Source organism: Oryza sativa, chromosome 11 (assembly GCF_034140825.1).
Source record: "Oryza sativa Japonica Group chromosome 11, ASM3414082v1".
In the NCBI taxonomy this organism is placed as follows: domain Eukaryota; kingdom Viridiplantae; phylum Streptophyta; class Magnoliopsida; order Poales; family Poaceae; genus Oryza; species Oryza sativa.
This window is the reverse complement of record NC_089045.1, coordinates 6809071-6953249: the sequence shown is the minus strand read 5'-3', so window position 1 is coordinate 6953249 and position 144179 is coordinate 6809071. Positions and strand designations below refer to the sequence as shown.

Genomic DNA, 144179 nt, shown 5'->3' with positions numbered 1-144179 from the left:
TGTGCATTAAATCCCTGTCCAGGACCAGCCAGGGTACACAAACGACAATTGTTGACATACAGATCCACGTCTTACAAAAATAGAAAAGATTACAAATGCAGCGGAAAAGAATAAAAGCGAGCTAAACCGGGAAGCTTGACTTCAGCAGCGAGCGACTCCACTCCACAGGCAATCCTTGACGGCAGCGACGAAACCAACTTTGACAAAACAGCTCCAACTAGGAAGATCTTCAGCTCTGGTGTGGGGGAAAAAGAGAGCAAGACTGAGTACTACCCACTGTACTCAGCAAGTCATACCGGAAGAGGAGGTATGATGCAGGATATAACCAAAGGATGCTAGAGGTTCTTTTGCATAAAGCTAGCATTTAAAAGCAGTAGTTGAAAGCAGTAAAACAGCTGTAGTAATTAATCAATATTAACCAAACACTGTCCAACGCTACACCACGTTGCAACAGGCCCAACCAACCACCTGAACTACACCAGTTCATTAAGCTAAACTAGGGGTGAGACTAATCACGGTGAATCTGGTTGATCGCCCATAACCGCGGGCACGGCTATTCGAATAGTTTTACTCTGGCCAGAGGTGTACAACTGTACCCACAAGACACGATTCCACACATGTAGCCATGCCCCGAAGTATCACCATGATACTGCAAAGGGGGAAATCGTGACAAGACCCTCCACATAACCCTCCCCTAACCATCCACACCACGCTAAGGTTTCACCCCCACCCCTCAAAAGGCAGTGGGCGGTCCCCTCTTGCGCCGCGGTGAATCCGGCAGCTGGACAACCGGACACCCCGGCCGACCCAACTCCATCACGCCCACCCTCGCCACCGGTGCCTAGGAAAGGGTCGAGCTATACTTCAGATCAAGCAGTTACCCACTCCCGCTTGTGGTAAGCACGGTAAGTCTCCCAGGGTTTCCCGTGAACCGGTCCTTAACTGCCATGGGTGCGACCAGCAAAACCATGCACCCACAGCCCACCATTCAGTGTATTTTAATTAACTAACACCATTGCGGTGGCACCAATCTAAAGCTATGCCAATAGACGAAGTCTATGTAATAAGGTGATCCCCATTTGTGTACTAGTTGAACTAAGCATGGCTAAGCATTTCCTAAACCAACATCTAGTCATTTTGATACCCAGGTTATCAATGGCATATGGTAAACAATAAATGGCTGAGTAATAGGACCCATTCCACATGATATTGTAAAAGAATGCAACATTTAATAGAAATGCGGGATATTTGTAAATTGGGTACAATATGATCAAACGTATTGCATGACTTGCCTTGCTCTCGCACTGATGAGACCTCAGCAACGTCTTCGAGAAACCGCGGATCGACGAAACGGCCGAAATCTACGCGACAAACAAAGCACACAAGCAAAACATGCTATAAGACTACTGAAACAGGAAACAAAACCATTTTTAATGGATTCTTTGCATTTTTCTTGATTTACTGAGACTTGAATGGACTTAAACAGAGCTCGGATGAATTACTTATGAATTTTAGAAGATAAACTGTGTTTTTACTAATAAAGAAAAGTCCTTAATTAATTATTGCGCAATATTGCCCCAGGGCTGACGTCAGCAAGGGGAGGGGGCGGCGCCGACATGCGGGCCCCACTGGCAGCGGCACAAGGGGAGAGGGAGGGGGCGGCTGGCAGGTGGGCCCCACCAGGCGGTGGCTCAAAGGGGAGGCGAGGGAGAAGCCGGCCGGGCTCGGCTCGGCCTCAAAGCCGACCGGCGGCCAAGGCGAGGCGGCGGCGAGGCACGGCCACCGACGGCGGTGACCGGCGGTGCGGGAAGCGGCGGCGACGGCCGAAAGGCGGCGGCAGCGGCTGAAGGCGACGGCACACGCGCGAAGGCCGGCGGCGCACACGGGAAAGGGGGAAAAAGGAAGGGGGAGAGGGGATTCCTCACCGATGAGCACGACGGCCGGCGCGAAGGAAGAAAGCGGCGGCGACGACCGGCGATGCCGAGGTGCGGATGGGCGGCGGCGGCACGCTAGGAGAAAACAAAGAGGGGTTAGGGGTAGGGAGAGCGACCACGGCGGCTAGAGCAGCCGGCCGGAGTTGGGTGGAAATGGAGAGCTCACCGGCGTGCGAGGGAAACGGCGCTTCGGCGACGATTGGCGGCAACCGAATGGTGGCCGAGGTGCGGGCGGGCTCGGTGAGCGCGACGGCGGCGACTGCGCGGCACGGCGGTGGCTATAGAGGCGGCGGCGCGTGGCCGGAGACGGCGGTAGGCGGCGGCGCAAGGGGCGAGCGGCGCGGCGACGATAGGAAGCACGGGAGGGCGCGGCGAGTGCGAAAAACGAGAGAGGAAGACGCGGGGAGCGATTTATAGGTGCGGGAGGGGGCGGACGTGGCCGGGGAGGTGGCCGATTTGGCCGGCGACGTGGGGAGGAGAGAGAGTGAGAGAGGTGGATTCGAAATCGAATCCCGCCCTCTCGAGCGCGCGCGCGGGCCGGGAGATGCGGGGGAATCGGCGGCGACGTGGGCGCGAGGTGCGGGCGCGGAGTGGAGGCGCGACGTGGAGCGGAGAAGGCGGCGGCGCGGCGGATTCGGCGGCGGCATGGGCGGTTGGAGCTTCGGCTCCAGCGGCCGGAGGTGGGAGACGACCGACAGGTGGGGCCCACCTGTCGGCGTCCCGAGAGAGAGGAGGGAGGGGCGGCTTGGGCCGGCCCACAAGGAGGAGGGACCGCGGGAGAGGGATGGACTGGGCCGACGGCCCAAGAAGAGGAAAAAAAGGAGGAAAAAGGAAAAAGAAAAAGAAGAAAGGATTTTTCCTGGGATTAAAATTGCACTTTGGTGATTTTTAATTGGTTAAAAAAAATTATTTCCAAGGCTCTGAAAATTCCACTAAAAATCCTGTTAACATATTTTGACATGTAGAATCCAAGAAAAATTCCACATGCCGATTCCGATTATTATTTGCATTTATTAATTAGGGAATTAGCTCTAGGTTAATTAGGATAATTTCTTCGGACGATTTATTTAGCCAATTTTAAAAGCAAGGAGAGGGGGAAACTTCAGGGCGTGACATCAGCCGTGCCTATGGTCGCCGGCGGTGACCTCCCGCCGGCCGCGCTGACGTGGCGGCCTCAAGGAGCGCCGTGTGGCCGCCGCGTGGGGCCCACCTGTCAGCCGTCGTCGCCCCTCGGGTGGCTGGCGCATGGGGCCCATGACGCAGGTAGTTGGCCCAGGGTGCACTCAGTCCACCGTGGACCGTGGGGCTGCCGCGCGTGTCCTACCCCATGGAGTCGGCTCACGTGTCACCCCTTAGTGCTTACGCAATAAACAATTTTTAAATTAAAATTAATTCAAGAAAATTTCAAATATTCAGCTAAACAACACCTAAACTTCAAATTGCTATAACTTGGCCGTTTGAATTCAGAATTGGACCGTTCAAGTCTCTAAATTTTCCTTAAGAAGTCAATAACCCATTTATGTGCTTTGTTTCTAGGTTTATATGGATTTTATTAGAGTAAAAGCCTTTTTTCTTTTCATTGGTCGTGTAGACGCTGTAGCTTCGGAAGATCCGCTCTCCTTGGTGGTTGAAGCCGACGTTTGGGAAAGCGAGCAAGGCAAGACACATCTCCATTGAACATATTGTTGTCCCATGATTTAAAATTATTTTATTTTAAATTAATGCATTAACGCTTTATTTAAATTCTCACATTATCGTTGTTTTATTTAGCTTTACCTATTCGTCCTTGTTATAGCCTTATAATTTCTATTCTTATCATACCTTGTTCACCATAGGAAAACAAATCCCCAACTAGTGTGTACTCTATCTATGGTTCCACTAGTATGATTTTAGGTAGACGCTTCGCTGGTTAACAAGGCAACCCTAGGTGGTTTTATATAACTTTAGACTTTAGGAATTATCATATCACTTGGACATATTGGATTGGTTGGCATATGTTAGAATTGGACCCCCCCCCCACCCCTTCCTCTTGTCAAAACCTCCAAAATGGTTTTAGGCTAGGTTCGGGGTGCATGGTTTTGATAGTAGCACCTCGGCCACTGTAAGGACCAGTCTTCGGGCCTCTATCGCAAAGCACAACCGTACTTCCACATGTCTAATGGGTAAGATTAGTTTTTGGCTCACTTTGGTCATGAAAAAAAGGACACGGATAGAGATGGATGAAGTTGGGTGATGGATATCTCTGAGGCAAAGGAAGGCGACAGAAATGAACTCACCAGATATTCAAATCCACTGCTGCAAAAATGATTTTTCTGAATGAGACCCTCTTTATGTTGCATATGGACCGTAACTGGTCGCGTCTGCAAAAATTGACTTTCATTTTCTCATAAGGCTCCTTAAGAGGACCGCATGTAAAAATTAATTTTCGCATGAGGGCCTCTTAAGGATCTAACTAAAGTCTAAGTTACCTTCTTATTTCCTTCTCACCAGTTCATAATTTTTCATTCTTATCCACTCATCTCTCTCTCACTTTCTCTCCTCATTATTTTCTCTCCACTCTCTCACCTCCTCTCCTCTCTCACCTTCTCTAGACGATACAGGTGGTGAGCAGCGGGCAGCGGGTGGCGCGGCCCTTGGGCGCTCGGTGGTGGGTGGATCCGCCTCCGTCGGGCCCGCGATGGCTTGATCCAGATCCGCTGGGCCCACAACGATTGGATCCATGGGTGGAGCAGCCGACGTTGGGTGACGGGAGGCACATCCGATGGTTGGCAGCGGGAGGATCCGCCTCCGCTAGCCTCACGACGGGCAGTGGGCAGCGCAGGCGACAGTGCGTGGCGGGCGCCGCCCAGAGCTGGTGGCTGCGGAAGGAGCCTAGCGGGTGCTCCACCTGCATGGAAAAATAGTGACTTCCACAGACACTTATGGGCAGACAAGCTGGAGGTTCACACACGAAAATCACTTTTGGCACGTCTAGAAAAAATGTCTCTGAACTAGTGACCACCCAGTCCTCAGTGAGAATGTGTTAAATAATGTTGCAACCAAGTGTCGATTTTTTGGTCTTCTACATGTTGTTGCGAAACCTAACAGAGGAAGCTAGGCAGATGTGTGTATCAATATAATCATTCCAATTAGCTTGAAATTAAATTTATTGTACAAAGTTCAAAATTTGAGCTTATCTCATTCGAGCTTTTATTATACTACAATTTTTTTTTTGAAGGAATCAACATGGGAGTGTGCTATTTCATTTAAAAAAGAGGGAGCAAAGTATAACCCCTAAGGGTAAAAAGGAGAAAAAACTGTACAAAACTGACAAGGCCTACACACTGTTAGGTTGAAAATCCTGTAGCCTCCTTGCTCCCGCCATGGTCTAAGTTATCGGAAAGGCTGATTCGCGATCGATCGCGAGGGCCAACAGGTAGCGATCAGTTCCCCCTCCCTCCCTCCACCTGGTTTCCATTTTTAGCACCGTATTACTTTTCTATTTTAGTAAATTTATGCACATAAAGTTTATACATCTCAAGTTTACACATTTAAAGTTTAGAGACCAAAAGTTTATAAGTCAAAAGTTTATATATCCGATTTAAATTTGAATTTAAATTCAAATATTTTTTATATATAGTATTTCTATACATCTAAAGTTTATAGACCTAAAGTTTATACACCCAAAGTTTATAGACCTAAAGTTTATAAGTCAAAAGTTTACATACCCGATTCAAATTTGAATTTGAATTATATCCGATTCAAATTTGAATTTGAATTCAAATATTTTCTATATATAGTATTTCTATACATCTAAAGTTTATACACCTAAAGTTTATAGACCCAAAGTTTATAAGTCAAAAAGTTTACATACTTGATTCAAATTTGAATTTGAATTCAAATTTTCTATATATAGTATTTCTATACATAAATTTTTCTAACCTTTTGTTTTTTAAAAAATTTTTAACCTTTTGTTTTTTTAAAAATTTTTGTGTTGTGTACTGTAGTAGGGAAGAGAAGAAGGGGAGGAGGAAGGGGGAGAAGAGGGACGTATAGGGGAGGGGGAGCGATCACCCGCGCATTAGCGGTCCCCCTAAGTTATTGCCTTTTCTTTTATTTTTGCCATAAGGATATTGGCCGCAGTATCCTTGTGCTTAAAAATCCACTGATTTCTTTCCTTCCAGATCTCCCAAACTATTAATATAATTAGAGTCCGTAGGCCTTTCTTGGGCACCTCCTTTTGTACTCCCTCCGTCCCAAAATAAGTGCAGTTTTGCACTATTCATGTTCAACGTTTGACCGTCCGTCTTATTTGAAAATTTTTTATAATTAGTATTTTTATTGCTATTAGATGATAAAACATGAATAGTACTTTATGTGTGACTAAATGTTTTTAATTTTTTCACAAATTTTTCAAATAAGACGGACGGTCAAACGTTGAACATGAATAGTGCAAAACTGCACTTATTTTGGGACGGAGGTAGTATTGGCTAGCGTTTCCCACCAATTTTGGACGCTCAGGCATGGCACCCATTGGCGCGGGTCCAGCTGCTGGTAAGCCACCCAGGCGGCAGTCAGACTCCAAATCCTTTTGGTATCCCTTCTTCCTATAAAGTTATCCCCCACTAAGTGCAATTAATCTCCTAAAGCTCAAACCTCAATGTTCCACGTCATCATTAATTCACAGCCGTTGGATCGGTAGATTACATCGCATCTCAACCGTCAGATGGAAAGGCTCAGGGTTCACAGCATGTGAGGCCCATGTCACCTTCCTCCTCCCATCTCATTCTCATCTCACCATCCCACGCTTTTGGACTCCCAAACGACGCTGCTGCCTTTCGTCAACCCCCACTTCTCCTTCCCCGCCGCCACCGCTCGCCGCTCGCCGCCCGCCCGCCGCCCGCCCGACCGCCATGGATGAGGAGTACGACGTGATCGTGCTGGGGACGGGCCTCATGGAGTGCATCCTCAGCGGCCTCCTCTCCGTCGACGGCCTCAAGGTACCTCTCTCCTACCCAATCCGATTGATCCGCCGCCTCCCGTGCTCGGATCGGTGCTCGATCCGTAGAACGGCCTTCCGCCCCCTTCATCTCATCTAGGCTTGACGCAGCCGCACTCGGATGAGCTGCTGCTGGTTGCTTTTTTTTTGTACCTCGCCATTTGATCGCTGCACAGAGATCAAAGGGAGGACCTGCCATGGCCGCTCCACGTACTCCCGCCCCCTCTCCGCCCTCCACTGCCTTCTACACGTCGGCTCCTCCCTCTCCACTCCCCCGCTTTTGCACCCACCGCCGCAGCCCCCGCCCGGAGACCGGCGACGACGGAGGGTTAGCTCCGACGAGCGACCGACCACGAGATATGATATGAGTTCATCTGCGCCTTCCCTCACAGCGTCCACCTGCTGATCATCCTCCAAAACCCGGCGGAATGGTAAAACCGCCTACCTCATGCGTAATGCGTTCGCCTGAGGGATGCAGTCGCTGAACATGTGTTGCTCATGTTTGATCCTTGGCATGCTTTGCGTGAAGCTTCCTGATTGTAGCAATTCATTCAATGTGGTTTCAAATCGAAGTGATTTAATATTTTTTTTCCCATGTTAATTCGTTTTAGAGTTCAAACCGAAACATCATTTTAGAGGGATTTTTATTTTGTAGTTTATAGAGAATTACAATGTTTCTGCATATAGGTAAAACATGAATGCATTTAAACACCATTGTAAATTTCCCAATGACGAATGGAATCATGAGAATATATCCAATTTTTTCTTCTATTGCATGGGCAAAAGTTAATATTATACTCTCTCCGTTCCAAAATATAAGCATTTTTAGAATAGTGCAAGTCAAACTTTTTAAATTTTAACTATTAATAACAAAAAATTAGAAAAGATTAATCATGTAAATTTGATGTTACTATGTTTATCATTAAACGAACTATCATAATATGCAACTCTTTTTATTTAAGATATTTTACTTTTGTAGATATTGTTAGTCAAAGTAGCATCTCGAAGACTGTGTCCAGGTTCAAAATGCTTATATTTTGGGACGGATGGAGTAGTAGGTTCTCATGTTTGGGCTGAAGACCCTGAAATTGCCTGGGTCGATGGAGAAGTTGTTAAGATCAAAGGCGAAGAGGCCAAGATCCAAGCAACCAATGGAAAGAAGGTAAGCTGCTAATTCGTTTTTGGCCTTCAGTTTGATGTACTGCTACTTATGTTTGTGTTGTCAATTCTTTTAGATCATTGCAAATTTATCGAAACTGTATCCTAAAGATATGGAAGCAGCTGCTGGTGGAGTTGATGATATGACAAAGCTATCCTACCTCCACGAACCAGGAGTTCTGTAGAATTTGGCAACCAGATATGAACTTAATGAAATATATATATGTTATTCTGCATGGCCATTTACTGTAAATATGCCATTGTTTCAGTCGTACTGTATGACCTATAACTTTAACATTTTGACAGACATATACGGGAAACATTCTCATTGCCGTCAGTCCTTTCCAAAGATTGCCATATTTGTATGATCCACATATGATGCAACAGTACAAGGGAGCACCATTTGGAGAGTTAAGTCCACATGTTTCGCTGTGGCAGATGTTGCATACAGGTAAAGTAAATATGATAGGAGGTATTTGAGTCATCAGTGTTTCCAACTTTCTACTCCTATAAATCGTGGATCATCCTGCTGTCTTTTTACATGAAACAGAGCAATGATTCATGAAGGGAAAAGCAACTCTATTCTTGTGAGTGGTGAGAGCGGCGTGGGTAAAACAGAAACAACAAAATGCTTATGAGATATCATGCCTGTTTGGGTGGCCGAGCTGCTACCGAGGGAAGAATAGTAGAGCAACAAGTTCTCGAAGTAATGAATCGAGTTCTTATCTTTGGAAGGCCATTGTATTATTAAGTTAGTTATATTCCAATTGAATTTTTGCTACATATTCTTTTTATGTCTGCAGTCAAATCCAATCCTTGAAGCCCGATCCGTAGATCGGCCCCCGCCCCCTTCATCTTATCTGGGCTTGACGCAGCCGCACTCGGATGAGCTGCTGCTGGTTGCTTTTTTTTTTTTTTTTGTACCTCGCCATTTGATCGCTGCTTTACTTACCTATTCGAGCGTAGCGGGATGGTAAATTGTTCATACATCGTGGCTGGGTAGGTGTTGCGCCATGGTTGTGGTGGTTGCTTGCGTTTGGGGAGGAATTGTGAGTGCGTGCCTGAGCTTACGACTTCCCTATCCCACTTAAAAGAGTAGCGGCATAGTGATTTTGGGGAGTTCAGCTAACAGAACGATGTATTTGTCATGTATTTGAAGGTGTTGCACATGGATAGGAATGACTACTATGGAGGAGATTCCACCTCTCTCATCCTTAACCAGGTAAGCAACTGCAATAAACTTAATTTGAGCAGTAGAGGGTCTCTATATGTGTGCTCATATCATGTCAAGGAATGCTTATATATGTTACTACAGAGTACATTATTTGCTACAAGATAGTTCAAACAATCATGTATGTCTCAGTTGGCTACCTTTCATTCAACATTATATTCCTCCTCATATTGTTAGCTTATGAGCTTGATATCATTTCAAGTAAATCTTACTTCAGTGCCTATTTTACCTATCAATTTGTTTTCAGATTCAAACGATACAATCTGATTGTTCATTCTTACATGCATATTTCATCTTTTCTAATGTGCCCGCCTCAACGCGCGGGATTTCACCTAGTATCTATTATGGACAAGAAGGTGGCTTGCTGACTCACTTGTCACGCGACAGAGGGGACATGTCCCGCTGTTTGGCCATCCTCTCGCTGCTAGGCGGTCTGAAGTCCACACCCTATTTTGGATCACAAGCCACGCATAGAATTTACACTTTGGTGGGCCCCAAGCTCTCCAAGTTAAGGCGTTGAAGTTGGTATCGGTGGTTCCCAGGCATTGTGCTTTGTAAGCCGACAAGGCCGAGTATTCTCCATGATTTGAAAGCTTCCAGGTGATTTGGTCTGGCTCATTTTGATTGAGAAGAATGCCCTAGGTTGCATCCCACAGGGAGACGAGTTGGCTAATTAGGTCCACAGTGGAAGGGGCGTTGCCGTTGAGGTCTAGGTCATCGATCCAAGAGTCGTTCTCTATGCCTTCCCTTAGTGTTTTTCCTCTTTTTTGGATGTTGCATAGGCTAGTGGCATGGTGTCTTTTTGTCTTTGTCCCTCCGACCAGGCAGAGTCCCATAATCGAATCGTGTTGCCATCCCCGATCTTTATTTTAGTGGCCGCAGCAAAAAGCCTATATCAGTTTTATCACATGGCGTTTCAAGGCCCACCCATGGCTTAGTGGGATCTTTCCATTCATGCTAGAGCCATCTCAAGTTTTGTGTACTTGTACTACAAGTTTTGTGTACTTGTACGGTTGTACCATTCAAAGCAGAATTATTGTGCCTGATATACCAAGATTAATTACCAACTAGCCACAGAGTAAGCTTTAAAGTAATCCCTAGAACATCTCCTTACTCCGAATCGAGACGCTGTCCTCCGTAGCACCATGGCCGCCGCCATCCCGAACTGGCGTCCCTCTCCCTGCCTATTGTTAGTTCTGGAGGAAGAAGGATCTTGGTACATAAATAGCAAAAGAAGCTTAAAGTCCAAACTGTAGAAGTATCACTCATGGAAAAATAGGTTCAGGACCTATATACTTAATTTCTAGAAACTTTAGTGCTCAGATGAAAGAGTGAACCATATTCGCCTGACTGAATCTAAATCCAACGGTAGGTTTTGTTACATTTGTTCTATCCGACGGTCAGAATTTACTAAGTGACATGATTCATCCTAGGATCATCACATTATTTACTTTTCACTAGTAAGGATGTTCTCACCATGTGTCCCTGAAACTACCTCATTGTTGTTACTTTAATTTTGGGCCCTATAATCCCTCTATTGAATAAATGAATATGCCGAGCTCCTACCATAGAGAACAAAATAATTAATCGAACCATTCAAAATTTTAAATAGTTACAAGCACAACATGATCCATTTTTTTTTATCAATGATCAATTTATAAGCGCCATCCTCGTCATTGACATGAGGAATAATACTACAGAAAGTGCTCCACTGGCCACTTGACACTGATAGCGATTGACTTGGTCGCCGGAGTGGACTGTTCACTTGGTCAATGCACTGCAGGCGATGAAAGGGGCAGCGACGACTTGACCCGTAAAAGCCATAAAAAGGAGAGAGAACCAAAGCTTCGTTCTGTCTCCTCTCTCAGCGCTGGTGGAGTCAAGGTCGTCTCCTCCTCGATCTCCATCGCGAGTTCACAAGGTGCGTCCATGTCCTCGCTTGCAAATCCATGGCGCTTACTTATTCAGGGCAGACGTCATATGCGCTTTAGTTTGAGCATGTGTGCTGCGTTCTGTCTCCTATCTTAGACGCCCTCTTCGGCTTACGCGCGTCCTGATTTAGTAGGGGATTTATCTCTCTCTCTTTTTAAGCGTTTGAGTATGAGTACCAGGCTAATAAATAGTGTTTGTAGCGACCGCTATAGTGGCAGCGGACCGAGGTCGCTACAAGGTAGCAGACCTCAGCTCCGGTGGAGTCAAGGTCTTCTCATCCACGAGCTGCACCGCAAGTTCACAAGGTGCGTCCATGTCCTCGCTTGCAAATCGATCCGATCCATGGCGCTTACTAATTAGTCAGGCAGACGTCGTATGTGTGCTTTAGTTTGGGCATGTGTGCTTCGTTCTGTCTCCTCTCTCAGCTCGGGTGGTTCTGCTAAACCAAAGTTTTGTTCTGTCTCCTCTCTCAAACGGTCCTGTTCGGCTTACGCACGTCCTGATTTAGTAGGGGATTTCTTTATCTCTTCTTTTAAGCGTTTGAGCATGAGTACCAAGCTAATAAATAGCATTTGCACCGGCCGTTATAGCGGTAGCGAACTTCTACGCCTACCACTACAAGGTAGCGGATTGAAGATAGCATGTTGTAAATTAGTGGCCGCAAGAACATTTCATTATTGACTTTGTTGGATCGCTATAGTACTTATATGTTGTCTTTCACATATGATGGTAGAACATTAAATCGTGTATCTTCTTTATATTATATATTTATATATGTTGTTTTATATTTTTTATGTTATGAAATATAGGAGTTACTAGGTGATTCCCCGCGCTTTGTTGCGGAAATTCTTAAGTAATTTTTTAATTTTTTTAATAATAAGAGCTAAAAGTAAAAAATATATTAGTTATTAACAACAAATAAAACTGGTTTGTCAAACTATGTTGAGAGATAAGTATATTTAGTGGACTCCGTATGAGATTGTAGATGAAATATGATATCCTGCACTTTGTTTATATGGATAAATATATGTTAAGGATTATAAAAATGATGGATATATACATTTAAAAATATTGTGAAAAATAATGTGAAGGAAGATGATTGGATGTTGATTTGTAAATTTAATGAATTATAGATGATGTTGTATACTTGCATAAGTTTTACATGTAATTATTGCTAGTGGATAATGAGGTGGCATGTTTGCATGTTGAGCTTTAAGATTAGTGGGTTATAACTTTATAGTAAGATAGGATAGCATTAAGTATGTATTCTAAATTTTAATTTTTTAGTGAAACTTGATGTTAATATTGATATATAATCTAAACAGTTTTTTTTAATCAGTACTGTAACTTAACGCCACAATAGTGCTCACTAACCGCTGTATAGAAAATAATCCGCTCCCAACCCGGGGTAAATCATCCTATCCGTTTAGGGTTGGATCTTTGGTGATTAATTGTCACCCACCCAGCTCGCTCGCCTCTGTGACGAGCGTCACATGTCCCTCGCTACACTAGAGAAACCATTTTTGCTGGGTCAGGCAAAAACCACATTAGTTCTGGTTTGAATAGAAATCGGGACTAAAAATTATTTTTCGTCCTGATTTAGAATTTCAATGATTTTTAATCCCGCTTGGTAACACCAACCGAGACTAAAAATCATCTTTAGTACCGATTCATTGAATATCAGGACGTGGCAGGCACTCTATTATCTTTAGTCCCAGTTGATATTATTTAATCCCGGTTGTTTATATCAGCCGGGAGGAAAGATTGAAAATACCGGTTGATATAAACAACCGGGAGGAAAGATCAAAAAACGCACGCACGAAGAATCAAGAAAAAATCGAGCGCGTGCAAAAATGCCATCACTGTTAGGGTTCCGTCCATTCCGCGCCATTAAATACATTGTTTATCTTATAGAACTTAACAACGTGGAATGGACGAAATCCTAACGGCGATAGCATTTTTGGGACAAAATCATTCGTACGATAGCATTTATTGGAACTCACACTTGTCGATGGCATTTCTGGGACTTAGACGGTTGTCAATGCCATTTCATGGATTATCTCATGATAGAACAACAACAACAGTAGCAGCAGAACAGCAGAACAGCAGCAGCAGAACAGCAGCAGCAACAAAAACAACAACAATAAAAATACATTTTAGAGCTACAATCATAAAATAAAATGAATATAACTGTCAGTAAAGTTCACAACATATATTATTTTGAAAGTAAAAGTAATCCTAAAATATAGGTAACTATAACATCTAAATCATACAACTAATATTTGATCCGCTTATATTTGTAGATTATTTTACATTTAAATACCCAAACCTACTATAATTTAACTTTGAAAATAAATATATCACTTTGGGAATATATTTTCTGACTTTTGTGTGCCATTCAAACAATTATAAAATTATTAAAAAATGATATAGACTTTATCATCGTATATATCTTCACAATAGTTAAATTAGATGTACAATGATAAAAGTAAAAATAACCTAACTCCCCCATTCTAATATTATAATAAGTCAAAATGATATTATTTGATTCGTAGTGTTCATATTTTGAATACATTCTGTGAATATACCGTAGAAAAAGACGTGTAAAAAGATAGATTTTAATTCTATTTTTAGTTAATAAAATAAGCAACTAATACAGTATAACATGTAATTATATGCAAGCGTACTCTCTCCCCTTTGATTCTCTTCCTCTCCTCTCTCATTCAATTCCTCCATGTTCTAATTTCTAACTAATTAGTAACAAAAATCAATTCTTACAAACAACAGAACTATATTAGATTTTTACTAATTATTATTCTTAAGATTATAATTCCTCTGTAGCATTATGAGTTTTTTTTTCATGTATAATTGCATATATAAGCCACACTAATGTAGCAGTATATAGTTGTTGAAAAGTTATATTTGTTATTGTTAAATTTTAGTTTTCGGATTCATGTTAACTAGGTATTTTCTTTTAAAAAGGATAGTATAGATCACGCATATCACAAGAAAATGAGGCCTATGATACATCTTTGTTAATTTATACGTAAGTATGTAAAAATTTGTGTCAATCTGAACCATCTAGAAGGAGGAACATGGTGGGACAAATATTTATTAACAATAATAGTTCTTTAGGATTTATTTTTAAAAAATACTAAACATTCAATTAATCAAGACAAATCACCTTACTTTTTATTTACACTTAATTTATTAGACATGTTTTCCAAACGAACTAAATTTGACTTTACGATGAAGAAGAGATCATAGATAATTGTTCATAGGGATGCATTAAATATTACAGATTTTAATTTTAACAAATAGTTTGGTAAAATTATGTTAGCAATGTCGACAAAAAAATATGGAGAAATAGTACTTTGAAAACATGGCAGGTATTATCTGTTTAATATTTAATCTATATAAGTATTTAATAATCAATCTATAATACATGCATGCGCGAATGCGTGGGCTACCTTTTTAGTTGGGAAAAAAACCGGTGATAAAAACAAAGGACGGAAAAAAAAAAACAAACCGAAAGCTTTTGGTATATAGATATAGACTAGAAAAAATGCCCGTGCATTGCAACTGGTGAAGATTATTTTAATCTTATTATTATTATACAGTTTAGTTAAGATAAAATTCACTGTGGGAATTTGCTTGGATATATATATTTTTAGAAAATTATGAGCTGCAATTAGGAGTCCGATCATCTTAAGTTAGCATGTGAGTTTTTTTAAAGAGATTTCTTATATGACTCGTATAGTTCCAAAAGCGAACAAGCTTGAAACCCGACTCAAATACGGATATATATTTCAAAAGCGAACGAACTTAAAAACGACTCGTAAACAGATGACATACCAAAGTACTGGCAAAAACATCTTCAATTTTTATAATAGTAGAGATAAACAAAAGTACGAATTCACCTTCCACATCCGTATTTTTTGGACTATTATACCCTCCCTTGTTACTTCTACTACTACTAATTGAGATGGTAATATAAATAGATTTGACTCATTAGATACAAAATGATTGACGGCTTAGATTAATTTATACTATGAGTAGAGAGCACCGTAGCATGACTCTAATATATAAGGAGTTTTAGGTTTAGACACATGTATTAAGAAAATATATGACATTAAATTAGAGGGTTGTGGTTGATTGATAAGATAAAATGGGTAGAAAATTTGAATGGTGAAAGGTTGCGATAGATTGAGAAAGGAATATATTGAATGGTGAAATATTATGATTAATTGAGAAGGAAATATAGTAGGGAGCTTGTTATATTTTAGAACAAATTTTAAATGCTATAAGTTATTATATTTTAGTACAAGACAGAATTGAATGTTTATGGTCGACAACCACGAGTACAGCTAGCCGGTCTAGTCTGTCCTGTACCCAGTTGTCCACGACCACGCCTTTCCTTTCTTCTATTAAAGTGCAGTTGGATCAATGGATTTCCTTCCAGTTTGAACTTTGAAGCTATCAGGCTAATCACCATTATCTGTAGCAGAGAGGAGCGGCTCGGTGACATACCAATCGCTCGGACGGAGAGATGGAAGTTGCCATGGCTGTCGCTGTGACTGGTGCCTTGGTTAGTACTTTGAGCAAACTCGCTTCGGAGAAGCTTTATAGTTTAATCGAGAGGAAGTATGAGAAGTGGAAGAGTGTTGAAAAAGATATACTTTTCATCAAATCAGAACTCCGCATGATTCTTTCTACCGTGGAGCCTCGGTTATCCCGTGAGATGCCTCCGAATTCCATGGAGGCCATGAATACACTGCGCGACTTGGCATACAACATCGAGGATTGCCTCGACCAGTTCCAGCTTTGCTGTGATTGCGAGGGCTATGACAATGTATCCTTCTTATCTAAGTTCCCAGCGGAGATCCAGTCTCTAATTAACGAGACGTTGCGCATTCGTGAGCAGACAAAATTTTATGCGGACATGAGCCAGCCGATGGCATCGGGATCGGCCGCAAACAAGGCAACATCAAGGGCTCCCCTGGCAAAGCCTGTGTTGACATTGGGCATCATGAAAGCAAAGAACGAGCTTAGGAACATATTGGTAGACCATGTCGAGGGCGAACAAGAGCAGATGCGGGCGATTTGTATCGTGGGATTCGGCGGCTCTGGGAAGACAAGGCTCGCAAGGGAAGTGTATGATTCCTTTCAAGATGGCCATACTTTCCCTACCCGTGCCTGGGTTGACGCGTGGATGTATAAAGATGATTACAAGGGCCTCTTGATAGACTTGCTCAAGAGACTTCCGAAGCTGGAAGATCGAATAACGGGAGACTCCGACGTCGAACAGCTCCGAACCGAAATATCAAACTACCTAAACACCAACAGGTGAATGTTCTTCTGCTTAGCTATTTTTCCTCGAACGTTGGCTTTTGTTTATTTCACCGTGGCGAGTTTAAATTTTCTTGTGACTATAAAAATCAATTGAATACTTACAACCCCCATTCTGTTGGCCTCATAAAACAAAGCAAAAACCAAATTTTGAATTTTCGTTGATTTTAAGATATTTTCAACGTAACTTTTGTTAGCGATGACTTTTAAGTTGCTACGAACAGATATATAACAGTTTTATTTATAAAATAATTTTTATTTCTAATAAACCGTTTTAACTTATTAGAAGATAAGGGCAACCGGCAGTTCTTCAATCTTCATATCTCGTTCCGCCTTTTTATATTATGAGACCGCAACTCTTCAATATGGCCAGTTTCCTCTTTTCTTTTTTAGTTTCCCGCATCCGCTCCTGTTCCACCGCTCCCCCCACCCCTCACCCCGGTGTCCCCTCGCGTTTCCGTCAATCTCATGAGCAAAAATAATTATCATAAGTAAATAAATTATCCTCTCCACATTGTATCAACTAAAACATTACACCTAATCTCCTCATGCCTCTGTCACGGTAGTAATTGTTTAACTAACAGTTATCCGGACAATTATTATGCCTCCCGTGTGGTGTTATTGTTTTACTATAACACCTATTATTACCTATTATTGTAACTACGAATATATTTACTGTCATATTTCTAGATATAAGTGGTATCCCAAAATAACTAGCCTACTTAATATGAGAGGGATATCGCCATCTAATTAACTAGCATGGTGGTCCGCGTAGATTACGCAGCCTTAGGAGCATAGTATTGTTATATTTTTTCACATAATAGCATATATATTTCATATATTTTATAGTTAAAACACATCCAATGTTAGTATTTTTTTTCTTTACTGAAAGTTCAATCGTTACAAATTCTCCTATTAAGTATATTAGTAAAATGTTTACTATCAGGTATTTGAGAATATATAACGTGTAGTAAAAATTTTACTATGTGCGAGACGCGTTTTAATTATTATGCACCCGGGTACGTTTTAGTGCATCCCCATTTTATTATAAAAATATATTAAAATAGCACCATAATTATTAATTATGTCCTAAGTTGACCAAACTAACGAACACAGAATATTCATATTATATTGTATTATATATACGTCATAGTTATTTATTATTTTTAAGTACAGAATTTTAGTATTTCTAAATTATATTTCTAAAAAACTCTAACTCTTCTTCCAATATTCCTTATTTTTAAATTTCAAGTTTCCGTTATTTACAAAACTTATTCCTTTACAAACTCTAAACCCTGTTTCAGTATTTCTTATTTTAAAATTTCGAATTTCATTTATTTTTAAGTCGCATTCCTATATGAACTCTAGACTCCTCTTCACATATTCCTTATGTTTTTAATTCTCAATTGATGTTATTTACAGAATTTATTCCTATATAAATTCTAAACCCTTCGTTGAATATTTCTTATTTTCAAATTATGAATTTATGTTATTTCTATTTTTCCTATATAGACTCTAACTGCTCTTCTAAAATTCTTTTTTATTATGAATTTTTGTTATTTGCAAATTATATCTTTTATATGGACTCTAGACTATTCTTTCAGTATATTTTATTTTTAATTCTGAATTTTAGTTATTCCTAAATTCTATTTCTATATACACTATATACTCTTCTTCCAATCTATCTTATTTTTTAATCTTGAATTACTGTTATTTCTAAACTGTAATTAATATGGAAACTTTACCTCTATTTTTATATTTTTTAATTCCGACTTCCAATTAGTTCTAAATTCCTATACATACTCTAGATTCATCTTCAAATATTTTTTATATTTTGAATTTATTATTTCTAATTGTATTTCTATTTGAACTTTAAACTCATCTTTTAATCTTCCTTTTTTTTCAAATTTCAGATATTTGTATTCCTATATGGATTCTAGACTCTTCTTCCAATATCTATTTTCTTAATTCCAAATTTTAGCCATTTGTAAATTGTATTTTTATATGTATTCTAACCGCTACTTTTTTTAATTTTGAATTTCAATTAGTTTTAAATTGTATACATGTATGGATTCTAGCCTTCTCTTCCAGTATTCCATGTTTTTAATTCCGAATTTCTGGTATTTTAAATTGTATTTGTGTATGAACTCTATTTTTTATTTTTCTCTTATTAATATGAGAATTTCTAGGCTATGAAAGTGAACATGGAGGCTAAATTAAAGCAAATTTCATTCGAATTTTAATAACTTTAGCTAAATTAAATGAAAGAAACTTTTAGACAAAAGAATTCCCTTGGGTGGACAGAAAATCCTGAAATTTCCAAAATTTCTGCCTCAAAAGTCGAACTATCAGTACATGATTGACTTCAGAGGCACGGACTGACTTAACAACTATCGGGTGCTAATTGGTTGGATTATTCTTTTAACTAGGATGGCAGCCCGCGCGTTCGTGTGGACATCTATATTATATTATATTATATCATAGATTATATTTGAGAGACTTACAAGAATTGAATATCAATCCTATAGCACTTTCCAAGTTTTAGAAGTAAATTTTCTTCATAAATTTATTTACCGGCTTTGCTTAAATAATATGTCTTAGGTATCTCTTACCTTTATACTATGTAATATTTAATTTATGCGTATAAGCAATTATTATTTTCTGCTTGATCATTTAAAAAAGAGGTAGACTTAGTTTGTCTAGAAAACATGTCTAATAAATTGAGTTCAAAATAAAACGTTAGGTGCTTTTCCTTTTTTTAATTGAATGTTTTGGGGCTTTTTTTAACAAATTTTGAAAAACTATGAGTGTTAGTAATGTACCATAGCTAGACCTCCTTTTAATTCGTTCATATTAACGCAATTTGTATATATATACATATACACGTATATATACGTGTGTCTATGCTTAGATATTCACATTAACTACTTTACTAACCAGTTCAAAACAAGTTTGAACTAAATATAAATATGTTTTTGTTAGATTTTGATTCTAGATACATAGCATCAAAACATATAATTAGTTAAGTATGTAATAATGGATTATGAAATAAAGTTGTTTTGTCGCTATGTATAGTATGAATCGAGTTCATATACTCACAATTTGAAAATTTTGAAAAATTTAAGTAAATTTGTGTATTTCATACCATGGTGCCCCATATATATTATATATATGGATCAATAGCTTCTGAGAGAGGAGGAGAGGAGTTTTCTTTCCTTTGAGATAAATCTAATTGTTTCACCAATTTGAGTTATCTATATTTACAAACATAATAATGATCCGAGTAAATTTCAGAACACTACATATTAACAAACTTTCACGGAAGTACTATAGATTAAACTCAGTGCATCACAAAACTATAGATTTAACAACAAGTTTATCACAAAACTACACATTTAAGATGAACTGTCACAAAACTACATGTTTAATAACTAAATTATCACAAAACTACATGTTTATAACCAATTTAGTCACAAAACAATAATGTTTATAGCTCAAACATTACAATGGTGCTAGGATTTAAACTCTAAAAGCTATAGTTTGTGATATTTTCAATATTAAATATAAAGTTTTGTGATACAGCGTGTTAAATCTGCAGTTTTGTGATAGTTTGATCAAAATACATGTAGTTTTGTAAAATTTACTCTAACGATGTACTTGTTAAATATCTATTTGCTAATTAAACTATTTTTATTATAATATTATTAATTAGTTTTATGTGTTGCGTATTGTTCTATTAAAAGTTATATGTTGTTTAGTAGATCGTTAAAATATCTATATGATTTTTCCTATAAATATGTTTTTATTTATTTTACTTATTAAATATAGTTAGTGTGGGTCTAGAATTATAAATTTTATTGTAAATGATCTAATGATGTACATGGATAACATATTAGCTTTATGATTTAGATCGTATAATTTTTCAGAATTTATTATCACAAAATATATTTCCTGGGGATGAGGTATTGCGTACGTATGTGAACCGTAGGTGTACTGGTATGAACACGGTACAGACAACCCTTGTGGGGCTTTTTTTGTTAGTTTTTTTATTAAGGTAAATCCAATGATAGAAAATATATAGCGTGTTCACCGTATTTAAAGTAAAATCGATGGTTAGGTACTTTTTTAAAATTATTAAAAATTAATCTAATTTATTAGAGCTCCATGTGTCGATTTAAGAGCGTTCGTAGGAGTCACATATGGCGACTTGAAAGCGTTTGTAGAAAGTTTAGTGGACTATATAATAGATCTAAACCACTATGTATAATTAGAAAATAACCAATGTATTTAGCATATAATTGAAAGTTAATATTTATAGTATAATATCAGATATGGTAGCCCTTGCAACTCGTGTGTGAATGACAAGTTATTAATATATAGTTTTACTACAGCAAGGATGACATGTCTTCAGGGGCATATAAGGGATCGGGTAAATTTCAGGGATAAGAAAGGGATTGAGTGAGTTTTCACGGTACACAGGGAATTTACTCTTTCTTTAGCGCAATCCGTAAAATTATTGTGTGTTTATTACCTGCTAGGTCTCTCGTTGTATTTGATGACATCGATGAGCAACAGTGGGACGATTATATCTTGCCTGAGGAAACAAGGAGTAGAATAATAGTGACGACGACTAGCCAAGCGGCAGCAAACAACTGCAGATCTGACGGTGGTTACATCTATAATATGAAAACTCTTGATGAGAACGATTCTAAGGCCTTGCTAAAAGCTATGTTTAAGAAACGTCCAACTTACTTTGATAGGGAGGTAGCAACACCAATCGTGGGAAAATGTGATGGCCACCCACTTGCTCTTGTCAGTGTGGCCAAGTATTTGAAAATGGGTAACGATCTCAGGGAAAACTGCACAAAAGTTTGTGGCAGCCTAGGTTCTCAAATGGAAGAACAATCTGCATTCCAAGAATTGCGACGAGTTCTGATGAGTAGCTATGGCAATCTGTCTGACCATGGCAAGACCTGCCTACTATACATGAGTGGATTCCCCAAGGGTTTTCAAATCAGGAGAAGCAGTCTAATCAGACGATGGGTAGCTCAAGGATATGTACAGTCTGTACCTAAACAAAGTGACGAGGCGGTCGCACATGACAACTTCAACCAACTAATCGAGAGGAATATCATTGAACCGATGCATATAGGCGACGATGCAATAGTGAATACTTGCAGAACTTATGCTGTCATGCGCGAGCTCATGCTGCACACATCCTTCTGTGATCGCTTCATCGGGTCTCTTGATGCAGGTCAGTCAGAACCAACTAACTTCCGACACCTCTTTATTCAGAACGACAAAAACAACAGGATCAACTGGTCGGGCAGGAAGGAAGATCGTGCCCGTTCTCTGACAATCTTTGGGAGTGGCAAAGATTCTATTTCTTATATTACCAAGCTTGAACTGCTGCAGGTCTTGGATCTTATGGAATGCACTGATTTTAGTGATAATCTTCTCAAAGACATCATGAACAAGCTCCGGCGCCTAAAATATCTGAGCCTCGGAAGCGCTACTAAGAAAGTTCCAAAGACGATTAAGGAGCTGCATTGTTTACATACACTCGAATTAAACAAGACAAATGTAGTCGCACTGCCTATAGAAGTCATAAAGCTGCCCCATCTAGTTCACCTGTTTGGGAAGGTCAAGCTCAGGAAAAAGAAGAGTATTAATGCATTGCAGGCAATATATGATATCATCTCAAAGAAAGAAACTATCGGACAAAAGAGTAAGCTGCAGACTCTATCAGGATTTATTATAGACGAAGACTCTATAATTCCGGAACTGATGGTTCATATGAGGGGACTGAGAAAGGTCAAGATATGGTGTGATTCCACTGGAGAAAGTAACACTGATTGGATTATCCACCTCAAGGAGGCTATTGAAAATATGGTTATGTACGAAATGGACACAGGTGTTGGCGTTCGTTCTCTGTCACTGTACCTCGGAAATGCCTTGGAGAATCTTCTTGGTCGTCTAGGTGAAACAAATGGTTTTCTTACCACTCTGAAACTGCACGGCAGACTGAGCCAATTTCCCAAGTTTGTTACGTCGCTTGCAGGCATCAAAGAGTTGTGCCTTTCATCAACTAATCTAACTGGGAGTGATTTATCAGGATCAGGCCTGGGTGAGCTACCCTGCTTGCTTTATCTCAAACTGGTAGAATACAACCTTGTGGGCTTCGTCATTAAAAAAGGGGATTACCCAGTCCTGCAGCGCCTATGTCTAGTGGTGGAGAGTCCTACTCCTGTCCTACCTACAATCGAAGAGGAAGCTTTGCCAGAACTTGTCTCACTTCACCTGCTTTGTGGGCACCTTGTTAATCTTGCTGGCATTAATATTAGAAACCACACAAATCTCCAGGAAGTTGCTCTTGATTCAGCTATCAGTATGGAAACCATAATTACCTGGGAAGATGAAGCTCGGAAGCACCCAAAAAGACCCAAGGTTTTGTTCTTCAAAAGGGTTGGCACACCCAACACTGGGTGTACGGTAAAGTATACTGCGACCGAGAGGCCTAAAACACCTGAGAGCACGGGGACCGATGAATCGATGGATATAGATACTCCTCTCCGTCTTTGACTGATCGAGCTGCTAAATGCTGGCCATGTTCAACAAGGTCAGTATTATTACCCTGATCCTCGAGTATTAATTATTATCCTGATTGTTAGTGCGTTCTACATACATCGAGTAAATTGTTATCTACATACTAGGAACATGTAGAGCGCAATTTACTTTGCAAATGAAAAATGTCAGGGTTTTTTTATCTTCCACCTTTTGTATTGTACTACCTGACTTTTTTTAAAAAGTTAAACTTTTTAAATTTGACCAAATTATAGAGAAATATAACAATATTTTCAACACAAACAAACATATTATCAAAATATATTCAATATTAAATTTAATGAAATTTATTTGGTGTTGTAAATGTTGGTAAATTTTCCTATATTTCTAGTTAAACCTAAAAAGGTTTTACTAAGAAAAATAATCAAAACGATTTATAATATGAAATGGAGAGAGTATTTGTCTTGGCAGCGTTGCTGGTTGCAACTTGCAAGGTTGTGTGTTCTTCTCGTAGGATTTTAACATGACGTTCATTTCCATTTTACAGCATGTCGATCGTAAAGCTGTTGTTCCGCAGGAGCTGTAAGATCGGCGCCCGACCACCGTCTGTTGAATTTCCATATTTACTACAGTGAACCATGTCGTGTGTGATGTGTCAAGTTTCCTTACAGAATGAGTAACTTTCGTACGTATTCATATTTATCATGTCGGCCTGCTACAAAAATAAAATCAGAACAAATGATGATTTGTGGTGTGTCTATCAACTATAGCCGAGTATAAAACGCTGGTTTGTAATTTACGCACATATCTTTCTGCGATGTAATTCGTGTAAACTATAGCTGTGCCTGGGCAGAGGCTAGTCGGGCCGGCACGACCTGACCGACACGCCGAACCGTGCCGTGCTAGTCCACGGACGGCATGCATAGCCCAGGCATGGTCCAATACTACTCGGGCCGTGCTGGGCCGGCCCAAAGGCACGATGGTCTATTGTGCTTTTTCACAGAAAAAGTCTATTTTTCTTCCCTCAACTCTGTGAGCTGTGTTCAAATGGCTGGGAATAAAGTCTATTTTGTATTCCTCTTCTCTTTGGGTATTGCCTTATACGGTTATTTAAGTCTATTTTTCATCCCTATATTTTTTATTTGATCGGGCCGTGTCCGGCTGGCCCACCGTGCCGATGGTGCAGCCCAGGCACGGCCCGGCTATTGGGCTGGGCCGGCACGGGCACGACCCCAGTCAAGCCGTGGCGTGCTTAGGCGGGGCCAAAATTGCGTGCTTCAGGCCGGACCGTGGGCCTCGGGCCATATGGCCATCTATAGGTCCAAGCTTGGTGCCGAGGACTAGCACCATTCTCCCCGGCTCGCATGGGCCTCTGGCATCGGCCGTCGCTGAGTTTGGTAAGTATCCTTCTTCCCAGAATGCGGCCGGCCGGCCAGCACGTCGCCTCAAGGCTCCAGCGTTGAAGAGATTGAGCTTCTGCCACCGTGCTTTTAGTTCAGCTAAAAGTTTTGATTTTTGGTAATCCAACTATTCACCTTCTCTGGTAGGGTTAATTATTGACATTCGATTCTACAAATATCTGTACACAAACCAATCGAACTCATCAGATATTCAGATCACCAAGTCCTCAGTGATAAGGTGTCAAATAACTTTGCAACCGAGTGTCCGTTTTTTGGTCTTCTCACTCAATATGTTCTCACCGTGTGCCCCTCAAACTACCTCATTGTTGTAACTTTAATTTTGGGCCCTATAATCCCTCTGTTGAATAAATGAAGATGCAGAGCTCCTACCATAGAGAACAAAGATAATTAATCGTACCATTCAAAATTTTAAATATTTACAAGCTCAACATGATCTTTTTTTAATCAATGATCACTTTATAAGTGCCATCCTTGTCATTGTCATGAGGAATAATACGACAGAACGTGCTCCACAGGCCACTTGACACTGATAGCGATTGGCTTGGTCGCCGGAGTGGATTGTTGACTTGGTCAATATGCACTGTTGGCGATGAAAGGGGCAGCGACGACTTGACCCGGCCCGTAAAAGCCATAAAAAGGAGAGAGAAAACCAAAGCTTCGTTCTTTCTCCTCTCTCAGCTCCGGTGGAGTCAAGGTCGTCTCCTCCTCGATCTCCATCGCGCGAGCTCACAAGGTGCGTCCATGTCCTCGCTTGCAGATCCATGGTGCTTGCTTATTCAGGCAGACGTCATGTGTGCTTTAGTTTGAACATGTGTGCTCGTTCTGTCTCAGCTCCCCGTCGTTTTGCTAAACCAAAGTTTTGTTCTGTCTCCTCTCTCAGACGTCCTGTTCGGCTTACGCACGCCCTGATTTAGTACGTACGGGATTTCTTTCTCTCTTTTTTTCTATAAGCGTTTGAGCATAAGTACCAAGCTAATAAATAGCGCGTTCGTAGCAGCCGCTCCGCTACCGCTACCACTACGATTAAGGTAGCGGACTAAAGATAGTGTGTTGTAACTTAGTAGCCACTATAGGGTTTCACGACCGTCATAACATCCTATTATTGACTTTATTGGACCACTATAACGCTTCAATGATGTTTTTCACGTATGGATAGTAGAACATACTAACATTTAGGGAAGGAGGGAGTAATTAGCAAGGATGGGAACGTGGTGGTGTCTGGTGTAGTTGCTCCGGCCGACGAGCAGAGACCATCAGCGTAAACGTTTCTTTGCAGTTGCATATTTGCAGCTGCTACGCCGTTTACTGTTGGTGGTCACGACAACGGGAATCCGACAAAGACTCGCAGGCGTTCAGAACGAGTGAAAAGGCCCAGTGTACGCGTGAGTGGGCCAGAGTTGTCCGTGTCCTAATTGTATCCGGTATATGTAAGTACCGCATGGAGTGATGGGGAGAAGGAAAGGCATCGAATTTGAAATCGTCCAAAACTGAATCCAACTAAGCCTTCTTCTTCCTCGCCAAGTTGATCCTGTCTCCAACTCTGCTTTTCTCTGTTCTTCCTTTCTTCGCTGCTAAATCCCAAATTCCAAGCAGTGTTTGCAATTTTGGTAGGCACAGAAATTTTGGTGTTTGCCGATATTTTGAAAAAAAAAATCGTGAATTTTGGTGTTTTATGACCTTTTTTTTTTGGAAATTTTAACATATTTTGATTGAATTAAAACAAATTTGGACCAAATTCACAAATATTAAGCCCAAAAATTTCGGGGGAGATTTGATCTTGCCAGTAGGGTTTGCACTTTCGATTTTGGAGAAAATTTTGGTAGCACCGAAATTTACAAAATTTCGTTATTTTTAGCACTTTTTGGACCAAAATTTTTTTAAGGCTTTAACAAAATTTACTCAATTTGAATAAACTTTGACCAATTTCAACAAAAATTCGAGAAAACCCAAAAATTTCGGTCGAGATGATGACTTGTCGGGGGTCCGAAATTTCTGAAATTTTGAAACGAAATTATCCGGTGGGGTCCCAAATTTTAAACCATGGCCGATGGCCCTGAGGATAGTAGGCTAGCCCGTCGTCGATGTGTGTTGCCAAGGCCGGACCACCGCCGTAGAGCGTTGTGTCGTGGTGGTAGCTGTGCCGGGATGGCCACTTCCGGCCACCTCTTGGGCCAAATCTTGGACCCAATGGAAGCTAGTCTAAGGCTGGATAATTGGTGTTGGTGACTTTATCAATCTTCTAACTACTACATATGCACTTGTTGCGGTTGATGCCTCTGCGATCATAATTTTAAATCATGCGTAGAGAAACGTGCATGTGCTGTTTGTTGAGTGTGTGGTCTTATAGACCCTTTGCGCAACGCCATGATCCAACTGTCTTGCATGTGTTCTCATCGATCGTTTCTTCCTTCATGCTGCAGGGTTCGGCACACCAACCACCAACCGTTGGGCTCCAACCTCCCTTTTGTAGTCGGCCTACAAATCTTCCAGCAGGTGAGTTAGCATTAGTTCATCGTATAAAATCACCAATATGACAGATTGACAGTGCATAAGTTGTAACGGTCAGTTCTTCAGATCATTGTTGCTTTCTGCCTAGCAGTAATTGTTAATCTGATTTCTTTTAATGAACAAGTTCATTTGGCTCCCCTAAACTATTTTGTCAAAGGATAGTTTTACTGCCCAGACGACTAATGCTTCAGTATGAAATTTTTTGGGGTGACAGATGTCATCATAACTTGTTAATAAACATTTTTGAAACAACTTCAGAACTTTTATATGTTAGAAGTTAAACAGGTCTTAGGTGCCACAAATAAATATGTACAGGTAGTCACTGTTTATGCTTTCATTTATGATCTCACACAATTTCAGTTTAAAACATTTCTTGTGTAAGGAGTAAAAAAAAACGATAAAGCAATAAGAGAGTTAAGCCAGCCAGTTTTAGTACAGTTCTGGAAGTAAAGCGAGCTTAAAATTGTTTAGGATTAACTGCTTCAGTGAAATAATTTAGGGAAGTAAAATATACTTTTCCTTTTATATTTTACAAGTGCAACCATGTTCCAAGAAATAGTCGTACGTGCATATCTAAGTACTAGTTTAAACTATCAGTCAGTGCCCTGCTGATTCATTTATTATTATTTTTGTTGTGAACCACAACAAATTCATTCGTTCCACAAAATGTCTCAGACAAGCAAGTGATATATTATAAAAAAACAAAAGAAAAGGTATCTTCCGATCTAGGACGTGACTGAGAAATGAGCATTTTTGTTTTTGAAGTTTTTTTTTTTAAGAAAGAGGTCATATATTATTATATATATTGAAAGGCACACCGGCCGGCAACCATTCCTGGGGTTTCCCAGTTTACATAAAGAAAGAATCCCTTATATGCCACTCTAAATTAACCGGCTCTCTTATATGCCACTTCAAATTGGCTTCTCCCTTTTATGCCACCGGTTCAAGTTTCTCCTCCCTTTTATGCCATTGCCGTCAGTCCACCGTCAGTTGACCGTTAACTTCATTGTAAAAAGATGCATTTGCCCTTAAGAATTAGTATACAACCAATAATAGGTATTTTAGTACTAATATAGCTAGTGGATACAATATATGAAAATTGATTTTTTTTCATCACATGCAATTTTAGCCATTACCATTACAAATAAATTTTCAATGTAAGCATGAAACATGCAGTTTCCAACAATATTTTTAATATAAAGAGCATTTTTCACTGGTTCTAACAAAATTTTATTCACTCAAAAAGGATTTAAAATAAATTAGTTATGATTTTTTGAAGTTTACACATTTTTTAGTTGAGAGGGCATATTGGTTATTTACGAAAAAAACTAACATTTCACTAACCGTCAACTAACACTATAGTGGTGGGAGTGGCATAAAAGGGTGGAAGAACTTGAACTAGTGGCATATAAGAGAGAAGCCAATTTTAAGTGGCATATAAGGGAACTGGTCAAATTCTAGTGGCATATAAGAGATTCTCTCTTACATAAACGTCTCACAAACAGTGACTCATCTGCCTCCCAGATTACACTACTAAAAGGGCAAAATAAAGAGAAAATTCCCTATATACCCACGAAAGTTCACCTAATTTGTTATATGCCCTTGAATTTTGCTTATTCCCTTATGTACCCCTAAACTTTAGTTTGGATCCCTTCTACGCTCTTTTCGCCAGTTGGCTGTCAGTTGACCGTTAAATTGTTATGCAAAAGTCTATTCTGCCCTTTGTTATGAAAAAGTATAATAAATTAATAGAGTACATTGTTGGAGTGTAGAAATTTGTTGGATGAGACTATTATATTTATGAGTTTGTTATGCACCATATTATCTGTGACAAATTTACTTTTAGATATGACATAAAAAGTTAATATTTATTTATTAGTTATTAAAAGTTTTTTTATGTATGTATTTTGATAGTAATACAACAGATTTGTTGTATAAGACAAATATATTTATATGCTACATAAACAACTTTTAATAACTAATAAATAAATATTAATTTTTTATGTCATATCTAAAAGTATATTTATCGCAAATAATATGGTGTATAACTAACTCATAAATATAATAGTCCCATCTAACAAATTTTTATGCTCCAACAATACACTCTATTAATTTATATGGTTATTCATAGCAAAGGGCAAAATGGGCTTTTTCATAAGAATTTAACGGTCAACTAACGGAAAGGGCATGGAAGAGATCAAAACTAAAATTCATGGGTATGTAAGGGATTGAGGAAAATTCGAGGGCGTAAAAGGGATTAGGTGAAATTTCAGGGGTACACAAGGAATTTTCTCCAAAATAAAATAAAAGAACATCTGGAACAACTCTCGCTAAGAACTGCATAAGCTACTTCCAACTCCAACTCTAGGCGTCCCCATACTTGCAGTCACCATCTTCAGCTTCTCTGTTAACTGATCACTGATCACTAGTACAGATCCTTCTATCTGTGACGGGCTCTAATATGCTTAGAAATAGCGGGCCGTCACAAGGAAGTCATCTCAATCGGGCCGAAAAGTACCCGATTGAGATATGGTCGCACAGACATGTTAGATGGGCATAAAACTTAAGCCCGTCACGGATGACACCTATCAGTGACGGGCCGTAGTTTAGGCCCGATTGAGATAACATTCCATATCTCGAACGGGCCTTAAGTTGCGGCCCGTCACAGATGACCATCATCTGTGACAGGCACCAACTTTAGGCCCGATTGAGACAACATTCCATATCTCAAACGGGCCTCAAGTTGTGGCCCGTCACAGATGACCATCATCCGTGACGTGCACCAATTTGAGGCCCGTTTGAGATAACAACTAGGCCCGTCACAGATGACTCATCAGTGACGGGCTATATACTTAATCTCTATCAGGCATTAACTAAAGCCCGACATATACTTAATCTCTATCAGGCATTAACTAAAGCCCGACACCGATGACTATTTTTCCATTTTTCATATGAAATGTTTATATTTGTAAGTTGACTATAGCAAAATAATTAAGTGCAGTATAATAATTCATTTTATGAGTCAAATTAATTTTACGGGTAGTAAATGATTTCAAATGGAAAAAATGTCAACAACAAAGTTGTATAACTTATCAAGATTTACAACTTTTAGTTTGGTCATTTTTCAATATAACATTTTTTTGAGCAGATTGAATTTGAATTTAAAAATATGACAACTTCAAACAACATTTTCAAATACTAAATGATTTCAATTGAAAAAGTCATCAACAACAAAGTTGAATAACTCATCAAGATCTAAAACTTTTATTTTTGTTATTTCTTCATCCGACGAAATGTTAGTAATATTATTCGCAAAATTTACATATTTGTGTTATAGTTTATAAAACCAGATAAGAGATACGTCAATTTTGTGAACAATGTTACTATCACTTTGTAAACCCCTCCTGGCTACAAGTATTTCTTTCTCAGCAATTCAATACACAAGCTTAATTAACCACTTATCTAGCAAAGCATTATTTAACATCCTAGTTTTAGTGAGGCCAATGCCTCCAAACTCTTTGGGAAAAGCTAGGTCTATCCACCTCACCATATGATATTTCCTCCGTTGCTTGTCACCAACCCAATAGTATCTCCCTCTAACTGAATCAAACCTCTAATGAACCCCTTTAGGTAACTAATAAAAACCCATTGCTTGGGAGCGGAAGGAAGATAAGTAGGCATTGATGTGAACTGCTCTCCCTGCATGGGAGAGGTTGCGGCCATTCCAAGATCCGAATCTCTCCTCCATCTTTTGAGCTAAGAAATACAACTCCTGGTTTAAGATTATGTCAGGTCCAATGGAAAGGCCTAGGTATTACTTAGGGAATTTGCCAATAAGATAGTTCAGTATTGGAGCTACTTTCTTTGTTTCCTCCATCTCTAATCCCAGTGTAAACACCTCACTCTTGTGATAGTTTATCTTCATCCCAGCCATTTCCTCAAAGCAGTATAGCAAAAATTTTGTGGTTATCACTTCACTTGGGAGGTATCAAAAGGGATAAAAATAACAATAATGTCATTAGCATATACAAATGTGTGAACCCCCTAGTGAAAATATTGGGCACTAGGCCAAAAAGAATTCCTGCCTTTTTTGCGCAATCAAAAGTAGCAGCCAAAGCATCACTGACTAAATTGAACAACAAGGGAGATAGGGGATCTCCCTGCCTAAGGGCTAAGACCTCTGTATGTCCTAAAGAAATCACTTCTCTCACCATTTATGTCAACACAAACGCTTCCTCCTATCACACAGGCTTTAATCCAGTCAATCTATTTATCAGGGAAGCCTTTATTTTCAAGCACCTCTAATAAGAAACTCTAGCTTACCTATCATAAGCTTTTTTTCAAAGTCTATTTTCATAATGATCCCTATCTGTTTTTTATATTTCAATTCATGAAGAACCTCATGGAGAATCACACATCCTTCTAATATAAATCTACCTGGGATGAGGGCAATCTAGGTGGAGGATATCACTGATTGTACTACCTCAATAAGTCTGTTTGTAACCACTTTGCTCAAGAATTTAAAGCAGTCGTTCAACACACATATGGGTCTAAATTGTTTTATGTTAGTAGGATCACACAACTCTTAGGTATCAAGGATATTACACCATAATTCAATCTCTTCAAATCTAGGTTACCACTATGGAGCATTATGAACATCTCATATAGATCATTCCTAATTTCAGTCCAAAAAACTCTATAAAGGAGGATATTGAACCCATCAGGGCCTAGGGCAGTGTTCAGTTTTGCTAGCTTCTTTCAACACCTTATCCAACTTTTTAATGCTGAAAGGTCAAACAATCTGGATTCTCTGCTCCTCACTTAGACATAACTCATTCTGCCACATCCTTTGAAACAATTGAATTGTAGGGTTTTCATCAGCTCTAAACAGGGATTTGTAATAGTCTAGGATGTGTTTAGTTAATTCTTCTTTGGTTGTCAGCTCTCTGCCATCAACCTCTAAGGTTGTAATTGTACATTTCCTTTTCCTGTCATTGGTCATTCTATGGAAAAACTCTATGTTTTTGTCCCCCTTCAGCAACTCTTGATCTCCACATCTTTTGTGCTAAAAAAGTTCTTCCATCTCATACATGTGTTCTAGATTTTCTTCTAGCTCATATATCTTATTCTATTCCTCTATCGACAAATCTTAGATGAATGCATAAATATAGGATTAGATCTAACCTTGATTCATGGCTTGTGTTACTGATTTAATTGAGAAGTTCTACAGTATGAGCCTCATCTAGTAGTCTCATTATTATCATATAAGTCTGACTATGGTCTACGAGGTCTTAGATAGAATTTTACTGACTTTATATACTTTTAACCTTTTGTTTTTTGATACGATATACGGCAGGAGGACTGCCGGTTATATTAGAAGGAATAAAAACATAGAAGAGTTCTTTACATTAGATTAGATCAAAAACACGAAGAAACGAAAAAGAGAGACTAGGGTACGAAAGGAGAGAAATAACATTAGGGAGGTTTGAAGGCAAAATTCCATAGATCTATGTCTTCTCGAATTTGGCCAGCTACTCTTGATGAATGCTGGAAAATTCTTGCGTTTCTTTCGTTGCAAATATGCCACCAGGAAGTGGTTAGGGCTCCAACCTTAGATTGTCGTTGCTTTGCAATTGTCGATGAATAAAGGTAAGTGAGCCATTCTGTGATCGACCGTTTGGGGGATGCGTTTGAAAAACCCAAGCTTGCCGATATGGTTTTCCAAACTTGTCTCATACACTGGAAAGTAATGCCATGTTTTTCGGTCATGATTGATTGATATGATTCTCTAAATGTGAGCAGCGCTACATCTTTCATACAGAGAACTAGAGGATTATTATATTGATGAGGCCACTAATCTCGCCCATGAAATCAACTATTAGATAATATAAAATTGTTTCCAATTTTCAACATCAAAGTAAAACTTTGGGTGATATTTTTTTTTGCGAGGAAACTTTGGGTGATATTTGTCTGTCCATAACATGGTAATATGTTTATTTTATTCAGCACAAATGGCAGAGGCGGTCCTCCTTGCTCTAACGAAGATCGGTGATGCTTTAGCAAATGAAATCGCTAAAGAATTGATTGCCAAACTGTCTGAAAAGGTTAATAATCTGAAGGATCTGGATGAGAAGATTGAGCAAATGAGGAAGCAAGTGACAACAATGAACAACGTTATATTGCAGATAGGCACGGCATACCTCACTGATGAAGTCGTCAAGGGTTGGATTGGGGAGGTGAGGAAGGTGGCCTACCGTGTTGAGGATGTCATGGACAAATACTCGTACTACTCTGTGCAAATGGCGGAAGAATGGTTCCTTAAAAAATACTTCATCAAAGCATCACATTATGTTATTGTTTTCACTGAAATTGCTAATGAGGTAGTCAAGATAGAGAAGGAAATCAAACAAGTTATAGAACTGAAGGATCAGTGGTTGCATCCATCCCAGCTTGTTTCTGACCCGCTCACTGAGATGGAAAGACAGAGGTCCCGGGACAGCTTCCCAGAACTTGTGAAAGATGAAGATCTTGTGGGGATTGAAGACAACAGGAGACTGCTGACTGAATGGTTGTACACCGACGAGCTGGACAGTAAGGTGATAACAGTGTCAGGTATGGGCGGACTGGGGAAAACCACCCTGGTCACAAATGTGTATGAACGTGAAAAGATCAACTTCTCTGCTCATGCATGGATGGTTGTGTCTCAAACCTACACTGTGGATGCTCTATTAAGGAAGCTGCTTTGGAAAGTTGGTTACACAGAACCACCACTGTCAAGTAACATTGACAAAATGGATGTGTATGATTTGAAAGAGGAAATAAAGCGAATGCTCAAAGTTAGAAAATGCTTGATCGTACTTGATGATGTCTGGGACCAAGAAGCATACTTTCAAATACGTGATGCATTCCAGAATGACCAAGGAAGTCGCGTAATAATCACAACACGGAAGAATCATGTGGCAGCTCTTGCTTCCTCAACATGTCACCTTGATCTCCAGCCATTGAGTGATATTCATGGCTTTGATCTATTCTGCAGAAGGGCATTTTATAACATTAAGGACCATGAGTGTCCCACGGAACTCGTGAAAGTTGCCAAATCTATAGTTGAGAGGTGTCAGGGCCTTCCACTAGCAATTGTGTCAATAGGCTGCCTCTTGTCTTCAAGGTCACGGTCACATTACGTTTGGAATCAAGCATACAATCAACTTAGAAGTGAGTTGTCAAAGAACAATCATGTCCAAGCAATTTTAAATATGAGCTACCATGACCTGTCAGGAGACCTAAGAAACTGCTTTTTGTACTGCAGCCTATTCCCGGAAGACTACCCGCTCTCCCGTGAGAGCCTTGTGCGTCTGTGGATTGCAGAAGGCTTTGTCCTGAGGAAAGAGAACAACACACCAGAGGCAGTAGCTGAGGGAAATCTCATGGAATTGATATACAGGAATATGCTTCAAGTTAAGGAGAATGATGAGCTAGGTAGGGTGTCTACCTGTACAATGCATGATATTGTGCGAGACCTGGCCCTTTCTGTTGCTAAAGAGGAGAAGTTTGGCTCTGCAAATGATTTGGGCACAATGATACATATTGATAAAGATGTTCGTCGTCTATCATCTTATGAATGGAAACATAGTGCTGGTACTGCACCAAAACTTCCACGTCTTCGAACCCTAGTATCACTTGAGGCAATTTCATCTTCCCCAGACATGTTGTCCTCAATTTTTGAATCAAACTACCTTACTGTTCTTGAGCTTCAAGATTCAGAAATCACTCAAGTTCCACCATCTATAGGGAATTTGTTTAATCTACGTTACATTGGCTTACGGAGGACCAAGGTTAAGTCACTCCCAGACTCCATTGAAAAGTTGCTGAACCTCCACACTCTGGACATGAAGCAAACAAAGATAGAGAAGCTACCACGAGGAATCACTAAAATCAAGAAGCTAAGACACTTGTTTGCTGATAGATGTGTTGACGAGAAGCAGTCGGAGTTCCGATACTTTGTAGGAATGCAGGCACCTAAAGATCTATCCAACCTGAAAGAACTACAAACTCTGGAGACTGTTGAAGCCAGCAAGGACTTAGCTGAGCAGTTGAAGAAACTCATACAACTAAAAAGTGTATGGATTGACAACATAAGCTCTGCTGATTGTGATAATATTTTTGCTACACTGTCAAATATGCCGCTACTTTCCAGTTTGCTTCTTTCTGCAAGGAATGAGAATGAGCCACTTTCTTTTGAGGCTCTCAAGCCAAGTTCCACAGAACTCCACAGGTTAATTGTCAGAGGGCAATGGGCCAAGAGTACATTGGACTACCCGATATTCCGTAGCCACAGTACACATCTCAAATATTTATCCCTAAGTTGGTGTCATCTCGGGGAAGATCCACTGGGGATGCTTGCGTCGAACTTGTCGGACCTCACTTATCTAAAACTGAACAACATGCAGAGTGCAGCAACATTAGTTCTTCGTGCAAAGGCATTCCCCAAACTAAAGACTCTTGTCTTGAGGCAGATGCCTGATGTCAAGCAGATAAAGATCATGGATGGCGCCCTTCCATGCATTGAAGGTTTGTACATTGTGTTGCTGCCGAAGCTGGACAAGGTCCCTCAAGGCATCGAGTCCCTTAACTCCCTGAAGAAGCTCTCCCTGTTGAACCTGCATAAAGACTTCAAAATCCAATGGAATGGTAATGAGATGCACAAGAAGATGCTGCATGTTGCACAGGTATGTTTTCTTTTGTAATAGTACTGTTGTTGCATATTTGCTTGCAGCTAGCTGTACCTGGAGTTTCTGATAACAATAAGTTCCGTTCCATTCCTAAAACGACTAGTTGCAACAGAGTTCCGTTCCAATAGAGTACCACCTGTAGTCAGGAAAAAAGATGTTTGCAATCTATCTTTCAAAAAACTATTTTCTAGTTGCAACAGAATGTGAACTTTTATGGAAGATCCTAAGATTAACACTCTATTATCTTAATCTATAATCGTTTCCATCTGTATGAATTTGAGTTCCAATAGAAAATGAATTTTTGGAAATGAAAAAAAGGATGAAACACGGGAACTAGTAAGAAAATTCACTGTTTGCCACTACGACCTGTGTAAGCAGCAGTATTTAGATGATTTGTGGTATCACACAGTGTGTATTGCATTATAGCATTCAAAATTAATATCTGCATATAAATTTCATGTCTGGATATAATCACAGAACTTTTATGTCATTTCAAATGTCAGGTGAGAACTACAGCATGTACTTCACTGTGCAATGGGGATGAACTTGGTCTCTCAGGTATCTTTTCAGTTTCTAAGGATACTAGTATTCGGTACACTAGTTTATCTCTAATGAAAAGGATAAAATATTACTACCTTATAAAGTATAAACAACCATGCCTCATGCATGGTTGGCCATTACTAGCACAACCATGAAGTGTATAAGCTTGTTTGTTTGTGATTGTTCGGTGGAAATTTATTCTAAATATAAACCACAAAAGTACATTGTCGGCTGCCTGTTATGAGAAGTCCTAGTTCTAGTTGGCCATTGTCAAGCATGATTGGGGAACGGTTAGCTGGATCCACAAATTAAGTTCAGAGTTATGAGGGAATCTCACTTTATTCATTTTGTAGTTAAAAGGAATGGCTATGGATAGAGTTCCAAAATCTAAATGTGATTCATTGGTTGCATGTATAGCATTTGTTTATTGATTCACAATTTTAGATGGAACCTGGAAGTTACATATACCCAATATATATGGATATGATCACTTGAACTACTAGCCTAGAGCACGTGCGTTGCAACGTAAAACAAATTGAGTTTCTAACTTATTATACCAATTAATAAGCATTTATTTTTACTATGATTTCTTATTTAACAAGTAGATGATTTTAAATTTTGGAGGAGCCAATAGTGAAATGAGGAATGATTTGCTGAAAGGTGATGTAATAGTATAGATTTGTGTGGTCCATATGTTAGTGACAGGGGTGGTGTGGGAATGGACACCACCACTACTAACATTTTAAGTAGTGTAGATTATACATTTACATGTGTACACAATTACGGAATGTTCAATTCAGGAGTCATCTGTGAAAGGAGTCTATCTAAAACCAGTGCACATACACGGCCTGAGTCCTGACCGCAAAAAACAAATCTTGAGCTGAAACATGTTTTGACAGTAACTTATTGGTAGTATGCATGTGAAGTTGTGAACCAAACAGTAATTATTGAAAGTTTCAAATTCAAGATTTTCTGTGTGGGGGAAAATAAAGATTTGGTACTCTCTAAATTATAATTTGAGGAATGAAGAAAGCCTTGAAACCATAGTCATAAGTCATAACAGAAGCGTATGTTTGTCATGCATGCATGGTGGTAACAAGTAAGGCACAAACATAGTGCATGAGTCTAAAACTTTGCATCCTTGTTTTACACTTTCAATAAAAAAATGAATCCATAAATTAAATTTCAGATGGAATTACCATGATGTCAATTTTTGGGAACCAGTCAAGTCAGTTGAGGTATCAGGATGTTTGAGTGGATGAGTTGTAAACATACACAAAACCACTAACTCCAAAGTTGATTAAATTTTTTGGCGAAGTACCCCTTGTAAATGTGGACATCCACGGCATGCGGTTTATAAGATAATTAATAACAACAGTGTCCACATGTTCTAAACTCCAGCTAGTTCTATATAAGTCACACATATAACCACAACTAGTTTAAATGACACATTAAGTTCAAACCTCAATTAAAACTAATATATATTATAGAAGTAAAACAATATAGTATTAGTGTGCAATAAGGTGAGTTGATGAGGGTGTTACTACCTGACATCGCATATGTGGCAATTTATCAGACAGCTATATTTGATGAATGGGACCAAATTAATGCGCATACTTCTATTAATAATAGCTCCAAAACTCCAATTAGTTATTAGAAAATTATGTATGTAAAATACAAATTTTAAACCCATTACATTAGAGTAATTGCAAGGGATCCAACTGTGATCCAAGAATCAATTATTATTATTTTCTAATAAAGGCATATCTATCTATATATCTATCTATCTTCTATCTATTATCTATTATATACTAAAAGTCCATTAAACATTAAACATTCTACAAACGCTCTCAAGCCGCCATGTGAGATTTCTATAAACACTCCTAAATCGCCATGTGGCTCTCTAATAAATTATAAGAAAAAAAAATCCAAACAACAAGTTCCACTTAATCACGGTGGACCCATTATTTCTCAAGCTGCCACGTGAGATTCCTATAAACACTCCTAAGTCGCTACATAGCTCTCTAATAAATTATAAGGAAAAAAATCTAAACAACAAGTTCCACTTAATCACGGTGGACCCATTATTTTTTACCATTAGATTTATCTGACAATGTAAAAACATAAAAAGCCCACTTTCCATCCCTTCACGCCACGTACCTGTATCAACCTCCACGTGTAGATACGTACGTATCTCTCCTTCCCTCCCTCACATCCTCTCCTATTTTTTCCCCTAAAACTGACAACGTTATATATTATAAAAATTAGATAGCTTAACAATTATAATTTTTAAAGTTCTTTCAGTTGTTCTTTTATTTATAATTCAATAAAGAATTCAAGTTTCATATTATCTATATTTTACTATATAAAAGTGAAATACATCAGTTGGATATTATATAGAAACCAAACAAGAATAAGACATTATAAAAAGAATTTGACGATATGCTTCATTTTATCTTAAATCAATCCACATCATCAAAATTGATCAAACTTCCTGTAGAGCGCTTTTTAAGTAACCATATATCATGTCTACAGAAAAAAAAATTCGGTGGTTCCATTATTTTTACCCATTAGATTTATCTAAAATTTACCAATTAAATTTATCTCTAAAAAGCTCCACATCTATAATGTGTACGTGCAAGTAAGTAGTTACATACGTACTAAAAATAGTACTACGTACATATGTACTTACGCACACCAAACCCCACATCTTTCTTTTTTTTCTTTTTCCCTTCCTCACTTAAATTAGATAAAAAACCAAACTAATAATTCAATGAGCACATGTGTCTTCAAGCACCTAAGATAAGAAATAATACTAATTGCATTCTAACAATCCTAAGATGCCACGCAACGCTTTAATAAATACCACAAAATCTAAGAATAAAAGTAAAACACCTTGCCATCAATTTACGCTTAAACCGGTGGATCCATTATATTCAACCATTATATTAGATCTATCGAAGTAATAAAACAATTAATCCCTCCCTATATACATACATACACAAGATATGTAAAAAAGAAACAAAAAGTGTGTATATACCATTCCCCCTGTATGGTAGGGTTTTTTTTTCAGCGTTAGCTCCTAGTGATGTTGTCGAGGAAGCCATGTCATCCTAGCACCACTCGACACCACCCCACCAATTTTCATGAATGTATTTTTTACTAACGACGATGTAAAAGCCAGTTGGGTGCTCATATAAACGCATGCATAACCAATTAACCATCCTGTGAATAAACATACACACATTATCTACAAGAGGAAAATATTTGTAAAACAAACCAAAATTTATATAGATCCGAGAGACTACAATATATTCACCATGAAAAACATACATACATACATACATACATACGTACGTGCGTGCGTGCGTGTACGCACGTACATACATACATAGTTGCATACATGCGTACGATCGAAAATGGCACGTGGAACCACATTATATCCCTTTATAATTATGCCAATATCATCTTGATAGTGTTAATAATTAGCATAAACAATTTTGACAATATAAATTATTCTTTCGTATATTACCCATGAAAATGCATAAGTGAATTAGATGTATAATAAAAGAAAAAAACCAAAACACATATTAACTCGTATATTTGTGAAGGATGGTGATAATAAAGTGATTTTTTAAATATAATAGACATTATCATATAGTATCTCAAAGTTTATGGTCTATTTTACGGAATAAATATTTTTTTATTCTAGGTAATGATTCTTATAGTGAATATGGTGAGATATCTGTTAGTATTCTTTTTATAAACAATAAGTGAATTGCATGCGCAGGCTTCCTTCCTAGTTCTCTTGTTAATATCTTGAAGGTCTTGGTTCATCAGAAATGGAAGATGTGGCATGTAAACATGCTATACTGGAGGACAAGTTAGAGGCTCCAAGTGCAACTCCAACAAGTCTGCCACTTGAGTTTTTGAAAGCTATCACATGTAGTTTTGCTGATTCTAGAGAAATTGGAAGAGGTGGATATGGAGTGGTTTACAAGGTACGCATTGCCAGTTGTTTCATCCACTTTGAATGCTTGCGCCAATCAATAATTGTTTGAAATTAAGCATTAAATCTCTATTCTAAAAAAGCAGTGATTCGATCTAACAGGGACTTCTACAAAGTGGGAAAATGGTTGCTGTGAAGAAGCTTTTTGATATACATGTATTGGACGATAACAAATTTCGAAATGAAGTATGTTATTTGATGGATGTCAATCACCCAAATATAGTACGATTTTTAGGATATTGTGCTGAAACAAGGATGGAAGTGGTGCAAGTAAACAAAAAGTATGTTATGGCTGAGCTTCCAACAAGGTTGCTCTGCTTCGAGTATCTGCGTAACAAAAGCCTCGATACTCATATTTCTGGTATGAAAAGACAATTCATGCTACATTCTTTTGAAATTAAATTCATGTTTTTAGTTAACACATAAATATTTTTCTTATAAGGATAAACTCAAGTTCGAGCTCATACAGTGTATTGTTAGAATATATACTTATTCCAATCACAAATGCTTATGTTGTTGAACACACACTATGTTAAACTCTTAAAACATCCAGTATCAACATCTTTTTAAAAATTTAACATTTTTGGAGGATTAAAAATATGTGTGCTTCATGAATATAGTGTTTGTAGATTTATTTCCGCAGTTTCTTTCATATAATGCTAATGTTATTTAGTTTTATAAGTATTTACAGCTTAAATTAATGATCAAGTTATATTTAGGAGATCATGCTGGTATGCAAAATTGAAAATAGCAAAGTATCTCTGGCCAAATGGACAAATTGGACTAACCTACAATATATCTTCCTGTTTGTCCATATAAATCTTCAAATATGTCTACTTTTCAGACGAATCATCTGGTCTTGATTGGCACACGAGATATCAAGTAATTAGCGGAATTTGCCATGGTTTACTTTACCTTCATGATAAATGCTCCATTGTCCACTTGGACCTCAAGCCTGAAAATATACTAATGGATGATAATATGGTGCCAAAAATTGCGGATTTTGGTTTGTCAAGGATCTTTGCTGAACAAGAATCTCGAATTATCACCAGAACTCGTGTGGGATCTCTGTAAGCTAAGCCACTGGAGATCTTACCTTTTTTTTTCATCGGATATATATTCCTTACATGACATCTGTACTTATAGTAGCACTTTGCACTGATCTAATTAATGTTATGATGCAGAGGATATGTAGCTCCAGAATACTTGTATAACGGATTAATCACAACCAACTCAGACATATTCAGTTTTGGTGTTTTAGTCATAGAGTTAATGACAGGGCGTAAGAATTATCCCCAGAGTGTTGATACATCTTTTCAGTGCTTCACTGAGAAGGTAAGACGATGAATAAGCCCTTGTTCAGTTCTAAACTTTTTCTTCAAACTTCCAACTTTTCCATCACATTAAAATTTTCCTACACACACAAACTTCTAACTTTTCCATCACATCGTTCCAATTTCAACCAAATTTTCAATTTTGACGTGAACTAAACACACTATACCTACCCTTCATATATAAGCTGCCATTCCGTCTCACCATTAATTGCTCTCTGCCCGCAGGTGCTTGAAAGCTGGATGAAAAGGCTAGAAACAACAGCGCCAACGTGTAAAGTGGAAATTTACAGACAACAGGTAAAAAGATGCATTGGAATTGGGTTAAACTGTGTGAACCCTATCCCAGAGAAGAGGCCTACTGCATTGGATATAATTCGAATGCTTAATGAAGCATAAGGTACAGACTACATAGATGTATAATAGCAGTGATGAAAAAGGGTCACTATAGTCCAGATGTAACCACCCATCCAAGGCAGGAAATTATATCTAATTAGACTGAACAACATGCAGAGTGGAAACACATTGGATCCTCACTTCTTCATGCCGCAGAGGCCTTCCCCAAACTGGAAGACGCTTGTCTTTGACGTCAACTAGATAAAGATCATGGATAGTGGCCTTCCATGCATAATGCATTCAAGTATTCAACCAAGGTTTGTGCATTGTGTTGCTACCGAAGCTGGATAAGGTTCCTTGAAGAAGCTCTGGCTAAGGAACCTCCATAAAGACTCCAAGACTCAATGGAACAAGAACGCGGAATGCACCAGAAGATGTTGCATGTTTGCATAAGTCCGTCTGTAGATGTAGTAGGCTTTCTTTACTTGAAGAAGGCCCTTGTAATTTCTGTGTTGCTTTGATTGTTTTGAGATTTATTTCTTGCAAGAAACATGTCCCGGTTTTATCAATGGCATTTGCATGTCGTGTCATCAATGTTAGAAGATCCTGTTCAGACTGCATTGCCTTCCCAGTGACTCCTGGTCCTTGTCTGACAACAGGGCTTTCAATTCGCACCTATATTGGTCCAGCTTATAGATGGTCAAATGGGTCGCCTGGCCCGACACGACCGGGCCTGAGCTGAGGTCAGACAGGCCATGCCGGCTTGACCTACACGCGGGGCCATGCCATGCCAGCCCACGGGCTACGCACACGGCCCAGGCGCAGCCCAATAAGACTCGGGCTGTGCTGGCCCGGCCTGAAGAATAAGTCTATTTTTTCTCCCTCGACTCTTTGGGCTGTCTTCATATGGCTGGACAATAAGTCTATTTTGTATTACTCATCTCTTTAGGCCTTGCCTTATATGGTTTATTAAGTCTATTTGGGATCCCTCTACTATTTTTCTTCGATCATGCCATGCCGGGCCAGCCCATCGTGCCAAGGCATCGGCCCAGGCACAGCCCAACTGTCAGGTTGTGCCGTGCTTGGGCCTAGCCAAATGGCCGTGCCTTTGGCTGAGCCATTGGGTCCTGGGCCTTATGGCCATCTATAGTCCAGCTCCACGCATAGTTGAGTCCATGTTGTTCTTTAATTTGCTCTGAAATTGGCTTTGTGTTTCTACAATACACCAATCATATTTGCAGCTGTAGGCTACTGAGAAGACCTGTTCAAAGCATGGGAACAGGCCAACCACGACGGAAATGTGACGGAGTATTTGAGCTATCGTGTCCCTTTTTTAGCCATGATGCTCCTGACCAATTTGATGTTACTCAAGTTCAACTATTTAGCAATCCATTAGAAATATGGATTTTTAAAGAGATTTTTTAACAAAACATGCATAGGGACAGGGTTAATCATATCTTCAAATAACAAGAATCGCTTTGGTAACGCAATAAATGTTGGTGGTAAAAGCCTACCCACGTCTGCGGGCCACATCTGAGTCATTTTGTTTCCCTAATGCCAAATTCACCTGTTGCATGGAGGAGTTTGTCTCACGTTGATGATCACCTTCATTATGAATAGAATACATGATAATTTTGAGAAGCATGTATATGCGAAATAAAAATATCAAAAGACACTAGGGCATCGTTGGAGATTAGCATTTGGATATGACACAAATAAGAATATCACAGGAGAGTACAGTAAGCCTATAAGTACAATGCTGTAGAAGATTAAAAAAAAGGTAAATTGCACTTTGCACCAGCTAAAGTGCATATTGTTTCGCTTTGTACCAGGTTTAGCACTAGGATACATCATCAAACCTACCAAAAAATCTCATGAAATTTCATAAAATCCGAATAAACCTCGTGAAACCTAGTGTACTATAAATACATCCACTCAATTTGTTGCCATTCACTCAATTCCTCGTGCTTCATGGGCATCTAGAGTGGTGAGATGAATTTACCCGATGCCACTTCAACAAGGGCGCATTCCTCATTTGCAATCAAGAATTACACTAAGCTGCAAGTGTTTAGAATTGCCTTGTGTTTTGCGTCAAGATTTGCCACTCTGCTCGTGGAAGGCAGGAGGAACACACCCTTGCCAACATGGCATGGGGTAACTCTGTCTCCATCTCGCCATGCTGGACGCTCACATGGCACGAGAAGTTGAGCAAAATTCCATTTTCACAGACAGGCACTTACTGGGAAAATCAATTTTTGTAGGCGACACGCCAGTGTCGCGCTCCTCCTGCCATTGCGGAGGAAGGAGGTCGGGGCGACCTCTGGCCGAGAGAGAGGAGGAAGGATCCCGTAGCTGTTGAGGCCCACCACAGCTTCTCGACCATCACCATGACGCCGGAGTCAAGCTCCTTAGATCTGAAGCCCCGTCCGGCAGCCACTGAGACCCACCGCTGCTCCTCAACCATCACCACCATGTTGGCGTCGAACTCCGGATATGGAACCTTGCCGCCCCCAAGCCGGCCAAATTACCCGTTCTAAATTTCGTTAGTTTCAAGTACTGACTGAATAAAATATTCTATGTCAGTTAGAGATTCAAATACTGACTGAATAAAATGTTCTATGTCAGTTAGTTCGATTCGGTTTTGATTCCCCTGGTGATAATGCCCGCTCTGCACTAGAGAGGATTCGGCTTCATGTTTTACCCCTTCTCTCAATCTGGGATCGGCACTACTTGAGAGAGAATATCAGGTGTTGCACAACCTGATATCATGCTCCGAAACTCAAAAACTGCATCAAAATATACAAACAAAAAGGTAAAAAAATTCTGAGATGTGCAAGACGACTACAAATAGCACCTCAGAAAAATCAACTCTAAAATTTGATGTGCACGTTAAGAAACAAAAAGACAAATCTGTGCTCCAAACTATGCACAAATTACTATATTCACGTAATGCTTTGTTCTTCGGCAATTATCTCCATGTTGTACACATAACCCCCTTTTATCCTAATTGTTGATTCCAAAAACCTGCACAAGCAAAATTCCTTCCCAGAAAAGAAATGACATGTGATCAAATTACAATTATAAACACTTCATTGAGATGACTATAGTACAGGTACAACGTATTGCCAAATACAATTCAAAAGGATAAGATAAAGTTTTACATATGAAATAAATTAAGAGGGAAATACAACCAAGAGTATCCAGCAAATCTCCTGCCGTTTAATGTTTCAAAAAAAAAAAGAAATACAACCAAGAGGATAGAGGTACTTCCTGACAAAGAAGTCTTGTGTTTCAGGACTTATTAGAAAGGATAACAAGCACATTTTTAGCATATAGCTACCAAGAAAAAGCTAATGGCAAAAGGCACCAAATTCACATTGTTGATGTTTGCGTGTGCATGCACCGAACACGGATGTTATTAGCGGAGGAAAATAAATGGTCAAACTTAGATGCGGAGCTCTATGACATTTGTCATCTTGTGGTGCGTTCCATTCTTGTCCCAATCAGCCTTGAAGTTCTTGTGAAGACCCAGTAGGCACAGCTTCTTCAGAGAGCCAAGGGATTCGATGTTTTCAGGAACCTTATCCAGCTTTGGCAGGTAGACCACATATAAACCTTCGACAATTGGAAGAGCACCTTCCCCAATCATCAGCTGGCTGACATTGGGCATGTGCTTCAGCACAAGGGTCCTCATCTTAGGGAAGCAACCTTCAGAAATAACCAATGCCTCTACACTGCTCACCCTGTTAAGGCTCAGAAAGACAAGGTTTGGCAACTTTGGCGCAAGTAGCAGCAGTGGATCTTCCTGAAGGCCACACCAGCTCAGAGCTAGATACTTGAGATTTTTGCCATGGTCCTGGAATATTGGGCACTGCAGCATTGTGGCAGCCCAGCGTCCTCTCACAATCAACTTATGGAGTCGTTTGGACTCCGGCTTGAGAGCCTCCAAGCGAAGTGGCTGGTTTGTATCGCTCGCGTTTAGAAGCAAGGTTGAGAGAAGTGGCATCTTGGACAGCGTAGCGAAAAGCTTTGCAGAGTGTTCGGCATCCACACTGCTAATCCACACGCTTTGCAGTTTCCTCAGTTTGTCTAGCTGGTCTGCCAAGTCATCACTGGCATGCACGGTCTCGAGAGTCTGCAGCTCTACCAAATTGGAGAGCTGTTTGGGTGGCTGTACTCCAACAAAGTACTGGAACTCTTCCTGCTTATCATCCAAGTATTTATCAGCTAGAAGGTGGCGTAGCTTCTTCACCTTAACAATGCCTCGTGGTAGCCTCTCTATCTTTGTTTGCTTGATGTCCAGTGTCTGGAGGTTGGATAGCTTCTCAATAGACTCTGGGAGTAACTTAATTTTAGTACGCCGCAAACCAATGTACCGCAGATTGAACAGATGCTCTATAGATTTTGGCACTTCAGTAATTGCGGAATCTTGCAGCTCAAGAACTGTAAGGTAACTCGATCCAGTGAGTATTGAGTTCAACATTTGAGGAGTGGATGTTACGGCTCCAAGTGAAATCAAGGTGCGAAGAAGCGGAAAATTCAGTGTTGACACATCACTGTCCCTCCATGCGCAGGATGATAAACGACGGACATCCTTTTCCATCTGTATCATTGTGCCATGATCATTTGCAGAACCAAACTTCTCATCTTTCGCAGTGCAAAGAGCCAGTTCACGCAAGATATCGTGCATCTTGCAGGTGCTCACCCTGCCAAGCTCATCATAATCCACAACTTGCAGCATGTTCCTGGTGATGAGATCCATGAGATTTAACTCGGCCACATCCTCCGGCATGTTGTTTTCAACGCTCACCACAAAGCCTTCTGCCACCCATTGCCTGATGAGGCTCTCCCGTAACATGGTATAATCTTCAGGAAATAGGCTGCAGTACAAGAAGCAGTTTCTAAGGTTCCCTGGCAAGTCATTGTAGCTCAGGTTTAGAATTGCCTGGACACTGTCTGTTTTTGCTAGCTCGCATCGGAATTGATTGAATGTCTGAGTCCAGGCATGTTCTGTCAATTTCGATGACATCAAGCTACCCATAGATACAATTCCTAGCGGCAGGCCCTTGCACCTATCAACAATTGATGTTGCCACCTCCTGAAGCTCTGGTGGACACTTCTTGTCCTGTCTGTTACTGAAAGCTCTTCTACAGAAGAGGTCCAAAGCGTCTGCCTTGCACAAAGGCTGGAGTGCAAGGTGACGCTTTGAGGGTGCAAGTAATGCGACATCATCTCTCCGTGTTGTGATGATAACTCGGCTTGCTTGGAGATTCTTGAAGATGTCGTGTATTTGATCATACACGTCCTTTTTCCAGACATCATCCAGCACAACCAAACAGCTGTTGTAACCTTGGAGCTTCTTCCTTATTTCACTTTTCAGATCATGGGTGTCCATTTTGTCCATGGCAGCTGACAGTGGATCTTCTGTGTACCCTATCTTCCGGAGAAGCTCCCTCAGCAAGGCATCTATGGTGTAGGTCTGTGACACAACGATCCATGCAGCAACTCCAAAGCTCTTCTTCACCCTTTCGTACACGTTAGCAACAAGAGAGGATTTCCCAAGTCCACCCATTCCAGACACGGTTATCACGGTGTTGTCTAGCTCATTACAATCGAGCCATCCAATCAACTTTCTCCGGTTCTCTTTGATCCCAACGAGATCATCGTCTTGAACTAGATCCGGCAAGCAGCTCTGAGATCCCTGTCGGTCAATCGCAGAAGGGTTCCCTTGAACCATCTGAACAGAAGGGAACCAGTTCTGCTGAAGTCTCTGAACATGCTCGATCTCATCCTTTATCTTGGTAATCTCACTAGCAATTTCACTGAAAACTTTAACATGATGTCCGCCTCTGAAGAACCTTGTCAGTGATCCTTCTTCGTGCAGTTGAAAAGCGTGGTATGAGTACTTGTCCATCACATCCTCAACATGGTAGGCAAGCTTCCGCAGCTCGTCAATCCATCCCTTGACAACATTGATGCTGACATTCTTGGCATCCAAATCTTCTATTACTTTGTTCATCATTCTCAGTTCCCTCCCGATATGCTTCACATTTTCTGGTAATTCTCTCAGTTCAGTTACTTTTGCAGACAGTTTTTCAATGACAAAGTTGATGGCTTCATCTCCTAATACGCTGCCAATCTTCGAGACGGCAAGGAGCACCGCCTCTGCCATTAGCTTAGGGCTGAACAACAAAAACATGAAACATGTTAAAGAGTGCAGCAAACATGATAATGAATTTATACCAGTGCAACAGGAGAGCTGCTACAGCACTAACATTTACATCTTGCATCAATATTTTCACCACCCTATTCAGCTATTCCCAAATCCAACTTTGGACTATCAAAACTACAGAAATAACAGGCAAGTTCCATAAATAAATACCATAAATCATAAAGAGTAGTCCACATAGAATGCATATGTTTTTTCCCCAATAAAACACTTTACCATTAACCCATATATCTGAATGGGCAGTTATACGATAGATAGTTTCATATCATAAATACATAAACTTTAATCATATATAGAGGACCCAATTTATTGGATTGACAAATGTGATGAACAAAAAGAAACTAGCTAATTAGACTAGCTATTTGCCCCAGTCGTATTGTCATCGGTAACATAAACAAGACCTTTCAAAAAGGAATAATCACATAGCCAAATATACACAAAACCCACATATTAGCAATCCAAAATTCCAAGCAAGCAGGATGGCTGGAGCTACCATTTGAAGGGCCTCAAAAGATGGGGAGAGAGATAGTGCATGAGGAGGAAGAGAGGCCACCCCCTTTCTATTGAGATAAAGATCTGAAGAAGGAACCAAATTAACCTCCGGCGTGTTTACCCTCCTCCATCCATCTTCGCCGTCGAGGGAGGAGCCCCTTTGCCGCAGCATGGGCGGCGACCTCGCCGTCGTTGACCGGGGCTTCGGGTCCCGATGCTGCCTCCATGGCCGTACCAATGTGGATTTGGAGTTTGGCGGCGGCGGCGGAGGCCACCGGAGTTGGTGCTCTCCGGGTCGCCCGATTACTTTTAACGGCCAGGATTGCATCAAGATTCGCGCTAGATTGCTACCCGAGTCCGGGCGACGGCGCTGCCTAGGCCAAATGCGGCGGCGCCTTTGCCTCGCCGCCCCACCACCATCACAGATCGCCGGAGCTCGATGGTGGTCGCCATCGCCATCGTTGTCGCTTCATCGCCTGTGAGTTTCTTCGCCGCCTTCCTCCCTCACTCCCTCACCTTCTCTCTTCCTGGACAGATTGAAGACATGCAAAGCTCCCTTCTTGCCCATTGAAATTGACACAGCCTCCGATTTCTTAATTTTTATAAGATGGACGTAGATGAGTCAATGAATCATTCGTCTTATAAATTATTCAGATGACTCACATGATCCATGTAATAGATTGTAGCACAATCTGAAGCTGACAATTTGGCAAAGTGCGGATTGAGTGGCAAAGACCATTTGATGTGATAATCTGAATTTGACTAAGCTATTATGAATCGAGTATACGTTTGAAAATTGCATACTTCCTTCCTTTTATCTAAGGAAACCAATGATGTCATGCTCTTGCAACTGCCGGGCTGCACCCTTTACTTATACTCGGGAGAATTACTGAACGTTAATATTTTTTTTTATAAGAAACGACGGTAGGAGCTCTGCCAGATTTTGATTAGAGAGAGAAAAAAAACAACAGGATACAGAATAGGAAAAGGTGCTGGTGCACCCAAAAAGAAAATTACACTCGCATCAAGGGGTCTGAAAACTGTTCTACCCATGTCAAGGGAGTATTATGTAGGCAACTTCTCTCAGCAACGTGAATATTAGAAGGATCTAATATCATAAGAGCACTGTAACATGTACTAAATTTTTCTTACTAAATTTTTACGAACAATCATCTTATGATTTAGGTATATGGAAGTTATAAAAAATCTAGATACACTCATAACATGACACATCAGTGTTAGTAAGAATTTAGTAAGAAAAAGTTAGTACATGTAGCCTTATTCATCAAATAATTAGAAGGGGTGAGGCTTCGAACCTAGACTATATGCAACTTCTCTCTCGGAGTTTTTGGACTTTTGAAACACTCTCTTATTTCTCTCAAGCCAGACGTTCCACCAGGTGGTTAAAAGCACACCTCTAACCGCAACCTTTTGCTCTTTTGTGCCATTTTTGTTGATCGCGGACCACCAAAGCCGAGGTGCCTATAGGAGGGGTAAAGCTAGCCAGGGCACAGGTTTTGCCACAAACAAACGATGTTCCACAGACGCAGTTGGACATAATTAACAAACGTGAGACATCCAAATGGAAACGTGTTTCAAAACTTTCTAGTTAAAAAACATAAAAAAAACTCAAAAGGAAAAGAAAAGAGCAAACTAAGAAATATTAGCTGGAGGATGCTAGAATTTCAGGTTCATTTATAAAGAAGATCTTAACTCTTAAGAGGATATTTATTTTGCGTCAGTACTAACCTTGTAGAACCAAGGGGCGCAAGCTGCTTGGAATTCAATCGAGGAGGAGATGATTTCTGACAGGATGTGTGGTGTGGTTCAATTCCTTGCTGGGTTGGGTACTTGGGTACTGTGTGGATTTATATGGACGAGTTGACTTGACCTCTTCATCCCCTGCAAATGCGAACAGGCCTGCCTGACGCCACTTGTAATGTACATCAATATGTAAGATCCAATCATGGCATTGTCACTTTGAGAGAAGATTTGGGGATTGAATTGATGCATTGACTTGGGGTCAATAGGCCATATAAAAAGAATACAAGAGTATGAGAAAAGACCAAAATACCCTTAGACACACTAACACACATACTCTCTCCGTCAAAAAAAAAAAAAGACAAACCCTGGTTTCCGTGTCTAACGTTTGACCGTCTGTCTTGTTTGAAAAAATTATGAAAAAAATTAAAAAAGATAAGTTACGCATAAAGTATTAATCATGTTTTATCATCTAACAACAATGACAATACTAATTATAAAAAAAATTTCATATAAGACGGACAATCAAACGTTGGCACGGGAACCCACAGTTTACCTTTTTTTGGGACGGAGGGAGTACATACTTAACAGGCATCAGCTCATGGCTGACAGACTCTCCAACTAATGGGAATGGAAGCTACGAGCATAATTAACTGCCATGTTGTTAATGATAAACTGTTGTCTCCATTTGCTCTTTGTTTTTGAAAATCCAGGCTCCAATGTGTGTATTGTTTTTCCTGAAAGTCTACCAAACCAGAGCATGTGCTAGCTAGCATCGTGGGAATTTTATTTTGGGAGGAAATTACTGTACGAAAGGCTAACGCAGTGTGTGCGTGTAAGGAAAAGATACACAAAATCAAATGTTACAACTCTACAGGAATTATGTAAAGTTTTTTCTAGCCATTGCTGCATGTGTGTTCTGTCCGATTCTTTTGCTCTTATGGATAACAAAGACAAAATCAGCTCTAAATCTATCTTTGCAAGCTTCTGTTGAGGGATTAATGTTTCTGAAAACTTTGTTGTTTTTGAGAGCCAATTACTCCATGCCATGATTATGATGATTTCCATGTAGTAAGCCATCGCAGAAGGTTCATTGAAAGGTGAAAGCTAAAATAGAAGGACATGAGGTTCATTCTTGCATGTTTCGCGAGCCTCGCTAGAGGAGGTTTGGCGACCATTTTCCCCTTGGAAGTTAGGATTACTCGGTTATCACCCTTCTATCATCAATCCCCCCTGCCCCAAGGCTCAACTTGTCCAGCCCCACGGTTTTACATACCCACGAGATATAACCAGATGATCTAGTCACAAAATTATCATGATGGGGAGTGTCACTGTGCATTGGTAAGACTGATTAGTTGTTACAGAGCATGACACTATTACCCAGCATGATAACTGAATCAGAATAGGGTTCACCACTCATAATGTACATCAGGCAAAGAAAAGTAAATACAAGAAGATTATTGCAGTGGAGCATGGATCAAGCATCTCACATCGACAAAAAAAAGAACCACACGTAGATGGATCATGCCATCAGCATAAATATTTTTTTATGCAGCAGAAGTCAGGTACTCAACCTTCCGATTAGCCCTTCTTTCAGAGAAACCTGGCTACATTCAGATAAGTTCAACTTCAGATTCTTCCAGATCAATTCATTCTTGAGCTACGTCTTTACCATGACCCTCGCCAAGAACCGTCCGTCAACTTACCATGAAAGAGAGAAACTTTTACGCTTGATCTGGAAGAATGTTGGTACCTACTCCTTCTGTTTCAGGTTATAAGACTTTTTAACATTACCCATATTCATATAGATGTTAATGAATCTAGGCACACATATATGTCTAGATTCATTAACATATATATGAATGTGGACAATACTAGAAAGTCTTATAATATGAACGGAGGAAGTATATTGTTAGATGATCATTTGGCCCTTTTTGCAATTAAGTCTGTAGATAATTTCCCCCATGGAAGGCCTCTCCTTTGATTTTTTTTTCTACACAAGCAAGCGCAATATCGATGCACCTTTTTACTTGTTGGAGGCAGTTTGCCTCCAATACTCGGTAGTTGGATGCAATCTGTGGCATTTTTGACCAATTTTTATGTACCTGCAAAATTTTAATAAAGAGGCTGTACTAAGAATAAAATTGACAATATAACGGCCATGTTGGAAACAAGATTCTTGAGATTGAAACAGACAAAGATATTATCTTACGTTTTCGATGAAGTCTTGTGAAGTCATGTCTTGACTAGTCGAATCGACTTTTAACCCTGTCACTATCTCAATTATTAAAATCCCTAAACTGAATATATCTTATTTGGTTGAGATTTCACCGTCGTTGTAATATTCTGGGGCCATGTATCCTCTGAATTAGACAAACATTTATCTTTAAGCATTCTTATAGGAGAGAGTACAAATGGAAAACAGTAAATCTTCAATAAAGAAAATATGGAAGCCATAATAAGGATTGAGATCCGATAACTCACTGGTGGAGAAACCCTTTGTAGTCCCGGTTCGTAACCCCCCTTTAGTCCCGGTTTCCAAACCGGGAGTACCAATCCGGGACTAAAGATCGCTATCTTTAGTCCCAGGTGAAATAACCGGGAGTAAAGATCGATCTTTAGTCCCGGTTGGTAACACCAACCGGGACTAAAGATGGCTCAGCCACGTGGCCGGCTGAGTCCCGGTTGGTGTTACCAACCGGGACTAAAGATCGAGCTGACCTTTTTTTTTTTTGCATGGCCCTGTTGCTGTATGGTTTATATATATATATATATATATATATATATATATATATATATATATATATATATATATATATATATATATATATATATAAACCATGCATATATATGTTTCAATACATATATATGCATACATATATATATGTATATATATATATTATATTATATTATATGTATATACATGCATAATATATATGTATTTATACATATATATGTTATGCAAATGCATATGTATATAGATATATATATATGACCAAAATATATTTACATTATAGAAAATGTGTACACATGCATATAGAAACATATGTAGTCATGTATTAATTACAATCCATTATATGTCCTAGCTAGCTACGATTTCGACGTAGTAGTAGTCGCTGCTAGCTCAGAAGATAAGGACCGGTGAATTGTGTTTCCGTCGTAGTAGAATTCACCCTTGGGATCAAGGATTTCTTCGTTGATGAATCCCATGAGTTGTTCTTGAACCGCTGCGATAAATTCCTTGTGTGTGGTCAGGTTATCCCTCATGCGAATAAACTATATGAATGTATGAAATTGATTGGTAATTAAACAAGAAATCGTTACGTAATGAAATTTTGAATTTATTTGTACGTACATCGAGCTCTCTTGTGGTGATGATTTGGTCTGCAAGGCAGTGGCAATACTCACACACGTAGTAGCCGCACAAGTTAGTTCCCTGCTTTTGCTTTGCGCACTACAAATAAATGACAAATTAACGGCGTGAGATCTAATTAATATACAGTTGTATGTATTAATTTGAATCGGAGAAATATAAATGTAGAGCATGTGTACTCACAGGAAATTTGAACTTCCGCCTAAGTCTTTCTCTCCATTTGCCGCGGACCAAATGACGGAACCGATACCAAGCCCTACATGGAGTTTAAAGCTATGATTCATAGTAGCAATTAACATAACAAGATTTTCTTAATTAACAGAGGAACTTATGACGGTACCTGTCTATAAGTTCGAAAACCTTGTCAAACGTAGACTCTTTTTTATCCATTGAGTCATATACGTTGACGGTGCAGGCCGACAGGTCGAAGAGTAAAAGCACCCAGTGGAATCTGCAATGTGCGTGGGATGCATTACATATGAAACACTTAGCAAGTTCGTACGGGAATGAAATTTGGTATGTAGGAAGACAGTAAAATTGAACTAACTCTGTGTTGTACGGCAACAGTATGAACGTCTTGTAATGCTGCGCCTTCAGGAGATGGACGAGATTGTCCTCTGTTTCTTGTGGATATTGGTCGAGCATTGCGACGTTTACTCTCCGAGGGTCGATGAATCCAGTATCGAAAACCCTCCGCCGTCGGGCCCTTTGAATCTCCATTCTACAACGATAAAAGGGAGTATTTTATTTTATATAGTCTACTTATATACAAGGACCTAATTAATTAAAGGAGACGTATAGTAAGAAATCTAACTGAACGATATACTTACAAAATCCAGCAACTCATAATAGAGACGTCGAGGGCGTCCAGCTGGTATAGTTCGTAGATTCCCCTGAAATTGATCCAGAGAATGTCATCTCCTTGCAAGAAGTCCGTGTCCCTGATCCTCGCTCCGATCATCTCTCTACCGGTGGCGCTCATCTCCATGTACAGCTGATGGAACTTGTACATTTGTGTGGGTAGGGACTGCAGCAGCTCAGGCTTGACAAGCGGTTTACCGAGTTCGTACATGTATTTCACTTCCGCCTTTTCGATTGGTGCGACTCCTAACAATTGATCTATAGTTAGACCGGTGTCAGTAATAAATTGTTCTATCGTCATTTCTTTACCGGTCACCAATGGCTCGATCTCCTGGTTTGGTTGCTCTCCAAGCTGAGGGACTGGTTTGGACTTTCCAGAAAATGCTTTCTTTAGCGTTCGCTCATAGTCCGATAGCTTGATGGCCTCCTTGACAGATGCAGACATACCCCTGAAGAAGTTCCTGACACTGGGGTCTATAGGAATCTTCTTTTCTGGACTTCGAGGCTTGAATTGTCTCTTGACTTCTGATGCAACGTAAGCGTCAAGCTCCTCTTGCGTGCAATCGTACCCCGGGTCCTTGTTCTTGGTGGCGTCAACTTTCGCCTTCTTCGTTGCCCTTGTGTGGGCAGGCGATGGAGCTGGGGGGGCCCTTGACTTTGAAGGTGCCGGAAGAGGAGCTTGCGGAGGAGTAGGTGTAGGAGCCCGAGGAGGAGTCGGTGCAGGATCCTGAGGAGGAGTCGGTGCTGGAGCCTGAGGTGGAGACGGTGCTGGCGGAGCATGAGGAGGAGACGGTGCAGGATCCTGAGGAGGAGATGGCAGAGCCGGAGGAGATGGTGCATGAGACGCCGCTTGTCGCCTAGGGAGGATGATGTACCGCCTGCGCCATAGAATAATGGCATGGCTTGTGTCTCGTAGATGCGTCTCACCGTCTCCTCCAGGGTAATCCAGCTCGAGGTCCTCGTACGCGCCTTCGACCAACTCAACTTCGACCTTCGAGTATCCTGCTGGAATCGGCCTGCAGTGGTAAGTACCTGAAGGGTCCGTTGGGATGGCCATGCCCGACGCCACCTTCATGTTGTGAGAGATTATTTATTAGTAATCAACATATATAAGCAGCAACTAGCGGAATGGCTAAATCTTACCTTTATTGATAAGTTCTTGAAAGGAATATGCAGCTCACATGGTGTCCGCTGAGTGATGTCATCAACGGGACAGGTCGATTCGTCCTGTGTTTGCATGGCGTCCATGCTCTGTGATCCTACCTGCCCCGTTGAGGCGCAGCTGCTACGGTTTCCTGACGGGCTCACCATTGCAGGAGGAATGGTCGGCTGGGGATCATGGGACCGATGTGCGGCCATGCGTTCATCAACCTTCCTTGCCACCTCCTCTTGCATGTTGAGTTCGTAGCTCGATACCCGGAACTCTAGGTCTGCAATCTTCGCCTCGGTATCTCTCTTGCTCCTCATCCGACTCCTGTACGTGTGGATGTCCTCCTTGAAACCAATCTTCCAAGGAATCACCCCTTTCCCTCGTGTTCGTCCTGGATGCTCTGGAGTCTGCAGGGCGAGTGTCAGCTCGTCCCTATCTCTGTCTGGTCGGAACGTGCCCTGAGAGGAGGCTTCCACTGCATCTGTTAGTCGTCGCGCAGCCTCTCGTATCTGATCGCCAAAGACCAGTGAGCCATCAGCTGGGTTGAGCGTTCCACCGTGAGCATAGTACCAGAACTTCGATCGTTCCGGCCAATTGGCTGTTGCCGGTTCGATACCCCTCTCAATCAAGCTAGCCTCCATCTCCTCCCACTTCGGCATCGCGACGCTATAGCCTCCTGACCCCAAGTGGTGATGGTACTTCTTCTTGGCGGCATTTTCTTTGTTTCTTTCCATCATCGCCTGCCCTTGTTCACCTGTCTTATATGCAACGAACTCGTCCCAGTGATCCCTTAGCTTTGGGAATGTGTCGAAGTTCGGTGTCTGCCCCTTCAGTATATACTTCTGGTACAGATCTCCCTTGAAGCTCTGAAACTGTTCTGCCATTTTCTTCAGAGTCCACCTTTTCACTTTGTCCTCTGTACCCGCAGGAAGGGTGAATGTCTCGAGCATTGTGGTCCACAGCATCTCTTTCTCCGAATCTGGGACAAAGCTCTCATGATCTCCACGTGCCCTTGTTCTTCGCCAGTACACCGTACTGACAGGCACGTTATCCCGCACAACCCAACCGCTGTGACGTACATAGTTCTTGGCGGCTTCGGCCGGGGCACTAGGACGTCCATCTTCTTCCACTTCCGTTATGATGTGCCGACCCTCAAGCTTCTTCGCTGCACCTCGTTGCCCGCGTGCCCTCTTCTGTCCAACGGAGGGTTGACTACCACTAGCCTCCTCCTCCTGGTTCCCCTCCACATCCCTTTCCACATGCCCCTGCTGGTTCCCCTCCGCATCCCTCTCCACGTTCCCTTCCTCGTTCAAGTACTGGTTTGGATCCTCGTTCCCCTCTTCTTCATTCCAGTTTTGGCTGCTTCCCTCCGCGATTGTATCGTACAATATCTGTTCCTCATCGCGGTCAGCCATCTGTTGATACAAGAAACATCTGCTAAGTCACGAGACATTTATGTTTTAACAATCTAAGTCATGTATGCTAAGTGTAAATGTCGTACATTAGAACCCTACACAACCTTACGTGCTAAGTCTAATTATAAATCGTGATATAAGCTAAGTCTAGGTGACGTATATTATACAACCCTAGCTAGTAAATAATTATATACTAAGTCTAATTACAAATAAAATAATCTTATATTAAAACTCAAATAATATTACATGCTAAGACTAAAATAGTCATGTATATGCTAAGTGTTTCGTGCGTATATGCTAAGTCTAATTAAGACTACAATAGTCAATTGCTACTTGTCGCACCAATTCCGTAGTCAATAATTACATACTAAGTCTAATTACAAATAAAGTAATCTTATATTAAAACTCAAATAATATTACATGCTAAGACTAAAATAGTCATGTATGCTAACTGTTTCGTGCGTATATGCTAAGTCTAATTAAGACTACAATAGTCAATTGCTACTTGTCGCACCACTTCCGTAGTCAATAATTACATACTACAAATAAAGTAATCTTATATTAAAACTCAAATAATATTACATGCTAAGACTAAAATAGTCATGTATGCTAAGTGTTTCGTGCGTATATGCTAAGTCTAATTAAGACTACAATAGTCAATTGCTAGGAGTCGCACCAATTCCGTAGTCAATAATGTCATACTAAGTCTAATTTGCAATAAAATAATCTTATATTAAAACTCAAATAATATTAGAACACTACACAATCTTATATGATAAGTCTAATTACAGGTCTAATAATCTTAATTAATTGCATTACAAATATAACAATCATTTATATTATTACGTCACTTGCCTGCTCCAATTCCTTCTAGGGCTAGCTCTTCCACTCAGGCTTGACGGACGACTCCGACAACACGTCTTTTCTGCAAGATACAAAAAGATGTATTAGGATAAATGCGAAGTAACATATATATATATATATATATATATATATATATATATTGCATTTCACGTTAACGTTCGTCCTCGTTCGTTCGCTCGTTCACGTTCCCTAGCTCGTTCACGTTCGTTCGCTCGTTCTCGTTCACGTTCGTTCGCTTGTTCTCATTCACGTTCGTTCCCTCGTTCTCGCTTGTCTTCGTTCGATCGTTCTCGTTCTCGCTCTCGTTCGTTCGATCGATCGTTCTCGTTCTCGTTCACGTTCTCGCGGCAACGTACGTTGACGTGTTCGTTCTCGCTCTCGTTCGTTCGATCGTTCTCGTTCTCGTTCACGTTCTCGCGGCAACGTACGTTGACGTGTTCGTTCTCGCTCTCGTTCGTTCGATCGTTCTCGTTCTCGTTCGTTAACGGCGGTGTGGCGGCATCGGGGCGGCGGTTGGCGCGGCGGCATGGCGGCGGCGGCGGCGGCGTGGCGACGGCAGCGGCGGCGTGGCGTTGCGGGGCCGTGGCGGCGGCGGCGTGGCGTGGCGGCGGCGGCATTGCGCGCGTGGCGGCGAAGGCGGCGGCGGCGTGGCGACGGCGGCGGCGGCGTGGCGTTGGCATGCGGCGGCGGCGTTGCGCGGCGGCGAAGGCGGCGGCGTGGCGTGCCGGCGGCGGCATTGCGCGCGCGGCGGCGAAGACGACGGCGTGGCGTGCCGGCGGCGGCTTGGCGCGGCGTCGGCGTGGCGCGTCGTCGTCGTGGCGCGGCGTCTCGTGGCGGGCGGCGCGACGGAGAGAGATCGAGATCGGAGAGATCGAGATGAAGGGAGATCTGGCGGCGGCGGCTCTCACCCCAGAGATGCGGTGGCAGCGGAGGAGGCGGATGCGGCGGCGAGGACGACGAGCTCGAGACGACGGCGAGATACGGCGGCGTCGGCGCGGGGATTTGCCCTAGGCAGTGGCGGCGAAGGAGAGAGGCCGAGAGAGATCGATCGGCCGAAAACGTCTAAGTGTTGGTAAAGAAGACGAGGGCGCACCGGGAATATATATACCCCCGGATCTTTACTCCCGGCTGTTCTCAACAACCGGGACTAAAGATCTTTAGTCCCGGTTGTTGAGAACAACCAGGAGTAAAGAAAAGATCTTTACTCCCGGTTGTTGAGAACAACCGGGACTAAAGAAAAGATATCTTTAGTCCCGGTTGTTCTCAACAACCGGGAGTAAATATCTTTTCCCGCTATTTCGAAATTCTTTTTAAACCCGGTTAGGGTTAAGAACCGGGACTAAAGATTATAGCACTGCATATGATTTTCGCTTACATATGTGTTTATAAAATAGAAGTTAATGCATTAACATTATTTAAAGTACAAAGATTAATGACAATTACTTCGAAAAATTATTTTTGTCTGTAATAAATTAAGTGGATAAATCGTAATAAGCAAATATATGACTTATAATTAATAAAATTTCCAATATATATATATACTTAGCATATATATGAATGATATTATTATATTGGTAAAAACTCTAATTAAGATATGTATGTACATACTGCATGATTTAAAATTAATAAAAATTGTAATCATCATATATACTTAGCGTAGGAATTATATTAAATTAAATGCTAAAAACTCTAATTAACATATGTAAATGCCACATGCATGATTTAAACCTTTTAAAAATTCGAATAGTCATATATAAGTAGCATATGAAAGATAGTAAATTAAATTGTGAAAAACTCTAATATATGAATGATAGTTTTAAAAATATATTAAATTTAATACTTTTAAAAATTCTCCAGTCAATTATAATTAGCATATGAATGATAGTAAATTAAATGTTAAAAACTCTAATTAACATATGAAATTGCCACTTGCGTGATTTAAAACTTTTAAAAATCCTCTAGTCAATTATAATTAGCATATGAATGCTAGTAAATTAAATGTTAAAAACTCTAATTAACATACATATGAAATTGCCACCTGTGTGATTTAAAACTTTTAAAAATTGTAAGTATCACATATAACTAGCATATACATGATTTAAACTTGTTGAAACCTCTAATAATCGTGCGTAATTAACATATGCCATACATCAATTGATTTATATGGATAATCAATACATCCAAAATAGTTTACATCGTGTACACAATAATTACGGCATTACATCGGCGGTGACGGTTGACCGCACATACTTTCTCCTCACTATTGTTCCCTCCTTGTGATCGCTGCGTGAGTAAGGGGTGTCCTCATTTGATAGGAGGATGCTAGGGTCAATCGTCACCGTGAAAGGGGGTTGACCATCCAACTGATCGTAATCCTCGTCAGTCTTGTCCTCAACTCTGACGATTTTTCTTTTGCCTGGGAGAACCACTTGACGCTTAGGCTCATCAGGCCCTCTGCCCTTCTTTCCTTTGCTAGACATGTCCTTCACGAAAAAGACTTGCGTTACATCATTGGCAAGGACAAAAGGTTCGTCCGAGTATCCAACCTTGTTAAGGTCAACAGTTGTCATCCCACTGTCATCAATCATTACGCCTCCACCAGTCAACCTAACCCATTGGCACTGGAACAGAGAAACCTTGAGAGGACCATAGTCAAGTTCCCATATGTCCTCGATGGCACCGTAATACGTGGCAGTTGTTCCATCGTGTCCCATGGCATCGACACGAACAACGCTGTTTTGGTTCGTGCTCTTCATGTCTTGGGTTCTCGTGTAGAATGTGTACCCATTGATCTCATATCCCTGGAATGTCGCGATCGACCCAGACGGTCCCCTCGCCAGGAAGGCAAGTTGTTGGTTAATCGACTCGTTACCCATGAGATGTTGTCGTAGCCACGCGGGGAAAGTATCAATGTGATGCCGTGTAATCCATGCATCGGACTTACCGATGTTCCTGGCGCGAATTAGAGCCAAGTGCTCCTCGATGTAAGGAGCTACCAATGAAGAGTGTTGCAGAACAGTGAAATGGGCTTTACGGAATAAATTGTTGTCTACCGTCATTATTGCTTTCCTTCCGAGAGTTCCCTTTCCCCGTAGTCTCCCTTTATGGCGTGATTCAGGTACCCCGATTGGGCGAAGGTCTTCGATAAATTCTACGCAAAATTCGATGACCTCCTCTGTTCCATAACCCTTGGCGATGCTTGCCTCTGGACGAGCACGGTTACGAACATACTTCTTCAGAACGCCCATGTACCTCTCGAAAGGAAACATGTTGTGTAGGTACATAGGCCCGAGAATACGGATCTCTTTCACAAGGTGACAAAGCAGATGCGTCATTATATTGAAAAATGAAGGTGGAAATATCAACTCAAAACTGACGAGACATTGCACCACTTCATTCTGAAGGGCTTCTAATCTATCCGGATCGATGACCTTCTACGAAATTGCGTTCATGAATGCACATAGCTTTGTTATTGTTGCCCGGACATTGTCTGGAAGGATACCCCTTATTACAACTGGTAGCAGTTGTGTCATCAACACGTGACAGTCATGAGACTTTAGGTTTGTGAACTTATTCTCCTTCGTGCTTATTATTCGCTTGATATTCGTGGAGTATCCAGACGGTACCTTTATGCTCTCCAAGCATTCAAACATACTTTCCTTCTCTGCCTTGCTAAGAGTGTAGCTGGCTGGACTCAAGTAATGGCTTCCTTTCTCCTTTGGTTCCGGGTGAAGGTCGCCGCGTTGTTCCATATGCTTCAGATCATTACGTGCTTCCAGTGTATCTTTCGACTTTCCGTATACACCTAGGAAGCCAAGAAGGTTTACGCAAAGGTTCTTAGTGAGGTGCATCACGTCGATTGCGTGGCGTACGTCCAAGAATTCCCAATATGGTAACTCCCAAAATATAGAGTTCTTTTTCCACATCGCCGCGTGACCATCTTCGCTCTCTATATGCTGGCTTCCAGGCCCCTTTCCGAACACTACTTTAAGATCTTTAACCATAGCAAACACTGTTTTCCCGCTGCGATGTTTAGGCTTCGTACGGTGGTCGGCCTTATGTTCGAAGTGCTTGCCTTTCTTCCGTACCGGGTGGTTTGCTGCAAGGAATCGACGATGACCCATGTATACAACCTTCCTACAGTGCTTAAGATACGTACTTTCTGTTTCATCTATACAGTGAGTGCAAGCCTTGTACCCCTTGTTGGACTGTCCGGATAGGTTGCTAAGTGCAGGCCAATCGTTGATGGTTACGAACAGCAGCGCTCGTAGGTTAAACTCCTCCTGTTTGTCCTCGTCCCACACGGGGACACCTTCCTTCTTCCACAACTGTTTAAGATCTTCGACCAGTGGTCTTAGGTACACGTCGATGTCGTTACCAGGTTGCTTGGGGTCTTGAATAATAATCGGCATCATTATGTACTTCCTCTTCATGCATAGCCAGGAGGGGAGGTTGTAGATACACATCGTAACGGGCCAAGTGCTATGGCCGCTGCTCATCTCTCCAAAAGGATTCATGCCATCCGTACTCAAACCAAACCGTATGTTTCGTGCGTCCTTTCCAAATTCTTTAAATTTTCTGTCGATGTTTCGCCACTGCGAACCATCGGCGGGGTGTCTCAGCATCCCGTCCTGTTGACGCTCTTCAGCGTGCCATCGCAACATTCTAACATTCCCCTTGTTCCTGAACAAACGCCTTAGCCGTGGTATTATAGGGAAATACCACATCACCTTAGCAGGAATTCACTTCTTTGTTAGCTGCCCGTCAACTTCTTCTGGATCGTCCCGTCTAATCTTGTATCGTAGTGCTTTGCAAACAGGGCATGCTTCTAGGTTCTCATACTCCTCACCGCGATATAGGATACAATCGTTCGGACATGCGTGAATCTTATGAACTTCCAGTCCTAACGGGCAGACTATCTTCTTAGCCTCGTACGTTGTCTCGGGCAATTTGTTTCCCCCCGGAAGAATGTTCTTGACGAGTTTCAATAAATCGCCAAATGCCTTGTCACTAACCCCATTTTTTGCCTTCCATTGCAACAACTCTAGAGTGGTATCCAACTTTTTGTGCCCCTGCTCGCAACCTGGGTACAACGAAGTTCTGTGGTCCTCCAACATCTTGTCCAATTTATGGGCCTCCTTTTCACTTTCGCAGTCCTCCCTGGCGTCCTGCAACATCTGACCAAGATCATCCGCAACGTCGTTACCATCAGCAGCTATTTCCTCCTCGCCCGTTTGATTTCCTTCAAATCCAACATACTGAGCAAAGTCCGGAATATTGTCGTCTTCCACTTCATCTTCTTCCATTTCAACACCTTGCTCTCCGTGGGATGTCCAACAATTATAGCTTGGCATGAACCCCGACTCAAACAAGTGGAAATGAATAGTCCTGGATGCAGAATACTCCTTCTGATTCTTACACTTATTGCATGGACAACAAATAAAACCCCTTTGCCTGTTAGCTTCGGCCACTCTCAAAAAATAGTGCACGCCGTCAATAAACTCTTTGGACCGCCGGTCAGCGTACATCCATTGCCGATCCATCTACATGAGTCAAAAAAAACCGTACACAAATAATTATTCTTACAATAATGACAGTCATACAATAATTATAAGATATCTTTATTCATACAAAAATCATAAAATATTACACCAAATAATTCTTAAAAACTATTTGTAAAGTTTTAAACTAATTTTAATGTGTTTTACTTCTTTTAATTTTCATTTTAGTTTGTTTTCTATTATTTAAGATTAACTTTCACTAGAGTTTTCCTTCTCAACTATTTTATAAAACCTTGTTTAGCAAATGAACTAAATTTCTATATATTCTTTCTTCCCCACACACATTTTCTCTCTCATCAACTTACAACTAAATTTTGGAGACAAAAAAAGTGTGCAAAACATAGGTGCAAATGTAGTATGACAAAAAAAAACATTGGAGGATGAAGTTGCAAACCTTTTAGGCACCTCCGATTCGTATGTAATCACCAAAATAAATTCAATAGAAATTTTGGCATGACCTCCCCTCTTTTTTGAAGAAATTTTGAAGCTTGCTCGGGCAGCTGGAGGAGGAAGAAGACACCGGGGCTAAAGATCACCGGGATCTTTAGTCCCGGTTGGTATTACCAACCGGGACTAAAGTTACGACTTTAGTCCCGGTTGGTAATACCAACCGGGACTAAAGATCCCGGGGGGGCCTGACATGACCTGACAGCATTCGAACCGGGACTAAAGATGATCTTTAGTCCCGGTTGGTAACACAAACCGGGACTAAAGATCAAATATGCCCGTCACCCTTTTGAACCGGGACTAAAGATCATCTTAAGCCCCGGTTTTTATTGCATCCGGGACTATTGTGGAAATCGGCCGACCGACGAAAGATGGTTTCTCCACCAGTGACTGTTATAGTACGAGTTCGTGTTTGTTCTTCACCTAAGAGCCTTGATAGGCCAAAATCTGCTATTTTTGGCATCATATTATCATCCAACAGTACATTGCCAGGTTTAAGATCCAGATGTACAATGGGTCTTTTCAGTTCATGTAAGAACTTTAAACCCTGACATATCCCTTCAATAATTTTGAAGCGCATGTCCCAATTTAGTTCACTGGATTCACCTTTAGAAATGAACACAATGATGTCACTTTCAAAGAAGAAAGTTGAATGTTTTCTGTCAGTATATCCTAACTGTGCTAGAACCGTCCATGTTTACCGTTTGTTTTGATAAATAGATGTTTCTAGGATTTTCTTTAAAAATCTATGCTTTAGATAAGTAGCACTGTATTTGAACACAAGTTGATAAATAAAGTGGGATTAATATTCAGTTATGTTACATGGGAGTTGGAGATGGAAGGGTGTCAAGGATCATACCATATATATACTTGTCAAGACTTCTTCTAGGCAAATACTCGTAGCAGAGTAACTTTTTTGATGTTTCCACATAGAAAAATTTCCGGTTGTTCTCCACCACATCCTTCCGTATTTCATAACAGTATCCAATTAACTTTACCACATTAGTGTGGTTGAGATCAATAAGAATACCAGCCTCGCTCTTAAACTGTTTGTCTTGATTAACTGCAGTCACACTATCTATAAGCTTCTTTACAGCAACTACTTCCCCATTTGGAAGCACTCCCTGCTTAACTTCTGTTGTTAGTGTAGTCAAATATATTGTATACATTCTGTAATCATCGATTTTTTTAGTAATGGAAAAAAAAAGCCAAATGTACCTTGTAAACCACCCCAGGAAAGTCATGGTTAGGATAAGTGATAAAAAAACAAATGGAGCTAGATGGACAACTACTATATGCCTAGGAATTCTAAAAAAGCTCAATGTGTACATCAATGAATCAGCTTTTTGCCATGCCATTTGCAATGGAGGTGACAGTTTTGAGGTTAACCACCATGAACATAGATTTACAGTACACCTAGACAAGAAAGAATGTTCATGTAGGTACTGGCAGCTGTCAGGATTGCCCTGCCCTCATGCAATATCCTGCATTTTCTATAAAACCAATAAGCTTGATGACTATATTGCTGCATGTTACTCTGTGGAAGCATTTAGAAGTACCTATGACCACTGCCTTCAGCCCTTAGAAGGTATGAGTGCTTGGCCTCAGGATGATAAGGAGCCACTCAAAGCTCCAGGGTACATAAAGATGCAAGGCAGGCCTAAGACTACAAGGAGGAGAGAAATGCATGAACCACCTAAGCCAACAAAGATGTCCAGGTTTGGATCAGTGATGAGGTGCACAAGGTGCCATCAGGTTGGCTACAACAAGTCTAGCTGTGCAAAGCACAATGCTCCTGCTGCATGCACTTCTTCAGCTCAACCAATGGAAACTCGAAGTCAGCAAATGGTGTTGTCAAACACTCCAGGGAGCTCTGCTCAAAGTAAGAAGAGAAAGGCAGCCACTGTTACTACAACAAGTACTACCATTCAGTCCAGATCAAAAAAAAAACGAAGAACAAGGTATGTGCAATACTTGTCCCCATACTTAATTCTCTTGTGATTACTACAAACTGACTTCCAACATATGTTGCATACTTGACTGCAGGCACCCATTGAAACCTAGGAGCTGGTTAGGGTTAATGCTAGTGCTAAGGTACCTACAGAGCATGGTGGATCAGCTAGGGTTGATCTACATGCCATAGTTCCCCATTCCTAAGGATCTACAACTGCATCTGCAAGGTCACTTCTGGAAGAGCATTTGTCTCGGTCTCAGCTCAGGAACCATCCAACAACAAAGCAAAGAAGAAATCTGGTGGGGCACTACTTCTAATGCCCCCATGGCAAAGTGACAAGCTCTGAATGTTGCATGTCTATTTATGTTAGAGTAATATGCTCTGGATGATGTAATGGCAGACATTTTAGCCACTTATCTCTGTTCTATTGCTAGACTTATGGCTATTATTGCAACCATCTGTGATGTAACGTCCAACAATGTGACTTGCTTTTGTAATTGCCAGACTTCAGGGATTGTATTACTAATGCATCCCTAATGGCATATTTATGGAGAAACTATTTAACTCCAGTATTCCCCTTCTGTTGGTGCTTGTGTGCAAATTTTTGTGCTGCTCCTGCCATTCCCTTGTGATGCTGCTTGTGTTCAAATTATTTTTGCTGATCCTGCCACTGAATTTTTTGCTTGTGTTCTACTGCACCCATCTATCAAATGTTGCTGCTAGTTTGCAAAATTATGCCAAGGTCATGCACAAATTTTTTGTAGCTGCCAAAGCCAATATATGTACTGCAAATTATGCCAAGGTCATGGACAAATTTTTAACTGACAAAGATCAACAAATTTTTAACTGACAAAGATCATTCATTCCAAATGTCTTCAGCAAACATAAAGGGTACTGGAACACATTCATAGTGCTTCCATTTACATAATACTAGCCACACATCAATTCTTCCCAAACAACAACACAAACAACACAAACATAGCTGACAACATACATATTATAGCCACATTTCTCTCCTTCTCTAACTTTTGGTTTCTAGCCTTCAAGATTCTAATCTCTTCTTTCTTCAAAGCATCCACTCTGCTAGCATCCTCTATAGCTTTCCCCTGTTCTACCCTCTTCGCCCTATTCTCTTCAGCATCCATCTGCAGATCTTTGTTCTCCCTCCTCAGATGTCCGTTCTCCCTCCTCAGCCCTGTCACAGCATCTCGCAAATCATTCAACAACTCCTTGATGAAGCTCGTTGTCGGACCGTCGCACCAAACCCAGAAATCACAACCCCACTCCTGCAACACCAAACCCTAAATTTAACAAGACAAATTTCTAGCACAAATCAACAACAATCCATCACTTACCTGAGCATTTTGGCACTTACAATACCATCGCCCTGGGTTATCAATGCTCCACGAAATCCACCATGCCGCCTTCGCAGGGCAACGGCAACGGCACATCACCGCGGGTTGGTAATCGAGAGGACCAACCCGATACGGCACGGGAGAAGCACTGCACTGGCGGGAAGAAGACGACGAGCCGTCGCTCCTCGAGCTCGACATCACCGCGCCGCCGTTTACCTCATCGCCGCCCAGTACTCCCGGCCGCCGCCCTCACTCTGCAGTGGCTAGGGTTTCGCGAAAATGGGGAACGGCACAACCGCGCCAAACAACCCTCACTTTAATATCCTAACTATCGCCTATGCTGAGTCAGCGTCGACGACCGTGGTCAAAGCGCCACGTCGGCAAAACTAGGGTTCAATACTGCCATGGGACCCACATTAATCCGGTTTTGATAGTTGAGGGATGCGATATATCTGGTTTTGTGGTTGAGGGACGTTTTTGTAATTTGATGACAAGTTGAGGGACCTCTGATGTACTTTTTCCCAGAAAAATACAACAAGGCCTAGAGCCCAGAGACATTACAGGAATGAAATCTAACCAAATCGCAAGGAAACTTACGTACAATATGCATACATACAGACACAATCTAACCATCGGCTATTTGTTACTGGGATAAAAACCACTGCTGCAGATGCATTGGGGGCTCATGTGCATTTGTTGTTCCAATCCTCTCATTATTCAAGACCCATCACTTGCAAAATGACACAAGAAGTTCTTAGCACCTATGAGATGTTAGGTTCTTCACTGAAAACAAAAAAAAAAATGCTACATCATTCTTCACAGAGAGAAAAAACCCCCCAATTATTCTTCATAGATGGAGCAAAATAATTTACTCCCCCCATTTCATATTATAAGTCACTTCACAAAACATAACAACATAGCTACGTTACCATCTCTGTCCTGCTACAATATCCTAATCGAATTGATTTAAGAAACAACTCAATTCACACAATGCAAGCTTGGAACAGAAGCTCAACGCTTACGATATCACGGCAGCAAACTCAGCATCCAGGTAGAGCACATTCGCGCGCACCGGTGGGTTGGCTGCCTGACAAGAAAAAGATGTGCCATCACTGCATTGCCAAGCAAGATAACTAGCTATTTGCAGAAACAAGGAAGAGGCACACCTTGAGCCTTGGCACGACGATGCCGTCCATGGTGTCGAAGAGATCCAACAGTGTGAGAGACTGCAACGTTTCGCCGCACTCCAAGAACATCGTGTTGCGCTCGTCGAGGCCCCTCACCATCCTGCCGTACAGCTTTGCCCACCGCGACGACACAGAGCCACCTGAAACAAACAAACAAACATGACAAAAAAAAGCTTCAGTGTTGTTTTAAAATTTTAAAACAAAATTTAAAAGATTGACAAAAACAAAACACAAAAAAATAAATATGAAAAAAAAAACAGGTGTACTAGATCAAACAATTGCTGCTTTCTCTCCCTTGGTAAAGAGACTGGCAAACCAAGGCCCAGGCTATTACACAGGTAGCACACTAGCACAGTACACCAATAGCAAACAGCTAAAAATTGGGCAACTCGGAAATTAATAATAAAATATGTTAGCTTTAGTAAAATATGGAACACAGATAGAAATATGTAGCTAAATTTTAAAAACTGACAAAAACAAAAAAAAAATGATTTTATAGTTGCTATCATTTAGATAGCACACCAGCTTGATTAATATGTAGCAAGATTTTAAAATCTGACAAAGACAAATAAGACAAACACCGACAAAATACAAAACCAGCATAAGATAGGGCTATGACCTAAATAATATGATTTTCATAGTTGCTATTATTAAGATAGCGCATTAACTTGATTAATATGTAGGAAAATTATAAAAGTTGACAAAGACCGTGCTGCGCTCGTCGAGGCCCCTCACCATCGACAGGTGAGGGGCTATTACACAGGCAGCACAGTACACCAAGAACGCCATGCTGCGCTCGTCGAGGCCCCTCACCATCCTGCCGTACATCTTTGCCCACCAAGACAACACAGAGCTACCTGAAACAAACAAACAAACATGACAAAAAAAAAAAGCTTCATTGTTGTTTTAAAATTTTTAAACAAAATTTTAAAAATTGACAAAAACAAAACACAAAAAAACAAATATGACAAAAAAAAACAAGTGTAGTAGATCAAACAATTGCTGCTTTCTCTCCCTTGGTAAAGAGACTGCAAAACCAAGGCCCAAGCTATTACACAGGCAGCACAGTACACCAATAGCAAGACAGAGGAAAAGACAAAGACAAAAAAAATCAGCAATTGAAACATTTAAAAAGTGACAAGCTCTGAATGTTGCATGTCTATTTATGTGAAACATCAAGTTATATAGGGTGAAACAGAAAAATCAGCAACTGAAACATTTAAAAAGTTTATGAAACATGATAAAAATACACGTTGAAACATATCGCTATCACATATGAAACAACCAATGTTAATGGATTGAAACATATGTTTTTCTTTCATCAAAATATAATTATGTGATATCTTGTTGTAAAGATTTAATTACAAAGAATACAACGGTGTGATCGGATCGTAGATTAGATAATTAGTTTAAGAGAAAAATCGTTTTGAAACTAGCTAAAATGCATGCATGCATGCATGAGGTGGAGAGAGAGAGAGAGAGGAGAGAGAGAGTAGTAACGGTTAGTTTTGTAAATTTTGTGAAACACGCTGAAGACACATATTAAAACATGTCCCTATCACGTATGAAACAAAAAGTGTTAATGTATTGAAACATATGATTATTTTTATCGGAATATAATCATGCGACATCTTGTTGTGATCGGATTTAATTACAACGATTACAACAATGTGATCGGATTGTAGATTAGATAAGTAATTTAAGAGAAAATTCGTTTTAAATATCGTTAAAGGTGCATGTTATATGGTTGGAGATAGAGATATAGACTTGGATATGTGTATGTGTGTAAGAGGATGCTGTCCAATTTTTCTCTTGCTTCGGACATTCGAGGAGAAGCATTATCCGGATGATTCGGATCTTAGACAAGAAAAACCGTAGCACACATCTTGGAAAAATCTAATGGCCATAAATTCAGCTGACAAAACAAAATTTTTCAGCAGGCTGCCATCTAGCAAATTGTCATTTTCTTTTAGGAATTTAATAAATTCTATTATTCCTTTTAGAGAATAACTTTTAATTTGGAATTAATTTATCAGGACGTGACAATAATTTTAGGGTGTTACAAAGGACAGTTCAAACACTCAACATATTAAAAAAAGAAAAAAAAACTTATGATAAACCAACATTGTTATGAACTTACGACGTTTGCTACTTGGCCTCTTACGACAAAACTAGTAGCATACCTGTGCTAACGCTACGGTGATAACTAATATTGCAAATGAAACAATCAAATGACAACGACACAATATATGCTTCGTCAATGGTACATAGAACAGATCTCTACTACTTAAAAAATAAGAGATGCTTCCTTCGTCCGTCAAAAACAAAAAAAATAGCGAAAAAATAAAAAAAAAAGGTCTGACTCCTTCGTCAGTCAAAAACAAAAAAAATAGCGAAAAAAAAGGTCCCTCATATTCGATTTCCCCTTAAAAAGGAAAAATAAAAGGCACCACTCATTTCGGTTTGAGTCCGAGATCCCAGGCACCCTCCTCTCGGTTCAATCTATACCATGATATCCCATACTGTCACGCCCGGAAATTCACAGGTAATTTCCAAACTAATTTGTGGATTAAATCCTCATCCAGGAATCAGGCAAGGTACACAAACTGACAATTTAATATACAGATTCATCAAATTAACTAAAACGATAAATACTTACTTAAGAGGCACTTAGTCCTCACCATGAAGAAAACAACAACGGAAAATAAAATCTAGCAAAGCTCCGGCTCCACTCCCACAGGCAGCTCAACTAGGGTATAAGCAAACATTTGAGAATTGTAAAACAGTAGAGTAATTAATCATCAATATTAGTCAACACTGTACAGCATACCCATGCTGCACAGGCCCAACCATCCTGAACAACCATACCCGGCTGTACAGATCTATCTCCAAACCAGGAATGTACCATTCCAAACCAGGAGCTAATCAAATTATTATCAGTTATAGCATCATTTATTATGGTGAGAAGTGTGGGACTAATCACGAAAGACATTGTTAGACCCGCCCATGACCGCGGGCACGGCTATTCGAATAGTTTTACTCTGGCCAGAGGTGTACCACTGTAGCCACAAGACACAGCCCCACGACATGTCACCATGCGTCTCAATACCACCACAGTACCTCGGAAAGGAGCTGTGACAGTACCCCTCGCATAACACAATCCACCACAGCGCACCGTTCCTAGATCATAATCACCCCCTTATAAAACAAGGCATGGACTCCCCAGCGACCCCTGTGGGCTTATCTCTGCCACTTCTCAGTCTGGTGCCCCGTAATGAACCATACTATACAAAAGGTAAAGCCGTTGCCCATGCTGGCTTGTGGTTGGCACGGTTAATGTTTCACAACCGAAACTCGTGAACCGGTCCTTAATTGTCATGAGCACGACCATCAAAACCATGTGCTCACAACCCACCATTATCAAGTTTTAGTTGGCACATTAATTAATTAACCAATCACGATTAGCCATCGTGAGCTACAATTAAATATCCATCATTAAGTGATAGTGAAACATTAGTTATCCCAATCATGTGCTAATGTTTCTAAGCATGGCTAAGCAATTATATCTAATGCATCTAGTTGAACCAATATATAAAGCTCAACTAGACAAATTATAATGACCCAAGGTATCAAGGAATAGAGTAATCAATGCAAATTGGCCATAATAAAGGAATACGTTCACACCACCCGGTGACATTCGAAAATAAATGCACAGTTGAAATAAATAGAGAATTTAAATATAGGATCAACATGCTCAAAGGAATTGTGTTTGGGATCTATGTGACTTGCCTTGCAATAAAGGGTCTTCAATTAATCTTCTTGAATACTTCTGGCGCACTCGCGAACCTTCGAAACGATAGAAACGACAAGCTAACACGCAAAACGAGGAGAAAGACTAATAAAAACCAAATAAACAGTACATATAAAGTAAATAAACATGTAGATCATGATTTTAGATGAATTTAGAGACTTGAACGGCCTCATTCCGATTTCATATGAATTAGTTATGATTTTTACAAGATTTAATTCCAAATAAACCTATTAAAGAAAAAGACTATTCCACATTAATTAAACAATTTACAAATAATTTATAACCAAGATAAAATATTAAAACAACCTCCGGAAATATATTAGATTATATTTGGTAGATGACATATATTAAAAATAATAATATGCCACTGAAAAGAGAGAACAGATAGAAGTCTCACCGAACCAAAGCGATCGGAGAGGAAGGGTCGACGATGACGGTCCGGCCACAACAAGATTAGATTAGATGGGATTAAGACCCTAAGGATAAACTACACCGGTGAACGACATAGGAGCGGCGGTTACCGGCGAACCACAGCGCAATAATGCAAACGGAGGGCGCTGGGAGGAAGAGGAGGAAACGGCGATGCTCACCAGCACTTACGCAGTGATGAACGGCGCGACGAGATCGGGACGACGGCGAGGTACGGGTCAACAACGGCGACGGCTTTCCGGCGATGAGCAGCAACAACGGAGGGGTGGACGGCCTTCACCTCGCAGCTGCGAACCCAAAGGAGACGGCGGCGACCGAAGGCGACGACAGACTACGACAAACGGCGCGGCTGGAGGCACGGCGACGACGGCGGCGCTCCGGTTCACGATGACGGCCAATCTCCGGTTGGATTTGGTGCAAAACAACTAGCGGCCGGGGTTAGAGCTCGACTTTGTGGAGCCGAGGGAGGTGGCAGAGCTGACCAGCGACGGCCGAGGCGATGGCGCACGGCGGCTGGAGTGGCGGCCGGAGGTGGAGAGAGAGGGAGCTTGAGGGGAGAGCGTTTCCGGCGACGGCGGAAGACGGGACTTGAGGGGATAGGTAGAGGACGACTTGGGGGTCCTTTATATAGGCACGGGTGCTCGGGATCAAGCCCACATCGACGGGAAAAACTCAGGAAACTCTAGGGTTCTCGCCGGAAAAAGGAAAGATTGAACCGCGAAATTGGAAAGGATTTCCATAGAAACTTTTGGAAATTGGAAAGGATTTCCATAGAAACTTTTAGGATTTCTTGGGGAAATTGTAGAGGAGATTGAGAGGATTCCATTCCTGCAACTAATTTGGAAAAAGGAGCAACAGGAGGCCGGATTTGGAAGGAGGAGGCGGCATTGCAACGCTCGGGCACGGGAGGAAGACCGGCTGGAGGAGGAAGACGCCACTGTGCCGGGTGGGCCCCAGGCGTCAGGAAGGAGGGAGGAAGAGGGAGGCAAAACAGAATTCTGCCGAGAGAGAGAGAGACTAAGGACTGCGGGCTGCAGGCTGAGGAAGGAGAGAGAAGGGAGGGAATGGGCTGAATTCAGCCCAAGACTTGGAAGGAAGATTTTATTGCTTTTCCAAATAAATTAACCAATGAGATGATCTTTCAATTGTTAAAAATACTTCCAATGCTCTAAGTATTTAACAAATCTTGAACATACTTGGACACTCTAAGTATTTAACAAAATTTAAACCAGCTCATTTAATGATTAATTTAATATGTGAATAATTACTGAAATGTTCTTTGTATTATTAAAATTAGGAATTGAGCTCTGAAAAATCCGAGAAAATTTCAGAGAGTATAATTAATCATGGAGAATTTTATACAAATTAAATCCATCCATTCTTTATATTTAGGAAATTTTATTTCCCACATTCAACTTCACTTGTAAATTAATGAACATTTAATATAAATTCTATTAATAATTTATTAAATAATTTATAAATCCTGAAACAGAAAATCAGGCTGTGACACATACATCTTGGTGAAAAAAAAAATAATGTGCCAGATTGAAGATCTGTTTGCAAAAATGGAACCTACAGGTCGAGAGCATTTCATTTTTGTTTGGAGAGAATTTTAACTCAAATCTCCCCGCCCAGGGAAATAAAATAAAGTAAAATGTGCGGGCGTGCCAGTGTACTACGTACACAAAATAAAATAGACAAAGTAAAAATGCATTTATTATAATTATTGATGAATTACAAAAATACAAAATCCTTCGTCGAATGCGCTCCACAGCTCATCGGCGAGGTGGATCTGACTTGGCGATTGTGTTCTCCTGGTTCTCGGGGTCTCGGAAAACACCCGGTTAATTACTCTCGTGAGTTAAACTCATGAGAAACCTTCGATTAAGCTATGCTGGTCGTTGTCGTCGATCTTCGCTTCACGTTCTCCCTTGCATGACGGTGATGGTGGTGTAGATGTGTGTGGACGCCGAGAATGGTCCACGGCCTCGTCGATAGAGATGCCAAGCTTGTGGTCACCGGCGATGGGGTATAATCGCCCTTCTAGTCTCCACGGCACTGGCCGACCATCGTCATGGTACATGAGTCACTTCTGATCGTCATGGCACATATTTAGTATTGAGTGGTTTTTAGGGGATGTTAGGGGCGTAGCCTAGCCTGGGAACGATGAGATGTGTTCCAGGAACTGGGTGGCCCTCTTGTATATGCGCCGATAATCGGGGCCGAACTCAAATGATGTTGAGCCACCTCCGATCGTAGTGGCTTGACTGCGCTGATGGCGGCCACGCAGAAACCGTCATGTGTATGGGCGCTGCGGAGTGACAAAGGCACCGGTGGGGATGCCGAGCTCGTGATCACTAGACAGTGAGGTGAGGATTCATGTGAGGATGACGCCGGCGGCAACAACGAGTTGGAGGACTTCGCTGGCAGCAGACAAACGGTGGCGGGGCATACATATATATAACGGTTTCGTCATCGAACGGATGAGGTTGGCGAGCATGACGCCATCGTGGTTGGCGTCATAGTGGAAAAAACCGGACCGGACCGGCGGTTCGACCGGAAAAAACCGGAACCAGAGGTGACCACGGTTCGGTTTCCTTTAAAGACCGGACATGAAGTCGAACCGCTCTGAACCGGCCGGTTTTTGGCGAACCGGACACTGAACCGGCACTGGTTGGACTGGCTAGACACACTAATAGGCCACAGTGGGCTGTTAAAGGCCCATTTGGTGCAGCTGCAAAAATAGCAAGAAAGAAATGGTGCGCTATGTGGGATTTGAACCCGGATCCAGGGGTTACAAGAGCAAAAAGCTAGCCATCAGGCCATCCAACTACATGTGTATATGAGTGAATATGTAATATACATGTACTTTGTCAACCGCGGTTCGACTGCCCGGGTCACCGGTCGGACCGGCGGACCGCTGAACCGAGAGGTCGGCCGGGTCACTTACCGGTCCGGCTTTTTTTACTATGGTTGGCGTGAGGATGACTCCGGTAGTGACGATGGCCGCGAGGTCATCATTAGCCGGCGGAGACGCCAAGCACGTTGGTGACAACAGTCGGCGGATCCAAACTTGCACGTTAGCGACGAATGCGCGATTGGCACCGGCAACGGCGACAAGGCCGGGCTTTTCATCGGCAGAGAAACGACCGGCGCCAGGACGATGACCAGGGACAGGTTCGCCATTGGTGGCAGCTAGGAGGATAGACGCCGATGGTTGATGACCACACCGACGGCAGCTCCAAGCTTGAGCGTGTCGTCAGTGGAGAGACGGTCGGCTTCGGCAACGATGTCCAGGATTAGGTTCGCCATCGGTGGCAGCCGCGAGGATAAACGATGATGATTGATGACGACACCAGTGCCGACTCCAAGCTTGCGCCCGTTGTCGGTGAAGGCACGGTTGGCGCCGGCGACGATGACGGGATCAAGCTCATCATCAGTGTTAGCCATGAAGTGAACATAGGAGGTCGACGATGCGCGAGCACGTCACGAGTGGTGACGGCAGGAGTGAAGACGTCTTGACCGTGCGGGTGTGATGACCGGCGACAGTGATGCCATGGATGTCTCCCAACGGACCACCGATCCTCATCATCACCGATGATTCCATCACCCTTGCATGCATGCTAACTGAAACAGAGAAAACAAGAGACAAATAAACATATAGCATTACCCAAGGCAAGTAATAGAACCACTGCCATGTGCTGCCGATGACGATGTTCAGCTTCTTCTCTGTGTATGGATTTGCTCTTGGCAATATGGCTGCACAGCATGTGCTGCGTGCATTGCGTGTGTTGCGGTGGGCGTCCTCCTCTCTCCCCTGTGTTTCTCTTGCCAGGGCTCAGCTCAGCGCAGCGCAGCGCCTGAAGGCGGCGGCGGCGACGGCCACGGTGTGAGCTTCCAGGCTCTCTCGGCTCCCTCCTATGTCCTCTCTCTGCTGCTCCCGGTGCCTCTGCATTTCTCTCTTCTGTCTCCTTTGCAAATGATATGGCTTAGCATTTTATACTAGAGAGGAGCCGGTGCATGCACAGTCGGCACAGAGCAATGCCAGGAATGATAGGAACAGCTGCCATGTTTATTTGCTTCACTTCTATACATATCCATCACGAAGTTTCCTGTTGATTAATATAGAAAAAGGTGTGATACTTTTCCATCTCACAATGATACTGTGATGGTGTGTTTCCATTAAACAACGATACGTTCAAATTCTACCATGGGATATGTATTTCCATTCTGTTATACGCATGCTATTTACCAGCTTGCAGTGGCTAGCCAATAATTAACATGATTCTATGATTTGCACCATCGTTCTTCCATATGTAAATTTCTTCTTATCGATATCCATCCTGCTCACTGTATTTTCCCTTCGAACGTACCGCGTCGGCGACTCCTTTCCGATTCGGCGTGAAATGGATCAATTGTTTTTTTTATTCGTATACGCGTTTGTGATGCTCATGGCGAGGAAAATTCATCCAGATAGCTATCTTGCCTTTTAATTTCCTACGTTTCCATGCAAACATGTATTTGGTTCCATGCAAGCAATGTAGGAAATCAACTGCCGGCAAATCACCGTGATTAACATCCTCTAATGACAATGCTACAGATGCATGTTTCCATTCAAACGAAAACATTCACACATTTTTCCTTTCATCAGCCAACCACGAAATTGTATCGATCACCCTAGCTATATCAAAATGTCGTGAGTATATAAGTGCCTCTACAAGGCACTAGAGCAGCTGACGGCACGTGTCTCACAATATTCATACTTATACGCCAGGTTGTGCCATTAGTGATAATTAATCACCGATTTTATTATTATATCGCTATTCCCGAAATTAATACTTTGGCACACTTCATTTCTTTCGTATATAAAAAAAATGTACAAAATATCATCGAACAATTTTCATATGATTTTAATTTTTGGGTTTGTAATTTTGCATTCGTAATTTTTATATTTACATTTGAGTCCCTATAATCTTGCAATATGGTACTTGAGGTTGTTTTTGTCAAAAAAAATGATAAAAGTGATAGAACAAAGGCAGAAAGGTGCATAAAAAGAAAAAGAAAAGCCGCACAAAAAAAGAAAAATAAAATCAACAACAACAAAAGTCTGTTTCCCTAAGTGAAAAAAAAACGTAAATCCGAACGGAAAAAAAATCGATTCCTATAAGAGGCAAAAAAAGTGGTGAAAAAAAACTCTAGATCCGATTCCTTTAAAAACAGAAAAAAAAAGCGATTCCTTTAAAGGTGAAAAAAATCCAAAAAAAATATCTAAAAAAGTCTGTCCGATTTCCTAAGAAAGTGGCGAAAAAAATGGTTCGTAAAAAAATAAGAAGCTAGTTTGTAGAAAATAAAAAATGCACGTGAGAAAAAAATGGAAAGAGCGAAACAAAGTCCGATTTCTAATCAGTATATATCTCTTCTCTATCTCTAATCTAATGTAACTATTTAAAAATAGAAAATGCACGAAAAAATAAAAACTGTTCAAAAAACGTGTGAGAAAAAAGTCAGAAAAAAGCACAAAAAAAACGCTAAAAAGGTTTTACATCTTCCATAAAACAAAAAAAAAGCGCGAGAAAAATTATTTCCATCGCCGGTAAAAAAATTTTTAAAAAAACATGCGAGGAAAAAAGTGTAAATAAAAACGCACCATTTCTAAAAAAATGGTTTGAAAAAACCATGCAAGAAAAAAAACACCATCTATTAAAAAACAAATCGCTATGAAAAAACTGTCAGAAAAAACACTAAATTGATGGACGCTTGAGTCGCATAGAATCCATTGATTTTTTGCCATCTACTACATGGCTTTTATTTCGTCACATATTCTCCTGTATTGGAAAAAAGCAAAAAAGAACATTTGAAAAAAAAACAAGAAAAAAACGCGCAAGAAAATTATTGTTAGAAAAAACATGCAAAAAACACACGAGAAAATAAAAGCAAAAAAAGGGGGAGAAAAATATGGTTTTCATCGTCAGTAAAAAAAGCAAAAAAAAAAATATGCTAGGAAAAAACTATTAGAAAGAAATGTGCCATTTCTGAAAAATAGTTTGAGAAAATCGCGCAAGAAAAAAACACCATTTATAAAAAAAACAAGCCGCTCATCAAAATACAAACATTGTCATTAACATGATTATGCATGAAAAAAAGTATATTATCATTAGAATTTTTTCATCCGTTGCAATGCACGAGCATTTTTGCTAGTAATCCATTATATCTATAAAGTAATAGAAAAAGGAGCCACCACGTTCGCTCTCGCGGCCTAGAAATTACCACGTTAATCAAAGAAAAAAAAGAAAAAAAACAAACCGACATTATTCTTTTGGAAACATGACATACTAGGAACATACTCACGCATTGTATAGGTTTAGGAAACTGATCACAACTCTTAATCGGATGAAAATTAGAAGCAAAAACAAGACATGAGGAAGTTGGTGAGTAACATTCGGATTAACAAGTGATGGCATGGAGAAGATAATCATATAATATTCCACCTGAATAGTGATGATGTGCTGTACAAAACAAGAGGAAGTTGGTGAATAACATTCGGATTAACAATTTACTATCTTCTAAAATATATTTTCGAATTAATTTTGATCATGCGAACCTACCTTTGCTCACCAGTCAAGAACATCTTTATACACGATATTCTTGGTGCTCTTCCCTGTGGGGTCAACTTCTTTCTTTGGCTTTGCCAAAATCATTGTTGTTAGCCTTTTGACAATACAACATATAGCTGACCATGTGAAAACACGGGCTCTGGAAGATAGATCCCAACATTTGGGATGGTTTGTCCTTGTGATTTGTTAATGGTCATTGCGAAACTGAGACGTATTGAAAATTGCTTCTTTTTGAATTTGAAAGGAAGAGATATATAAACGGAGGGAGATATAAAGGGATCCGTGGGATGAACACCCTTTTGCTGGCATGTTGTCCACCAACAATCTCAGCATCAATTGTATTATCTTGGAAAGCTCTTACCGTAAGTCTAGTTCCGTTGCACAACCCATTATTAGGATCAAGGTTGCGAAGAAGAATCACAAGACAATTGATTTTTACTATCAGCTCGTGTGGTGGGAGACCATTTGGAGTGATAGAGTTAGGGTAATCCTGAGGATAGCTATTGTGAGGGTCATCATCAACAGAGTCAAAGCTATGATAAACATTGGCCTGCCCTAGAAATCTATCAATCATATTCGCATTCAGCTTGTCCACATAATCATTTTTAGTGGATAGAATGGCGCGTGTGCTCATAAAAGATGCAAAGCTTGCATTCTTTTCATCATCAAGCGAGGGAAACACATGATTAATCAATTCATGTACTGAATCCTCACTATCCCCATAAGCAATCACAATATCATCAGGCAAGCGAACGTAATCATCTCTGATAGTGTTTTCAGTTTCATTTCCAATTCTAAGGAGATATTCCGAAAACCATGGATCGGATTGAGCCCTCATGTTACGCGACAATCGTATCTTCCTAATATTTTACCATAAATACGATCTCTGCAATGTTGCATCAATTATCTGGGCCCTTGTCCCACGTGTAACCACGGGAAAAACCTGTCTGAAGTCACCACCAAAAACAACAACCTTGCCTCTAAATGGCAATAAACTACCCATAATGTCTTGAAGAGACCTATCAAGTGTCTCAACAGCTTGACGCTTCGTCATTGCAGCTTCATCCCAAATAATTAAGGACGCCATGCGAAGCAATTCCGCGGTGCCACTTTGCTTCGTGAAGTTGCACATGCTGTTGTGAGCAATCTTAATAGGGATTTTGAATCTCGAGTGTGCAGTACGTCCTCTGGGCAAAATCGACGCTGCTATACCAGACGTCACAGTTGCAATGGCTATTAATCCCTCGGATCGCACTCTAGCAAGAAGCGTCTTGTACATAAACGTTTTGCCAGTGCCACCTGGGCCATCGATAAAAAATATCTGGCTCTTCTTATTAGTTACATGATCAATGATCTCATCAAATCCTGCACGCTGCTCATCATTAAGGGATGTGTATGTCTAGATGGTCTTGGTCCACTGGCACATTAAGTTCCTCTATAATCTCTGTCATTACGTCGTTGGTACGTTCACCTGATTAGTGAAAACAAAAATATGCATAATGAAACTATTGGTGGGTGGTGCGAATGTAAATTAATAAAAAATATGTGCCAGTATAACAAAAAAATACCTATATCACTGATCTCGGGAAGACCATACTCCGTGATATCCTTCCCCATGGAATGAAGCAAATCACGTATGTCTCGTAGCACCATCTGCTCTACTGCTGCAGGGTTAGTGTTCCCTCGGCTGTAATCTTAAGACATTGCAGCCTTGTGATTGTCCCATAATGCACGGATATTGGTGACTTCGCAAAATACCAGTATGGTTGCAAATAACTGACGCAGAGCAGATGGCATTTGGAAAATGGATGCCTCATTCAAACAATCGTCATGTGACTTGTCCGTCTCCACAAGCCCTCTCTTCTCGCATGCCTCTCTAAATGTAGAGTACGTTGTACCTGACACTGTCCTCAAATCTTCAAACGAGGTAGCACCTCGCACATGGTTGAGAGGAACTCTCAAGTAGTATCTCTCTCCTTCTCCAGGGTGAGCGTACACAACCCGTCCAACTTGGCCTCTCTTCGTTTTCCTTTTCTGCCACACATTCTGTCCGGTTATCCAACGATAATGTTCAGGGAACTCCTTGTATAGCAATTTCCTTGCTTCTGGGTCTACTTGATTCATTTTAAAATACTCCGTAAGAGTTGTCCTAGAAGAAGATGGTCGATTGACAACATCCTCAAGATTACCATCCTCATTATACGTGACATACTGCATGTTAGGAAGATGAAGTTGGAGCTGCAAAACAGCTGGATAGATACTGAACAGTGGGAAACCAAGCATCCTATATATAGCCTCTGGTGGTGTCACATATCTGGCATTTCTTTACTGTTGTATCTCATTTATTTCCCCAGATGGATCAACTGAGAAAGATGCACAGTCGTGTCCTTTATACACATACTTATATAGGTACTTCATAGATTTGATGCTTGCACAAGCTTCAACATTGATGTGACAGTTATACCGCATAAGCAGTCCTGGATTATATGGGACCACCCACCTGTTGTCTAACTCAACACCTCTAATCTTGACACGCCATCCGTCATCTCGCCTCCTGTACAAAGGGTACAAGTCCTTCCCTTGTTGTGTTGCCTGATTGAACTGTCGAGGAAAGTCGAAGCGACACTCTCCATCCACCATACAAGCACAATTCTTGTTCAATGCACCGCATGGTCCGTGCAGCATATGCTTGATGACAAGACGATGTAGCTCAGGGTATTTGGCCTTGTCTGGTATCTCCGCGCAAATCATTTTATCGTACTCATCTGGGGTTGTCAATTTACTGCCTGACTTCATGATCAATATGATGTGTTCATGTGGTAGTCCCCTCTTCTGAAACTCAGTGACGTGCGCATAAGCCTGAACCTCTCCAAAATATTTTTTCTTCACAAATAGATCCAGCATGTCTCGCAGCTTAGCCCTGAAAACTCTTGCGACAAGGTCTGGTCGATCTTGCAGTAACTGGACAGGTTCGAGATTTTCCATTATCTCATCCTAGTATGGGTTACAGATCATTGTGATGAAGTAATCTGGCCTCCCAAAACGTTGGACAAGAGCCATCGCATTGAGAAACCTTCACTGCATGTCGCGATCACCTTTAGGAAAAGAGCGAGGTAGCACAACCTTCTTGCCAACCGCCGAACCACTTGTCTCTCCAGAAGAAAGCACGTCAACCACGCCCTGCAATCATTAAATAATACCATGATAAAATAACTTGTCCGTTGAATCTTGGATGGGAGACAATGTCAATAGTTGTGGAAATATGTTATATCATTTACCTGGTATAGCTCAGCCCGAATCTTTTTTTGGTTCGCAGGTTTTGAGTACCAATCGAGTCTCATAGACTCGATTTTGATGTACATGTCAACAACCCATTGTTGGAAAAGTCGTCCTCCAAACAAGATGATGTTTAGAAGTCCCCTTCTAACCTGTAGCCTAAAGCAATAGTACTCCCTCGCTGTGACAAACTTGTCCCTTTTCCTTTTGCCAGATTTGCTACTATCGTCATTATTATCTTCATTGTCTAGATAGTTGTCAACAACCTCATTCTCTGCATCCAAACTTACATATTAATATAAATAAACAATGTAGAAGGGCATAAACTTTAGAAATTATTCGACAAAAACCACAAGTGTACGTACCCGGAAGATCATCAAAAGTGTTTTCTTCGTTAGTACATACATTACCAAAAGTCAGCACCTCGCATGTTTCATCCATTTCCACATCACACGGAATCTGGTTGGGATCCTCGTACGGCATTTTCAGTTTCCACCCAGTCTCCCCATTAGGGTTAAATAAAGGATATGCCAAAGGATCATAACAACCATGGTATGCTTTGATATAACTGGGCTTATCACCTTTAGCACGTACCAAGACATGTCTATCAAAGGTTCTCACTGGATCATCCCCCTCTAACCAGATAGCAGCAACCTGCGAGGCCGTGGGAGCATTATATCTTCATTGGTCAGGTGTTACATTGGTGTTGAGCTTAATCATGTAGTCATCTAAATTAGGCATGGATCCGACTCTGTTGAAGGTCTGTACGTATGAGTTCTTGGCCAAAATAGCTAGAATGACTCGGACAAGGTTAATATCAAGGTCAGGAGACCTCTGAACCCTATGAGCCAATGCATCAGCATCTTCTGTATCATAAAAGTAAAGCTGCATATGGCGAGGACCTTGAGAACCTGGAACCAAATTGTCCAGGCGATGGTACAACGCACCGTGTACACGAAATGTATACACACCAGTACCCGCTGCAGTGCTGACTCGTTGGTCAAGGGTCACTCCAAGTCTCGTGAATGAGAAATGAGAGCTAAACTACCGTATGTGCTTTCTGAAATACTTTACATCATTATGCACCTGACTGGTTGTCACATCCTGATTTTCGTTCTAGGATTTATAAATTATTTAATAAATTATTTTTAGAATTTATATTAAATGTTCATTAATTTACAAGTGAAGTTAAATGTGGGAAATAAAATTTCCTAAATATAAAGCATGGATGGATTTAATTTTTATTAAATTCTCCATGGTTAATTATACTCTCTGGAATTTTCTCGGATTTTTCAGAGCTCAATTCCTAATTTTAATCATACAAAGAACATTTCAGTAATTAATCACATATTAAATTAATCATTAAATGGTCTTCTTATAATTTTTTTAAATATTTATAGTGTTCAAGTACTGTTAAGATTTTTCTTGAAATTATTCGAGCATTGGAAGTATTTTTAACAATTCAAAGATCATTTCAGTGATTAATTTAATTGGAAAAGTAAATTAAATCCCCTTTTCCTTTTCGGGCTGAAACTGGAAAAGTTCACCTTCAGTCCTCGGCCCATTCTCCCTTCCTTTCGGCTGGCCTTATCTCTCCTCAGAAGTCCATTTTAGGTCCCTCCTTCAATCCGGTCTAGTAAAGGAAGCTCACAGAGAAAGTCTGCTTTACGTCCCTCGCAACGGTTCATCTTCAACCTCAGGCCAGCCGAACTGAGACCGAGTTGGCTCAGTTTTTCTCCTCCAAATCCGGTCTCCTCTCTCGTGTTATTTCAAAATTAGTTGAGGGGAAATATTTCTCTTATCCTCCTCTATCTCTTCCCCTAAAAATCCGGTTTTATTCCTTTGAATTCGACGCGAATTTGGATTCGTTTTCGAGTTTATCTCTCCACCAAACCCTAGGTTTTCCCGGCGCGATTCCTTGCGTTCCAAGCCCGATCTCTCTCTCCCATGGCTATAAATAGAGTCCCCTCCCTCTCCTCTTTCGGCCGCTACCTCTCCCTCTCTCTGCCGTCGCTTGTAGCGCCGTCCCCGGGTTCGCCTTCTCTCTCCGCCGCCGGCAGCCGCTCCAGCCGCCCCTAGCAGCCGCCTCGGCCGTCACCCTCCTGTGCCGCCACCTCTCTCGGCTCCGCAAGGTCAAGAGCAAGCCCGGCAGCCGGTTCCCTTGCGCCGAAGACCCCGGGAAGCCCGTTGTCGCCATCAACCCGAAGCTCGCCGCTGTGTTTTGATCTCCGGCGAGGCTCTGCTGCTCCTCCCGTTATCGCCAAGCTTCGCCGCCGCCTCCATTGGATTCGCAGCTGCGAAGTGAAGCCTGGCCACCCCTCCATTGTCGCCGAAGGTCACCGAAAAACCGTCGCCTCCGTGGACAGTACCTCGCCGCCATCTCGGTCTCGTCGCCGGCTATCTTCCGTCGCTGTCCGTCATCACGTAAGTGTTGGTAAGAATCGCCGTCGCCTTCTCTACCTCCCGGTGCCCCCATTTGCATTACTGTGTCATGGCTCGCCGGCAACCGCCGCTCCTATGTCGTTCACCAGTGTAGTTTATCCCTAGGGTCTTAATCCAATATAATCTAATCCGTGGTTGGTCTAGCGTTGTCATCTCCGTGTGTTGCTGCCGGAACGTTGTCATAATCCCTTCCTCTCCGATCGCTTTGGTTCGGTGAGACTTCTATCCGTTCTTTCTTTTCAATGGCATATTATTTCTTTTTAATATATGTCATCTACCAAATATAATCTAATCTTTTCCGGAGGTTGTTTTAATCTTTTCTCTCAGTTATAAATCATTTGTAAATGGTTTAATTAATTTGGAATAGTATTTTTTAATAGGTTTAATTGGAATTAAATCTTGTAAAATTCGTAATTAATTTATATGAAATCGGAATGAGGCTGTTCAAGTCTCATAATTCATCTAAAATCATGATCTACATGTTGTTTACTTTTATGTACTGTTTATTTGGTTTTTGTTAGTCTTTTTCTCCGTTTTGCGTGTTAGCTTGTCGTTTCCGTCGTTGCGAAGGTTCGCGAGTGCGTCGGAAGTGTTCAAGAAGATTAATTGAAGACCGATTATTGCAAGGCAAGTCACACAGATCCCAAACACAATTCCTTTGAGCATGTTGATCCTATATTTAAATTCTCTATTTATTTCAACTGTGCATTTATTTTCGAATGTCACCTGGTGGTGTGAACATATGACTTTGTTATGGCCAATTTGCATTGATTACTCTATTTCTTGATACCTTGGGTAACAAATTGATTAACTTGAACTTTATATATTGGTTTAGTTCAGCTAAAAGCTATATATATATATATATATATATATATATATATATATATATATATATATATATATATATATATATATATAGTAAATTAACTGGTGCTACATGGAGTATGGGCTCCAAGATTCAAATTGAGTATATACCCAATTTGAATGAGTATGAATTTTTTTAAAATGTTTAGATATGAACATTAACTTTTTTACTAACAAGTTCAAACAAGTTTGAACTTTTTTTTTTGTTAGATTTTGGTTCTAGGTATATAACATCCAAACATATAATTCGTTAGGCATATAATAATGAATTGTGAAATAAAGTTGAGTTTGAGTTGTTTTGTTGTTAGGTATTTGTATGAATCAATTTCATATACCTAGGTATATACTCACAATTTGAAAATTTTTAAAAATTTGAGAGAATTTGTGTTTTATACCTTGGAGCCCGGGCACCATGAAGTCCCATATGGGTATATATAATTGCTTAGCCATGCTTAGAAACATTGGCTCATTAATGGGATGAATCATACTACATTATTATTTATGATTATATTTAATGGTAGCTCACGATGGTTAATCGTGTTATGATAATTAATTGATAATTAAAACTTGTCAATGGTGGGTTGTGAGCACATGGTTTTGAAGGTCGTGCTCATGACAATTAAGGACCGGTTCGCGAGCTACTGTTGTGAGACATTAACCGTACCAACCATAAGCCAGCGTGGGCAACGGCTTTACCTTTTGTATAGCATGATTCATTACGGGGTGCCAGACTGAGAAGCGGCGAGAAGTCCGTGGGGGTCGCTGGGGAGTCCATACCTCTGGTTATATTTATAGAGGGGGTGATTATGATCCAGAAATGGTGCACTGTGGGGAGTTGTTGTGCAGAGGGTATTGTCACAGCCTCTATTCGGGTACTTTCCAGTATCGCGACGCATGGTAGACATGATGTTGAGGCTGTGTCTTGTGGGTACAGTGGTACACCTCTGGCTCAGAGTAAAACTATTCGAATAGCCGTGCCCGCGGTCATGGGCGGGTTGAGCAATGTTTTTCGTGATTAGTCTCACACTTCTCACAAATAATTATTGATGCTATAACTGGTAATAATTTACTTAGCTCCTGGTTTAGAGTTAGATCTGTACAGCCGGGTATGGTTATTCATAATGGTTGGGCCTGAGCAGCATGGGCGTGTTGTTTAGTGTTGATTAAAATTAATGATGAAATTACTCTACTGTTTCACTACTCTTAAATCTTTGCTAAATGCTGCTTTTGCGAATGAGCCTATATTATGTCATTCTTTGGTATCCTTGTGCACTTGCATATTTGCTGTGTGGCTTGTTGAGTATGTCATTTGCTTACCTTGCAATAATCAATCAACCTCAGTTGAAGAAAAGGATCCAGAAGGAGAAAACGTTTGGCTTATACCCCAGTTAAGCTGCCAGTGGGAGTGGAGCTGAAGCCATCGCTAGACCGTTAATTCCGCTGTTGTTTTCTTTTCTTCTGTAAGTATGTAATGTTATTATTATGATGGATTTGTATATTAAATTGTCAGTTTGTGTACCTCGGCTGATTCCTGGACGAGGGTTTTATGCACAAATAAGTTCGGAAATTACTAGTGAATTTCCGGGCGTGACACTGGTAAACAACCGTATTAACTCATCAGGCACTACGGGAATCTTAACATTTATCTTTCCCTCCCTACAACAAAACCCAGGAGACTCAAATTGAAACCTTATCGCATGGCAGTGTTTGCAATCAGGCACTTTTTTTAAGAGATGGTGTGTCTTCGGTAGTTTATGGTACACACGATCGTGTGGATCATCAGTACCAATCCCGTTAACGCCACTAACACCAACACGATATGACTCGTATCCATCGTCCTCCAAAACTTGTGCGTCCTCAACACAACCTGTGGAATGATGGTTCATTATGCATATGCTCAAAATTTTGTTAGTATATATAATGAATTAAATGAGATAATGATTGTTGAGTTCTCACTGTCGTCGACACCACCTTCATTTGCAGGCTCGAATAATGAACGATCGAATTCAACGTAGTCGTTATCTGGAATGGCCTCATGAACATTTGGTATTTGTGTAGTATGACATTGCATAATTCTATCTAGTTAAAAAGAAGAATTCATTACATTCTATGGGATTGTAAACAATATTGGGTATGCAGCAACAAACAAACACAAAATTATCAAACCCGACAAGTTGTGTTCACCTGAGAAGGGTGATTATTGGTTTTGCTCAACGATCTCGGATTCACTCTTCTTTTTCTGTCGTTTATACATATCATTTCTATGAAGCCAATCGATTGGATCATCTGGATCAATATTTTTCTTATCTAGTACAATCGGTGTAGCATCATCTTCACTAACCCTTTTTGACTCAGCCTTCTTCCTCTCACGGTACTCACGTTGCTTTCTATTCCTTTCTTCTTTCTTTTCTGTGCTAGAGATTGCAGATTGCCCGACCTCACCCCCTTCACTAAGTTCCGAAGGTGAAGTAGTTGTTGCTAGCACTGGACTGTCAGATGTAACATTACCGGTACCACTTAACTTGGCCTTCTTCCTTGCACGCCATTCAGGTTGATATTTGTTCCTTTCTTCTCTCTTTTGTTTGTCACTCGATTCTGTAAGCTGAGTTTTTTGAAAATCATCGCCTTCAATTTGAATTGAAGGTGAAATAGTTGCTAATTGCATTGGATCGCCAGATGATACAGTACTGCCAACACCACTTAACTCATCCCTTTTCCTTGCACACCATCCATGCATATATTTGCTATTCTGGTCTCTCTTTTGTTGGTCGGAAAGTTCAATTGTCTGCAGCACACAACTCTCAATATGCTGAGAATATGCAATGGTTGGTTCCTGCAATAGCGTTGTAAATAGTCCATTTCCATCACTTTGAGTAAGTTGAGTTATGTGGACCTTATTACAATCGCTCTGTTCTAGTGGAGAAACAATTGTGGATTGCACTAAAGTGCTAGATGTTACATGCTCACTAACACCACCTGTCCCAGCCTTTTTCCTTGCACGCCATTGGCGCACATATTTGCTCTTCTCTTCTCTCTTCTGTCTGTCACTAAGTTCGGCAAGATGAGTTGTGTACCTCACACTCACTGTGTACTGACAGTACATGAACATTTGCTGCTTGTAATGGAGTGAGTGGTGTTACCACCTTGCTTAAACCACTTAACTCAGCCTTTTTTCTGGCACGCCAGTCACGCATATATTTGCTCCTCTTCTCGTTTGTGTTGGCCAGAAAGTTGACAGGTAGACACTCTAGTACCATCAGTACGGCACACTGTTTGCTCTCCACTATCTTCTCTTGTTTGATCGCATATTTTATCATGCCTGTCTATCAAATTATTACCTGTGATTTTTGTTTCAAAAAAATGAACAAAATAAATACTATGTATGTCTCAATATTATTATATATAAATGTCCATTTGACAACACCTGTTGGTTTATTGGTTATATCACCCAACGTAATTCGCGCTCCATTGGCAGGGCAATTTCCGTCCATAGCTACCTAATTCACAAGTTGTGAGATTAATGAACATAGTTAGCTTTACAGTACATGCACATCAACACATTTTCCAAAAGCTTGATGGTAACCATCTAATAGCACTACGCCAGATCCTCACACCTCTGACGGGATACCTGTGACGGGCAAACGATTTGGTCACTAGTGACCATTACCTCTGACGGGTCAGACGGGATAACGTCACCGGTGAGCCATCCGGCCGCGGACCGTCACAGGTATCCCCTCACCTGTGACGGGCCGAAAGGAAAACCCGTCAGAGGTATACCAGTGACGAGTTTTGCTTCCAACCCGTCACTGGTATCCCCTCACCTGTGACGGGCCGATACATTAGAAGCCGTCAGAGGTGATGGGCCGCCACCTGTGACGGCTTTCATTTCTGGCCCGTCACAAGTGAGCGGATACCAGTGACGGGCCGTTGAATAGAAGCCCGTCAAAGGTATGAGCAATACCTTTGACGGGCTTTTTTTATCTAACCCGTTTGAGGTGTGTTGGGTCTATAAATACCCCCCAAACTGCCAACTGCTTTCCATCCCGACCATTGTACTGTTCACAAATCGGTTGGGAGGGCAAGGAGGGCGATTTTTTGCTAAAATTCAAGGTAAAAAACACATTATTCTCCATTCATTCTCAACATATTGATCATCATTTATTTTTCTTCGTATGTTGTTGATTTCAGATGGATCGTAGATGGATGTACTATGCGCATCGTTTGTCTACCGAGTATAGAGAGGGGGTCACTGAATTTGTCACATTTGCGGATAATGACAGAAAAAGTAGGATGAGCATGCACATGTTGTGCCCATGTAGGGACTGTAAGAATGAACAGATGATCGAAGACAAGGATGAAGTGCATGCTCATTTGATAATGAATGGATTCATGAAGAAATATACCTGCTGGACCAAGCATGGAGAGCAAGAGGCGCCTGATGTCGCAGCTGAAGAAGTGTTGGATCAGGATGTAGAGAACACCGCCGCAGCTCGAGAAGGCATGTTCGTACCTTCTCCTTTAGGTGGAGAGACCATAGATTTGGACACTCAATGTCTATCTACAATGTTGCATGACATTGAAGACGCAGAGGACAACGACAAAGATTATGAGAAGTTTAGTAAGTTGGTGGAAGATTGCCACATGCCGTTGTATGATGGATGCAAGTCGAAGCACAGCAAGTTGTCATGCGTGTTGGAACTCATGAAGCTTAAGGCTAGTAATGGCTGGTCGGACAAGAGTTTTACAGAACTCCTTGAGCTGTTAAAGGATCTGTTGCCAGAGGGGAACAATTTACCTTAGACGACATATGAAGCGAAGCAAGTATTATGTCCGTTGGGCCTGGAGGTCAGAAGAATTCATGCATGTCCGAACGACTGCATTTTGTATTACAAGGAATACGCTGACTTGGATGTCTGCCCTATCTGTGGGGCATCAAGATACAAACGAGTAAAGAGTGAAGGTGAAGGAAGTAAGTCAAAGAGGGGAGGCCCAGCAAAGGTGGTGTGGTATCTCCCAATTGCGGAGCGCATGAAGAGAATGTTTGCGAACAAGGAACAAGCTAAGCTTGTGCGCTGGCATGCCGAAGAACGGAAAGTCGATACTATGCTGAGGCACCCAGCAGATTCAGTACAGTGGAGGACAATCGATAGGATTTACCAGGAATTCTCAAATGACCCAAGAAACATGCGTTTCGCAATGTGTACGGACGGCATTAATCCTTTTGGTGATTTGAGCAGTCGTCACAGTACATGGCCAGTTCTGCTTGTTAACTATAACCTTCCTCCCTGGTTGTGTTTCAAAAGAAAGTATATTATGCTTGCCATGCTCATTCAAGGACCGAGACAACCTGGCAACGATATCGATGTGTTCCTTGAACCGATAATCGATGACTTCGAAAGGCTATGGAATGAGGGCACACGAACATGGGACGCATATGCACAAGAGTATTTCAACCTCCATGCGATGCTGTTTTGTACCATCAACGATTATCCGGCCCTTGGCAACCTTTCTGGCCAAACTGTGAAAGGGAAATGGGCGTGTTCGGAGTGTATGGAGGAAACAAGAAGCAAATGGTTGAAGCATTCACACAAGACGGTCTACATGGGTCACAGGAGATTTCTCCCAAGGTATCACCCGTATAGGAATATGAGAAAAAATTTCAATGGACACAGAGATACAGCCGGACCCCCGACAGAGCTAACAGGGACAGAGGTGCACAACTTAGTGATGAGAATAACCAACGAGTTTGGAAAAAAGAGGAAAGTTGGAAAGCGAAAAGAGAAGAGCACATCGAAGGAAAAAACAGAGGAGCATGTGGAAAAACAAAAGACAAAAGAGAGGAGCATGTGGAAAAAGAAGTCAATATTTTGGAGACTACCATACTGGAAGGATCTTGAAGTTCGCCACTGCATAGATTTGATGCATGTCGAGAAGAATGTATGCGAGAGTTTAATGGGATTACTGCTTAACCCAGGTACTACAAAGGATGGTCTCAACGCCCGACGAGATCTGGAAGATATGGGTGTTCGGTCGGAGCTACATCCCATAACCACGGAATCCGGCAGGGTTTACCTTCCTCCAGCCTGCTACACTCTCTCGAAAGAAGAGAAGATTGATTTGCTAACATGTTTGAGTGGTATAAAGGTTCCATCTGGTTACTCATCAAGAATCAGTAGGCTCGTTTCACTGCAAGATCTTAAGTTGGTTGGAATGAAGTCGCATGATTGCCACGTTCTTATCACACAGCTGTTGCCCGTTGCAATAAGGAATATTTTGCCTCCTAAGGTGCGACACACGATCCAGCGGTTCTGTTCCTTCTTCCATGCAATCGTCCAGAAGATCATTGATCCCGAGGGACTAGATGAACTACAGGCAGAACTTGTGAGAACCCTATGTCATCTTGAGATGTACTTTCCTCCAACTTTCTTTGACATAATGGAACATCTTCCGGTGCACCTTGTGAGGCAAACAAAGTGCTGTGGTCCAGCATTCATGACGCAGATGTATCCTTGCGAAAGGTACCTGGGGATCCTTAAGGGTTATGCACGGAACCGTTCACACCCCGAGGGGAGTATCATCGAGAGTTACACCACCGAAGAGGCCATCGAATTTTGTGTGGACTACATGTCAGAAACATCTTCAATTGGATTACCACGATCTCATCACGAAGGGAGGCTTGACGGTGTTGGTACTGTTGGAAGAAAGACTATTAGGTTGGATCGGAAGGTGTACGATAAAGCTCATTTCACGGTACTACAGCATATGACTGAGGTGGTGCCGTACGTTGACGAACACCTTGCAGTTATCCGACAAGAGAACCCAGGCCGATCAGAGAGTTGGGTCAGGAATAAGCACATGTCTTCTTTCAACGAGTGGCTGAAGAACCGAATTGCCAGGTTGCAGAACTTGTCTAGTGAAACACTTCAGTGGTTGTCACAGGGTCCTGAATGGAGTGCCACCACCTAGCAAGGATATGACATAAATGGATACACCTTTCACACGGTAAAGCAAGACAGCAAATGCACAGTGCAGAACAGTGGGTTACGCATCGAGGCTGCTAGTGACGGTGGTCGTCGTGATCAATACTATGGTAAAGTTGAGCAAATATTGGAGCTAGATTACTTGAAGTTCAAAGTCCCGTTGTTTCGTTGTCGATGGGTCGATCTTCGCAATGTAAAAGTTGACAATGAAGGTTTCACCACTGTCAACTTGGCTAACAACGCGTACAAGGATGAACCGTTCGTTCTCGCCAAACAAGTTGTTCAAGTGTTCTACATAGTTGACCCGTGTAACAAGAAACTACATGTTGTTCGTGAAGGGAAAAGGAGAATTGTTGGATTGGACAACATTGCAGACGAGGCTGATTACAACCAGCACGTCCACGGCATAGGTCAAGAAATACCTCTAGAAGAGGAGGAAGAAGAAGATGAAGTTCAATATGCACGTGTCGACCATGAGGAAGGATTATTTTTGTAATTTATGTACGTAGTTTATGTCTACATGTCTGTTATCTGTATGACTCTAATATGTTCGCAATGATCAATAGTATATTGCTTATGAAATAGTCAAATAAAATAATTAAGTGAAGCACCCACTAGAAGTGAAATAAAATAATTAAGCAAGTATAAGCATTGGAAATAAAATAATTAAAGTAGTATAATAATGAAGTGCAATTACTACTGTTAGTGAAAAAATAATTAAGTATAAAAAAATATGTAGTGTATGTGAAAATATGTTAAGGAAAATAAAAGAACTAAGTGAAATAAAATAAAATAAAATTGCTCTAGGCAAACTCACCTGTGACGGGCTCTATCTGTAGGGCCGTCACAGGTGACCTCACCTGTGACGGCCCAGAGTGTTGGGCCCGTCACAGGTGGTCTTACCTGTGACGGCTCCACGGTTGGCGCCCGTCACAGGTGACCTCACCTGTGACGGCCACATAGTTGGCGCCCGTCACAGGTGAGTTTGACTAGGGTTGACCTAGGGTTGGACATCTTCTAGATCGATCCAGATCCGGCACCCACTCTCACTCACTCACTCTCTCGACCGCCGCCTCGCCTCTCTCTCTCTCGATCCAGACCCTCCTCGCCGCCGCCTCGACCTCTCCACCGCCCTCCTCGCCGCCGCCCTCTCTGCCGCCATCTCCGCCCTCTCCGCCGCCCTCGCCGCCTCCCTCTCCACCGCCGCCTCCTCACTCACTCTCTCGACCGCCGCCGTCCTCTGCACCGCCATCTCCACCGTCGCCGCCTCAACCTCTCCTCCGCCCTCTCCGCCGCCATCTCCGCTGCCCTCTCTGCCGCCATCTCCGCCGTCCTCTCCACCGCCATCTCCACCGTCGCCGCCTCAACCTCTCCTCCTCCCTCTCCGCCACCATCTCCGCTGCCCTCTCTGCCGCCATCTCCGCCCTCTCCGCCGCCGCCTCCACCGCCGCCCTCGCCGCCGGTCGTCCTCTCCGCCGTCCGTCCATCGACTTCCCCGACCTCCCCGACCCCGACCTCCCCGACGCCGGGATCCCTGACCACCGCCGACCGCCTCGAACTCTTCGCCACTGCCTCTCCGCCGCCGCCACCAGGATCCAGGACGACTACGGCCTGCGCCTCCGTCTCCAAGTACGCCGCTTCTCCAAGTATGCCGCCACCCTCCCCCATTCCTCCTTTTTTCCGATGGATGAATTGCATTGTTTAGATGAATGAAATGTGATTTGTTGTTTCGATTATTGGTGCTGCTGTATAGATGAATTAAATGTGATTTGTTGTCTGTGGATGTTTTGGATGAATGTAGGGGCTAGATTTTATATACATGATTTTGGTGCAGTGAATCTTAGCATCAATAGAGGATCTTAGCATGAATTTTGCTGCAGTGGATGTTCTTTTCTTTATGGATAAGAACAGATTATCTACACTTATTGATTTATATACCCTTGTTGTCTATGAATAGTTGAATTGTTGTTTATATACATGATTTATATACCCCTACTGCTGCTGCCACATAAATTATTGTGGGCTGTTTTATTATCTACACTTGCCCCTTGCTGTCTATGTTTGCCCATGCTACTGCCTATGGTTGCAACTGTTAGTTAAAACTTGAATGTGTAGCTAGTTTGCAACTTGGATGTGGATTTAAGTGCCATTTGGACATATAACCATTCATGGAGTGTGTACTGCTATATATGTTGTTTTGTTCCCTTTTGCTAGACCTATTGAATTTTGTGGATCATGTTTACATTTAGCTGAAAAAGGATGGATTGATAGATTGGCAATAGTGTTTCTAGCTAGGTAGGGTAGCTAGCTAGAAATAGTTTATTAAGCTAGCTAGTTAAGGGTTATCAAACCATCACAAAATACAAAATGCATGGGGAATTTTGGTGGTTTGGTCAGTGTAGTCCACGGACGGAACCGACCTACACACCAAAATTTTCAATGCATTTTGTTTTCTATAATTCTTTGATAATTAAGGACCTTTATTAGGTGTAGGGTTTGAAATCTAGTTACAAGGGAAGAATTGATAGATTGGCCGCAGATTTAATGTAGTTCCGAGGTTATCAAACCATCACAGAATACAAAATGCATGGGGAATTTTGGTGGATAGGCCAGTGTAGTCCATGGACGGAACCGACCTAGATACCAAAATTCTCCATGCATTTTGTTTTCTGTCATTATTTGATGATTAAGGAACTTTGCAGATTATCTAAACTTGTTGATTTATATACCCTTTTTGTCTATGAATAGGTCAATTGTATGAATTGTTGTTTATATACATGATTTATATACCCTTGCTGCTGCTGCCACAATGATTGTGGGCTGTTTTATTATCTAGACTTGCTTGAATTGAATGGATGAATTGCTGTTTACATGAAGTTAGTAGTACTGTCTCCTTTTTTATCTACACCCCTGCTACTGCTGTTATTGTGGGCTACTTGTTAATACACCTGTTCCTTGTTTCTGCTTCTGCTTCTGCTGCCCAATGTGTTCCTTTTTAAATGGCCAGTGATGAATTGCTCAATAAGAACAGATTATCTACACTTGTTCATTTTTTTATCTATTCTTCTTTTTGCCCCTGTTGTGGCTCAATAAGTGATGAATTGCTCAATAAGTGAATCTTGAATGTGGATTTAAGTGCAACTGCTGCTGTCTATGTTTGCCCTTGCTGTCTATGTTTGCCCATGCTGCTGCCTATGGTTGCAACTGTTAGTTAAGTGCAACTTGAATGTGGATTTAAGTGCCATTTGGATTGATAAGAGGAGTATATCTAGACATGTTGTTTTAGTTAATTTGCCCCTGCTGGTGCTACCCCTGTGGCATATATACTCCTCCTGCTGCTGTTTTATGTCAATCATGCAAATTCTGTACCCTTGCTGCTGCTGTTTTTTTAATTTGCATGATTGATTCAGTGGTTATATACCTCTACACTTGTTCTTTTTTTATGCATAAGAACAGATTTTGTGCACTTGCACTTTTTTTTATGCATAAGAACAGATTTTCTGCACTTGTTCATTTTTTTATCTACAATAATATATGCATGATTTATATACCACTGCTGTTGTTGCCCCTGTACTTCTTGTTAAATGGCCAAGGATGAATTGCTTAATAACATTCTATCTATACCTGTTATTTTCTTTATGGATAAGAACAGATTATCTACACTTGTTGATTTATATACCCTTGCTGTCTATGTGAATTTCCCTCTGCTGTTGCTGTTTATGTGAATTTCCACCCTGCTGTTGCTGTTTATGTGAATCTCCCCCTGCTGTTGCTGCCCCTGTGGCATATATACCCCTACTGCTGTTATATGGCCCTGCTACTGCTCTTATTGCTGCTATTATATGGCCATGCTGTTGCTACTGCTCTAATTTCCTGCACTTGCTCTTTTCTTTATGGATAAGAACAGATGAACTACACTTGTTCTATTTTTTTATCTACAATAATATATGCATGATTTATATACCACTGCTGTTGTTGCCCCTGTACTTCTTGTTAAATGGCCAAGGATGAATTGCTTAATAACATTCTATCTATACCTGTTATTTTCTTTATGGATAAGAACAGATTATCTACACTTGTTGATTTATATACCCTTGCTGTCTATGTGAATTTCCCTCTGCTGTTGCTGTTTATGTGAATTTCCACCCTGCTGTTGCTGTTTATGTGAATCTCCCCCTGCTGTTGCTGCCCCTGTGGCATATATACCCCTACTAATGTTATATGGCCCTGCTACTGCTCTTATTGCTGCTATTATATGGCCATGCTGTTGCTACTGCTCTAATTTCCTGCACTTGCTCTTTTCTTTATGGATAAGAACAGATGAACTATACTTGTTCTATTTTCTTTGGGTTGCTTTTTTCTCCTAGTAGCTGATTTCCTCTTTTTATCCCTTCATGCAAATGATTGTAATTGATGCATATTTCTCAGCAAAACTGAGGCCATATCTTTCATAGTATACCCCGTATTACATTGGATCTAATGCTATTTAGTCTAATGGTAGGAAATTTATAATCTTTTTCGCGAAAGTTAAACCATGTCAACGCCCGGCGCAAACCCGTCCTCCCCAACACCTGAGAGGATCCAGGAAGAAGCAAACCCAGCCATAGAGGCAGTTGCCGAAGGTCATCCCGCGACAACGGCGGTCCAACAACCCGAAATTCATGGTAATTTATAGGATAAATTTTCACCACATGACCACATAAATTTTAGCTAGCACCCCTTAGCAAATATTGCCTTCTGTTTGTGCTGCAGAATTGCCGCAGGAACAACATACGTCGATGTCGGGCGGGACAAGTGCAAGTAGGTCTAGTAGAAATCCGCGGTCACAAAATATATGGCCGACCACAGTGCAAGTTATAAGAGAGGTTGACGCTAGTGGTAGGCCCACGGCGCCTAGGACTGTCATTGGAAGATGGTCTAACTGCTGCGGGCTAGCGGCACGTGAGAACTTTGGGATCCTCCATAAAGATATCGGGAAGGTCACAGAAGCCGAGAAAGAGCGAGCTTGGACGGCAATGGAGAAATGGTTCACATTTCTAGCCGAAGCAAAGGATAGGCTCAAGCGGAAGGCATTCCAAAAGATGGGCAAAGCTTGGAAGAATTAGAAGTCGAAGCTCTTCACCGAGTTTGTCAACCCGCCCGGCAATCATACGCCGTTCGATGAATACCCTCAAATAACCGAAGCGGTGTGGGAGGAATTCTGCTCTCTCAAGACCACCCAAGAGTTTAGGGAATCAAGCGAGGCACATCGCGTACTGCAACAGCGGAATGAGCACCCGCATCGGCTGGGCACCGCAGGGTACATCGGCAAGGAGGCAATATGGGCCCAAGAAGATGCAGCCGCTGCAGCAGCGAATGTCCCTGCCCCGTTTTCAGACATCCCTGAACAAAGAGCTCGCAACTGGGCGCGGGCAAGGGGTAAGGTCAACCCGGACGGCTCTGTCACATTTGAGAACAAAAGTGATGCCGTCGTCTATCAGAAACTGGTGAGTTCACTACTTAACCTAACTAATTTCCGTTCGTATAAAGTACAAGTTCGTATAAACGACTATCTTCTTTTCTAGTTGGGCTTGGTTGCTGAACAAGCTTCACAAAGCGAGGTTGAGTCCGCGCCGAAGAGGCGCGAAGATGACATCCTCACAAAGGCGCTCGGAACCAAAGAACATCCTAGCCGAACTCGGGGAATTGGTAGCGATGTGCCCTGGAAGCATGGACTCCCTCAGTACAGCTCCCAATACAGGAAACGGAAAGTCTCCAAGGAAGAGAGGGACGCTCGTTTGAAGGCCGAACTTAAGGTTGAGATCATTCAAGAACTAGAAGCTAGCATGAATGCAAGGGTGGAAGAAAGGGTTAACAAGGTCCTCGCCGACATGAATATACCCCGAGTCACAACACCTGCTGTGCAACCAACTCCTCGTGTACAACACGACGCGAGTCCGTCACAGCATAGGAGTAGTTGTGCATCCACAGAGGTGCCGGCCCCTGGTCTCCCGATCGCACCACTAGCTGCAGTGGACCACATCGAGGTAATTGTTGTTATCCGATCCATATCTAATAAAAGACATTTACACATTCCAATATTAAATTCAAACTTTCACCTTATGCAGGGCGCAGCACAGTGTGTCCTACTAGCGAGAGTCCACCCAACTTTCGCTCCTGAAGTCGCTGAGGGCATGGCTTTCAAGTCCTCGGTTACAGACAAGGTCCACGGCGCAGACCTGCTAGCTGGGTATGCCAAGGTGTCCATCGATACAGTAAAGGACACCTGGTCAGGCTATCCGCTGCCCGTGCCCCCAAATGATGAAATCATGACTTTGGGCGATGCGCGCAAGACGTTCATACAATGGCCCAAAGAAGACATAGTTGTGAAGATGACTCCTCGTCCAAGTCGACCGACAGAGCTTACACCTCCCAAGTCTAAGCTATCAATTGAGGCTCCCCGTGGACCGGCATTGTCAGTACCTCATTCTCCCGGTGGAGCTGATATGGACTTGGCAGATATAGCTCAAAGCTTGGCTCCAATAAAGACCACAAGAAAGGCCGATAGCTCCTCACCACTTGTCAAGGGCCAGAAGCGTGAACGCGGCAAGGGGAAGGTCGGGGAGTTGGCGCCGGAGCCAAAAAGGGGCAAGGCTGCGACGTCGATGCCGGTGAGCAAATCGGGGAAGGTCGTGAGGGCGCCAGCCCAATTTGAGCTAGGCATGCCATTAGTGGAGGACAATGTGTTAGCTGTGATGGGTATTGCTTGCCGAGAGCTACATAAGCAATACATGGAGCTAAGCAATGCCAAGCGGAAAATGAGGGAGTCATCCATAGTTGGACATCACGACCACCAGCCGTTCCTATCGTCGCCTGCCTATATAACTATAGGCTTTGATGACCTCTTCGACCTTTTCAGGATCCGGAAGTTGGACACTGGTCTTCTAAAATGCTACTCCTTGTAAGTGCATACCTTCTATACTTGTGATATGACTGGACTATATCTCCTAATTAAATTAGTTCTAATACGTAAATATTTTAAGGTTTTGTTGGATCGAGAGTCGTCGCCATGGTAATCAGGTTGGGTTCCTTGATCCATCCATGGTGAATGAGGTTAATTTACGACAGAGCTTCACTGAGGTGGTTGACTATGTCAACCGGTGTTTATGGGCCCATCAAGACAAGGAGTACATCATGTGCGCACACAACCAAGAGTAAGAGGACAATACCCTTCGTGTATATTGTTTTTGAAGTTAAGGTTCTTAGTACTAACGCTACATAACCACTGCGCAGGCGACATTGGATTCTCCTAGTCATCGTACCTAAGTGGAGTAGGGTTACCTACCTTAACTCCAATAAGTCCAAAGATTATGATTTCAGTGAAATCACCAAGGCCTTAAATATGGCTTGGGGCCCATATGTGGAAAAGGGTGGTAGGCACAAGGAGGGCAAGAAAGAACTTTATCATGACACCAAGTTTGCATGCGCACAACAGATCGGAGACCAATGTGGTTTCCACGTGTGCCACATGTCAACACTTCTAAGAGAGGTGAAAGATTTCGACCCTGAGGTTGTTACTAATGGCGAATAAGCTCATTTCAATATCTACATTGCTATTCAAAACGTGCTAATTAACCTCTTATTTATTAAACAGAAAGGTAGAGCTGGCTTCAAGATCTCACCCATCAACCCCCCCGCTATCAGAGGCGAAGTGTGCGCCTTTATTCTTACAGAAATAATGAACAAGAAAGGACGTTTTCATGCCAAATAGACTCATGAACTTGGCTAGATAATTTATTGTGATGTAAAAAAGATGTTTTTATAATTTCTGGCGATGTAAAAAATTATGTTTTTATAGAGTGCAATGTAATTTACTTTCATATGTGCAATATTTATGGTACTTTACTAAATTGTCATCACATTTGATCAACTACGATTTATGTTGTACTATTCATCTGTTTTCTCCTTTTTTTTTCCCTTATTGACAGGTTGTGGAGGTTCACAACGAACAGAATACAAGAAATTTTGGTAATCATTTGAGGACTTTCATGGGGTATGAATTGTGTGCTATAATAAATTAAATTGTTGCATATGTGATGTTGTAAATTGTTGCTTTGTGATGGATCTGTGATATGTGATGCATCTGTGATGTTGGGCAGTTAGGGAATATGTGATATGGAGGGGGGGGGTGACTGGCACCTGTGATGTTTCTGTTTTTCAGAGGGCATGGCTAGCAATTCCTGAGGCTAGCCAATATTTAGCATTTATTTTTTTTCTGGAATTAACTCATCAGTGACGGTTCGGAAGAAACATCCGTCACAGGTAACCTCACCTGTGACGGACTCGCAAACGTCGGACCGTCACAGGTGACCCACCTGTGACGGGCCTTTACTTTCGGGCCCGTCACAGGTGGGTCACCCTGTGACGGCTACTATATACCGGAGATCATCACCTCTGACGGGCCTTTATTTAGGGGCTCGTCAGAGATGAGACACCTGTGACGGGTCCTAACAAGCCCTAGTCTAGCTTAGACCAACACCTCTGACGGCCTTCTATTAACTTGCCCGTCAGAGGTGGATGTCACCACTGACGGCCGGCCACCCGTCAAAGGTGACTGGACTTACCAGTGACCACTGATCACTGACCAAGCCCAAAACCGTCAAAGGTGAGGGTTTGGGCCCGTCACAGGTGACCTTGACCAGTGTAGTGTAGATTACTAAAAAATATTGCCGTTTCATTTGGTCTATACTGTAAAATGAAGACTTTAGATACTAATTTGAAACCATGCAAACTGCCAATCCAAGTTTTACTAACATCAATAATGACAGCTCATAAACATATTGAATGAGTATAGCACATGTTGGTCCTTTTAGAAAATACATAGGTGGCACAACATGTATAACATGCAGGAGGACCTATCAGTACGACCTATAGAAAGCACTCGATCAAAGACCATAATCCCATAAAGCTCAACAAGCCATATTCTCATTATGCTCAATATTTTAGTACAAATTATCGTGGCAAATTGTCTTGCTACACCTTTTTTGCACATTTTTATGAAAAGACAAAGGATCACTTGCTGAGGATTATATATCTTCCACGGCACAGTATCTACCTCCTGTGGCAGGGATGAAAAGAAAAATTTGGACTTCAAAAGTCACCCGTTAAGGATTTCCAAAACCTGCAATCAAAGAAAATGCGATTACAAAATCCAATCATGTTACTAATGCCTGAAAATTATTGTTTTAGACAGATGAAAGCAACTCAAAAGCAAAACATGCACCATTATGCATGAAAATATTGACAATACATCAATCTTTTGGCAGTACCATGCAAGTAGATGTATGTTAACATCATCTATTTTTCCAACCACCAGCACCTTTTGTTTTATAAACTCTCCTGTTCAGAACATCCGAGATTTTCGTTTAGTTTATCAAGGCATTGATTAAGGAGGATAGGATTTCACATATGAATGGTTTTATATTGAGTAAGCTGATTATTTGTAAGCTTGAATCAAAAGCAAACGTAAAATATAAATAAAATCATGACGCAGACCAATAACCACATAAACATAATGTATTATTTATATACATTTGTGCAATCACTCTAATAGGCTAACACCAAGGATACAGACATATTAGAGCAATATAAGTATTCTTCCTTTTACCCCTAAAGTTCTGAAGTAGGTAATTTGACATCACTGACTACTGGAGCTAGTTTATGGTAAACAAAAAAGTTGTAAGATTTGATGGACCATAACAACCAGTAAATCAGAATAGTCTACGCCCTACAGATTACAAATTGTAAAAAACTGTTTAAAAAAAGTTGAATATAATCCTGAAATTAAAATATCCTGCCATAGTGCCATCAGATATTTCATTCATCACAGCTGAAATGAGAGCATCATCCCTTTCACATTAATCACTATCGACTATACTTATTTTCTGTCTAATTTTGCTCAAAATAAATATCCGAGAACAATTCAATTAGTGGAGCAGGACTCCCTAGCATTTGTATTTTACAATTCGATTAGTGGAGCAGGACTCATTTTGTATGAAAATCCAATTTTTTTCTCTGACTGAAGAAATGTTTTTTAAAAAGCTCATTGACCGAAAACTGAACCCTCAATAATGGTTACTGTCACTTTAACTTTTTATGTTGCAACACACATGCACACTATAAAACACACACACCTACAATATCGTTGTCCAAAACTAGCTATTTGTTTTACAAAATAAATGCCTATGATTCAACCTGTAAAATGAAATCAGTTGCATAGTTGCAATAACATGAAAAACCCAGGACCTCTCTTTAGGGCAAATATATATTTTCTTCATAAGGCCAGTCAACACTGATTCCTCTTAATATTTTATCCCGTCAATAAATTTAGGGTGCTATATGAAGGAACCTCCTCAAACACAGTAATAGCCTCGTCGAAACACTTGAAAAGCATATAAATCAGTGCACCAAATTTCTGAATGACTTGTCAGCGCACTAAATTTCGGAATGTATTGTAACTAATACATGTATATTAAGAAAAAAGTTAAGCTACATCAGAATATGGATGACAGTACTAAAGACCATAGGAGAACATGTAAGTAACCTTGATTTAGTTAAGCTAAGACAACTGACATGTGTAACAAGCTACTAGGTGTTGTCTGATTTAAGAGTTAGATAACTTGTACCGATCACTTTGTTGGTGAGTAATCGACTGTAAGATAATAAAGTACAGTGCAGACCAGCAACATTCTTATGGAGAAGCATATCATACACTTATTGGTCAAATAACCAGTGAAGTGCAACTCAATGTACTATGATATTTGTCAACTAAAAAGTGTGGATAGATGCCCTCGCGTAATCTTTGGAAACAAAAAGGGTGGACAGTCGCCCATAAAATTAAAACGGAAAATAATCAAATACAGGAATGATGAATGATGCATCTCGTTGCTTTATTTTGGTTGATTCTTTCAGATGGGGGATAAAGAGAAGGGGGGAGAGGGGGGGGGGGAGGAGGAGGATACCTTCCGGTGAATCAGGTCAAGGCGGGAGACATTGTTGAAGAGGCCAAGACAAGTGAGCGCGCGGGAAGCGGTTGACGAGGTGGAGTGGAGGTGATTGGTGACGCGCAGAGGAGCGGAGGCAGTTGACGATGTAGAGACTGGGGGCGACGTGGTGGGATGCGTGGAGACGGCGGGGAGCCGGGGAGGATGGTGTCAACTGTACATCATTGAGCACATATAGGCAAACAAGTTTATGAGTTTATTCTGCCAGTAACCAGCAAACTGCTGCCACAGCAGCAATGGTACACACCAGAATAAATCAATGATACAATCTAGCTTCCATAATATTTATAGTTCAACATAACCATCCCACTTTAATGAGAAACATCCCAAAATTTTCATCCTAGGAAAAAAACAGAAAAAAAAAGCCCATTCACCCTGATCTCACCAATCCGGATGTATTAGTTCACCCCATTCCATAACCTGTTCTTCGTGGAAACATTGTATATACTGAGCATTGTACGTACTGAACAAACGACATAGCAATTGGCATTGTGGAAACGGTATAAATAAAGATAGTTTCTGTATAGTAAGATTGTGTTAGCGTTAGGCATAAACTTACCGGTGGGCGCGCGGAGGAGAGTCCGGCACCGAGGAGACCGTGATCGGGGGCGCGGAGAAAACCGCAGGCGCGACGGCGGGACGATGTTCCGGCGACGGAGTTCGAGCCGGATATCGGGGGCGGTGTGGAGAAGGGCGACGAGGATAGATGAGAGATGGGCGAGGGGCAGGGACGTGCCGGCGGCGGGGGTGTGGGAGCACGGGTCGCGGCGCGCGACGGCGAACTGGCCGCGTGCAGCGGGGAGTGGGACGGGAGGGCCTCCGGCGGCGGGGATCGGTGGCGCGCGAGGCGTGGTGGCGGCGCTGGTGGTTGTGGGGAGGGAAAGGAGCGGAGGTTGCGGTCCGGCGGCGGGGATCGGTGGCGCGCGAGGGGCGGTGGCGGCGCTGGTGGTTGTGGGGAGGGAAAGGAGAGGAGGGGGCGGCGACCTGGCGTCGGAGGGCCTCCGGCGGCGGGATCGGTGGCGCGCGAGGGGCGGTGGCGGCGCCGGTGGTTATGGGGAGGGAAAGGAGCGGAGGGACGACGATGGTGAGGCGGCGGCAAGGGGCGATGGGCGGCTAGTGGCGATGGAAGGGGCGAGATTGGGGCGATTCACGGGAGGAGGAGAATAGCGAGATTGACGGGGGAATCGCTCCTAGTCGTTCGATCGCTCTAATCTAATCGCTCCTAGCCGTTGGATCTGTAAGATGTAAGAGTGTAAGAATGAGATATGAGTAAGATGAGTTGGTGAATTATAGGGTAGATTGAAGATGTTTTTACCAGTACTTTTGATACATCATCTGTGTTTCGATCGATTTTTAAGTTCAACTGCTTTTGGAAATACAGATCCGTCAATCGCTGTTTGAATTGGACTTGCAGCACACGAAATTCGAGTCGGACAGGGTGCGTGACCGTGCATAGTCCATGGGCCGAACTGACCATGGTCGATGTCCTTCGATATTTCACCTCCAGTAGTTATTTCAGAGTTCTTACTTTTTTAACATAATGGAATAGAATCCCAGGCTTTGTTCAAATAATTACAGCCAATTATCTCTTCTTTATCTTTATCTCTATTATTATAAAAATTGAAGATGATTTTGCCGGTACTTTTGGTACGTTATCTGTGTTTGAATCGGTTTTTAAGTTCAATCGCTTTTGGAAATACATATGGAAATACAGATGCGTGTTTGAATTCGTTTTAATTTTATTTATTTTTAAAAATACAGGAGTCGTATAAGAAATCTCTTTAAAAAACTTGCATGCTAACTTGAAACGATTGGACCCTAATTGCAGCTCCTATACTGTACAACAATAATAAGATTAAAATAGCCTTCACCCGTTGCAACGCACGGGCATTTTTCTAGTAACAATAAATATTCATGTATGGTTATAGTGTAGGACGGACAACAGTTAACAAACCAATCATAATTAGAATGATAATCGGTGTTTCATAAATATGGAATTCTATCATATTTATACGCTTATGAATTGTACACGATTCATCCCGTAATAATAAATAGATCGATACTCCTAGCAATGAAAACAAAACGCAAAACACAAATATCCAGCCATAAATCTTCTAGCCACAATCAGCTTTACCAACAAATTAGCAAGACGGAAGTTTTGCTGCCGGAATCCACTTCATTAATAAATTGGCATCCAAAAATGCCAGAATCTTATAGCAAAGGATCGTCTAACAAATAAATTTGTGTGCTACAAATTAACATATTATATTGGTAATAAAAGGAACCTCTATATAAGAGTACAATTTAGAGATAACTAAATTTTGGAATTTAAAAATAAGGAATACTAGAAGATGGGTTTAGAGTACATAAAAATACAATTAGATATAACAGAAATTCAGAATAAAAAAATAAGAAATATTGAAAGAAGAGTCTATAGCCTATATATGAATTTAGAACTAATTGAAAGTCGAAAATAAAAAATAAGAAAAATTAAAAGTAAAGTTTAGATCCATATAAAAATATATTTAGAAATAACTGAAATTCATATTTAAAAAAAAAGAAGATTGGAAAAAGAGTCTAGAGTCCATAGGAATGTAATTTAGAAATAATTGAAATTCGAAATTAAAAAAAAAAGAAATATTGGAAGAAGAATCTAGAGTCCATATAGAGTCCATATAGGAATACAATTTATAAATAACATAAAGTCATAATTAAAAATAAGAAATATTAGAAGAACAGTCTATTGTTCATATAGGAATACAATTTAAAAATAACGGAAATATGAAATTAATAGATAAGAAATATTGAAATATAGGAATACAATTTATACAATTTTTTTTCTCGATCTCTCTCCCCTCTCCCGGCGCCCTCTCTCTCTCTCTTCTCTCTCGATATCTCTTCCCTCTCCCGGCGCCTTCTCTCGATCTCTCCCTCCTCTCCTGTCTCCTCTCGATCTCTCCCTCCTCTCCCAGCGCCTTCCGCCCTCTCTCTCTCTTTTCTCTCTCGATCTCTCTTCCCTCTCCCGGCGCCTTCTCTCGATCTCTCCCTCCTCTTTTCTCTCTCCCCTCTCCCGGCGCCTTCTCTCGATCTCTCCCTCCTCTCCCGTCTCCTTCTCTCGATCTCTCCCTGGCGCCTTCTCTCGATCTCTCCCTCCTCTTTTCTCTCTCGATCTCTCTCCCCTCTCTCCCTCCTCTCCCGTCTCCTTCTCTCGATCTCTCCCTGGCGCCTTCTCTCGATCTCTCCCTCCTCTTTTCTCTCTCGATCTCTCTCCCCTCTCCTGGCGCCTTCTCTCGATCTCTCCCTCCTCTCCCGACGCCTTCTCTCGATCTCTCTCCCCTCGCCCGTTGGCCTCTGCCCCTCTAATTTTTTTTTCATCTCACCTTGGACCTCCTCTCCCGACGCCTTCTCTCGATCTCTCTCCCCTCGCCCGTTGGCCTCTGCCCCTCTAATTTTTTTTTCATCTCACCTTGGAAAGAAATTTTAAAATTAAAATGACAAAACCAAGACTTGAACCTATGACCTCATGGTTCAAAGAAATTCTCTATTAACCAATTAACCATATGAGATCTTGTGATTAGAGTTTATTGCATCAATTTTATGTTTCTATTCAAGCTTTATGAGAGCAAATCACATATAGTGCTGTGAAACTTATAATTTGTTAATATGTTCCAGTAGTAATATTATTGTAAAAGTGCAATAACACGTCACGTTACTACAAAAGTATATAGGCTGTTACTGCAAAAATATATAGGTTGTCCCTGCAGTTCTGACAGTAACATCATGTGGATATTGTAGTAACACGGAACAGGTATGTAGTAGTAACGGTACTTCTACAGACTACGAATAATGTTACTACGAGCAAGTAATCATGTTACTACAATATGGTTGTCTTGTTACTGCGCAATTCCTGTGAGACGAGGACACGAAAGAGGTGGGCATGGAGGGAAGTGAGCAACACAAAAGATACATAATAGCAAACTAAACACAAGTGGATTATTTGAAATTCTAATCTTTAAACAATCGTATCTCTCGCACCACATATTATATTTTTGAACCGTTTCCACTATAATGCTTTTAAAAAAGAACTTTACAAAACTAGATCTGTCATCACTATATTTTGACAATGTTATAATATTGTTACTGCACGATGGTCGTCTTGTTACTGCGCAATTCCTACGAGACGAGGACAACAAAGAGGTGGATGTGGGGGGAAGTGAGTGGGTGGGTTTGACCGAGGTCTGACCGGCGGGAGGATGCTTTGACCGACCTTTGACCGGGGTGGGAGGGGGTGTAGAATAGATTTTATATATATATATATATATATATATATATATATATATATATATATATATATAAAAGCTCTATTATACACCCCACCCCTATAATAACTATTCTACACCCTCCTCCCACCTAGCCCATCCCCTCCCACCTCCCTCGTCCGCGCGTGATCCCGCCCTCCTCCCTTTCTTTTTCCTCCTTCTCCCGATCTCTTCTCCTCTCCCCTCCACCCCTCCCCGATCTCGCTCCTTTTTCCTCCTTCTCCCGATCTCTCCTCTGGTTCCTTTTTCCATCCCTCCTCTCAATTTTTTCTCCTATTATTTTCTTTTTTCTAGAAAAATTAAAAATAAAATAGTGAATTTGGGACTTGAACCCATGATCTCATGGCTACGGGAAACTCTCCTAACCAATTGACCCTTTGACACTAAGTGATTAGTGATCATTGTTTGCTAGTTTTGTATGTTTGTACAAATTTTGTGAGAACACATCAATTATGTTTACTGTATGAATCATTCATTGTTACTATGATTCAGTAGTAACATCATCGCATAAGTGCAGTAACACGATACGTTACTGTAAAATTTATATGTTGTTACTGTGAAATTTATAGGTTGTTACTGCGTTTTTTCAGTAACATCATGATGAAATTATAGTAACAGAGAATATATGTTAGTAGCAGTACTACTACAGTACCACTACTTGTGCAAAATACAGGTGCTAAAAAATACATGTGCATATGCATAGTCAGAAGTTAACACAAAGTGCTAAAAATACTTTTCTTTGTCCATACAAAGATACACAGTTGCAAGCTTAGTACAAGTAAACTTTTAGAATTATAATATTTAAACATTAATACAATTATCTTGTTACTACATGATAATCGAGACAACATGCTTAACGAAACTAGATCCATCATGACTATTTTATAACGTTGTTACTGCGGAAAGTAGTCGTGTTACTACATATTGACATATTGACTGTCGCGTTACTACGCCGTACCCGCGAGACAAGAATTAAAAAAAGTAAATCTCAATCTTTAGAGAGCAATATCTCTCACGTTATATATTATTTTTCTAATCCGTCTGCATCATAATATTCGTAAAAAAGTGCTTAACAAAACTAGATCCATCATGCCTACCTTTTGACGTTGTTACTGTGATAATGTTGCCTTGCTACTGCACGATGACCGTCCTATTACTGCACGATTCCTGCAAGACGAGAGCAGCAAAGTGGTGGGCGGGGGAGGGAGTGATGGGTGGGTTTGACCGGCGGGAGGACGCTTTGACCAAGGTGGGAGGGGGGGGTGTACAATAGTTATTCTAGGAGAGGGTGTAGAATAGATTCACTATATATATATATATATATATATATATATATATATATATATATATATATATATATATATATATATATACACACTATATGGCACCTTAAGGTGCTACGTAGCTTCGTGGCACTCCTCACAGCAACCCCATACTATCTGCACCCACCACTCTCCCCTATTAGTAATTATTTTACTCTCATCTCACACAAGCAGCACCTCTTATACACAATCCCATACTCTTTAACGTAGTAATTTTTTTACTTAAATCCTCCAACCTATATATGTAGCCATTTTATACGGTAGGATAGATTCTCAAAATTTTATCCAACGTTACCGGTTTCCTTGGATCTAGAGAGGCCACGGAGGGCGCATCGGTATCGATCGGGAGGAGGCAGCACGATCCGGCGTGGAGTTGGCAGGCGGCGGCGGGACCATGGCAGCGACCGATTCCATCGTAGCCAGGTAACGACCAAGCCGAGCGCGCGGGAGGTGGCGACGTGCTGCGCATCTGACAGCGAGGGGAGATGGGAGACGGGCTCATCTGACAGCCAACGGAACAGCGGCCCCAGCGATGGCTGGATCCATCCACCACGCGACGGTGGACGGTGGCCCCGGCGACGGTGGGATCTTTCCCCTATCCAAAGTGGCTGGAGGCGGAACCGGAGGATTGATACGTCAGATCTGGCATGAGCATCACCGCTGAAAACGAATCTACATCGGGTGGCGGCCTCTACAAATCAAAATCGCCGGTGAGTTCCCGACTGCTACCTCGTCCACGGCGCTCCTCCAGGCCAGCGGCTGAGATCCACGATGCGCCTCTCTCTGTGTGTTTCCTCGACAGGATCCAGTACGTCTTTGGTCATTCCCGTCTCCGGTCGAGATTGGCGGCGGCTGCTGGTCGTTGGTGGGCACACCCATCTCTGCATGTGTTGGTTGGTTGGGCGAGGAGGATGGTGATGTCGTCCCCCTCCATCCCTCCCCTATAAAAATGTTGCGGCGCTGGAATCTAGTGTAGCGCTTCAGTCTTATGGTGTTGCTAGATTGGGTTCCGGGTTCCGGCGCATGCGGGAGAGATATTTAACCATTTGCCATATTTAGATGTGGCAATTAATTTTTTGCCACTGGACCCACATGTCATAGACACATGTGGGCCCACATGTCACCATGCGGGAGGCTGCGATGGTGAGGAGGTGCGTCGTGGTGGCCACTGGCCAGATGGTGTGGGATGCGGTGGCTGCATGGACGCCTCACTGCCGGTTTGCCTCGTCCAAAATCTGCTTGCACCAGATCCTGCTCCACGCCCTCAGGCGGTACCTGCACTGGTGGAGAAACCCTTTGTAGTCCCGGTTCGTAACCCCCCCTTTAGTCCCGGTTTCCAAACCGGGAGTACCAATCCGGGACTAAAGATCGCTATCTTTAGTCCCGGGTGAAATAACCGGGAGTAAAGATCGATCTTTAGTCCCGGTTGGTGTTACCAACCGGGACTAAAGATCGAGCTGACCTTTTTTTTTTTTCATAGCCCTGTTGCTGCATGGTTTATATATATATATATATATATATATATATATATATATATATATATATATATATAAACCATGCATATATATGTTTCAATACATATATATGCATACATATATATATGTATATATATATATTATATTATATTATATTATATGTATATACATGCATAATATATATGTATTTATACATATATATGTTATGCAAATGCATATGTATATAGATATATATATGACCAAAATATATTTACATTATAGAAAATGTGTACACATGCATATAGAAACATATGTAGTCATGTATTAATTACAATCCATTATATGTCCTAGCTAGCTACGATTTCGACGTAGTAGTACTCGCTGCTAGCTCAGAAGCTAAGGACCGGTGAATTGTGTTTCTGTCGTAGTAGAATTCACCCTTGGGATCAAGGATTTCTTCGTTGATGAATCCCATGAGTTGTTCTTGAACCGCCGCGATAAATTCCTTGTGTGTGGTCAGGTTATCCCTGATGCGAATAAACTATATGAATGTATGAAATTGATTAGTAATTAAACAAGAAATCGCTACGTAATGAAATTTTGAATTTATTTGTACGTACATCGAGCTCTCTTGTGGTGATGATTTGGTCTGCAAGGCAGTGGCAATACTCGCACACGTAATAGCCGCACAAGTTAGTTCCCTGCTTTTGCTTTGCGCACTACAAATAAATGACAAACAACGAGAGATCTAATTAATATACACTTGTATGTATTTGAATCGGAGAAATATAAATGTAGAGCATGTGTACTCACAGGAAATTTGAACTTCCACCTAAGTCTTTCTCTCCATTTGCCGCGGACCAAATGACGGAACCGATACCAAGCCCTACATGGAGTTTAAAGCTATGATTCGTAGTAGCAATTAACATAACAAGATTTTCTTAATTAACAAAGGAACTTATGACGGTACCTGTCTATAAGTTCGAAAACCTTGTCAAACGTAGACTCTTTTTTATCCATTGAGTCATATACGTTGACGGTGCAGGCCTCCAGGTCGAAGAGTAAAAGCACCCAGTGGAATCTGCAATGTGCGTGGGATGCATTACATATGAAACACTTAGCAAGTTCGTACGGGAATGAAATTTGGTATGTAGGAAGACAGTAAAATTAAACTAACTCTGTGTTGTATGGCAACAGTATGAACGTCTTGTAATGCTACGCCTTCAGGAGATGGACGAGATTGTCCTCTGTTTCTTGTGGATATTGGTCGAGCATTGCGACGTTTACTTTCCGAGGGTCGATGAAACCAGTATCGAAAACCCTCCGCCGTCGGGCCCTTTGAATCTCCATTCTACAACGATAAAAGGGAGTATATTATTTTCTATAGTCTACTTATATACAAGGACCTAATTAATTAAAGGAGACGTATAGTAAGAAATCTAACTGAACGATATACTTACAAAATCCAGCAACTCATAATAGAGACGTCGAGGGCGTCCAGCTGGTATAGTTCGTAGATTCCCCTGAAATTGATCCAGAGAATGTCATCTCCTTGCAAGAAGTCCGTGTCCCTGATCCTCGCTCCGATCATCTCTCTACCGGTGGCGCTCATCTCCATGTACAGCTGATGGAACTTGTACATTTGTGTGGGTAGGGACTGCAGCAGCTCAGGCTTGACAAGCGGTTTACCGAGTTCGTACATGTATTTCACTTCCGCCTTTTCGATTGGTGCGACTCCTAGCAATTGATCCGTAGTTAGACCGGTGTCAGTAATAAATTGTTCTATCATCATTTCTTTACCGGTCACCAACGGCTCGATCTCCTGGTTTGGTTGCTCTCCAAGCTGAGGGACTGGTTTGGACTTTCCAGAAGATGCTTTCTTCAGCGTTCGCTCATAGTCCGATAGCTTGATGGCCTCCTTGACAGATGCAGACATACCCCTGAAGAAGTTCCTGACACTGGGGTCTATAGGAATCTTCTTTTCTGGACTTCGAGGCTTGAATTGTCTCTTGACTTCTGATGCAACGTAAGCGTCAAGCTCCTCTTGCGTGCAATCGTACCCCGGGTCCTTGTTCTTGGCGGCGTCAACTTTCGCCTTCTTCGTTGCCCTTGTGTGGGCAAGCGGTGGAGCTGGGGGGGCCCTTGACTTTGAAGGTGCCGGAACAGGAGCTTGCGGGGGAGTAGGTGTAGGAGCACGAGGAGGAGTCGGTGCAGGATCCTGAGGAGGAGTCGATGCTGGAGCCTGAGGTGGAGACGGTGCTGGCGGAGCATGAGGAGGAGACGGTGCAGGATCCTGAGGAGGAGATGGCGGAGCCGGAGGAGATGGTGCACGAGACGCCGCTTGTCGCCCACGGAGGATGATGTACCGCCTGCGCCATAGAATAATGGCATGGCATGTGTCTCGTAGATGCGTCTCACCGTCTCCTCCAGGGTAATCTAGCTCGAAGTCCTCGTACGCGCCTTCGACCAACTCAACTTCGACCTTCGAGTATCCTGCTGGAATCGGCCTGCAGTGGTAAGTACCTGAAGGGTCCGTTGGGATGGCCATGCCCGACGCCACCTTCATGTTGTGAGAGATTATTTATTAGTAATCAACATATATAAGCAGCAACTAGCGGAATGGCTAAATCTTACCTTTATTGATAAGTTCTTGAAAGGAATATGCAGCTCACATGATGTCCGCTGAGTGATGTCATCAACGGGACAGGTCGATTCGTCCTGTGTTTGCATGGCGTCCATGCTCTGTGATCCTACCTGCCCCGTTGAGGCGCAGCTGCTACGGTTTCCTGACGGGCTCACCATTGCAGGAGGAATGGTCGGCTGGGGATCATGGGACCGATGTGCGGCCATGCGTTCATCAACCTTCCTTGCCACCTCCTCTTGCATGTTGAGTTCGTAGCTCGATACCCGGAACTCTAGGTCTGCAATCTTCGCCTCGGTATCTCTCTTGCTCCTCATCCGACTCCTGTACGTGTGGATGTCCTCCTTGAAACCAATCTTCTAAGGAATCACCCATTTCCCTCGTGTTCGTCCTGGATGCTCTGGAGTCTGCAGGGCGAGTGTCAGCTCGTCCCTATCTCTGTCTGGTCGGAACGTGCCCTGAGAGGAGGCTTCCACTGCATCTATTAGTCGTCGCGCAGCCTCTCGTATCTGATCGCCGAAGACCAGTGAGCCATCATGTCACGTCCTGATAAATTCATCCCAAAATAAAAATCATTTTCTAAAAGAAATAATAGAATTAATTAAAATTCGAAAAGAATTTGGCAAACACTAAAATACGTACCAGAAAAATTCGAATGTGGCCCGGAGAATTTTTGTTAAATTCTCCTTGGTCAAAAAGGAGCCCTCAAATTTTACTTGAATTTTCAGAGCACCGGAAATAATTATTAAGCAACAAAAGCAATTATCAAAGTTTAATAAAAAGAAAAATCTAAAAATAATCCTCCTTTTTCTTTTGGGCCAAATTTGGCCCAAAGTCCTCCTCTCCCCCTCCCGGCCCACTCCCTCCTCCTCCCTCTTTCTCCCAGGCCGCCTCCCCCTCTTCTTCTCTTGGGCCGGCCGCCCGGCCCAAGCCGCGCCCAAGCCAGGTCGAGCCGAGCCGGCCGTGCACACGCGCGCCGCGCGTGCGCTGACCGCGCGTCCGACCGCGTGGGGCCCACGCGCCAGGCCGGTCGTCTCCTTCCTCCCGCCCGGCCTCCTCTCTCCCTCTCCCGTGAACCCTAGCTTCGTTCCTCCCTCGAATCCGCGCGATTTAAGCGTTGGATTCCAAAATTAATTGGGGGGAATTAATCCCCTTTCCCTCCTCTCTCTTTCCCCCTTAATTTCCCTTGAATGGCGCCCCCAATCGCCGGGAACGGCCGCGCCATTCCCGGCCGCCTTCCATTTCCGCCGGCCGTGTCTCCCACCGCCGTTCCCCGCTCCTCCCGTGGCCGGCTCCCTCCCCCATCCCATAAAATGGGATCCTCATCCTCCGTTCTATCGTTTTAACCCCATCCCGAGCCTCCCCGTGGTCCCTAGCCATCTCCCCGCCGTCCTCCTCTCTCTCCCGTGCCGCCGGCCGCCTCCAGCCGCCTCTCCCTCCTCGCCGGAGCGCCGTCCGGTCGCGCCGTCGCCTCCTCCAGCATCGCAGCCGCCTCCTCTCCCACGGCCTACCCTCCGTTTCGCGCGGTGACCGCCGGAGGCGCGTTCCCGCCGTCGCCCTTCTCTTTCCTCCGCGTCGGCCGCCTCCAGCCGCCTCTCCCTCCTCGCCCGAGTGCCGCCCGGCCGTGCCGTCACCTTCCCCGGCGTCGCAGCCGCCTCCTCTTCGCCGGCGCTGCCTCCGATTCGTGGGGAAATCGCTGGAGACGCGCCCCGCCGGCGTCCAGTGGCGTCGCCACCACTGCACCGTCTCCGGCCGGCTGCTATTCGTCGCCGGTACGCCGACCGACGTCGCCGTCTCCTCCGTTGACGTCGCAGCGTCGTCCTCTCCTCTGGCTGCTCCTCGGTTTCGCCGGAACACCGCCGTCACGCGCGCCGCCTCTTCCTCGGTCTCGTCGGCACCCACTCCGGCAGCCCCTTTCGCCGTGCCAGTGCGCCGGCCGACGTCGCCGTCTCCACCTCCGGCATCGCAGCGTCAAGGACGCCCTCGGCCTCGCCTCCCCTTCGACCGAACCCCGCCGGTGTTCGTCATCGTCGTCATCGTTCCTCCTCGCCGGCTCGTCATCTCGCAGCGCCGCCTCCGTCGTCGGCATTGCAGCGGCGTGGAACACGCCGTCCTCGTCTCCGTGCAGCCGCTGCCGGCTGCCCTTGTCGCCTCCTCGCCGGCTCCGGTCGTCGTCATCGTCGTCCTCTCGTCGTTCCCGGTTTCGCTTGTTGTGTCGCTCGTCTCTCCGTCAAGCCGATCGCGTTCGTCATCCACGTTCGTCAAGCGAGCCGCCGCAGCCCCGTCATCGTCTTCGTCCTCGCCTCCGCGTCGTCAAGCCTCGTGCCGGCCGTGTCTCGCCTTCATTCAAGGATCGCCGCCGAAGTCGTTCCCTCGCCGTCCGCCGCGCCCGTTAGTCGTTGTCGTTCCCACGCCTCGTCGCGTGGTGGTAAGGATCCGTCCTCTCGCTGCCCCGTCCTCGTCCTTTCAGTGTCACCCCGTACCCGTTGTGCGGTTGTCGACCCCGGTACCCGTGTACCGGTGTCGGTAGTCGTTCACGCGTGCGGGTGGTGACCGTGTAGTGTCCGTGTTAGTGTGCCCGCTCGGTAGCCGCGTGGTTTCCACGTGTGCAGGCCGTGTGGTGTCTAGTGGAGTCCGTTTGTCGGCCACTCGCCTCGGTTGACACACGGGGTCTGCTTCCGTCGACCCGGGGACCGTCTCTGTGTACTCGGTCTACCGCGGTTCTTTAGGTTGACATGTGGGGTCCGCATGTCAACGGCGCAGCCCTCCTGTCTTTTCCAGGCTAGCGCTTACACATGTTTTATAGTTGCAAAGCTTAATTATAATAATCCGCAAATCTCCATATAACAGCATTAAACTTCGGATGATCATATCTTGGTCATACGAGCTCCGAATCGACCCGTTCAAGTCTCTTAATGTTTGTTATAACCTAAAGAACCCTGTGCTTTCTTTTTATGTATTGTTATTGCTTCTTTATAGGCTTGTAGCTTTGCTTGTGTGCTTCGCGTAGCTTTCGTCGTTCCGGAGGTTCCCGAAGCGTGGTTCGCGGCCGTCGCCGAAGGTTCGGAAGGCCGTTCTCTCCGAGCAAGGCAAGTCACATCATCCTTGAGCATATTGAATCTCAGTTTATAAAATTATTTCGATTTAAATTAATGCATTACCGCTTTATTTAAATTCCCGCGTTATTACTGTTTTATTTAGCCATGCCTATTTACCTTTGTTATGACCTTATTATTATTGCTATTGTTATTATTACCTTGTTCACCCTAGGATAAACAAAACCCCAACTAGTGGGTACTCTATTCATGGTTTCACTAGTATGAATTTAGGTAGATGCTTCGCTGATTAATTAGGCAACATTAGGTGGTTTTATAACTTTAGACTTTGGGAATTCTCATATCATTTGGACACTATGGAATGGTTGGCTTATGTTGGAATTGGACACACACCTCCCCCTCTATTCAAAACCCCCAAAATGGTTTTAGGCTGGGCTCGAGGTGCGTGGCTGGGTTGGTTAGTCGTACCTCGGGTACTATAAGGTTTAAGCTCGGGCCTCTGTTGCAAAGCACTACCGTACTTCCACATGTCTAGTGGGTAAGGCTTAGTTTGTGGCTCAGTCTGGTTATAAACAAAAGTACACGGATTAGAGATGGACGAAGTCGGGGGTCGATGGACATCTCTAGGACAAATGAAGGCTACACGAGCTGCGGCCCGGTAGTTGAGATGTCATGGCACAGGGCTGGTGTCCTGCTGCTAGGGGCTCAAACCTGCCTACCTGTCCCGGAGGTTCCGGCCGTAGGTGGGATTGGGTCGGTACTCTTGTCTATGGCTAGGATGGGTTGGAAACTATGTCACGTCTTCCGTCTGTATACCGTGGTGGTATGTGGCACGTGGTTGCACGTGAGGGAGATGTGTCTTGTGGGTAAAGATGTACACCTCTGATCAGAGTATAATCTATTCGAATAGCCGCGCCCTCGGTTATGGGCAAGCCGAGCAATGTACCCAAGTTAGTGTTTTAATTCTTAAAATTTGCTTAACAACTAAATTGTGGAATGGTTGGCCTGGGTTGGCTTGGGACGAGCTGGGACCCAGGGTCGGGTTGCCAGTTCGGTCTGAATCATCGTAGGCCTTGGGTTAAGGCAGGTTCGTGAGGGTTCACGGCCTTGATTAATAACACTGTGTAACTCTAGGATCGTCTTTATAAAATGGCTTGGGCAACTAAGTGGCTTTTAAATGCTGTTTTCTGCAAAACTTAATCCCTATATTATTACCCCTTGTACACCCCTTGCATTAATCATGCATCTACCGGTGTGGCTTGCTGAGTACTGTGGTTGTACTCATTCTTGCTCAATCTTTCCCCCCCCCTTCAGTAAGAGAAGCTTTGGAGAAGAAGTCTTAGGTGGAGTCTTGGCTTATACCCCAGTTGAGCGCCTGTAAAGATGGAGCCGTAGGCCCGCTAGTCCGCTGCTGTTTATTTTTGATTGTCAGGCCTTAAGTGCCTTTGTAATAATGTAAATATTATCGATATAATAAAGATGTGTCTTTTATATCATGTTTGTATGGTGTACCCCGGCTTTTCCTGGGACGGGGATTAATACACTAGCGTTCGGGAAAATTCAATTTTCTCGGTCGCGACACATCAGCTGGGTTGAGCGTTCCACCGTGAGCTTAGTACCAGAACTTCGATCGTTCCGGCCAATTGGCTGTTGCCGGTTCGATACCCCTCTCAATCAAGCTAGCCTCCATCTGCTCCCACTTCGGCATCGCGACGCTATAGCCTCCTGACCCCAAGTGGTGATGGTACTTCTTCTTGGCGGCATTTTCTTTGTTTCTTTCCATCATCGCCTGCCCTTGTTCACCTGTCTTATATGCAACGAATTCGTCCCAGTGATCCCTTAGCTTTGGGAATGTGTCGAAGTTCGGTGTCTGCCTCTTCAGTATATATTTCTAGTACAGATCTCCCTTGAAGCTCTGAAACTGTTCTGCCATTTTCTTCAGAGTCCACCTTTTCACTTTGTCCTCTGTACCCGCAGGAAGGGTGAATGTCTCGAGCATTGTGGTCCACAGCATCTCTTTCTCCGAATCTGGGACAAAGCTCTCATGATCTCCGCGTGCCCTTGTTCTTCTCCAGTACACCGTACTGACAGGCACGTTATCCCGCACAACCCAACCGCTGTGACGTACATAGTTCTTGGCGGCTTCGGCCGGGGCACTAGGACGTCCATCTTCTTCCACTTCCGTTATGATGTGCCGACCCTCAAGCTTCTTCGCTGCACCTCGTTGCCCGCGTGCCCTCTTCTGTCCAACGGAGGGTTGACTACCACTAGCCTCCTCCTCCTGGTTCCCCTCCACATCCCTTTCCACGTGCCCCTGCTGGTTCCCCTCCGCATCCCTCTCCACGTTCCCTTCCTCGTTCAAGTACTGGTTTGGATCCTCGTTCCCCTCTTCTTCATTCCAGTACTGGCTGCTTCCCTCCGCGATTGTATCGTACAATATCTGTTCCTCATCGCGGTCAGCCATCTGTTGATACAAGAAACATCTGCTAAGTCACGAGACATTTATGTTTTAACAATCTAAGTCATGTATGCTAAGTGTAAATGTCGTACATTAGAACCCTACACAACCTTACGTGCTAAGTCTAATTACAAATCGTGATATAAGCTAAGTCTAGGTGACGTATATTATACAACCCTAGCTAGTAAATAATTATATACTAAGTCTAATTACAAATAAAATAATCTTATATTAAAACTCAAATAATATTACATGCTAAGACTAAAATAGTCATGTATATGCTAAGTGTTTCGTGCGTATATGCTAAGTCTAATTAAGACTACAATAGTCAATTGCTACTTGTCGCACCACTTCCGTAGTCAATAATTACATACTAAGTGTAATTACAAATAAAGTAATCTTATATTAAAACTCAAATAATATTAGAACACTACACAATCTTATATGATAAGTCTAATTACAGGTCTAATAATCTTAATTAATTGCATTACAAATATAACAATCATTTATATTATTACGTCACTTGCCTGCTCCAATTCCTTCTAGGGCTAGCTCTTCCACTCAGGCTTGACGGACGACTCCGACAACACGTCTTTTCTGCAAGATACAAAAAGATGTATTAGGATAAATGCGAAGTAACATATATATATATATATATATATATATATATATATATATATATATATATATATATATATATATATATATATATATTGCATTTCACGTTAACGTTCGTCCTCGTTCGTTCGCTCGTTCACGTTCCCTAGCTCGTTCACGTTCGTTCGCTCGTTCTCATTCACGTTCGTTCCCTCGTTCTCGCTTGTCTTCGTTCGATCGTTCTCGTTCTCGCTCTCGTTCGTTCGATCGTTCTCATCCTCGTTCACGTTCTCGCGGCAACGTACGTTGTCGTGTTCGTTCTCGCTCTCGTTCGTTCGATCGTTCTCGTTCTCGTTCGTTAATGGCGGTGTGGCGGCATCGGGGCGGCGGTTGGCGCGGCGGCGTGGCGGCGGTGGCGGCGGCGGCGTGGCGACGGCGGCGGCGGCGTGGCGTTGCGGGGCCGTGGCGGCGGCGGCGTGGCGTGGCGGCGGCGGCATTGCGCGCGCGGCGGCGAAGGGGGCGCGCCGGCGGCGTGGCGACGGCGGCGGCGGCGTGGCGTTGGCATGCGGCGGCGGCGGCGTTGCGCGGCGGCGAAGGCGGTGGCGTGGCGCGTCGTCGTCGTGGCGCGTCGTCGTCGTGGCGCGGCGTCTCGTGGCGGGCGGCGCGACGGAGAGAGATCGAGATCGGAGAGATCGAGATGCATGAATCTGGCGGCGGCGGCTCTCACCCCAGAGATGCGGCGGCAGCGGAGGAGGCGGAGGCGGCGGCAAGGACGACGAGCTCGAGACGACGGCGAGATACGGCGGCGTCGGTGCGGGGATTTGCCCTAGGCAGTGGCGGCGAAGGAGAGAGGCCGAGAGAGATCGATCGGCCGAAAACGTCTAAGTGTTGGTGAAGAAGACGAGGGCGCACCGGGAATATATATACCCCCGGATCTTTACTCCCGGTTGTTCTCAACAACCGGGACTAAAGATATCTTTAGTCCCGGTTGTTGAGAACAACCGGGAGTAAAGAAAAGATCTTTACTCCCGGTTGTTGAGAACAACCGGGACTAAAGATCAACCGGGAGTAAATATCTTTTCCCGCTATTTCGAAATTCTTTTTAAACCCGGTTAAGGTTAAGAACCGGGACTAAAGATTATAGCACTGCATATGATTTTCGCTTACATATGTGTTTATAAAATAGAAGTTAATGCATTAACATTATTTAAAGTACAAAGATTAATGACAATTACTTCGAAAAATTATTTTTGTCTGTAATAAATTAAGTGGATAAATCGTAATAAGCAAATATAATTAATAAAAATTCCAATAATCATATATATAGTTAGCATATATATGAATGATATTATTATATTGGTAAAAACTCTAATTAAGATATGTATGTACATACTGCATGATTTAAAATTAATAAAAATTGTATCGTAGGAATTATATTAAATTAAATGCTAAAAACTCTAATTAGCGTAGGAATTATATTAAATTAAATGCTAAAAACTCTAATTAACATATGTAAATGCCACATGCATGAATATTTAAACCTTTTAAAAATTCGAATAGTCATATATAAGTAGCATATGAAAGATAGTAAATTAAATTATAGTGAAATACCACATCACCTTAGCAGGAATTCTCTTCTTTGTTAGCTGCCCGTCAACTTCTCCTGGATCGTCCCGTCTAATCTTGTATCGTAGTGCTTTGCAAACAGGGCATGCTTCTAGGTTCTCATACTCCTCACCGCGATATAGGATACAATCGTTCGGACATGCGTGAATCTTATGAACTTCCAGTCCTAACGGGCAGACTATCTTCTTAGCCTCGTACGTTGTCTCGGGCAATTTGTTTCCCCCCGGAAGAATGTTCTTGACGAGTTTCAATAAATCGCCAAATGCCTTGTCACTAACCCCATTTTTTGCCTTCCATTGCAACAACTCCAGAGTGGTATCCAACTTTTTGTGCCCCTGCTCGCAACTTGGGTACAACGAAGTTCTGTGGTCCTCCAACATCTTGTCCAATTTATGGGCCTCCTTTTCACTTTCGCAGTCCTCCTTGGCGTCCTGCAACATCTGACCAAGATCATCCGCAACGTCGTTACCATCAGCAGCTATTTCCTCCTCGCCCGTTTGATTTCCTTCAAATCCTACATACTGAGCAAAGTCCGGAATATTGTCGTCTTCCACTTCATCTTCTTCCATTTCAACACCTTGCTCTCCGTGGGATGTCCAACAATTATAGCTTGGCATGAACCCCGACTCAAACAAGTGGAAATGAATAGTCCTGGATGCAGAATACTCCTTCTGATTCTTACACTTATTGCATGGACAACAAATAAAACCCCTTTGCCTGTTAGCTTCGGCCACTCTCAAAAAATAGTGCACGCCGTCAATAAACTCTTTGGACCGCCGGTCAGCGTACATCCATTGCCGATCCATCTACATGAGTCAAAAAAAACCGTACACAAATAATTATTCTTACAATAATGACAGTCATACAATAATTATAAGATATCTTTATTCATACAAAAATCATAAAATATTACACCAAATAATTCTTAAAAACTATTTGTAAAGTTTTAAACTAATTTTAATATGTTTTACTTCTTTTAATTTTCATTTTAGTTTGTTTTCTATTATTTAAGATTAACTTTCACTAGAGTTTTCCTTCTCAACTATTTTATAAAACCTTGTTTAGCAAATGAACTAAATTTCTATATATTCTTTCTTCCCCACACACATTTTCTCTCTCATCAACTTACAACTAAATTTTGGAGACAAAAAAAGTGTGCAAAACATAGGTGCAAATGTAGTATGACAAAAAAAAACATTGGAGGATGAAGTTGCAAACCTTTTAGGCACCTCCGATTTGTATGTAATCACCAAAATAAATTCAATAGAAATTTTGGCATGACCTCCCCTCTTTTTTGAAGAAATTTTGAAGCTTGCTCGGGCAGCTGGAGGAGGAAGAAGACATATATATAGGGGTGGGACTTTAGTCCCGGTTGGTAGCACCAACCGGGGCTAAAGATCACCGGGATCTTTAGTCCCGGTTGGTATTACCAACCGGGACTAAAGTTACGATCTTTAGTCCCGGTTGGTGCTACCAACCGGGACTAAAGATCCCGGGGGGGCCTGACAGGCCCTGACAGCATTCGAACCGGGACTAAAGATGATCTTTAGTCCCGGTTGGTAACACAAACCGGGACTAAAGATCAAATATGCCCGTTACCCTTTTGAACCGGGACTAAAGATTATCTTTAGCCCCGGTTTTTATTGCATCCGGGACTATTGTGGAAATCGGCCGACCGACGAAAGATGGTGTCTCCACCAGTGCTGCTTGCTGCATGACAGTGAGCTAACGAGATAATCAATGACATGAATTGTTGGTTTCCAGTGTATGTGCATGCATCAACTTTTTTTTTCTTGAGAACTGCATGTATCAACTTGATAGTGAGTTTCTCCTCCACTGCTTTCTAGACTAAGAATTTTTTTTTTACAGATCCCAATCCCTTGTTTTTGTGTTTTTGGTACACTCACTGAGATTCTGAAACTTCACGCTTCTGTGCATCCACAGGTACGATTTTGGCTTCTCAGTTTCAAGTTCCAACCTTTGTTTCTATTGCAGTTTGCCCCTTATTCTCCTATGGTCTTGCTGTGATTTATGTATTTCCTTTTTGCTGGCTTGCATAGCCATCGAGTTGTGAGCTTCCGTCACCGGGATTGTGTGGGATGATAGCCATGATACAATATCATATACATAGTGGATACTTAAGTTGCCTTTTCTTGTCTAAACAATAGAAACATCTTCCTGGTGATATTGTATGGCTCTCAATTTGCAAGCTCATCCAATTTTTTTGGTCGTATGGTAATTTTCTTGGCTTCCAACCTCTGAATGTCTCATGTTTTCAAATTTTCAGGGATTAGGGACATTCTGCTCTGAATGTATATTGTTCATATGTGGCTCCTGTCTTGCGTCGCCGCCGAGATTGCTCCTCTGTGTTTGCTCTCTGGCCATCGAAGGGGGAAGGGGATCAAGGAGGCTGTATGTCGTTCATCGCTAGAAGAGGGCCAGATTGCTCGCCGGAGCTGCTTGCAGAATTTTGTAGTTGTTTTTAATGGAATTACTGTGTAAATTTTATTCTGCTTTACATTTTGCTTCTGTATAGTCTTGTTTGCATGATTGAATGTTCAATTCTACACAAGCCTATACCGTCGTAAAAAAATTACCATCGAGTAAAAGGTTTATGACTATTTTGTTGTTCAGCAAATCAAAACATTTAAAAGCTATGTCTTAGTAAACAAATTACTAACCTTTCATCTATGTCTTAGTAAAAAAATTACTAACAGTTCATTTGATTGAAATTTTTGCAAAATACATGCTAAGTAAAAAGATTGCCAAAGGACCAGAAAACATAAATACATAAATACATGTTTCAGTAAAACCATTACTAACGCAGCGGAAGAATTAAATTGTATTTACACGATAATTTTTTTACTCACCGGAAAGGGGACAAGGTTTCCAAATTCTATATAGAATGTAGCAGTAATTTTTTTACTCGGGAAATCTCAGTTAATTTTTTACTCGGGGTGGATGGGATGGCCGGGACTGAGATATGAATCAGTACTTTTTTTACTCGGCACATCTCAACTATTTTTTTACTCGGGATGGATCATATGGCCGCGGCTAAAACATGAATCAGCATTTTTTTTTTACTCAGGCCATAAAAGTTAAATTTTAAGTGGGGTCGGGTGGGTTGGCCTTGCGGGCAATAAGATCAGAAAAAAATGGAGTATGAGGATACGATACGTGAGAAGAAAACTAAAAATCCGGAACTAGACCGCTCAAAACAACGGAAACCCAGAGAAAAGAGGTGGACCCTCAGAAAAACGGAAAACCATGAGGGCAGCGTTCGTGAGGAGCACTACGAAATTTCGTAGCGCGCGGCCTATGGGTGTCTCTTTACGTAGCGCCACCGTGTGTGTCTATATATATATATATATATATATATATATATATATATATATATATATATATATATATATATATATATAATTTAGAAATAACTAAAATAAAAACAATTAATAACTTTCACGCATATACATTACAGTATGAATATTGCGCGTTGGTTAGTTTTATCAAGTTAGTACATAAATAATTTAAAATTATGTTGTCATTTCAATCTATTTTAATAATAAAATGTGAATATATATATATATAGTAGCTCTATTATACAACCCTCCCTTAGAATAACTATTCTACACCCCCTCCCACCTCTCAGGCCCAGCCCATCCCTCCCTCCCTCCCGGGCGCACCCTCCTCTCCCGCCGATCCCCCTCCCCCTCACGCGCCCTCCTCTCCCTCCCGATCGCTCCCACCTCCCCCTTCTCTCTTCCCCCCCTCCCCTCCCGTATTCCCTCCGATCCCTCTCTGCCCCTTACCCTCCTCTCCCTCCGATCCCCCTCCCCCCTCACGCGCCCTCCTCTCCCTCCCGATCGCTCCCACCTCCCCCTTCTCTCTTCCCCCCCTCCCCTCCCGTATTCCCTCCGATCCCTCTCTGCCCCTTCTCTCTTCCCTCCCCCCTTCCCTCTCTCTCTGCCGACCCTTTTCTCTCCTTCCCATCTCTCATTTTTCCTCCTATTCTTTTTCTTTTTTAGAAAAATTAAAAATAAATTGGTGAAACCAAGACTTGAACTCATAATCTCATAGTTCATAGCAAGCTCTCTTAACCAATTCACTACATGATGTTATATGAATAGAAAATATTGTTTGCATGTTTTATATGTCTGTTTAAATTGTGTGAGAACAAATCATTAGGTACCTGTAACAATCATACCTTGTTACTATGATTCGGCAATAACATTATCTCAGAAGGGTAGTAACATCATATGTTACTGCAAAAATATATAGGTTGTTACTGTAAACTTTATAGGTTGTTACTGTACTTTTGGCAGTAACAATATGACAAAATTTGCAGTAACAGAGAACATGCATAGTAACAGTGGCCCTATAGAAGTAATGTTTTTTAGATCTAGAGTATTTTAAATCTCAATCTTTAGATAGTACTAACGTACACGTCATGTCTTATTTTTCTAACCCATTTGCATCATGGCGTTCGTAAAAATAAAAGTGCTTAATGAAACTAGAACCATCATAACTATTTTTTAACGTTGTTACTGTGAAAAGAAGACGTGTTACTGCATATTGGCCATCGTGTTACTACGCTGTTCCAGTGAGACGAGGACTAAAAAAGAGGTAAATTTCAATCTTTAGAGAGCAATATCTCTCACATCATATCTTGTATTTCCAATCCGTTTGCATCATGATGTTCGTAAAAAAACGCTTAACGAAACTAGATCCATCATGGCTACTTTTTGACGTTGTTACTGCGATAATATTGTCTTGTTACTGCACGATGACCGTCCTGTTACTGCATGATTCCTGCAAGACGAGAGCAGCAAAGTGGTGGGCGGGGGAGGGAGTGGTGGGCGGGTTTGACCGGTGGGAGGACGCTTTGACCGAGGTGGGAGGGGGGTTTTGGGCCCTAGGGAGGGTGGGGGAGGTGGGTTTGACCCATGGGAGGGGGGTGTAGAATAGTTATTCTAGGGGAGGGGTGTAGAATAGATTCGCCTCATGGGAGGGGCGACGGGAGGGAGAGAGGAAGGGGCGCGACGGGAGGGAGAGAGGAAGGGGGGAGGAGCGACGGGAGGGAGAGAGGAAGGGGCGCGGGAGGGAGAGGGAGCGCGGGAGGGAGGGAGGGAGGTGGGGTCGGATGGGAGGTGGGAGGGGGTGTAGATTAGTTATTCTAAGGGAGGGGTGTATAATAGAGTGTATATAAGGGTGAGACTATTCTACACCCGGGGTATAGAATAGAATAGCTATTCTATACCCCCCTCCCCAGCTCACCCTCTCTCCCGAGCACGCACCCCGCCTCTCCCCTCGCTTCTTCCCCGCGCGCCCCTCTCTTCCTCTTTTTTTCGTTTTTTTTCTCCCCTCTCCTGACCTCCCCCCCCCCCACCTCTTCGTTTTTTTTTTCTTCTTTGCCTGACCCGATCTCTCTTCCCCTTTTTTCTCCTTTTTTTTTAGTTTTCACCCTAGAGATAATTAAAAATTTAAAAGGCAAAACTATGACTTGAACTCATGACCTGATGATTAATAGCAAGCTCTTAAAACCAACTCACCCTTTGAAACTATCTGATTAGAGTTTATTATTTGATTTTTATGTATCTCTATTCAAACTTTATGAGAGTAAATCACTATATATATTACACAAACTTATAAGTTGTTATTATGTTAGTAGTAACATTATCACGGAATGCAGTAACATGGTATGTTACTACAGAATTTATAGGTTAGTACTGTACTTTTGACAGTAACATCTTGATGAAATTGTAATAACAAAAAAAAAGTAGTAGTAACAGTGTTGATATAGTACTATTGCTTATGCTGAGCTTCAGAATCCTAATTTTATAGTAGTAGTGTTCTTTTACTGGTGTTTTATATAAGAGATGTGCATTTTCATAAGTTGGTATGAGTGCTAATAGTACTTCTCTTAATTTGCACACACAAAGTTACATAGTACTAGGACATGTGTTATTATCTTCTCATACGTGCTAAATCCTTGTAGTATCTGGCACAGAACATGTAGTAACGATACGCGTCCGGTTACTACAAAATATATAGGTTATTATTACAGTCAAGTGACTAGTATTACTGGGTTAAAGCCTCACATACTAATCATATACTTGTTACTGTACAAAAGTAGAAGTGTTACTACATGATAGATGCATGTTACCACTTCCAAGTAGCTATGTTATTGCACGATAATTGTATTTTTACTATGTCATTTTTACGATATGGAGATCGAATAGGTGGGCTATAGATAAAGTCTGTTGGTGGCTTTGAGCGAGGTCTAATTGATGTAGGAGTGTTTTGAAAAATTTTATACATTTGGTAAAACCATGTTACTGCATGTATAGGCCCTTGTTACTGCAAGTTACACATTATGTTACTGCATGTGGAGGATTAAAGTTCAAAATGCCAATTTTTGAAAAGCAATATCTCACAAGATATGTATTATTTTTTAAAACCGTTTTCACAATGATACTGTAGTGTTACTGCATGTGGGGGTTTAAACTTCAAAATGCATCTACGTATTCCCCTCCTCAAGAAATCGTTCTTCCTCCCTCTTCTCAAGAAAACCGGTCTCCTCCCTCCAATATAGTGTTACTGCATGCATGTATATGACGTTACTGCACTTTTGACAGTAATATTGTGGTGAATTACAGTAAATCAGGAATTAAAATAAAAATATATGGGTTCAAAGTCTCATATGCTAACCATATAGTTGTTACTGCACAAAAATAAAGTGTTACTACACGGCATATACACGTTACCACCTGACAGTTACACATTACCGCATGTTTATGTAGTAACATTATCCAAGAACTCTAGTAAAATACTTTGTTACTATAGAACATATAGAACGTTACTGCACCTTTGGCAGTAACATCATGGTGAAATTGTAGTAAACCAGAAATCAAAAGAAAAATATGGGTTAAAAGTCTCACATGCTAAATATACTTGTTACCGCACAAAGTGGAAGTGTTACTACATGGAAGGTACATGTTACCACATATTTATACAGTAACACTATTCGTAAATTGCAGTAAGACGCATTGTTACTACAAAACTTATGGTCTTTACTGCACACTTACAGTAACGTCGCGATGGGATTATAGTAACGCATAACAGATAGTAGTAACAAGTAGTAATGCTATAGTATTACTACTTGTGGAGAGTTAAGATAAAAAAACCCAAGCTTCGAATAACAATATCTCTCATGTGATGTATGATTTTTTAAAACCGTTTGCACCATGATGTTAGAAAAAAAGTGCTTATCAAAAGTAGATCCGTCATGATTATACTTCAACTAAATTTGAATGTTGTTACTGCACGTAAGACACAGCGTTACTGCACGATGGCTGTCGCGTTACTGCACTGTTCCGCAAGACGAGAGCTGAGAAGAGGTGGGTGGTGGGGGAGTTGGTAGGCAGTTTAACCGGGCTTTGACCGACGTGGGGGTGCTTTGACTGACCTTTGACTGAGGTGGGAGGTGGGTTTTGAGCCCTTAGAAGGGAGGGGAGGTGGGTTTAGGCCTTGGGAGGGAGGGGGGGTATAGCAAGCTATTCTATACCCGGATGTAGAATAGTTTTTCTCTATATATATATATATAGGAGTTGGATATATAGAACCTTGGTGTATGTGCTCCCATATCATATGATTGACACCTGTCCATTTGTATGTTGGAAGAGAGGCAGTATTTATGTTCTAAACTAAGTCAAAATGTACCACACCCGTTTTCTCTCTTTATAGTGCCAGGGAGGATAGGTACATTTTGTACTGTAGCTTCCCAAAATGCCCTCCAACTAGTACTCCCCTCTAAGCCCTCTCTCCTGGTGAAAAAACTGAGGCTGCTGCGATATATAACCCTTCCAATTTTTCGTTTGTTTGTTTTCTGCCTTTTGGTCTGGCTTTTGAACTTCTTCACATTTGATGCAGCCGCACTAGAGGTGCCACTGCTTGGAACGTTGCATAATTCTTTGTCCTTACATATTTTCTCCACGTTCTTTTCACTGAGATGGCAAAACTGAAAAAATCACATATACAGTTTTTAATAAATTCTCTTGATCATCTGGTTAATTTATTGGCTCTGAATGTTGATTAGAGAAAAATTATTTGTAGACCCCTTCATTGACATGTCTTTTGCAGATGCCATATACTTTACCAATGTATTTGTTGTGAATATCATTTAAAGGCTGAGTCGCTAGCAAAGGTTCATTAAGATAGATATCGATTATATATATATGTATATATATAGGTATATATATATATGTATATATATATATGTATATATATATATATATGTATATATATATATATATGTATATATATATATATGTATATATATATATACATATATGTATATATATATAGAACTACTATATGGCGCTATAGGCGCCATGTATTAGATGGCACCAGACACACACAACCAACCACCCTGTCCCACCCCCACGCGCACTCAATTTAAACAGACCATGTAGTTAATTTTTAACTCAGCGACCCATCACCCCGCCCACCCCCACGCGAACTCGATCTGGCGCAAGCCCCACCCATAGTCCGAGTAAATTTTTAACTCGCGCACCACCAAGAGCCACCCACAGCCCACGCAAACTGATCTAGTGCAAGCTACACATTGAGTTATTTTTTAACTCGACGTACTGACTTTATCTGGTATATATATATTACAGATTTCCATCGTAGAAACCGTCCACCCACTTTTTCCTCTCCCTCTCCACATTTTACCGATCGGTGACGGCTTGGCGACGAGGAGGAGCGGTGGCGGTGGCGGTTCGGGGACAAGGAGAACCAGCATCGAGGAGGAGTGGCGGTGGCACGTCAGGCCTGATAGCGTAGCATCCATGGCGGGCGCGGCATCGACGGGCGGGATGCGAATCCAGCACGACACGGCTGCGGGCGTGGCATTGGCGGGTGGGAGGCGCGGCGGCTCCACCTCTACCGCCGAGCGGTGGTGGGCACGACGAAGGCAGATCCGGCACAGCATGGTTGCGGGCGCGGCGAAGACGGACGACTGCGGGCTGGAGGCGTGGCGGCTCCACCTCCATTGCTGATCGGCGGCGGGCGCGACGTCGGCGGATCTAGCGCGGCACTGTTGCGAGCGCGGCGGCGACGAGCGACTACAGGTGGGAGGCGAGGTGGCGGCGCATCCAGCCACCGCTCCGCGCCCCACGCGCGCGGATCTAGCGTGGATCTTGCACGGGTGACGGCGAGCGCGGCCGTGATGGGCAACTGCGGGGAGGAGGCAAGGTAGTGGTGGATCCGGCCACCGCTTCGCCCCCACGCGCACGGCGCGACCTCCGTGGCGGCGAGCTCGGATTTTGATGGATATGGAGGAGCGGCAAGCTCCGCCCCCACGCGCACAGCGCGACCTCCACGACGCGCTGCCGTCGATGTCTAGAGCAAGCGCCAACAAAAATTTAACTTATGCTATAGATTGTGAGGATGTATATGTTGAGTTAAAGTTTTGTTGTCATACTAAGTTAATTTACTCTGTAAGGATACCAAGCATATGATGTATATGAAAAATGGTTTGTAATGAATACATAGCGCATGCTTTATTAAGAAAAAATATCGCACGAAAAAAGCCCTATTTTTTGGGCACCTCATCTAACCGTTTTATCATTTAACGCCGAATCAATACTCCCTAAGATCACGCATATTTTTTTTACAGAACTAAAAGTTATTTTTTAACTACGTTTTTCAGACATCATGTGGGTATTTTTATAACAATAAGTTATTTTTTAACTATTAAATCCGACGATTATAACATCACACAAATTTCTTGATTTAGTTTTTAACTACAATTACAAGATCTTACATCTACGAGTTAAACTTTAACTACATATTTCAGTCCCCGTATATGTGTTTGTACAACATCATGTTCTTTTAACTAATAAAACAAATGATTTTAACGTTAGTTATTATCACATCGATTCAAAGTTAATAGTTAACTCATCCATATTTTGAGTTTACGTAACTCCAAGTTAGATAAGTCACGTTGTAAAGTTAAATTTTAACTCTACAACGATGTCATCTTAACCCACCACCCAACTGTATCTAAGTTAAATTTTAACTCCACGCGAAGGTTGGTTGCCTTGGTGGTGGGGGAAGTTGTGAGTAGCGCTATGAAGCTTCGTAGCACTAGGCGTCTGTGTGTGGCGCCATGTAGCGCCACCGTGTATATATATATATATATATATATATATATATATATATATATAAGTTAAGAATATATTGTCTGTAGATATATTGTCACTTTTGCAGGTTAAATCGTTTTGGACTTGGGTGAATGGAGATAGTTCCATTAGTTCAAATTTTAAAATGGAGATATAGTAGATGCACCATTTGTAAATGTCATTTTGACGTGGATACATCATTTATAGATGCCCTTTTGGAGATGGAGTTTTTTTTATTTTTGCAAGTGTCAGTATGGACATATATAGATACATATATAGATAGGTATTAAAATACCATTTGCGAACGTCATTTTGTACTGATGAAATGAGAATAAATCATTTTTCTTATGGGAAGATATTTGGCTATTTTATTCTTCACCCTTGTCTACAGTATTACCTAAGGGTGTGTTCCGCACCCCTTTTCCCAACCCCTCTCCCTCGTTTTCCGCGCTCACGCTTTTTAAACTGCTAAACGGTGTGTTTTTTTAAAAAAAATTCTATATAAAAGTTGCTTAAAAAATCAAATTAATCTTTTTTTAAAAAATAGCTAATACTTAATTAATCACATGCTAATGGACCGTTCCGTTTTCCGTGTGGAGGGAAGGAGTTCCCATCTGGTAGATGCGAACACAACCTAAAGTTGGTTGGTGGCTTATTAGTTGTTTTGGAATGCCATTTTTTGAAGCACATTTGGAGATATATCAACGTATGGTAAGTTCTATTAGTAGAAATCGTTTTACTATAGGAAGGTTTAAATCACATGGTTTACATAGGGCACATAATTTAACCTCCTTAATTTATATGCGTAAGATAAAAAATGGCGTGGAACAAGTCAGGGGCAAACTTGGAAGACTGAAAAGCGATGAGAGGAAGCACCAGGGTGTGAAAAACCACCGGTAACCGCGCGGTTACCGCGGTTACCGCCCGTACCGCGGGGGTACGGTTACCCGTACCGCGCAGTACGGTTTAATAAAATTCGTCTAAATTCAAAAATTTTAAAAAAAAAGAAAAAAATCAAAAAAAATAGTGAAGGTAGTGCTTGATTTATAGTGTTTTATGGTGAAGAAATTTCTCAAAAAAGAGTAATATTTATTCAAATTTGAGAGCAAAACGGAGAATAAATTTGAAAATTGGAAAAAGAAAAAAAAAATGGGCCGGCCCGTTACTGTGCAACCCATTACACATCGCGCGGTAACCGCGCCAAACCGCGTGGTTACCGCGTCAAACCGCGCGGTAACCGCGCCAAACCGCGCGGTTTGCCCGAATTTTTGAATTCAAATTTCGATTTGTAAATTTGTCGCGGTTTTGAGCGGTTACCGCGGTTACCACCGGTAACCGCCGTACCGCCGGGTGGCGGTAACCGGGCCCCCGGCGGTTTTTGAAACCCTGGGAAGCACAGTAGTATTGTGTACCGTTCATGCCCCATGCTCCCTACACAGTAAGCCTGATTTGAGAGGATGATGGACTATTTGCTAGCACACATCTTAAAGAATTCCAACGGTATAGATTGGTGGTGCAGATGAACCTAGGTTCATATCTTCTTTTCCCTATATATATATATATATATGATATTGTATGGGAAAAATATAACGATGATAGTTAGGATAAAAAAAAGATAGAGTTATGAGAAAAATAAACATGTATCCACAATACCATCTAGGAACAAGCTTTGCCATAAAGTACATGTATTGCCCCTCTCAAATACACAAAATAATAAATATCTAAAATTACCCATCCATTTCGCTTGATGTGGTCCTGATTATCTGGACAAGGCTAAAAAACAACCAAAATGTATATTGCCACTCTAGTTATTATTTGTATTTACACAAAAAAGAATATTGGCCATTTCATAACTTGAAGATAAACTACTGTGATAAGCAAGGTGGTCTCGCTTCGATGACTAACAAATGAACCTCTGAACTAAACAACGGTGTTTTCATTTATGTATAGAAATAAACAACAGGAAACAGTCGATATAGCTAAATTTTGCCGAAAAAATTACATGTCCTGTCATATCACTTACAATTATATGCATGACTTTTCTGCATATCATTAGAAATACTAGATGATGGGGCGCGCCAATGGCGCGCCGCCTGTACACAATTTTCGTTACACACAATACGGATGACTCTGCTACAGTAATAAAAAATAGTAAAAAATATGTACATTTGATATACTATACATTTATACAAGGCTAGGGACGAAAGGATCATTCACTTATTTGTGCTTGACTTATTGAAGAACGACATATACATACAAAACCTAGAGTCCCAATGATAAAACATGCAAATAGGCGCTGTTGGTTTTGAATCCTCCATTTCCAACCAATTGGTGTGGTGCCCTGGATATTGGAAGGGTCAGCCGGTATCTCTTACCAAAAACCAAGTAAAATGGCTACCAGTAAGCAAAAAATTGTATTTTCACTTACACCTTCAAATAGTTTGCAGTTTCCCACAATTAATTACTCCAATTGTAAAATATTTTTCTTAGACGAGGACCAATTGAAAAATCCATCCTGAAGCAACACAGATTTCTCGAAGGAGAATTCATGAATACGATCTCTTGAGCAATTTTACTACTACAATGCGTGATAGGTGAGCATTGATCTACCAGGGGGAAGCCGCAACCCATTTGCTATAGGTATTAGATATTTGCTTGAACGTGAAAAATACTATCCCAGAAATCATGATAAGCACCTCAAGATCAGGACAGCAATAGAATAAGGGATCTCGAGCACCAACTACCATCACCAGCTTCATGGAAGAAAAGAGAATAAAAGTAAGTATATTAGGAATTAAATATAACCTGAAGAGGTTCAACTCTTCAATCCAGTAAAAACAAATATGATTGAGCACAGCAGAGTAGCACTTCCAGGAAAAAAAAAAGATGTAGGCATGGAGTTGTCCTCGAAAAAGGGTTTATTATATGAGGGATTTTATCCTTACTATATTAATTTTCAAAAGATATATTATAAAAAGAATTTAATACACCCATAATGCATATAATACACATACTGGAAAAAAGGTCTAAAAGCCCATATTTGAACTATCAAACATGAATCATATCTAAGTGTGATTCAATAAACATAGAAATAGTGAGATGGAGTAAAAGCATAGAATATAAGCCTCGAGATAATTAAATTCAGAAAATGACACCTAAGAATGTATTTATATTCAAACGAGATGGATTAATTATTCTGGAGGGGTGTACATGCATGATATCACATAAACACGATGCAGTTTTCTCTGTTATACCATGTACCTTGATGACAACGAGGAAGAATAGCTTCATCAGCTCCTTTAGAAAGAAAAAGGATCTTCCCACTCTGGACATCCTTTACCACAGCAGACATTCTTTTGCGATCGGAAGTAAACTCCAAAATATCCAACAAATCATAATAGAACTTACAACCGTTGAAAGAAATCTCTGTAGAAATAGAAAATAGTGAAATGAATGCAAAAATCAGTCTGAGATAAGAAAAAGCAACCTAGTTAGAGCAATTCATTGTCATATCATCTTAATCTAACAAAAATATACCAACCAGCAGTGTTGCTGTCTTTACTCACAAGCACCATATTTAGTTTTGATGCAGCAGTGACCAAAGCTTCCTCGTCTTGTGATTGTGCTTGGTATGTTATAGTACCATCATTGCTGAAATTAGGAAAGTTATAAGGAATAACTAAACAGCAGGCATTTTCAAAGTACAGTACTGTAACATAAAGAAGATGCCACTTACCTTTTGATAGGAACAACTGTACTGCAAAGAGCCATCACCATGAGAAATTTGACAATATCAGGATCGTTACGCGAAACAGCATCTAGAAATCTGGCATCTAATTAGAGAGGAAAAACAATTAGTTATATAGAGAGCAAAACAAAATATTGACCAATAAATGATATATCAATATTGATAATATAATTGAACAAATCCATGAAAATAATTCTGTGTAGTTCCTGCAGCCTAGAAAAAGGTATCATGCAGTATAGTCTGAAAGGATGAAATAAAGATTAGTGTGTTAGATGTAATGCATGAACAATTCACCTACTTAAAAAGCATGAGTTAATACCCAGGCACATTTATAGAAGGTAAAATCTCCAAAAAATGAGTAACCCAGGCACCTAAGGAGATGTTTGGATGATGCCTAGGGATGCCACAAGCTTAGCCAAATTGTGGCATGAAGCAAAATTGTGGCTAGAAAATAGTTGGCCACAAGTGTGGTATAGTTAGCTCTAAAACTGAGTATGACAAGTGGGACCTAAGGCTAACAAAGTGTGGCACGACACAATTGTGAGAATGAAACAAATACACACCTAAGAAACTGTGGCATGACTAAAGTGTGGTGTCGCAAAGTGAGGGAATGAACCAAACAGCCCCTTTATTATCCCTGACACCTTCACATAAGCTGAGCCAGAAACAGAAGGTTGATTGAGTTTACAATGCACTGTAAGGACTTAACTAATGGGGAGCATCTATTGTTGCTGTTTGCAAATTCCTATTTAACTCAACACTCGTGAATCAACATTTGACATGCCACTGAAGAAAGTCAGACAGTTCATGACCAGATGTGCAAACAAATAACATTGTATCACACTAAAGCCCAGAGAAAAGAGAATTTCTCCTGGTAGCTAGAACATAAGTGGATAACCTTTTAAAGCATCCCCATTGTTTTCTCCATATAGAGTATCACTCATCCAACATCTTCTGAAAATCATTATGTTTTCTGTCAGTGTTACAGTTCTGTCACTCAAAACGTACTCAACCTGTCCAAGGTCTTCACTAATAGCTGTGCTGAAAGAGACACTTATGTAAGCTGTACTAAAAAATAAATAGGTTGGATGAAAAATCTAAATTCACATATATGGAAATAATATGGCACATACTTAGCTGAATGAGCAGGCGTACATGTTTCCTGATCGAACATTTGTTCATCCCAGTCAATGAACTTTGCATATACACCTTTAGCCAGATCAAGAGTTACCTACAACCAGTGCATAAAAAAAAACATTTTAAAAATTACATGGATTGCAGGAAATACTGTCAAGAACAAAACCGAACACCAAAAATAGCTTGTTTTCACTGCCTGGTCTAACTTCTTGTACATGGATAAATGAATTGTCTAAAATCAAACCAAGTATCCAACAACGGGAAATTTTTTTTTTGGGGGGATTGTATGTGTTTGTTAAGTGTACACGTTCTGGCACGCTTCATTGTATATTAATATATATAAAGAGCAATTTTTTGGAAACTTAATTTTTCTCCAGTATATTCTAATCTTGTAGTTCTCTCTTATAAATATTGCTCTTTATATATATTAATATACCCTGTCAACTCATCATGCTTGGTTGGTAAATAGACAAAAATCAAAAGATGATACTATTCAACTGCTGAAAACTTAGATCTTATGACTTTTGAGTCCCATTTTCAATTTTGGCATCCAATGCTCGCAAGGCATAGCACATAAAGCTTATTGACTTCCACAGGCAGCCAGGTTCTTTAGTTGATAAAAGTGTGATGAACTATTAGTGTATTTTCAGTTTCTAACAGTACTCAGTTATGAATATAACATGCAAGTACATGTGTTTAGAACGACCTAGATAAGATCCAGCTTTGCATAGTGAAAAAGGATAACAGAATACACATCAAGGGTGAGAATGAAGTGATTTACATACTAACTGATTATGGATTTTCTGGCTACATGTAGTTCAGAGCCCAGCTACAACCACCTTTGCCTCCAACTTGTCCTGAAAATCATATGAACTAACAAGGTTACAACGGATAAAGAGAGTTACAGACAGGCGTTGGAGAATAACACTATTAGTTATTACTTGTAAGGTTTTCTGCTTACCTTGTATTCTGCTATCAAATGTGAAACAGCATGATAAGCTGGATCATCTTTTCTTTCTACTACAAACAGGAATTCCAGTGCCCCCCCCCCCCACATAAAGAGATGTGATCTGTATAATTTTTTTTGTTAATAACATATAGTATTTAACATCATGAACAACAAAGGTCATGATGAAGGCGAGGGAAGAAGGCGGTACCATGTACTCAGTGGTGATGAAGGAGTCATTGACGGCGACGAGCTCAACATACTCGCTCTGCAACGCCAATGCCTGCCAATGCGGCCGAACCTGCAGCATCCAAACCAAAAGCCCCATCACAAATCCACACCCAATCCACACAACAAGAACAAAACCAGATCCAAACGTGTGCTCACGAACACTCACCATTAATGCTGATCTTGAAAAACAAAAATCACAAACCAATCAGCCAAAAACACCAGACAAAACAAATCAAATCAACGACGCACACGGAATAGCTTGTTTAGGTGAAGGAAATGAGGACTTCAAACGTATAGATAGAGAAAGATTGAGAGGAATCAAGTGCGGATCCGATCAGCCAAGAGGTCGGGTTTATATAAGCAGCCTAGGGTGACCTTGAGGGGTCCTGGATGCCTAGGGACACCCTTATCCAACATGAGGAACCACAGACCAGACAGACAGCTAAACTGATTCATATAAGCGATATCAGCCATATCGATTCAGAGGAGGGCATCGGCGGAATTGATGTCGCAAGAAGGGTTTTTTTTTTTCTTTTTACCTCTCCTGGTGGCCAGTGCTATTCCCGGCGGCAGCTCAGCTGTAGCGGCAGGAGAAGCGCCGTCCAGCACGAAGGAGACGAGCGGAGGAGGAAGAAAACAGGAGATGGGAAGGGAAGAAGAGTCGAAGAGGATAGAATACGGGAAAGATGAGATGGTTGCGCTGGGCTCAAGGTGAGGACCGGGGAAGGAGCTTCATTTTTTTCATCTGCTCTTCTTATACTAAACCACGGCTCAGCCGCAGTTCCAATTTCCAATTGGCGAACTGAATGAAAACAAACAAATTAGTGTGGATGACGCGTGGGACCAACCAGTTAGTGGACCTGCCAAACTAATCCTAGATGCTCGACCTGCACTACGGGCATTCACATGTACGGTCCACTGCGTTAGGCCGCCAGCCATGTAACAGCTAGGTCTGCTTCGTGCAGCGGAAGAGCCAAGCATGACAATACGTAAAATAACACAAAAAAAATGTACAGTAAATCTGACGTGGATAGCCTCAAGAGCGTCCCAGCCCACCAGCCTTGAAGAGGTTAAACAAAGGACTGTTCTTTGTATGTGGCGTAGCTGCCTACTACAGCTGTTTAAAACAGGGTGCGTACAATGTCAATGAGCAGCCATGCCAACAGATATACAAAATCCACCTGCACCAATGTCTCCAGCACATAAATATAAAGTCCAACAGCACCCCATATCTCATTGTATCGGATTACTTGTATGCAAGACTATTATTTATCCATTAAAATGTAAAAGCAAGTGTGAACATATTTACATGAATTAGACACTACAAACACACAATCATGCACACAGCCAACAAGGCAACAACATGCTTTTCCTGATTGGACGAACAGGAATTTCAGAGATATTGAATAACAAAATGAAAGTTTCATACCTCTATTTTTTGCAGCCAATATTTAATTACTTCTAGAAACAACATTCACTGTGCTGCAGTCATCCAAAATATGAGCCTCTATGATTACTTTCATCCAAACACATTGTCATTATGTGATCATTTTTAAGTCACAGACATAGTCACAAGAAATAAACTTATTAATTAAAAACTAACATGAAAGAACTGTACGCGAGTTGAAAACATATAAAGCGGCACCTTAACCAATTCAACCGAAAATACTATGTATCACTGCTAAATTGACCCTTTCAACCATGTGAAATTCTCCCCCTGCAAATATTATATATCCAGTATGCAGATGCAATAAGGTGGTCTAGATGTATTGTGGTAGACATCCAAAACTCTAATTGTCAGCATATCGTATTAAAATTCCCGTTTTACATAATTCTTTGAACACTACTGAATCGTTCAGAATGCTGTACATGTATCTGTGATGTATATTTAGAAACCTCTGAACATAGACTATTACCTAGACCGGCAAGTTGAAGACAACGGTGACAACGACGGCAGGTTGAGGACGGCGATGAGGGCGGGAGGCCAGTAGCCCCTGCCATCATGGGTGTCATCCGCCCAGACCGCCACCGATGTGTGCCACGACGAAGCTCGGCATCTTGAGCCGCCCCTCGATCTGCAGCACCAGGAGCGGCGGCGGCCGAAGCCGGGAGAGCGGCGGCGAAGTCGGATTCGGACGGGGGCGGTCAGAGAGAGAGGGAGAGGGAGAGGGAGAGGGTGAGGCGAGGAGGGGACGCGGGTGGTCAGATCCGCGTGCCCTGACCACACGGAGGCCGGATCCGGACGTCGACCGTCGGAGGCGGCCGGAGGCGGAGGTCGGCCGCAGCGACGCGAGGCGGAGGCGGAGGTCGCTCGCGACGGGCCGGGGACGGGGGTGGGGGGTGGCGACGCGAGGCGTGGACGGTGGCGGTGGTGGCCGGCGGAGGCGGCGAAGGGCAGAGAGTGGACCGACCGCGGAGGAGGATGGGAGGCGGGCAGCAGCGGCTAGGGTTAGGGGTGAGTGGACCGGCGGCGAAGGAAGAGGATGGCTGAGGGAGAGGGAGAGGGAGAGGGAGGGGCGGAGGCGGGAGGGGGAGGCGGCGGCGGCGGCGGCGTGAGAGGAGAGGGAAGGCGCGGGACGACTCGACGAGAGGGAGGAGGAGAGGCGGCTAGGGTTGGGGGCGGGTTACTGCGCGGATTTTGCGAAAAAACCCCTCATCTTTCTAGTTTCACATAGCAGTCACAACGCGCGTTTTTCCCTCCTTCTCATCTAATATCCGTCTTTTCAAAGGGCCCTCAAGTAAAAAGCACCCCGCGAACTCCCCGCTACTATTCCTACCCTACGTGGAGGCCCTCAGCGCTCGCCCCTTCTGCGGCGCTTAATAATTCCCCGATATAGCTGCATTCAACATTTTGAATAATATACTACTACAATAACGATTTTTCTATGCTGTCGAAACTCATTTTCACGTGCGGTTGTTTCGCCCGTCTAGAACAAAGGGACTGCGAAAATCGTAATTTTCGCGTGCGGGTGCCTCACCCGCATGGGAAAATAAAAAATCGAAAAAAAGAAAATCAAAACCAAAACCCTAACTCTAATCCAGCTGTCACCGCTCTAGCGGAGGCCCGCCGCCCGCTCCTGTCACCGGCGGTCTCCCAGATGCCGGATCCGCCGCCCGCTCCCGTCGCCGGTGGTCTCCCAGACGCCAGATCCGCCGCCCCCATGCCTCCCCACCTCCGCTGACGCCACCCTCCCCTCCGGCCATCGTCCCCGTGGTCACCGGCCAAAGACGCCCCTCCCCTCCACTGGATCTCTGAGGGGAGGGAGGGGAGGGGCCGCGCGCCATTGTCGCCGCCGCCTACCCCCCACCGCCGACGACGTCACCCTCCCCTCCAGCCATCGTCCCCGTGGTCACTGGCCGAAGACCCCCCCCCCCCTCTTCCTCCGGTCGTTGTCCCCGTGCCGCACACTCAGATAGGAGGGGAGGAGAGGAGAGTTGAGAAAAGGCAGAGAGAGAGATGAGAGGAGTGATGGAACAAATAATAAAAGGAAAAGGTAGAGAGAGTAGGTGAATTTTGAAGTGTGTGGGAGGGAATGTATTTTTGCGTGCGGTTCAGTTAAGACGTCCGCCTGCGAAAATATTCTCATTTTTGTGTGCGGTTCACTTAATACGTCCATCTATGAAAATTGATTTTTCTGTGCGGTCCTCTTAAATAGACCGCACAGGAAAATGAGCTGATTTTCCCGTGCGGATCGATTTACCGATCGCACACAATCTAAAAGGGTCCCTGTCCAGGAAAATCGTTTATGTAGTAGTGTATATTGTAATTTATGAACCAATGAATCACCAAATATGGAGGACATATGTGGAATATGCAAATAAACAAAGAGAAACCATTCGTGTGCATGTGTAACCCGCATCACTGTTGACGGTCGTTAGCGATCAGTTTTGACCGTCAATATTACTAAAATAGAGGAGAACTAGTTATGCTTGCAATGCATATCCATATTAGAATAATAATATTCCACTAGTATTAGGTTCACTAACCTTTTGCAGAGAATAACCATTAAGTGGAGGAGAATCGACATCAATTCAGACGATAAATCAATCGGACTATGTCGACGATCAGACTTATGTATGAATGGGCCAAGAACTCAAAGTTGACACGATGAATTGGGCCAAAATTCACAAGTCTGAAGTGAGCAACAGAAGAGGAGGCCGCCAGCCGAAATTGGGCTTGATTGGGCCGTCCCCTGGTTCAGTCGAACCCGCCGTGCCGCCGCTGGATTAGGGGTGAAAACGGTACGGAAACGGACGGAAACAATCTTTATTGTTTTCGTTTTCATATTTTTTTCGGAATCGGAATCGAAATCGGAAACCCCGGAAACGAAAACGGAAACGAATATTATCGAAAACGAAAACGGAGCGAAAACGAACCAGCGCGGATACGGTAACGAAAATTTATCGGAATACAGAAACCCCTCAAACTAAGCTTCACAGCAAAATATATTCTTCTATAACTTCATATAATTTGCATAACAAATATTCTAAAAAAATTATAGCAAAACACTATGGTACAAGGTATAAACTATTAGTGCTTTCACTCCATCATCAGTACATACTACATAGTTCATCAATCATCACATAACAGCAACACATATCAGTCCATCAATATTTCAGTACTTAGAGCGTACACAGTAACAATGAGTGATAGAGGTGGAGCCGTGGAGGTTGAGGAACACCTGCTGCCGCTGGTCTAATGGCTGCTGCAAGGCGAGGCGTCGTGCATCGGTGGTGGTGAGGCTGTCGGCAGTGTGGCCAGTGGCCGGCATCGACGATGTGGCTAGTGGCCGGCGTCATCGGCATTGTCCGTGTCATCGCCTCGTCGGTGGTGGTGGCGGCTGCGAAAATGGTGGGGGCGAGGACGGAGCGAGAAAGAGGAAGGGCGGCAAGACGGCGGGGGCGAGGTCGCGAGGAGCCCACTAGCTGAGGACGGCAGCCAGGCGGCCGACGGTGGTGCGCTCGACCCCCTGGAGGCTGGATGCGCCGCCCCTCTCGATCTGTCTCTCTCCTCTCGAGCCTCTGTGGGGTTAGCCAGTTAGGGACCTAGGGACTTGGGTTGGGCTGGGAACTTGGGGAGGAATTATGGACTATTTGGATGGGCTTTTTTTACTTTAGAAATTCCGACAAACTTTCCGGAATTTTTCTGACCGATTCCGAGTTCCGACGGAAACTGCTATTATCATATTCGATTCCGTTTCCGAAAAAATATTTTCGTTTTCGATTCTGTTTCCGAGAAATTCCGAAAAAATTCCGACCGGCTGATTCCGTTTTCGAAAACAGGTCCGGAATCCGGAAAAATTCCGATCTGTTTTCACCCCTACGCTGGATGCAGGGTTGGCGATGGACGGTGTGGATTGCCTCCCTATGGCGGTTGGAGGGTATCACCGACATTTCCAACCGCCATAACCGTCATTACTTGCCTATTTAAGAAACTCACCTTCTCACTTCACTCACACATCTCAAGCAAGAGCTCTCTCATATTCTCTCAAGTTAGTTTAGTTTAGTGTTATCTAGCTAGTGTAATAGGATTAGAGTAGAAATCAGGGTCCGGAAGCCTTCGGAAGAGTTCGGGTATGGCTCTAGTAGCTTTCCTTTCCTCTTTTGTAAGCTTTATATTTTATTTAGAATACTCTTCTTTATACTTTTGTGGTATTGAAATACTTTCCGAGTATATGAATGCCTACTTTTACATTATGTTCATGTTATACTGAATATACTGCTAGCTTATCTGGGAGATGCTTTGGTGCAGGTATAATATTTGCTTATGCAATTACTCTATGTCATGACGACGATATTAGAGTAGTATCTATTAATTTAGGCGTGGTGTCTAGATTACGGTATATCATTATTTGGAGGTTATATGCTGCGGATGAGAGGTGGGCCGCTGATGGTGATAGGCGTGGTGTCTAGATTACGGTATATCATTATTTGGAGGTTATATGCTGCGGATGAGAGGTGGGCCGCTGATGGTGACAGCTCAGTACGGGTATTCCTCCGCGCGTGTACATAGTCCTAAGTTAATTTCCTGGGGAGGGTACTCCTCCGTATTTAGCCCCGGTTGTATGGTCATGACGGGCTGTCGTAAGGAACTCGACAGTCAGGGGTGGCTTCTCGAAGTACTAGGAGGGCATCGGATAGAGGGTATTAGCTGCTATATCAGATAACTAGAATGTATGTATACTATGTATACTAGAAGTATAGGAATAGATTCTCTTGCTCTTTTCTTTCCACTTAGCTTAGATATTTTAGTACGAGAATAAGTAGCTTACTGCTTGTGTGTCACTCTACCCTTGAATTATCTTAACCCCTGCTTAGACTACGATTATCACA

General features: G+C 42.0%; 7 protein-coding genes, 3 long non-coding RNA genes and 1 pseudogene across 17 annotated transcripts; 5 read left to right on the top strand and 6 right to left on the bottom strand.

Annotated features, from left to right (window-relative positions):
• The first annotated feature begins 6714 nt into the window (after positions 1–6714).
• LOC136353884 (myosin-9-like) lies at positions 6715–8407 on the top strand. The gene is made up of 3 exons (XM_066305178.1): positions 6715–6913; positions 7892–8074; positions 8148–8407. Exons 1-3 carry the CDS (start codon positions 6827–6829, stop codon positions 8253–8255), a joined length of 378 nt encoding a protein of 125 aa, XP_066161275.1. The 5' UTR covers positions 6715–6826; the 3' UTR covers positions 8256–8407.
• Positions 8408–11001: 2594 nt separating this feature from the next.
• Positions 11002–23943, top strand: LOC4350120 (disease resistance protein RGA4-like). Of its 2 annotated transcripts, XM_066305177.1 has the most exons (4): positions 11082–11222; positions 15741–16579; positions 21121–23201; positions 23694–23943. In XM_066305177.1, exons 2-3 carry the CDS (start codon positions 15783–15785, stop codon positions 23162–23164), a joined length of 2841 nt encoding a protein of 946 aa, XP_066161274.1. In that variant the 5' UTR covers positions 11082–11222; positions 15741–15782; the 3' UTR covers positions 23165–23201; positions 23694–23943. The 2 variants fall into 2 exon arrangements, 1 of the variants encoding a protein (XP_066161274.1); XR_010737387.1 differs by lacking the exons at positions 21121–23201; positions 23694–23943 and adding an exon at positions 11434–11538 and having other exon boundaries at positions 11002–11222; positions 15741–16730.
• Positions 23944–33054: 9111 nt separating this feature from the next.
• On the top strand, positions 33055–36499 carry LOC136354131 (disease resistance protein RPM1-like). The gene is made up of 3 exons (XM_066305810.1): positions 33055–33179; positions 33261–35801; positions 36308–36499. The coding sequence occupies exons 1-3, from the start codon at positions 33057–33059 to the stop codon at positions 36497–36499; spliced, it is 2856 nt and encodes a 951-aa protein (XP_066161907.1). The 5' UTR covers positions 33055–33056.
• A 3687-nt stretch (positions 36500–40186) lies between these two features.
• On the top strand, positions 40187–42200 carry LOC136354130 (cysteine-rich receptor-like protein kinase 44). Its single transcript, XM_066305809.1, has 5 exons — positions 40187–40345; positions 40456–40714; positions 41198–41423; positions 41538–41688; positions 41913–42200. Exons 1-5 carry the CDS (start codon positions 40187–40189, stop codon positions 42081–42083), a joined length of 966 nt encoding a protein of 321 aa, XP_066161906.1. The 3' UTR covers positions 42084–42200.
• Positions 42201–45084: 2884 nt separating this feature from the next.
• Positions 45085–50738, bottom strand: LOC136354095 (disease resistance protein RPM1-like). 2 transcript variants are annotated; one of them, XM_066305736.1, is made up of 2 exons: positions 50491–50738; positions 45085–48202 (listed from the first exon to the last, which is right to left on the bottom strand). In XM_066305736.1, the coding sequence occupies exon 2, from the start codon at positions 48190–48192 to the stop codon at positions 45466–45468; it is 2727 nt and encodes a 908-aa protein (XP_066161833.1). In that variant the 5' UTR covers positions 48193–48202; positions 50491–50738; the 3' UTR covers positions 45085–45465. The 2 variants fall into 2 exon arrangements, with proteins under 2 accessions (XP_066161833.1, XP_066161834.1); XM_066305737.1 differs by lacking the exon at positions 50491–50738 and adding an exon at positions 48848–49001.
• A 1676-nt stretch (positions 50739–52414) lies between these two features.
• On the bottom strand, positions 52415–65342 carry LOC136354129 (cysteine-rich receptor-like protein kinase 19; annotated as a pseudogene).
• LOC136353910 (uncharacterized) lies at positions 53460–53973 on the bottom strand. Its single transcript, XR_010737424.1, has 2 exons — positions 53858–53973; positions 53460–53778 (listed from the first exon to the last, which is right to left on the bottom strand). It is a non-coding gene; the product is annotated as an uncharacterized lncRNA (long non-coding RNA).
• A 43-nt stretch (positions 65343–65385) lies between the features above and the next one.
• LOC136354128 (uncharacterized) lies at positions 65386–66473 on the top strand. Its single transcript, XM_066305808.1, has 3 exons — positions 65386–66134; positions 66220–66243; positions 66332–66473. Exons 1-3 carry the CDS (start codon positions 65386–65388, stop codon positions 66471–66473), a joined length of 915 nt encoding a protein of 304 aa, XP_066161905.1.
• A 1836-nt stretch (positions 66474–68309) lies between these two features.
• On the bottom strand, positions 68310–73856 carry LOC136353851 (uncharacterized). 2 transcript variants are annotated; one of them, XR_010737320.1, is made up of 4 exons: positions 73071–73856; positions 72459–72515; positions 68649–68809; positions 68310–68569 (listed from the first exon to the last, which is right to left on the bottom strand). It is a non-coding gene; the product is annotated as an uncharacterized lncRNA (long non-coding RNA). The 2 variants fall into 2 exon arrangements; XR_010737319.1 differs by having other exon boundaries at positions 72459–72539; positions 72878–73831.
• A 28171-nt stretch (positions 73857–102027) lies between these two features.
• Positions 102028–105251, bottom strand: LOC136353881 (uncharacterized). The gene is made up of 3 exons (XR_010737385.1): positions 104687–105251; positions 104086–104281; positions 102028–102245 (listed from the first exon to the last, which is right to left on the bottom strand). It is a non-coding gene; the product is annotated as an uncharacterized lncRNA (long non-coding RNA).
• A 28509-nt stretch (positions 105252–133760) lies between these two features.
• LOC136354044 (phospholipid-transporting ATPase 2-like) lies at positions 133761–139909 on the bottom strand. 5 transcript variants are annotated; one of them, XM_066305619.1, is made up of 10 exons: positions 139763–139909; positions 139276–139328; positions 137827–137916; positions 136666–136763; positions 136431–136573; positions 135521–135617; positions 135326–135435; positions 135046–135210; positions 134213–134537; positions 133761–134125 (listed from the first exon to the last, which is right to left on the bottom strand). In XM_066305619.1, exons 2-9 carry the CDS (start codon positions 139318–139320, stop codon positions 134488–134490), a joined length of 798 nt encoding a protein of 265 aa, XP_066161716.1. In that variant the 5' UTR covers positions 139321–139328; positions 139763–139909; the 3' UTR covers positions 133761–134125; positions 134213–134487. The 5 variants fall into 5 exon arrangements, with proteins under 5 accessions (XP_066161716.1, XP_066161720.1, XP_066161719.1 ...); XM_066305623.1 differs by having other exon boundaries at positions 135351–135435; XM_066305622.1 differs by having other exon boundaries at positions 136431–136486.
• Between the last annotated feature and the right edge of the window lie 4270 nt (positions 139910–144179).

What these genes read in the sequence shown, in the direction of transcription:
- LOC136354044 (XM_066305620.1), bottom strand. Translation starts at nt 139,320, where the DNA reads ATGTTGTTTCTAGAAGTAATTAAATATTGGCTGCAAAAAATAGAG. An exon ending in CAATGGGGATGCTTTAAAAG is followed by an intron (nt 135,618 to 136,430) that starts GTTATCCACTTA and finishes CTCTCTAATTAG; the next exon opens with ATGCCAGATTTCTAGATGCT. An exon ending in TAAAGACAGCAACACTGCTG is followed by an intron (nt 135,211 to 135,325) that starts GTTGGTATATTT and finishes CTATTTCTACAG; the next exon opens with AGATTTCTTTCAACGGTTGT.
- LOC136353884 (XM_066305178.1), top strand. Translation starts at nt 6,827, where the DNA reads ATGGATGAGGAGTACGACGTGATCGTGCTGGGGACGGGCCTCATGGAG. An exon ending in TCTCCGTCGACGGCCTCAAG is followed by an intron (nt 6,914 to 7,891) that starts GTACCTCTCTCC and finishes TTACTTTTGTAG; the next exon opens with ATATTGTTAGTCAAAGTAGC. An exon ending in AAGCAACCAATGGAAAGAAG is followed by an intron (nt 8,075 to 8,147) that starts GTAAGCTGCTAA and finishes CAATTCTTTTAG; the next exon opens with ATCATTGCAAATTTATCGAA.
- LOC4350120 (XM_066305177.1), top strand. Translation starts at nt 15,783, where the DNA reads ATGGAAGTTGCCATGGCTGTCGCTGTGACTGGTGCCTTGGTTAGTACT. An exon ending in AACTACCTAAACACCAACAG is followed by an intron (nt 16,580 to 21,120) that starts GTGAATGTTCTT and finishes ATTACCTGCTAG; the next exon opens with GTCTCTCGTTGTATTTGATG.
- LOC136354131 (XM_066305810.1), top strand. Translation starts at nt 33,057, where the DNA reads ATGGTAATATGTTTATTTTATTCAGCACAAATGGCAGAGGCGGTCCTC. An exon ending in TTGCCAAACTGTCTGAAAAG is followed by an intron (nt 33,180 to 33,260) that starts GTTAATAATCTG and finishes GTTATATTGCAG; the next exon opens with ATAGGCACGGCATACCTCAC. An exon ending in AGATGCTGCATGTTGCACAG is followed by an intron (nt 35,802 to 36,307) that starts GTATGTTTTCTT and finishes TTCAAATGTCAG; the next exon opens with GTGAGAACTACAGCATGTAC.
- LOC136354128 (XM_066305808.1), top strand. Translation starts at nt 65,386, where the DNA reads ATGTACCTTGTAAACCACCCCAGGAAAGTCATGGTTAGGATAAGTGAT. An exon ending in AAAAAAAAACGAAGAACAAG is followed by an intron (nt 66,135 to 66,219) that starts GTATGTGCAATA and finishes ACTTGACTGCAG; the next exon opens with GCACCCATTGAAACCTAGGA. An exon ending in CCATTGAAACCTAGGAGCTG is followed by an intron (nt 66,244 to 66,331) that starts GTTAGGGTTAAT and finishes CCCATTCCTAAG; the next exon opens with GATCTACAACTGCATCTGCA.
- LOC136354095 (XM_066305736.1), bottom strand. Translation starts at nt 48,192, where the DNA reads ATGGCAGAGGCGGTGCTCCTTGCCGTCTCGAAGATTGGCAGCGTATTA.
- LOC136354130 (XM_066305809.1), top strand. Translation starts at nt 40,187, where the DNA reads ATGGAAGATGTGGCATGTAAACATGCTATACTGGAGGACAAGTTAGAG. An exon ending in CCTCGATACTCATATTTCTG is followed by an intron (nt 40,715 to 41,197) that starts GTATGAAAAGAC and finishes TCTACTTTTCAG; the next exon opens with ACGAATCATCTGGTCTTGAT. An exon ending in TTCAGTGCTTCACTGAGAAG is followed by an intron (nt 41,689 to 41,912) that starts GTAAGACGATGA and finishes CTCTGCCCGCAG; the next exon opens with GTGCTTGAAAGCTGGATGAA.